At 35.2% G+C, this 144179-nt stretch overlaps 1 long non-coding RNA gene across 1 annotated transcript; it reads left to right on the forward strand.

Moving 5' to 3' along the window:
• The first annotated feature begins 13964 nt into the window (after positions 1 to 13964).
• Positions 13965 to 85236, forward strand: LOC122239570. Its single transcript, XR_006218772.1, has 3 exons — positions 13965 to 14149; positions 26532 to 26635; positions 85163 to 85236. It is a non-coding gene; the product is annotated as an uncharacterized LOC122239570 (long non-coding RNA).
• Positions 85237 to 144179: the final 58943 nt, after the last annotated feature.

The following is a 144179-nucleotide window of genomic DNA, read 5'->3' on the forward strand; positions in this document are numbered from 1 at the left end:
AAGATACCAAATGTGTAACTAAAACTCCTTGGAATTATAGGATTATTTTATAATAATGTCAGATATCATAAAGACATACATATCTGTGATAATGCACATTAACTAGCCCAGTAAAAGAAACTAAAGAATAATGGATATTAAACCCACCAACATTGGTCTTTCTCCCCTCAGAAGCAACACACACACACACACACACACACACACACACACACACACATGCACACACACAACAGAGCTTGTGACACTTCAAAATTCTCATTGAAATTCAGACTATAATAGTAAATTGTACAGAACAAACCACTGAAATCCATTCAGAGCACAGAAAAACAAATAAACAAAACACCAGGCTCCAGCATTGTCAAAACTGTACTGCTGAGTTAAGAAGTCAGGCAAGAAAATCAATTTTCTCTAACACATGAATTAAATGAATAAAAACTCAATATGAAGACAGAGGAAAAATAACCCAGCATTCCTAAGCCAACCTCAAAATGCCCATATAAAGGGAGGGAGAAACAGTGTTCATCTGCATGTCTTCATTCATTCATTCATTCGTTCAATAGACATTTATTAAGCAACTATTAATGGCTAGAAATAGTATTGGGCATTTGAAAAACAGAGCTACCTCCAGTATGTGGCTTCTGTTTTACTGGAAGTGCAAACATATGAGCAAATACAATGTGACAAAGGTTTTGATAAAGGATAAGGTGCATAGGAAACACTTTTAAGAGGCACCTAGTCTAGATTGGGGGCCTAGGAAAGGATTCTTTGACAAGGTGACATCTGTGTTAAACTGTTAAAGTTGAGAATGTATTAATCAGATGAAGTGGTATAAGAGCATCAAGCAGACAAAGTAACAGGTGCACAGATGGGAGGTGAGAACCTGGGCTTGTAACACAAAGATGGAATAATTCAATATGGTCAAAGCATAGGATGATGGAAGCCAAACAAGAGGTGAAGTTGGAAGTGAGCATGGATCATGATGTGTGCCTTTCTGCAGATTGTGAAGGTGATGGAGAGTCAGACGTTTAAGGATCTTTGGCAGGGAGTTGATGTGTGTTAGATAAAGCATTGGTCACCATCTTGGTACAATTGATGAGGATTTTACAGGTATTGCATGCAAATCTTATTTTTCTTAACTTTTTTTAAAAGTTTATTTGTGAGGAGGAAAGAGGGAGAGAGAGAACACATACTCATAAGCAGGGAAGGGGCAGAGAAATAGAGGGAGAGAGAGAATCCCATGTAGGCTGTGCTCTGTCAGCCTATAAAATGCTGCATTATCCACATGTGAAATGTGGAATACAAAAAGAAGTCATAACTGCTTTCTATCAATCCACAGAAGTAGTAAGATTAGTATGATAGTAATATACATCTCAGAACTGATGGGCAGCATGTTTACTTAGATGTAGAATATTGATAACCTTACAACTGGATGCGTGTTATTAAGTATACAAATATAACCTACTTCCCCTACCTATTAGATAGAATGCATGGTAGGCTTATGTGTTCTTCTTTTGGGGCCAGTGATTTACAATAAGGATTTGCAACTGTTACTTTGGATTTCTGAATTAAAAAAATTTTAACCACTGGCTTTGTAACAAGATTTTTGTAGTTAAAGTTAATTACGGAAACTGTATGGATACCTCAAATAATAGAAATTATATTTAAAGACAGTTTTTTAAGAGGTAGAAATAAACAACAAAAGCAGTCTGTAAATTCACCTCAGCCTATGGAGTTCACACCAGTCTGTCTTTTCTCTCACATCACAACCTTTCCATGTGTCCATTCTGCCTGGCCCATTTGTCTTCACCTCACTCAGGAAGCTTTGTTTATCCTCTAAGACATCATCAGATGTCCTTTTCTTTGTCCCAGTCTTCTTATAAGACCTGTTTCTCATCACTCTTTAGACAGTGAACTTCTTAAGAAGCCTGTGCATTGTGAAAGAAAGAATAATCAGAACATATATGTGCTTAAAAATATTTGTAGAGTTGAATTGGATTAAGACATATGTCTTTTTATTACCAATAGTTGCCAGCAGTATTCCTCCTTTCCATGTTATTTATCAGAGACAAACCACAACTTGTCAATGTTGAAATCATAAAATGAGAGACTTATTCTATATACTGTACTATTTTAGTAGTTTTAAGGAATATTTTGTGCTTTGAGAGAAAGATGCTGCATGCAGTAAATCATGGCTAGAATATTTAAGGGAGATTATTTTAATTATAGGAACTCTTGCTTCTTCCATCCGCAGATGATGCACATATTTCTTTTTATTTAAAGCCTTATTACAAATGATGTGAACTTTATCTGCCAACTTTTCTCGTCCGTCTGTACAGGGTGGGAATGCTATCACTATGGAGTGAAGCATTCCTTGTGTGTTCACCATCTGGTAAATTTCATGGTCTGTACCTCATAGATTAGGCTAAATCACGCTGAACCTAAGACGTAAACTGAATCCTTCCTCGTAAGGGGGGCGCTATTGATTTTTCTGCCATTTTTTTTGTTGTTGGCTCTAACTTTAGCTGTTACTATTCCTTTCATCATTTTGAATATTACTTACAGGTTTTAAGTATATTCGTTGCTATGCTATATAGATTTGATACTCAAAATAATAGAAACACACCTTGCTTGTCTTCATAGAAGGAATTTAAAGATAGTGTGGTAGTCATGTTTCAGAAATGCTGATGGCAACCACTTAAAGTAAACAGATGGTTTGCTTTCATAGTTCTTTGGATGTGAAGAGGTCTGTTTCTCCTAAATTTGAGAATTGTCTTTTCTTGGTCAGAGGAAGGGTATGTCTAGGAAGGTCTTTTGTGGAATAAAAGAAATTATGTTTCCTCTTTAGAAAGGACCATTTTTGAATCAACTATAAACTGTTCTCCAGAACTTCCTGCCTCGGTATGCTGACATAGAATATAGAACATCTGCATAGTTGTTATGTGAGAGTTTCTGATCTCCCTATGTGATACTCACTTCTGTGTTTGCAAGCAGTTTGGAGCAAGTTGAATACTTTTCATGGAAATGTAGTTTATTTACAATCATCAGCACTCGTGCTGTGACATCTCATAGCATCTTACAACATTTGTACGTGTATTTTGCCTTATTTTTAATTCCAGCCATTAGGATCTAGATTTTCCTATTGCACTACCATTCTACCATGACTAGTTATTTAACTTAAAAATGAAGTAAATGAAGAAAGAAAGCATTTAGGCCAAATCAAACCGGAGTATCTTGCAATCTTAAAGTCGTATAAAAATGCCAGTAGGGATTTTGAGAACAAATGAATTTTTTTTGAGACAAATGATAACTTAAAAATATTCCTAGGTAGAAACATCCCCCATGCACCCCCATCTTATTAGAATGATTGTACTAGTTACTTTGATTTGTGGGAATTTGGGGAGCTTATCCATGGACAGATTGAATATTCTCTTCTATAGTATTTCTTACATATACATGTGCTAACTGATGCAGTGCCTTATGTCAAAAGATAATAGAGCTCAGAGGATACATAATTTAAGTAAGCAAATTTAGTATTTTTTTAAGGAAAAGAGAATCTTGCCCTACGCAAAAACTAGTTCTTCCTGGAAAATGTGGGCATTTTTTACTTTACTCACATAAACAAATTTTATCATTCATAATAAAATATGCAGAAAATATATGATGAGAGCTGGCCCGTTTTGAAAGAGCAATAAGTAACCTAACATTGTACAATAAAAAAATGAGGACAGTTCATCAGGAAGAGGTATTTTCAATGGCATATTGTGGGGAAAAAAACCACACTTCATTTCTAAAGCTACTTCACATGCTACAGACTAATTTATTATTACATTGTTATTTCCCTCTAAAATTTGAAATAGTGTGGTTGGTAAAGATTTTATACTTATCAGGAGTTCTAAATCCTTAAATTTTCATTGCTTTGCATTTTCAATTCTTTATATACTAAAAGGAACAAAATGTTCCAAGCTCTCTTTATTTTTATTTCTGTTCGGAGATGCTGCAGAAGCTGTCACAAAGAGGATTATCTAAACATGTCCTGAATTTAAAGCATGTATATGGATAAAGAGATATATGATTCAAGAGGAAAGAACAATACCTCCTGTATGAAAGTGCTTTTATCACTATAACTGATTCCATGCAGTCATTATTATGCAGATAAGTTGGAAGCAGCTAAATATTGTGAGCTCCTAGCACAACATAATTAAATAAACACATTGTTCTTTGTGTTTCCAGGAAAGTGCCTATAGAACTTGCAGCCTTTGGCAGGTCTCCAGGGCTGGTGGGCATCTGTGGCAGGGTATTTTTGTTCTCTGACAAATGAAAACCACAATTAACAAATGGTCTGACACTCTGAAGTGTGAGGGGTAAAAAAAGATATGGTTCAGCGTGCATTAGTTCCCATTAGTTCTTTGGTAAGTATTGATACATTATTCCAACAACATTTTGTAAAATATCCCAGCTGTATAGTGAGGTACGTGTTTGCAGTTGGCACACTATTCCTTGGGATATAGTAAGAACATAGCACAAGGGTGTCCAGATCAAAGTCATTTGCTTGTGTCTGAGGGTACAACAGTGGGACAAAGTGTGAAGTTAGATAAGAAGAGATGGAGGTGGGCTGTGTTGGAAGTAGGAGGCAGGCTATAACATTTTGTAGGGAGAGAGCAGAGCGAGTTCCAGAGAGAGACCAATGATATGACCCAAAAGTGTTATCAGTCCTCAGATAAGAGGAAAGAGAGAACATTTTAAATAATGACTAAAAATCCACATGAATTCAAGGTTGTGTCTCCGTGGTTTATTTGAGGACATTCAAAATGCAACATAAAGAAGAATAACCCTGAATACATGGGAATGGTAAATCCTGTACCCACTCTTCAGTCTTCTTACAAGTGTGGCCACTTGGTTATTATTGAAAACAGAGCTCCTCAGTCTCAGTGATATTGACATTTTGGACCAGATAATCGTTTGTTGTGAGGGTCTCTCCTGTGTTTGATAGGTTGTTTAGTGGAATTTAGAGGGTCTACCCAGTAGATGCCTGGTGCACACCCCCTAGTTATGGTAACAAAAAAACAAAACAAAACAACACATCTGTTTCTGGAGGACAACTGCTGAATTACAGTTTGTATCTCAAATGCTACACATTTCCTAGGACAGAAAGGCTTAAGGGATTGTATATCAGCATTATTGGTTTTAGCATCAAATGATGCTTCCTCATAGACTGGTCTTCGCCATGCTTTAACTTCATGAGAATCAGACCCCAACCAGTGCTTCAATTTTTTTTTAAGTAGACGTCTTTAGTATCCTTTATAACTAAGTATGTATATTGTTAATTTGAAAATGACTCTACCATTCGAATAAACAGATCACTCCCTTCCTCTTACCAAGGGTTGTTCTACTTTCTTTCCAGAAATACAGTAGATTTTTTCTCCTCTTGTGCTTCAGTGCAGTAATCACCATTTAAATATTCATGATAATTTTTGCTGATATATCTGGCTTGTTTACCTAGGATCCAAAGTAGGATATATATTCCACTGATATGACTGTGAGTAGAGTTTTATGTTTTCTCCAGTGAGAAAAATAGATTTATTGTCAAGGACCAAATGAACAATGAGAACATCCACATCTAGCCTGGCCAAGGCAAAGTCATAAGGCACTCAAGGCAGAGATTGCATCAGAATGCAGATACTTCCTTTTGGAACCAGAAATAAAATTACTGAGAAAATTTGAGACAGATATATTGGAAGTAGTTTGACATACAATTTTCTTGGGGTAACTTTTTGGTACAAAGACTAGTGGAGAACCATGTGTATGTTTTCACCATGATTCCTTAACAATATCATCTGCAGTTACTCCTTCTGCCCTTCTACATCTTCTGAAAGAACATTTGCTGGTCAGGGTGGATTTTCAGAGCATTTCTTATCTGACTTGAATTAGAATGGGTACAAGAAAAGGTTGGTTTTATATCTATAAGGTTCATTGCTGTGTGCCTTGTCTAAAACATCTGATAGGCTTCACAGCAAGCATTGATATCATATTATTTCTCCTGTATGTTCTATTAGAACCTCCCTCTCTGTTTTTCTCTCCACTGATGACCAAACTTTGTACTTAATTTGAATAATCAGGAATAATCATGGGTCATGATCTCCTGGTTCTTGGGTTTGAGCCCTGTGCTGGGCTCTGCACTTTGAGCAGAACTTTCGGTGTAGAACCTGCTTGGGATTCTCTCTCTCTCTCCCTCTTTCTCTTTCTGCTCTCTCTCTCAAAATAAATAAATAAGCTTTAAAAAAAAAGAAATCGGAAATAATCATACATGTACCTTTTTTACCCTCCATCACAGAACTTTGAACTCACCTGCATCATCTGTAACTACCTACACTGTTTGATTTTTCCACTGTTACTTTGGACAAAGAATCCCTCTTCCAATTAAACATGTCACTCCACCTTCCCAAATGTGACTTCTGTAATTACCCACCTCTCTCCTATTCCTCTAGGGAAGTAAAGGCAGCCTGAACTAAGGTTGTTTGTGGGATCAGAAAGAGCATATAGATAAGAGATGTGGTGAAGTGAATATTGCAGCACATTTTCTAAACAAGTAGAGAGATGCCTTGGATCGGACCTGGGGAAATAAGAGAAGGAACATTAATCTTATGATCTTTGATTCATACGTGCGCACACACACACACACACACACACACACACACACACACACTTCCTATCTTTCCCTCGTAGAGAGAGCTATTGTGGCTATGTACTTATGAACTTTCTAATATATCCATGAACTCTCCAAAGATGTTATTTCTAGAAGGATCTGATTACTTTTTACCTCTCACCTTTGGCAGAAGCTTTTTTGTATTCTAGTTAAAATTGTGCTCTGTGCATAAGGGTGATTCATATATTCACCTCGATAATGAAATCTCTCAGTGTTTTCTCTTTGTGATGGTGGAGCTTCTATTTTCTTAAAATTTTATTCACTTATTCATTCATTCATCCATTCATCCATCTATCTATCTATCTATCTATCTATCTATCTTTCTTTCTTTCTGTCTGTAGAGAAAGAACAAGAGCATGCACACCAGTGGGGAAGGGGCAGGGAGAGAGAGAGAGAGAGAGAGGGAGGGAGAGGGAGAGAGAATCTCAAGCAGGCTCTACACTCAGTGTGGAGCCTGATGCAGGGCTTGATCCTATGACCCTCATAGCATAACCTGAGTGGAAATCAAGAGTCGAACGCTTAAGAACCTGAGACTGAGCCACCTGGGTGCCCCTGGAGGTTTTATTTTCTTACACTATATTACTACAATAACTGTAAGGGCCTTGGAGGGAGAAATATAAAAAAGAACTCTAAAATGATGGGTGTGACTCAATTTCACATGTTCCAGTGATTATTAATTTTTGCAATATATAGTTTGATAATACTTATTCCTCTCCCCACTGAGTTACTGTATCAAAATATTAAACTTGGTTTTCTTTTTTATAAAGCTTTTTTTTTCATTTTTGGCAAAATTCACTTACTAGTACATAATTTTTGTTTAAGAGATTCTAAGTGTTATAATTGATATAATCTGCATTGGTTCTTCTCTGAAATTGATAGCCATTATCTCTATCCCAATTTGAAGCAAAGCATATAAGCAGAATTTAAATCTGTTGGTTTCCACCAGCTGTCAATATCTATTGATTTAATAAACTGAACATACAGCATTGCTTCCACACAAACACTAACATACACATACAATGATTATGCACTTTTGTAACTGTCACAAAATGACAAGATTTCTAAGGTAAATCCCATGAGATCACTTCTTTAGAAGTATCATGAATCGTGTTTACACACATCTTTTTCTCTCAGCTCTACATCATAGACTTGGAAGAGGGCAGCGAAAAAGAACCAATGAAAGGTACAAGGGAGGCAAGCCAGTAATATTGCAGTAAGGCAGCAGTGTAAAAAGAAATATTAAAAATTTAGTATCCACTATTTGATCTCTTTGGTTGAATGAGCATATATCAATTTCTTGGGACAGTATTGGTTTCAAATTGTGTGTCATTTTCCCCATGAGCACACTTAAATCGAATTATTAGTTGAAAGTTAGATTTAGAATATATTGCTACTCTATCTCAAATGAACTCAAATTTTAAAGATTTCTATAATCAAATGTGTACTGAATCTATGTTCTAAAACAAGTAGAGGTAAGCACTTTAATGGAGACCCCAAGGTTTGGTGAGTGCACTATGTTTCTTACATTGATTTATTATAACATCCATGTACACTATTCTCAGTGAAACCTGAGTATAAAATGTGAATAATTCTATTTGTAAAAATCATAGAGAAAAGTGAGAAGACTTGAGATTACCAAAATTATTAGCCTTTAGATCTGTCTAGAGATGATCACATCATGGCTAGCAAAGTTTTCTAGGTTTTGTACTGTGTCTTAAGTCTTCATCTGAGCTTTTCTTTTATCCTTCACCTCTATATTCAGGAAAATTTATATATATGAACTATCAAAGTCCTGAACTGTCCCAGTGAGTTTTTAAAAATTAATTTTAATTTTTCTTTGGAAGATTCATAGTAGCAAAACAATTATTGTAAAACTATATTCTGTCTTAAATTTTGGCTCTTGGTTTGACATAGAAACTTCCTGGAATAAGTTCTCTTTAAAACATGCATTCTTTGAAAGTTTCCTTATACAATGAATTATATCAATAATCTCAAATCATGCCATAACCAATTTTTTTCAGTAATAAAATATTCAGATTAGTTATAATCACATAAGGTTCTGCTGTAATAATATGTTGCATCACATACCTATTAAAATGGGTCAAAATTGAATTTTTCTATTTCCTTTGCAACTATTTAGAGGCCTAGTGACTGTGGCTCTTAGTATTTCTTGGACCCCCAATTTCAGGTATAAAAAGCATCAAGAATAGAAATCCTATTCATTTTCATTCTCTCAGTCATCCTGTTAAAATAGCATGAACTCTCTTTTTCCAAGGATTATCAGGTATACCTGTTGGGCCAGCAGTGCAACAAAACAGGCATTAGCGTGAAGCAGTGATCTGGCAATTAGAAGATACGGATTTTGTTTCTGCCTTCATCACTTGTTCATTTTGTCACTTGAGCATTGCTTCTCTATGAGCCTGAGCTCTTATGTCTACAAAATACTTTGTGTTGCATACTATATCCAGGGGATCCTCAGGAAATATTAAAAGATGATTACTTATTGACGACAGTATGCTTTGTGACTGAATAAAAAGGCTTCGAAATTGTGGATGGGCTTTTTTTTTTTCCTAGTAGTATTCAGCGCATTATTCTCTGCTTTTTTATGAGTTGGACATAGAAGGAAATATACTTAGAAACAGTGGACATCTAGATCTTTCTTTGATGTGCTTACTATTTCAAGCAGTTTCTCAGTCTCTTCTGCCATTCCTACCCTTCTTAAAGGTTTATGGAAAATAGCAGATATGAAGTTAAATATTTTGTAACTTTTCCTATAGTATAAGATTATTCTAAAGTTGGCTCTCTCCAATAATAGTATTCTTTGAACTTGAATAATTTTCATTTCATTTCCCTGCAGATGTGTGCCTTATATATTGCATGTATTTTATGAGTGGTTTTATCTATTTCTTTGTTTGTTTATTTTTGGCATTTGTCTTACGGCACACAAAATAGTATTGTAAATGGGCTGAAAAGGATAATGCCTCTTCCCAAAACAAGAATTAAGTTCATACCTGATGAATATGGTTGGCTTTTTCAGATGTAAAATAATTTCATAGATGGGTTGATAGGGAAGCTCTTAAACTTAGTTACTTCTCAAAAATTCAACCTACATTTTAAAATAAATGTACTTACTTTAAAATTTGAAGAGATTTAAATCTCTGTTAAATTAACCATCTATAGAATTTTCTTTTAAATGGCTCTGTTATTTTGCTCTGTTTTATGTGAAGCAATTTCTTAGCCTTACTTTATACTCTCAGGTTATCAAGATAATGGGTTCCATCCTTCTAATTTATCTCACTTCTTACCTTTTTATAGGAATTCATTATTTTTCCAACAATAGGGGGAGAGTCATTCTTTATCAAAATGCCACTGTCTGATATTTATTGAAATAAACATGTATTTTTTGATGCCCTTTCTCAGAATCTAAGAAAAAGAATTGCAATCACTGTGTAGATGTTTTTCCTTTTTTGTTTGTGTTTAATTGTGCTAACTTTGTTTTTGGCATATATTTTCTCATTTTTAAATCAGTTTTGTGTTTCTTTATTGACTGGTAATGCTTGTACACAAAAGCAGAACACTGCAAAAATATTCAGCAGATAGTGAAAAGATCTGAAAGTCTTCCTGGAAAGTCAATAGTTGGAATTCAAAAATAGTTAGGTCCTGCATATAACAGGCATTTTTCCTATCTCTAGTATACCTGAGAAAAAATTTCATTTTATATGCATAGAACAAAGCCTACTGTATGTATTAAACCAACTTTATGACAACAGGGAGTCTTTGTGGGTCTGAAAAATCAATAAAATATTTATAAGAAAAAATAGCTACTGAGAACATGCAGTCCCTGGTTATCATCCCATGCTATAGGTGATGGCTTCGGCCATTTTTGAGTTAGAAAATACAATTTATTACTGTAAAATCTTCCTCATCACAAAGCTGAGCTCTTTCCAAATTGATACAAGTTATTGCCCTGCAAGGAGGTAATGCCCATCTCCACTCACAGCTCAAATAGTTAACGTTCAGCACTTGGGACCAATTTGGCTGACATGAACGAGCCCCCGGAGCAGTAATGACTCTACTCTGGTGATCTGTATATCACCGCACTCAAGTTCTAGAATTCCCAGAGTGCTTCAGATGTGTGTTTATTTTGTTACTGGGCTTAATGCAGCCACTTGAATATTTAGATGAATCACTTTTCTGTCAAACAAATTTGTCTTTTGAATATCGAGCACTTAAAAATAATGCTGATAAATAGACAATGGATAAAATTGTTTCCTGCTTGATCAGTTTTTATTTTTTCCACTTACCCTGGAACCACTAAGATCTATATAATTCTTCACATCCATTTTGAACTGGAGCAGGTATAGATAAATATGAAATATATAGATAAGAGGGACAAATTGACTTTGGTTTTACATGGCTGGGTTTACACAGCTGTCATGTATGGCCATACAGCTAGGGTATTGCATAACTCTAGAGAGCTCTGGTCACCTCTAGTCTTTGCAGAGGATGCACCCTGTACCTGGATAGTGCACAATGGGCACAACAATAGGTGGAGACATTGACACAGATAAAAAGCAAGGGAGAGTCTGATTAAACCATTATTATGAAATTGCATAACGGTTCCATGGTTGGTTACATGAGTAAATCAGGCCCCTGCCTGATCTGAATTGCTTTCTTAATGGCATTTGACCTTAGACTACAAATATGAGAATTAAGACTTCTAGTCCAGGGACGCCTGAGTGGCTCAGTCAGTTAAGTATCCGACTTCGGCTCAGGTCATGATCTCAGTTTGTGAGTTCAAGCCCACATCAGGCTCTGTGCTGACTGCTCGGAGCCTGGAGCCTGCTTCAGATTCTGTGTTCCCCTGTCTCAGCCCCTCCCCTGCTCTCTCTCTGTCTCTCTCAAAAATAAATACAACATTTTAAAAAATTACTTAAAAAAAAAGAGTTCTCCTAGTCCAAACTTCTTACTATATAGGAATAAACTAAAACTCCTATCATCCAGGGACTGAACTAAGTCATATAACTAGTTAGTGGTTGTCAAAGCTAGATCTAAAATTCAAGTCTATAGACTTCCTTTCCAGTGATCTGATTTCAAAATTCTATGCTCTCTTTAGCTTATTAATGTGTTGACAGCCACCTCTCACCTGAAGATTATAAAAGACATCACAGGGAAGTGACCTTACAATAATAAAATCCTGATTTTATTCTCTTTTCAAGTCCATTCTGCTATAGGGATTCCACAGTTTTGATCTTGGCTTGTTAACCTCATTAGCATTGATTCTCAACACCTGTGCCTGTAGTTAGTTGGGGACCTAGGGTATATGACTTCTTTGTATCAGAGCCCACAACCAATAATCATTTCTCTTGTGACCTCATGGAATATGAATTGCCAGAAATAGTGAGTCTGGAATCAGTTATGGATTTTGAACAGGTATAAAATTTTTGTATGTAAGTGTGTGTGTGTATATATATATGTGTATATATATAATTATAAGGTATATAATATGTATATATATGTGTATATATATGTATATATATATGATATTTCACACAACAGAGGTTTTGGACAATAGATGAAGGCATGGCAAAATAATTTAATTTCTCTTTTCCTTTTTTTTTTTCTTACTGAGGCTGATGGGGTTTTGTTTACTTTTCTGATGAGATGCCAATTTACCTGTTTTGGAGAACCACATACTCTGTGTTCTCTGGGTGTGGTTTCACTGTTGCAGAACAGAATTGGAGGCATGAATGAGTCCAGAGCAGATGTGTGCAACTGGGCAAACCATTTTGCCATTGCTCTTCCTTGGAATGATATTCCACATGCCGGGATTTCAAATGAGTTTAATACACATTTTCTTGATTAATGGAAAATGGCAGAGTGTAGGAGACTGAAACAGTTCGTGCTTTGCTTGATTAATTAATAAGGGACTCTCTTTTCCCAGCTTCGACTCATTATGCTAATGAAGTGTCATCAATTAAGGCTTTCCCTTGATTATTGAATCTGTCAGGTAGCGCTCAGTGAAAATGCTGCATTCCTTTGCTGTCTGGGTGGAATTGCCATTATAGCTTTTTATGAACTGCTCCTTCCATTAGCTGCTGTTTGTTCTATTTTCTCATTATTGTGTCCTTTTTTTTTTTGACCTCAAGAAAGGTGATTATGGAAACCTTGGAATGAACTGGAAAATGTTATCTCTGGGAATATGGATAAAGAAAATGTGGTAACAGAAACATATACACCATTCTTCATTCAGAACTCACTTGTAATTATTAATGATATAGTAAAAAATGAATCAAAAGAATACGGTGAACTTTCTGAAGTAAGTCTTTGACATTAGATTAGATAAGCAGTTCAGAAATAAGTGGTCATTAACAATTTCTCACCCTACTATTCAAATTAAACTTTGAGAGAAAGGGTTTTTCCTAAGGGAAATATCCTGAGAACAAAAGAGTGTGTATTTAAATATTTTATTATCTTCATGTAAAGTTCTAATTTGTTGACAAATATTACTTAGATTTGGGTCTGAGGAAAGGTGACAAAATGTAAAAAGAATAGAATATAACCAAGTACTGCCTCTAGGTTAAGTTTAGGAAACAAACATTTTTATGTCTTAGTGGCCTTTGCTCTTCAGCACTGAAGATGAGGCCTTTGGTATGAATGAATTCTGGGTACTCATGTTGCTGAATCCACTCATTAGGGAACATCGTACTTTAAGTTAGGTAGTACCCATTAATGAGTGACTATTAAGCCATCTATAAAGGTTGTAAGTAATGAAAGACCTCAGTAATGCATTTACAATCACCCATTCCATCTCTGTTTTGGTAACTGACATCTTGAGGGAACAAGAGTAATGGATTTGTCTAATTTTCTCATTTCACTTAACCTAAAGTAAGAAACAGTTTTATAGTTTTATGAAACATCTCTGGCCTTGGGGGAAAAATTTAAGCCAGTAGGTGTCATCTGTTTAATTAATCCATCAATGTCTCAGTTTCCCTAACGGTAGAATGAGGAGATAATGTTCATTCATGGGTAGTTTCCTAGAGATTTGGGGTATAAATAAATGAGAAAGAAAATGGCACACTTTACTACTTGCTTTTAGGGAACACATTTATATTCTGGTGTTGTGAGTTTTAAAATTAGAGGAAGACATTTGATAGAGTTTATTGCAGAGTGTATTGATGCTTAGTTACCCACATCAGTTATACTAAAGTTTAATTCTCTTTGCAGAGAGCACTCTTTTTCTCTGCTTTCAGGAATAATGTTTCCACTTCAGTGGAACTCTACACGTGCTGTCTTCGGGTCACAGCTTTTAACTCCCTCCTGTGTCCCAAACCTGCAACAGTGCTGAGGAAAGACCGATTCATAAAGAGAATGAAGTATGCAGCTGAGCAGAAGCAGTATTGACCGCCTCAACATGGAGTACCTGTATTATCTTCTCAGACTCTGGTAAGAAATATATCTACATCTAAGGGTAGACAAGTGGGGGGTTGGTAATCAGCAGAGTTCAGGCCTGACATTGTAGCAGCACTACTTCTTTAGAGGACCAGTCCCAAACAGCAAATCCTCCACATGCAGTCCTGGGTGAGGGCCATCTACGCAGCCCTCATGGCCAGTATTTTGTTTGATAGTCAGACTGGCACTTGCGCCATATGGTGTAGAGACATGGTAAAACAACCTTCTAAAACAGAAACTAGCGGAAGAGCAAATCACCCAGGTAAAGAAAAATTGGCTTAACTTTTAAAATACAAGCTGCAATGCATATATTCGTTGGTATCATTTTGATCTTCTATTCATTCTGTTTTGTTTTGATATCCAACTCATGATGATTGACTGGGAAGGATGAGATAGTCTGAAAGAGGTCTATTAGAATACGTTACTTTTCATAAGTTTCTTCTTTTTAACAGTGAAACTTTACTTGCATTGTGAAAAACAACCTAATTTCAACTTTTCAACGAAGGTAGGTGCGTGCTCATGCTGTCATTAAATTTGAAGTTATTTGTAACACTGCGATGTTGGTTGAGTGAGAAAAATAGAAAAGTATCATAGGTTTGAGGATATGAGATATGGCTGTCATTCGTAACTAAAGTCATGCTGCGTGTACAACATAATCTCATTGTGTCTTGCCTGGTTTGAAATACAAACTAAAATCCATGTAGAGAGGAATGCCATATTTATGAATTTTAATTATTTCTAATGTAATAGACTTTGAGCCTGAATATATATGAAATTTGCAGAGCAACAGATAAACAAAAAGTATTTTTTAGATGGACAATGTTATGTGTTTAGTCAATAACCAACAGTTAACCAAGAGGAAATAGGATATAATCAGTTTAATAGACATGTATTATAAGAAACCACATTACTCTGGAGGCCAGTAGGTAATTTGTTCCTCTAGTAAATTTTGTTCTTCATGGGAGTTGAGCAATATGTGAGACAAAGCACAGATAAATGGTTAAATAGCCCCTGGAGCCAAACAGCCATTCTTTTATTTTTTGTTTTTGGGTCTTGGGTAAGTACTAATACTATTGAGCCTCGATTTTCTTATCTGTAAAATAGGCACAGTTCTACCATATGTTTCATGAAGATTCAACAAATTCTGTTACTCACTGCTTAATAAATATAATCATTATCTTTAATGTTTATGTACACATGGAATATCATTGCCACACTATAGTTTACCCTTGACCACATTCAGGATATATTAAAATCCCTTTTAAATATGTATAAGTTAGAACTAAGTAATATACTCTAGATTCGATATTATATACATATATATACGTGTATATGTATATAAGTGTATATATACATGTGTATACGTGTATATATGTATGTATATATACGTGTATATATATATATACGTGTATATACGTATGTATATATACGTGTGTGTGTATATATATATATACGTGTATATGTGTATATATTTACACACGTGTATATACACATGTATATATATATACGTATATATAGTATTTAGTTTTTATTTTGCAGTCCAGTGCTCTCCTTTGCCACAACAAAATCCTGAATTATATCAGAAAAACAAACATGACAACCCTAACAGAAATGAATTATGTAGACACAGAAAATCCTTTCCACTGTTAAAAGATACTAGTTTTCTTAAAAAATAAAGTAATATTTGCCTTGTGATTGGCATAATTGTATCTAAGTCAGAGTGATCAGAAATTAGAGCTTTATTGAAACTTGAAAGTTTACTTTGTCCTTTTTTTTTTTTGCCAAATGCACATTTATCTATGAAACAAAATGTAAAAGCTCACAACCTAATAATAATTTCATCATCATTGATATCAAAACATGTATAAGCAAAGAGACAGTGACTAGAAGAATATATATATATATATATATATATATATATATATGAAAGAAGAAATCTTTCCTCTCAAAGTATAAAGTGCAAATTATGAATGACTATAAATTCCGTGGTTACTGTTGCTTTTTCCATTCAACATATTTTACTTTTCTTTACCCTTACATGCCTTTATATTTTTATATATACTTGATTCCTCATGAGTTATGCAACTACTTTTGAGAAATTCACAAGTGAGGTGAAGACTACCACCTGCTCACCTGCTCTTTTTTTTTTACTGGGTACAAAACTAAGGCTGTTTCCTTGATTTCCTGTGCAGATTGCTGTGAATGTAATCAAGTATCCTCTGGTAGAATGTGAGGAAAGTGATAGGCACATTTCTGGGTCCGTCTTATATAAAAAAAAAAAATCACCAATGAGCACTGCTTCATACTTTTTTTTCCCCTTCTGCCCTAAATAGAAATTCCTAGAGTGCCCATATCCTACCACCATGATTGGTCATTGACTTGGAATGTCCCTGGACAGTTTGCATGAGAGTGATACTATTTTACATCATTATATGTGTAGCTCCATTGTGTATAACCCAGCTACCCTAACTCATAGAAAAATGGTAATATTGAAATGGAGTGCTGCTGTAAAACATTAAAATGTGTTGTAAAATTTAGCTGTAGCAACAAAAAAGCAAATGGATGTCCTGTGGTAGGTGGTGAGAAAAATGTATACAGTGAGTGACAAAGTGGAATTGGGAGCTATGCGGTAGCAAAACTTCTTGAAAACTGTCACCTGTAATTATTTGGGAGGTAGAACAAACGCCTACTTGACCTGTAGCTCTAGGGTAAGTGATGAGAAAAAGCTAGAAAGTTAATAAATGTGTGACTGTTACTTGCTACACTGAACCATAGATTATGAGAAAGAGCTGAGATCAGGCAAAAATTAGCTAGTTTTAAAGAGAGATTGAAGGGAATAGAGAAAGCTATATTAGAAGCATTTGAAAATGGATTTGAAAATGCAACTGCTCTGAACTCTGAACAATAAGAGGTAGGACCGAAAAAGGCTATGAGAAGCAAAGGCACATTAGGATAGTATAATCAAAGAGCTTCAGCTTGTGCAAAAATCAGCTTGAGAAGAACTGTCTTCTCATGCACTCCTACTGTTTCAGATGACCTTAAAGCAATATCAACAGGGGAGAGAGGGAGGCAGAGGGAGAGAGATTGAGGAAGAAGAGCAAAGAAATAAAGCCAACTTAATAGAACTGACTTAAAAATTATGGCTAGGAAAAATCTTTGGCAGCATTTACTGGAACATGGAAATGACTGGGACATGGAGCTTATCAGAAGCATACACATTTTTAATGAATTATATTGTCTCGGAAAGCACCAGTCCATAAAGTTATTAATGATTTGGGAATTTCAGTGATATGGATACGGGTATTTTAGCATTATTCTTTTAACTTTGCTGTAAGTCTGATGTTTTATGAAAAAGTTTAAAAGAAGCCCTCATGTCCCAATAAGGCGGGGTAGGGTAGAATGTGATCATCAATCCAGTGAATGCCAGAAATTTCCCCATCAGGAAAATAATTATCTGAACTGTGAAATTTCCAGGTAAGGTATACTTGACTCCAGCCACTTCAGATGTAGCCATTGAAGACAGCAAGGAGGGACTTCTCAAAGGGCAGAGCCAAGGGCCACAGGATATACTGAAAAGGAAGGGAATATCCATCCAGAGAACAGTCTCTGGATATAGTCAAAAACATTCTCCAGGTCCCTGGGAACGGGCTTTCCACAGTGCCTGCCTTGTAGGATTTTATCCTGCCATGAACTAAGGACAGTGATGTGTTTCTCATTTTTCCCTCTCCAAAACGGGAGTTTTCATACAACAGTCCTACTCTCGCCCTAATGTTGAGTGTGGAGGGACAGCAGTCATAACTTCTCTTTTAATTCAGAGGTCTTTAGAGTACGAGAAACCAAATTCAAACCTAACAGACTTCGAACAGACTTCCCTAACGAGCGGATTATGTTGTCTCCTTTGGGAAGAAGTATACGCGGGTGGAGGGACCAACTTGGTAGCAGCTATTTTCAGGCTTCCAAGAAATGTTCTTTCTCCTGAACTCTATTTTCCAGATTCTCTTTCAGACAGATATGTACATGTGATTATATTCTCTTCTGTGGAATAGGAATCTCCACCCCTCACACACACCTGATCTCTTTCAAGTCCTCCTCCAAGCTCACTTCCTGTTCTGACAGAGTATAGTCTCCAAGGCAACCTTGCACACTGCATATTGAAGTGAGACAAGTTGCTCTCAGTTTGGATTCTCAAGTGATTTGGGGAAGGAAACATTCCCTGTACTCTAAAAACTTGGAAATTCCATACAGCAAGAAATAACTTCTCATTGCGCTGATCTTTTATGTATCTGGGTCCAGTTGTGTTTTTAGTCTGTCCTATACTGATTAATACAAAGGATAAAATCAATAAAATTTAATTGGAACTGTAAGGATCTAAGAAATGTTTTAATCAAAATTTGTCTAAACTAGTGAGAGGATTAATTGAAAACTCTCAAACTAGGGGCGCCTGGATGGCGCAGTCGGTTAAGCGTCCGACTTCAGCCAGGTCACGATCTCGCGGTCTGTGAGTTCGAGCCCCGCGTCAGGCTCCGGGCTGATGGCTCGGAGCCTGGAGCCTGTTTCCGATTCTGTGTCTCCCTCTCTCTCTGCCCCTCCCCCGTTCATGCTCTGTCTCTCTCTGTCCCAAAAATAAATAAATAAAAAAAAAAAGTTGAAAAAAAAAATTAAAAAAAAAAAAAAGAAAACTCTCAAACTATCTCCAAAATGTTTCAAAATTTAAATAGAAAATGAGAGGTAAAATTAGGCCACAACACCTGTAAAAATGATAGGTTGTTTAGATTTCCTAACACTCTACTGATGGCAGTTAAAACACATCGTTGAGTTGGTCTTTGTCATAATTTTAAAAAAGAAAAGCTGAAAGATGTCCCCAAATTAATTTGTGACTATATGTAGAAAGAGCCGAAGACGCTATCACTACTTGTCACCTTGCTATAGTATTCTAGGATACTGAAGTGTTAGAAGTCTATTATGTCACTTGCAAATAATTTTTTTTTGCTGCTGAATCTTCATATACCTGGAAGCAGAATTTTGTCACTGTGATCCAAAATGTATTATAGCAAAGTACTTTTGGCAAACCAAAAAAAAAAAAATGTAATAGAGTTTACCATTCATATTTATGCCTGCTAGATGCACTTGTCCCTTATAAACTTCATTACGGAGAATCAGTAACATGAAAAGGAGGTAAGTCTACCCAAATATTAGCTATTATTCTCATATAGAAATAAAGATATTTAAAACTGAAGTTTTATGTCAGCAAATTGCACTTTTAAAATTTCAATTTCTGATCTATTAAAATTGCTTTTGTTTTCATGGAGAAACTCTTTTACATTTCTCATTGTATTTTTAGGTGATCTGAATTGGAGTCTCAGGTGTCAGGTTTTTTTTTTCTTTTAACTCATTTTATTTTTCTTGATATATCCAGGAAATTGAAAAGTAAATTATGAAACATAATGTTCTGATGAAAAACAACAGGGCTTCTTGTGCTGAGGTAAATGCAAGCAGTAATTCTGCATTGCACTTATTACTACAGAATCAGTAAGTGTAGAACTAGAAAAGAAATGTATCTTGCTGGAGGCTTAATCAACCAGCAATCTCCAGTAGGGTCTTTCTGAGAAATAGTGTCATTTTCATGAAGAATTTATTAACTTACATTTTATTTCTGAAACCGTGCATGCAATAGCACTGTCATTATTTAATAGTTATACTCTGCTAATTTCTATATAGATCATGTTCTAAAGGTACATCCACAAATGAGTAGGCAAAATGGAGAAGGCGCCAGATTTCCCCAAAATGTTTATTAAACTTTAAGGAGTTTAATAACTCTTTTAAACAATTAAAATGTGATAAATTATGCAATAAAGTGTATCTCCTAGGGATTTACAACATGTTCTTTTTTAAAAATAATAAAACTAATACATATTCATCCTAGGAAGGTTAAAATAAAAGATGAAAAGAAAATTTACCCAGAATTCTACCAAGGTATAACCACTGTCTGTCTGACTACTTTCTATTTGTCTATCTATATCTATTATCTATCTATCTGTCTACCTATTTATCATGTATCCATCTATCATCTATCTCATCTATTCTTTCAGACTTTCTAAGCTTGTATAAGTATATATGTATATATATGATTTATTTTTCTTTATTTTTACCAAATTAGATAATACAATTTATACATTGTTTTTTATTTACTTCACATATGTTGTGAGCATTGTTATATCATTACAATATTCTTACAAAATAGAATTTTAGGTAGCTTCATGTAATTTTTTATACAGACATGTACTTACCTGTTACCTATAGTTAAACATTTATGATTTCTAGTTTTGTCTATTACTAATATTATTTCTATAAACATCTTTTTTTTCACAATACTATGGCTCAGTTTTTACTATTTTATGATTACAGCTCCTTAGAGATGAGATTCCTTGGTCACAAAGGAACAGCTTCTTTTGCTTGTTTTCTTTCAAGTTTTTGTTTAAATTCTAGTTAGTTAACACATGGTGTAATACCAGCACTAGGAGGAGAATTCAGTGATTCATTACCCACACACAACACCCAGTGTTCATCACAAGTGCCTTAATACCCATCACCGATTTAACCCATCCCCCTGCCCATCTCCCCTCCAGCAACCCTCAGTTTATTCTCTATAGTTAAGAGTCTATTTAATGGTTTGCTTCTCTCTCTGTCTCTCTCTCTGTCTCTGTCTCTGTCTCTCTCTTTTTTTTTCTTTTCCCTATGTTCATCTTTTTTTGTTTCTAAATTCCACATATGAGTGAAATCATGTGATATTTGTCTTTCTCTGACTTATTTATTTTGCTTAACATAATTCACTCTGGCTTCATCCACATTGCTGCAAATGGCATGATTTCATTATTTTTATGGCTAAGTAATATTCCATTATATATACACATAATGTATATGTATGTATGTATGTATACATACATATAGACATACATGTCTATATGTATGTATACATATATATAGACATATATGTCTATATATATGTACACACACACGCACGCACCGCTTCTTCTTTATCCATTTATCAGTTGATGGGCATTTGGGCCCTTTCCATAATATGGCTATTGTTAATAATGCTGCTGTAACATTGGGTGCATGTACCCCTTTGAATCAATACTTTTGTATCCTTTGGGTAATTACCTAGTAGCGCAGTTGCTTGATTGTAGGGCAGTTCTATTTTTTAACTTTTTGAGGAAACTCCATATTGTTTTCCAGAGTGGCTACACCAGTTTGCATTCCCACCAACAGTGTAAGAGGGTTCCCCTTTCTCCGCATCCTCACCAACATCCATGGTTTCCTGTTTTGTTAATTTTAGAGCAACAGCCTCATTTAAAGCCTCTTGCCATTAACTGCCAAAGTGACTTCAGACTAGATGTACTAATTTAATTCCAACTTACAGTGCCTAAGAGAATTTGTTCACTGTACCCTAGCCAAAATTAAGTATTCTCATTATTAATATATTTGATAATTCATCATTTAAACTGTGTTTTATTACTTTTTAATTGCCTGTTTAACTTAGAGATTATATTTAACATATATTCATATTTATGTCTTTGTATTTTTTTTTTTTACAATTTATATTTACATTAGTAAATGTAAATTTACCAAAATAAACCAGAACGATGTTTGGAAATAGAAGTCATACCAGATATATATTTCCTTTGTTTCTGATTTAATGGAACTACCCTAACAGTTTAGCAGTAATGTGTTTTGACTAAAATCAAAGGATTTTAAACATAGCCTTTAACTGAAGAGCAAAGGGAAAATCATATGCTTATTTTACCTGTTTTTCTTTTAGTTGTTTTGCTGTTATTTCAGTGTCTCATTTGTTTCAAAGGAAAATGTTCAAAGAATAATTTATATAGAAATTGAAATTTTCTTTTCTATAATGTACAGCTGTATGGAACAAAATACCATTAGGAATATTTTTCCTCACTAAAACATATGTATTTGGTTTGATATAACAAAAATTATCTAAGTTAGATCTCAGTAAACTAAAGTGTAGAATTAATTACTCATTTACAGGATGGACCAAGTTTAATGTTTCATTATCAGTTTTAAAGGTCTGGATATGCAAATTGATTTTATAAATTTTAAGGAGGGTATTCTTAATCTACCTAAAATAAACTATTTTTAAGTATTTTAGAAATACAATTTACATGCAAATGTATTATTTGCTAGGTTCAGCTCTTTCTTGTCTGTTTAATAAGCAAATCTGACAGAAGAGGCCTATTCAGCAACTTATTAGCTGCTAGTTTGGTGTATGCTATCAATTTTATTTCTAAATAAATTATACTAAAAAAAACTACAGCAAACATGATGGAACATGTTCAAGTAAGTATTATATTCTTTAATATTGTAATTCTGAAAGTTTCTATGCTGACTCCAATAACACTATCACTGTTTAAAGCATTTTAAAATCTCCTTTGGCACTATCTTCACTTCTCCTAAAATACTCTTCTGAATATCTTTATTAGTTGCAATTTTATTTTGATTTTGCAAATCACAAAACCTTTTGGAGCCATGTAGCTATATTAGGATGTATGGGTGTGTTCAAACACTGTTTCAAAAAAGGTGCAAGAGGAACAAATGACTTTTTGATGAAGAATACTGTCATGAGACATTGCTATACACTTCATTAATTTGCATCAAATGTAATTTTTCAAAGTCCTCAAAATTTAAATGTTATAAACTTGACTGATCATTTGACATTTTTCAGCTTTTTAATGGTATAATTGGCAGATAGAAATTGTGATTTGATATATGTACATATAGTGAAATGATCATCACAATGAAGTTAATTAATATAATTATCACCTCACATAGTTTACCCTTTCTTTTTCTTTCCTTGTTTGTGGTGAGAACATTTGAGATTATCCTCTTAGCAAATTTTTTTTCTCAACACCACCTCTCTTTTATTTTATTATTTATTTTTAAATTTATATCCAAGTTAGCATATAGTGCAACAATGATTTCAGGAGTAGATTCCTTAATGCCCCTTACCTATTTAGCTCATGCCCTCTCCCACAACCCCTCCAGTAACCCTCTGTTTGTTCTTTATATTTAAGAGTCTCTTATGTTTTGTCCCCCTCCCTGTTTTTATATTATTTTTGCTTCCCTTCCCTTATGTTCATCTGTTTTGTATCTTAAAGTCCTCATGTGAGTGAAGTCATATGATATTTGTCTTTCTCTGACTAATTTTGCTTAGCATAATACCCTCTAGTTCTATCCACGTAATTGCAAATGGCAAGATTTCATTCTTTTTGATTGCTGAGTAATACTCCATTGTATATGTATACCACATCTTCTTTATCCATTCATCCATCAATGGACATTTGGGCTCTATCCATACTCTGGCTATTGTTGATAGCCCTGCTATAACCATACGGGGTGCATGTGCCCCTTTGAAACAGCATATCTGGATCCCTTGGATAAATACCTAGTAGTTCAATTGCTAGGTCATAGGGTAGTTCTATTTTTAATTTTTGGAGGAAACTCCATACTGTTTTCCAGAGTGGCTGCACCAGTTTGCATTCCCACCAGCAGTGCAAAAAAGATCCTCTTTCTCCACATCCTCACCAACATCTGTCGTTGCCTGAGTTGTTAATGTTAGCCATTCTGACTGGAGTAGGGTGGTACCTCACTGTGGTTTTGATTTGTATTTCCCTGATGATGAGTGATGTTGAGCGTTTTCTCATGTGTCTGTTAGCCATCTCGATGTCTTCTTTGGAAAATTGTCTATTCATGTCTTTTGCCCATGTCTTCACTGGATATTTGTTTTTTTGGTATTGAGTTTGATAAGTTCTTTATAGATTTTGGATACTAACCCTTTATCTGATATGTCATTTGCAAATATCTTCTCCCATTCTGTTGGTTGCCTTTTAGTTTTGCTGATGGTTTCCTTCACTGTGCAGAAGCTTTTTATTTTGATGAGGTGCCAGTAGTTCATTTTTGCTTTTGTTTCCCTTGCCTCTGGAGATGTGTTGAGTAAGAAGTTATTGTGGCCAAGGACAAAGAGGTTTTTGCCTGTTTTCTCCTGTAGGCTTTTGATGGCTTCCTGTCTTACATTTAGGTCTTTCATCCGTTTTGAGTTTATTTTTGTGTATGGTGTAAGAAAGTGGTCCAGGTTCATTTTTCTCCATGTCGCTGTCCAGTTTTCCCAGCACCATTTGCTAAAGAGCCTGTCTTTATTCCATTGTATATTCTTTCCTGCTTTGTCAAAGATGAGTTGGCCATACATTTGTGGGTCCATTTCCGGGTTCTCTAATCTGTTCCCTTGGCTTACGTGTCTGTTTTTGTGCCAGTACCATACTGTCTTGATGATTACAGCTTTGTAATACATCTTGAAGTCCAGGATTGTGATGCCTCAAGCTTTGGTTTTCTTCTTCAGGATTGCTTTGGCTATTTGAGGTCTTTTTTGGTTCCATACAAATTTTAGGATTGTTTGTTCTAGCTCTGTCAAGAATGCTGGTGTTATTTTCATAGGGATCGCTCTTCACAAATTTCAAAAACACAGCAAAGCATTATTAACTATATTCACCGTAATGTACATTAGATCTTCAGAACTACTCGACTTGAATTACTGAAACTGTACTCCTGACCAGCATCTCCCCATTCTCTGCAAACCCTGCAGTTGGGAACCACCATGCTGCTGTCTGTTCCTATGAGTTTGACTGTTTTAGATTCCACATGTATAAGTGAGATCATGTACTATTTGTCTTTCTGTATCTGGCTTATTTCACTTAACATAAAGTCTTCTGGATTCATCGATGTCACAAATGGAAAAATTGTCTTCTTTTTTAAGGTTGAATAATTTTCCATTGTATGTATATGTATATATATATCACATTTTCTTTACCCATTCATATTTTGGATATTGAAAATAGAGCTGCTGTGAACATGGGAGTGCAGATATCACTTCATGGTCCTGATTTCAATTCTTGTGAATATGTATGCAGAAGTGGGATTGCTGGGTCATATGGTAGTTCTATTTTTAATTTTTTGAGGAATCTCCATACTATTTTTCATAGCAGCTGTGCCATTTTACATTTCTATCAACAGTGTACAAGGGTGCCAATTTCTTCACATCTTCACCAACACTTGTCATCTTTTACATTTTTTTATAATAGCCATCCTAACAGATAACAGGTGATATCTCATTATAGTTTTGATTTGATATCCAGCATGGCTTGATCCTTAGAGTTTTTGCTCAGTGTTCAAAACATATATCATAATCTTAGCAGAAACTTTGTTCTTATTCAAATGAATTTATATTCTCAAAATGTTTCCATCCTGCCTTTTATGCCTAACTTGGTTTAAAAATATAATTGAGCATAATATGAAAAATAATACAAAATAGTATGTGACTCTTTTTCAAGTGGATGTGGAAATATTTGGTTACAATTAAGTACTTTTCTTTATGTAATTTAGTGACTTTGGCAGCAACATTGAAAATATGCTAATTTTTAAAATGATCAAATGGCCAGTTAATCACCAATTATCTGCTTAGATGTGTAAACAACAGTAAAGATTTGAAAAATGTCCTTAGGAGGTGTAGACTGGAAATTTTTGATAATTTAATAATATCTGGCTTTTTAGGTTGGATAGTTTTATGTAATGATCACTTATTAGGATGATTTAAAGCCGTGATATTATGACAGGGAAGAACATATATTTAGAGTCTTGTACTCATGTTTACCCGACCTTACTCTAATAAAAAGGTTGATACTAATATGTGTATAATATCAAGTGGAATCTTCAAAGCCCACTGATGGTCTTGATAAATGATAGAATAGTGGAGTCTTCAGTGAGAGAAATAAGAGGTCAAAGTTACCTCCCTTGACTAGCCATTAGAAAGTTAGTATTATTGACTTCAGAGTTTATCTTTAGAGTTAACTTTTCTTTCAAACACCAGACTTCTGAATCAAATTTCTACTGGATATCTTCATAAGAACGTTCCATAATCACCTTCATAAAACTCAGCATCTTTTATTTTTCAAAAATATTTTCTATTACTGTTGACTCTACCTTAGTCTAGATACTTGTCATTATCCATATCCAAAATTACTCAGTGGAATTGTTGGAATTGTCTCGTAACCGATATCCCTGCTTCTTGCTCTCTGATCAGTTTAAAATCTATACTGAGTTATGCTTCTGACAGACAAATAAAATTGTACCATTTCTGTTTTCAATTGCTTATGTGACCTCTCAGCTCAGTATGACAAATAATAACAAATGATATTCATGTCATCCTATAGAGGACTATCTCAACTAGGTACTCTATACTCACGTTTTGGTCAAAGTAGTTGCTCTGCTCAAAACTTGCCAGCTTTCTGATGCCACTTTGCTTTTGCAGATGCCTTTCTTCATGACTGCAAGCTCTCCAACAGATGAGGAATCCAAGAAATATTTTTTATCTCAGTCAAAACTCATCAGTACCATCATATCTGACTCCTCAAGGTAAGCTTACACTTCTTTCCACACATCAAGAATGCCATTAATTACATGTAAATTTGTTATCTCAGCTTTCTTCTCTCAAGATGTAAGTCCTTTTGAAGTAAAAGATCACGTTTTGTTGTCTTATATTTTATATCAGGAAGCATAGTGCTTAGCCCGTGCCAGAATTTGGTGCAATGATAGCAGTCTCTTTGGGGACCACTGTGGAATTGGATTTATTCCCATCATTGGTGGGATCTGAGTTACCCATCGCAGATTCAGTTTGAGAAATTGTCCATTTACCTGCTTTGCTTGTTGGTCTATGGCATAATTTGGGGTATTGGGGGGAAGAAGAGCTATTAAAAAAATTTTTTTTTAAATGTAAAAGGTACAAGGTTTAGACTGAAGCCAACTTTGCTATAAATCCTTCTATAGCGTGTTGTCATTATTCTTGGGCAAGTTAATGAATGCTGAATCTTTAAAATAAGACTCACCATCTGTAGGGGCACCTCGGGGCTCAGTCGGTTGAGCATCTGACTTCATCTCAGGTCATGATCTTATGGTTCTTGAGTTGGAGCCTTGCATTCAGCTCGGCTTGCTGCTGTCAGTGTGGAGCCAGCTTCAGATCCTCTGTCCCCTCTCTCTCTCTCTCTCTGCCCCTCCCCCACTCATTTTCTATCTCTCTCTCTCTCTTTCTCTCTCTCTCTCTCTCAAAAAAAAAGAAAGACTCCACATCTATATACCGAATAATTGTTGTGAAAAGTAAAATGAAAAAGGTACCGTTATTATCATAAGCTGATAGTTATATAACTCATTCATTCTTATTAAGTCATAACTTGAGAACAAAACCAACTTTACAAGTTATATGAATAAATTTACACATAATGAGATCTGGATTTATAGGTTTAAGATTCATACCATAAGATTTTTCTGTATTTTCTTGGATATTAAAATCACTGGAGAAGTCTAAGAAAAAAAATTGTCTTTTTGAACATTTGTGTAAGAAAAGTTGAGCTGGTATATTTACTCCAGAATTTTTCAGTGTCATTTCAAATATACTAATGTACAATATTCTGTGAAACTAATGTGGGCCACTGCATGAAATATTTTCCCAAGATATTTTACTGTAGAACTTTTACCACTTATTTTTCATGGAACTTCTTTTCACATTTCTCAGAACTTATTTTTCTATGAAATTCGGTTTGGAACATCATATTTAACACCAGAATTTCTTTTTAGTGAGATGTAAAATACAATATTGTAACATGAGAGGTATTGAAACAGGACATTTTACCAGCACTGCAAAATAGGACTTCCTCTGGTAATGGAAATGGTCTATAAACTCTTCTGTCCAATATCGCATCTACTGACATCATGAAGCTGTTAAGAACTTGAAATGTGTATATTACAAATGAAGAACTGAATATTTTATTTTATTTTGATTGATTTAAATTTAAATTTAAACAGCCATATGTGGCTGGTGACTTTCTAATAGACATCTCAGTTCCAAGCAATTATTCTGTTGTGAACAATTAACAAGTTACGTCATTAAGTGGTATCGATTAGTTTTCCTTACTCGAACTGAAAGTTTAATCATGCCCCGGTTTTTCTTAGTAACTTTGTATAGTTCTATCCTTAATCAATTTGATGAAAATCATTTTGAATCCAGTTGAATTTCCTGCCACTGCCACTTCTTGAAACAAATAGTTCTTTAAATTTACTACCCACTATGAGTAAGGGCTTCCTGATCCTTATTCTAAGGTAACTTTACTCAATTTCAGTGGTTTACCTTTTACCCACTGTATCACAATTAGGCAAATAAATGCACTGATAGCTTATCATATTCCTGTTTACATAGATTTTGATCTTATTTTTCTGTACCTTCACCTTTTGAATTGAAGGATTACCATCATTATGATTGTACCTAACATTAATAGGACCATAGGGGAAGGGGAAAGAAAAAGTTACAGAGAGGGAGGGAGGCAAACCATTGAATGCAAAGAACAAAGATGGGTTTGGGAGAGAGGGGAAGGTGGGTGACGGGCATTGAGGAGGGCACTTGTTGGGATGAGCATTGGGTGTTGCATGGAAGCCAATTTGTCAGTAAATTATATTTTAAAAAATAAAAATAAAAACATATTTTTTTATAAATTTATTTCCTATTATTTTCTTCTTTCTAGTACAGAGGAAGGGGAATAACAAACAACCAAACAAACCTAACAACTATTCTCCCTCTCCCTTCTTAACAACCATCTTATCTCTGTTTTACCAAGGTTGTTTTTCCATCTTTGCAAGGGTCATCCATTCAGGAGTTTGAAAGATGACAAATGGCTAATCTGGTTGTTCATGCTCTATGCTGCTGAGACTGAGCTTTTGAGTGATAATACAGGGAAGCAGAAAGCTACTCTCTACAACATGAACCTTGTTCTTTCCTTGTTCTTTAGAAGCATATTGTTTTATGTTCATTCAGGACATTGTATTTTGGGGTGTTTCTTGCTGTTATCATTAAATACGTAAGAACTTTTTAAATATTTTGGTTGTGACAGCACAGCCTTCGGCCTGAGGGTGAGAGAAGGAATGGCAAACAAAACAAACAGCAATGGCAATTAAAATCTACTATTACAATTCTTTTTTCTGGGTTATAGACAGTTACACACAAATTGAATTGTGTACTTTTGTAATTTTTTTTCTCTGACCTTCCCTGTTCTGGCTTCCCTTTTTCTGCTTATTTTCATTTAATCATGAGGTTTTATAATTTATTTCATTAGTGTCTTCACTTATCAAAAATATTTTATGTTATCCAGCAACTTTAAGATTTCAAATCTTAGAGACTATGAGTTAAAGAGACTATGATGCACCCTGATCTCCATTTGTAATCCCTAATAAAAGCAATAGAAACATGTTTTAAGTGGCTCTACCAAAGCAAATTTCTTTTTTGCAATTGTTCCATAATCCTGAGTTTATACAATGTATTTAACCGACTTTTTAAAAAAAACACTTTTGAAAGAATTTTTTTTAAAAATTATAAAACTTTGGGGCGCCTGTGTGACTCAGTTGGATAAGCGTCCGACTTTGGCTCAGGTCATGATCTCACGGTTTGTGGGTTTGAGTCGCATGTCAGGATCTGTGCTGACAGCTCAGAGCCTGGAGCCTCCTTCTGACTCTCTGTCTCCCTCTTTTTCCCTGCTCTTCTCTCTCAAAAATAAATAAACATTAAAAAAAACCCAAAAACTTTAAGTTGGTTAAATTGACCCCTTTCCCTATGATCATTCCCTCTCTCTGATTACAAATTAATAATAAATTAATCCAACATGGTTTAATCTGGTTTTGCAAAGGACTAGATATGTTGCTTTTTTTTTAAAGTTTATTTATTTATTTTGAGAGACAGAGAGAGGAGGGACAGAGAGAGAATCCCAAGCAGACTCCTGTTGTCAACACAGAGCCTGGCTCAGGGCTCAGTGTCTCTAACTGTGAGAGATCATGACTCAAACCAAAATCAAGAATCAGACCCTTAACCAACTGAGCCACCCAGGTGCCCCTAGATATGTTGCTTTTTGTCAGATCCCCATATGTAATTCTAAAACTCATCCATGTCTGGCTCTTCCTTTTTTTCTTGGCACAACCCCAGCCCAATAAATGACTTAGGCACCAATAAATGACTGAATATGTTTAAGATGTTTTGGAGTTCAAGTTTTGCTTGCACCTTGCAGTTACCTCTAGCCTTTGAATTATTAGTAACTTTTGATACTGGGTAAGATCTCTGATATTGAGAGTGTCATATAACTATTCTATCCAGTGTGTCATCTCAGGTAAAAAGCAGAGTTGAGTTCCATGGTCTAAAGGCATAGGTATGTTCAACTTTTTTAGTGGATAATGCCAAACAATTTTCCAAAATGGTTTTATCACCTCATACCCCCACCAGCAGTCCATGAGAGTTCCGTTTGCCCTACATCTCAAAAACGCTTGGTTTTGTTTAAAAACATTAGCCATTTAGTGGGTTTGCAGTAATGTGGAATTTTGTTTATAATTTACATTTTTGTAAGTCTATATGTGATTTGAAATACCCTCTTTTGAGAATTGCCTAAGTCATTTTCCTCCCCCCCCCCTTTATTTGGGTTGTCTGACTTTTTCCAATAAATGTATGTAAGTCTCTTGTGGGATGCAGGTATCGAAAAATATCTTCTCCTAATTTGTGGAGTTATCTTTTGATAATTTTAATGAAGTCCAATTAAAATTTTACCTTACAGTTATTGTTTTCAGTGCCCTGTTTAAGAAATCTTTAGCTACTCCAAAGTCATGAAGATTTTCTCCTGTAATAAAGTATTCGTTTCTAATACACATAGCTTAGCTCTGCTTTAGCTTTATTTGGAATTTTGAGTCTGACTTAGATTTCATTATCTTTTATTCCGTATCGTATCATGACACTTTAAGTATTATGGTAATTAAGGGTTTAATATAGCAATTACAACCCACGTGGATATGGGAAGAGATGGAGAAGTGTAAGCCCAGGAGGTTGCAATTGAGGTATTGAAGAAATAGTCACTAAATGGCTCTCACTGGAATATCTGGCTCTATTGGAAAAGCCAAAGCTTGAAGGAAATCCCAGAAGTCTTCACATTTAGCTTTTGAGTTGTATATAATATGCTTCATCTAGAAGCAGAAGCTTCCTTCTAAGTGGTAGAATGCACGAATGTTGATAATCTATTCTTTACTTTGCAGGCATTGTATCAGCAGGTCCCAGACCACTAGACACCTAAAAACTGTACTCATATAGTGGACTCCAGAATTAATGTAATTCTTTTCTGCTACCCTCACAAGTTCATGTGTCTCACCAAGGCCATCAGTGTACTTAGCATTTCTTCTTCATCTGGTTTGATTAACATGATGCCCTCATTGTATAGTGAATCAATATGACCGTATATTGTGACCCTGTGTTCAGTTATCTTTACAATGTTGGGTATTCAATTTTTCTACTGTATCTGAGTAAGTGGCTGTAGGTCCCTTTGGAGGAAATAATGGGAAAGTCACTATTCTATTCACCTGCTCTGGTGTTACAGAGACCTTCCTCTTAGGACTCCATCTTCCTGTGTCCATGAGTTTCAAGGTTGAAACTGGCTCAAGTCAAAGAATTGGGCAAGAGAGTATTTTTGTTGTTGTTATTTTGTTTCTTGTTTTTGTTTATTTAGTAGCTTCAAAACTTATTTAATCATTCTTCTAATTTTAGACATGTATAATTTTTATTTTGAGGGAGATTTTTTTTATTGAAATATAATTAACATAAAGTTTTATGTTAGTTTCAGATGTACAACATAATGATTCAACAATTCTTCTGTACATTACTCAGTGTTCACTATGATAAGTGTAGTCATCATCTGTCACCAAACAACATTATTACAATCTTGTTGACTGCATTTCCTATGCTGTACTTTTCATACCTGTAATTGGAAAATTTTTAAGTTTATTTATTTTGTACTTCATAATCCTCTTTATCTATTTCACCCATTTTCCCACCCAACTGTCTTCTGACAACCACCAGTTTTTTCACAAAAGTCTGTTTTTTATAGGGGCAACTGCCTTCAGTATTTTGGCAGTGTATATTTAATTTTTTTGAATATTTAGATTGAGCAGTTTATTGGCAGCTCATTTTTTCTGCTCAGGGACACAGTGATCTATTAACCATTTCCTTCGTTCTAGAAAGGTCATGTTCTGTTGGCTGCTACTTCAACTTTCACACTAATTTAAGCACTGCCATCTGGCCTCTATTACTTAGGGATCCTATCAATCACGCAGCTCTCAGGGATCCCTGTTCTGAAACAGCATTTCTTATTATGTCCTACACCCATGAGTTACCACTGAGCTTTTCAGTGATGGTGGTGCCCCTTTCCCTAGAACATTCATTATTGCTTTGGTTAAAAAGGAAAGTGTCTTTTTTTTAAATTTATTTTTTAGTTACATCCAAGTTAGTTAGCATATAGTGCAACAATGATTCAGGAGTAGATTCCCTAATGCTCCTTACCCATTTAGCCCATGCCCCCTCCCACAATTCTTCCAGCAACCATCTGTTTGTTCTCTATGTTTAAGAGTCTCTTATGTTTTGTCCCTCTCCCTGTTTTTTATATTATTTTTGCTTCCCTTCCCTTATGTTCATCTGTTTTGTGTCTTAAAGTCCTCATATGAGTGAAGTCATATGATATTTGTCTTTCTCTGACTAATTTCGCTTAGCATAATACCCTCTAGTTCTATCCACGTAGTTGCAAATGGCAAGATTTCATTCTTGTTGATTGCTGAGTAATACTCCATTGTATATGTATACCACATCTTTTGTGTATGGTGTAAGAAAGTGGTCCAGGTTCATTTTTCTCCATGTCGCTGTCCAGTTTTCCCAGCACCATTTGCTAAAGAGCCTGTCTTTATTCCATTGTATATTCTTTCCTGCTTTGTCAAAGATGAGTTGGCCATACATTTGTGGGTCCATTTCTGGGTTCTCTAATCCGTTCCCTTGGCTTACGTGTCTGTTTTTGTGCCAGTACCATACTGTCTTGATGATTATAGCTTTGTAGTACATCTTGAAGTCCAGGATTGTGATGCCTCCAGCTTTGGTTTTCCTTTTCAGGATTGCTTTGGCTATTTGAGGTCTTTTTTGGTTCCATACAAATTTTAGGATTGTTTGTTCTAGCTCTGTGAAGAATGCTGGTGTTATTTTGATAGGGATTGCATTGAATATGTAGATTGCTTTGGGTAATATCGACATTTTAACAATATTTGTTCTTCCAATCCAGGAGAATGGGATATTTTGCCATTTTTTGTGTCGTCTTCAATTTAAAAAGGAAAGTGTCTTTTGAGCCACCTTACACCTTAGACAGCTGATGAGGTTTTTTGCCTCAGGTAGCATATTTATTAAAGTCTGTCCATTTCTCTGAGAATTTTAATCTCTTCTTTCACTGTCTTTTATGGAAAATTTGGCATTTCTATTTACTCTTAGCCATCACTTCATCCAACAATCAAGAGCTTTCCCATTTCCAAGAACAGAATATTAATACTATATTCTGGAGGATGTCTTGCTAAGATGATAAATCTTGTATCATGAGAGTGTCTCATATCTATAAATTCTCCATTATGCAACTAAAAATTCTTTCCTTGCTTGCTCAGACCATGTACATTCCCTAGGATCCTGCCAGTATTTGATGGCTACATCTTAAATATTATTTCAGCTATACTTCCTTTGCTCTCTCAGTAGGTCCAACACTTCCCTGTCATGCTCTGTTGTAGCTTCCTTGTACTTACAGGCCTGGTGATCAATAAGAGTAGTGAGGGTAAACCCTGTGGAAGAGACATGCTTTCGTGCAAATCAGAGGCCTCTATTTCGTCTTCAAGCAAGAAGGTACACTCACCTTTAACATGGAGAAATATACCATTTCTGAGCACCACACAGTTCAGACGAATTGGAAGATTCAGAATTTCTGAAAGCATCAATGTAAATAACTTCCAATTCATTCCTTAATGTCCCTCTCTCTTCCAATCAATGACCGGAATTTGTTAAAACATACTGAATGAGGTTGGTAATTCACACTCTCTTGTAGCTCTTCTTATAAATAAGTTTATAGATAATTCCTGGTTCAAATCTTTATCTTCTCATGCCCTCTGGCTGCTAAAGTTGAGAGTCTCCACATGTTGCTAAGAAAGTTCTTTAGTTTTCACACTAAGACTTTAATTGATAAATAATCATCTTCGGCCTTTCATCCACTTTCTTTAATGCACTAGAACCTAGAGAAAGCCAGTCAATTCCATAAATACTGTGTTACTTACCCATTTTCTTAAATGCCTGTTTTTTGCCCCCACCAGTATCTTTCCTTCCCTGGTATTCCTTATCAAGTCACCATCAATGAGAATTTTTTTTTTTTAATTTTTTTTAACGTTTATTTATTCCTGAGACAGAGAGAGACAGAGTATGAATGGGGGAGGGGCAGAGAGGGAGGGAGACACAGAATCGGAAGCAGGCTCCAGGCTCTGAGCCATCAGCCCAGAGCCCGACGCGGGGCTCGAACTCACGGACCGCGAGATCGTGACCTGAGCTGAAGTCGGAGGCTTAACCGACTGAGCCACCGAGGCGCCCCACCATCAATGAGAATTTTAAAAATTGCATGGATACTATATTTTGTTGGCTCTCTATGTTATATCTATTCCCAGCGATGGAGTCTTTCTTGCTAGCTGGTCGCACAGCACCAAAATCCCAGGTTTTTTTCTGGCTACTTCTGGTACCGTTTGTTTTATGTTGCCTTTCAGAGATTGAGATTAAGGTTTTCATTCAGTAAATTAATTGAGTAAATACCCTCGGGGGTATATGTGAGGGAGTAAAGGAGGTAAGATTGAATGGAAGAGAAAATGAATTGTGATTCTGTCTCAACAGAGGTCTTAGCTAGTCCAGGGGGGTATCTAGAGTTTTCCCAACTTTCAGCAAAGTTTATAGCTCTGCTTTAGCTAGTCACTGGATACGGACTCCAGGAGGGACTATGGCCTAGGGCAAGGTTGCATACTTTCACTGAGAGAAATTTTTGGAAAGTCATTCAGCTGTGAGATTTTGGCTATAGAAATGTTCAGCAGCTGGACAATGAGTGTTAGTTCCCAAAGGGTACCTGAGAAGCACACACGGCAACCACTATAAGGCATTTAGGAAAACTAATGGGATTGGGCCAACAGTTTTAGATTTTTTTTATCTTTTCTGATTCTCATCAGAAAGATACCCACCCCAGAGGAAATACTCAAATATCAGATGGAAAGAATGACTTGTCAGTTGGACATAAGATAGGCTGTCTTCTTAGCCACTTTAGTGCGTGCCCAATGACCCCATGAAGAGAGTGTCATTGGTGGCAGGGATGGAGGTTATACATGGACCCAGTGGCCTATGCCCCTCCTTAGTAAAATTGATCCACATACTGTCCTTGGTGAAATAGATGAGAACTAATAGATGAGAACATAACCCTTTCTCCTGTCAATAGCACACCATTGTTTAGGGATGACCAGGTGGCTACTTAGTGGAAAATTAATTGCATGAGTCTCTTTCCACCCTGGAGGGGGTCATGATTCAGACTTAATGGACTGTATACCAATTCTGAAAATGGGTTATTTTCCCAGCCCATAAAATTGCTACCAGCACCACCTTCTGAGGACTTAGAGAATGCCAGATTTGCTGACCTAGGATCCCTATATAATATTGCCAAAGCGAAAAGGGATTATTTTACTGCAAGACACATGGAATAATGGGCACTTGGTCATAAAATGAACAAAGTTTACTCTATGAAGAATCATCCAGGAGCAGCCAGTGTAATATAATAATTTAATAGCCTATTAAAGGCTCAGTGGATGAGCCAACCTGAGAACATCTATTGGAACACTATATTAAAGTTTTTAGTGGATACATTCAATTAATGGCAAATACATAGTGCTCTGTCTCCACTTTCTAGAATCAACAGTCTATAAATCAAATGACATTGGGATTAATTCCCTTCACCATCACTCCCAATAACCCACTTATGTTATTTAGGTTTTCTATCCTTTTAACTTTAAGTTTTGACCGATTAGAGATCCTGGATAAAACAGTTTGATCAGGTTACATGTATGCGTTCTTCATTTTGGTGGACAAGAAGTCAACTAGGGTCCTGTTTCAAGATTGAAACATACAGAATTATGTCCGGACAAGAGTGTACTCACTCTTACCACTCCTATTCAACATAGTTTAGAAGCCTAGCTAAAGCAATCAGGCAAGAAAAAGAAACAAAAGATATCGGAATTGGAAAGGAAGAAATAAAATTGTCTCTATTTGCAGATGACATAATTTTATATATAGAAAATTCTAAAGACTCAACCAAAAAACTGTTAAATATAATCAATGAATTCAGTATTTGCAGGATGCCAAAATAACATGCAAACATCAGTAGCATTTCTATGCACTAACAACTAATTTTCTGAAAAAGAAATAAAATCAATTTCATCTGCAATAGAATCAAACACAATAAAATACTTAGGAATAAATTTAACTATGGAGGTGAAAGATTTCTACTCTGAAAACTACAAGACATTGATGAAAAAAAATTGAAGAAGACAAAAATAGATAGAAAGATATTCTATGTTAATGAGCTGGAAAAATTAATATTGTTAAAATGTCAATGCTACCAAAAGGCATCTATAGATTCAGTGCAATCCCTGTCAAGATTCCAATGGCATTTTTATAGAAGTAGGAAAAAAACATTCCTAAAGTGCATGTGGAACCACAAAAGACCCCAAATAGCCAAAGAAATCCTGAGAAATAACAAAGCAGGCAGCATCACACTTCTGGATTTTGATCTATACGGTAAAGCTATAGTCATCAAAATAGTATGAGGCTGGCATAAAAACAGCCACATAGAACAATGGGACAGTATCAAGAGCCCAGAAATAAACTCAAGCATATAAGGTCAAGCATATAAACAAGGATACTCAGTGGAGAAAAGGTAGTCTTTTCAATAAATGGTGCTGGCATAATTGGATATTTATGTGTAAAAAAATGAAGATGGACACATATCTTACACTCCAAAAATTATCTCAAAATGGAGTAAAGACTTAAATGTAAGGCCTGAAATCATGAAACTCCTAAAAGAAAACATAGGAATGAAGCTCCTTGACATGAGTCTTGGTAATGAGGTTTTGGATACAACACCTAAAGCATAAGCAACAAAATAAAAAATAAACATGAGATTACATCCAACTGAAAAGCTTCTGGAGAGCAAAATAAGCCACCAACAATATAAAAAGCTAACCTATGGAATGGGAGGGGCACCTGGGTGGTTCAATCAGTTAGGCATCTGACTCCTGATTTTGGTTCAGGTTATGATCTCATGGTCATGAGATTGAGCCCCATCTCAGGCTCTGCACTGTTAGCATGGAGCTTGGGATTCTCTGTCTCCCTCTCTCTCTGCCCCTCATGTGGTTGTGTGCATGTGCTCTCTCTCTCACTCAAAATAAGTAAATAAACTAAAAAAAAAACTATGGAAAGGGAAAAAACATTTGTAATCTATATATCTGATAATGGGTTAATATCCAAAACATATAAAGAGCTCATACAGCTCAATAGCAGAAACAAAACAAACAAACAAAAAACAAATAATGGACAAAGGACCAGAATAGACACAAAAGGCTACAGGGACATGAAAAAATATTCAACATCACTAGTCATTAGTGAAATGCAAATTAAAACCACAATGAGATAAGGACCTAAGACCTGTTAGAATGGCCATCATGAAAAAGAATAAAAGATAACAAAGACTGCCGTGGATGTGGAAAAAAGTGAACCCTTGTTCACTGTTAGTGGGATTTTAAGTTGGTACACCCACTATTCAAAACAGTATGGACAAAAGTTAAAATTAAAAAGTTAAAAATTAACTTTTTAACCCAAAAAGTTAAAATGAATGGGGCACCTGGGTGACTCAGTTGGTTAAGCGTCTGACTTTGGCTCAGGTCATGATCTTGCTGATCCTGTGTTTGAGCCCTGCGGCGGGCTCTGTGCTGACAGCTCAGAGCCTGGAGCCTGTTTCAGATTCTGTGTCTCCCTCTCTCTCTCTACCCCTCCCCTGCTTGCACTCTGTCTCTCTCCCTCTCAAAAATAAATAAACATTTTTTTAAAAAAGTTAAAAAGTTAAAATTAAAACTACCATACAATCCAGTAATTCCACTTTGTGGAATATATCCAAAGGTAATATAAACATTAACTGGAAAATATATCTGCACCCTCGTGTTTATAACAGTATTTATAATAGCCAAGACATGGCTAACCTAAGTGTCCATCGGTGGATGAATGGAAAAAGAAGTTGTAGTATATATTTACAATGGAATATTATTCAGCCATTAAAAATGAGAAAGTCATACCATTTGTGACAACATGGACAGACCTTGAAGGTGTTATGCCAAGTGAAACAAGTCAGATGGAGAAAGATGAACACTGTATGGTCTAATGTATATTTGGAATTAAAAAAAAAAAAAAAAAAAAAAAAACCTCTCCAAAAGAGAGATAAGACTTGTGGTTACCAGAGGCACATGGTGAGAGAGGTGGGATTGGAGAAAGTGGTCAAAAGGTACAAACATCCAGTTATGAGATAAATAAGTACTAGGGATGTGATGTACAACATGATGACTATAGCTGTGTGATATATAGGAAAATTGTTAAGAGCTTAAACCCTGAGAGTTCTTATCATAAAGAAATTTTTTTGTGTGTTTTATTGTTTTCTCTTAATTTTATCTGTTTGAGAAAATGGATGTTAGCCAAACCTATTGTAATTATTTCACAATATATGCAAATAAAGCCATTGTGCTGTCCTCTTTATTTTTTTTTTAACATTTTTTAAAAAGTTTATTTATTTTGAGAGAGACAGAGGCAGTGCAAGTAGGGGAGGGGCAGAAAGAGAGGGAAAGAGAGAGAATCCCAAGTAGGCTCCAAGCTGTGAACACAGAGCCTGATGTGGGGCTGGAACTTGTGAATCTGTGAGATCATCACCTGAGTCGAAATCAAGAGTCAGATGCTTAACCGACTGAGCCACCCAGGCTTTAAACTTATGTAGTGATGTATGCCGGTAATTTCTCAAACTGAAATATATATATATATATGGAACTCAGAGGATTTGCTGGTATATTTTTTTTCTTTCTTGTCTAATGATAACAGTGAATGGGCAATTTCATATACCACAGGATGACAGTAAGGGTTCATACCCCTTAGGAATAAAGGTATGAACTTTCCGCTCAGAAAATGTTGGCTATCTAAAATTCTGGCCAAGGATGAAGGAAATATGTGTGAGGGAAATCAGAACTGTGTAAGCACATTGTTTAGTTTCTATCCCAGGGCTTCTCTGATGACATGAAAATCTAAATATTCATTTTTATCTCATTTTGGAAAAGTAAAACATTTCCAGGAGCAGCCCTCAAATAGATGAGAACCTTTGGATAAGTACTTCTTACAATTGATCCTCAGATGGATAGTATTAAGAGACATTACATATACTCTTTGGAAAGTCTCAGGGGGAACTAAGTCACAGCTACCCACAACTGCAACTTTGATAAGTTATTTTTGGTTATTTTTGGCTGTTTTGGGTTACCATTACAAATGCCTAGCTAGTTAAGATTCTTTTTCAGTGAGAACAGATTATGATGCTATTCATAATAGAAAGGATTTAATTTCAACCTGCCATCAGGTGGGTGGAAGATTTCCTACTGTTGGTGCCATGTGTGGAGCTCAGCATTGATGTCTGCTTAAAACAGAGTATAATGAGGACAATTCTAAGGTATTAAGCTTGTTCGTAAACTCTATTATTGCAGCCCTGAGATTTTATACTTGAGTTCATTAAATAAGAAAGGTAGTGCCTGATAAAGTATGGATTGTTTTATCTCATCCACCTGATTATGGAAAGTTACGTCTTCAGTGGATGCCCTTTGATGAATATTCACATGAGAAACAAATATTTTCACAAACTGTACTCATTTTGAGCAGGATACCATCATACCCCTACTCTAGGCTTTCTAATCTCAGTCTTACAAACATTCTCTTTATTTTCCTGACTAATTTTAAAAACAAAATGTTAAACACTACCATAAATCAGTATATATACACTTTTATTTAATTATCCTTACACTGAGTGTGGACAATCAGGAATACCATCTCATATTTTGTCTGCTTGTAGGATCTCTTTACCACTATCCTTCCTACTCATACAGAAAGTGTATGGTGGTAACATATTATATACAACCATCTGTGAATAAGGCCTGGTGTTTTTTTTTTTTTTTTTTTCACTCCATAGACTTGTCATAGGGAACCCTCCATGAGGCCATTGGTGTAAGAAAGAAGAAAAGTGGCAACACAGTAGTGTCTGAGCTGTGTGAACTTGCCATGTCTTCTGGACCTATTGAAGTCTAATTTCACTTATGCTGTATTTTCAAATAATGGATTGTTTCTATACACTTCCCATTTTATGTCCTGGTGGAACGGAAAGCTAGCAGTTCATAATGGATAGCTCATTTTTCAAAAAGAAATGAAAAATCAATTTACAATAAAATTATGATATTTCAATACATAATTATGTATTTCAATACATAAATACTCAGACACAACTGTGCTGGAAGGCATAACAAAGTAGAGATGCTCTGTCTGTGTCTGCCACAGATCTAAACTAATTCGAGGGTATTGTGTGGGTGACTCAAATATCACTAGTAAAATTACCATTGGTGAAGAAATTTTCTGTAATAGTAAACAATTATTGGTACATTCAGAACAAAATAGCACATAATTTTCTCATGATTTATTTTGGTGTTTTTTTTAAATGTAAGACATAGTTAGATTTTGTCTTTAATTTTTAACCTACAGCTGACTCTTAAAGGCAGGAGTTCAGTGTTGGAGTTGGGAGAAGTTGAAGAAATAGAAAACCATGTTTCAAAAAATAGCCTGAGTGTGCCTGAGAAAGTTCTGCTTATAAGACAGTATACTGAGGCCCATTGTTTACAAACTTAATTCTCTTCATGCAAAAAATCTCTGTTACTAGTCCATATTTTAATAAAACATCATACTATCTGGAGCCCAAGAAGCAGATAAATTATGATGTTAAGCCATTCATAACTCAATTTTCTCTGCCAATAATTAGCTTGAGAAAGGAAACGGGGTCAATACTGGCCAATGATAAAATAGTTGAAATTTGATAAAGTTGGGAGTTTCCACTGGTGTAAAAGTTGTCAAGAAGAAACACCCCTTCCTTATTCATTGGAAGTTGTTGGCTCTGTATGGAATTGCAGTAGCCATCGTGATAATACAGAAAACAGGTATACACACTCTTTTTTATAAACAAAAGAAACTGGGACCCTTGATCCTGACACTGAGTATAAATTAACCAATGTTGTAATATTCCTGACATCTGGATTTCTTTTTTCTTGAGATAATATATCCTCTCATTATTTAAGCTATTTTATTTAGAATTTCTGTACCTTGATATCATTCTAATTGGTATAGCAAGTATTGAAGAGTTGTTTTAGCATTACATTTATATTTATTGTGTAACCTAGAATCTAACATCAAAAAGTGCTCAAGAACTATATTCAAATTAACCAATAAATGAAATATTTTCACTATTGAACCTAAGCAATCACTTGATATTATTAATAAACATATGAAAGAAGAATTTTTATTTCTTTTTTCCCCAAAGTACTCAGTAATCCAATAGGGAAAAGAAAGGAGTGACCTATTCTATTTAATATATATAAAATTAAATACTTTTCTAGTATAAAGGTGAATGAAAAATCACGTCTGTTATTCACAATATGTGTAATGCTATTTTTAAAGTGATATTAATGCAGATTACACATTAGTATTTTACCTAAGGATTTGCATAGCATTAGCTTATGTTTCTGGTAATAGTGAATATTGATTTCCCGGCTTTTTCAGGAGTTTTTCAAAAGGTTTTACATACACTCACACACACACACACACACACACACACACACACACACTAAAAATCCTCATTTCTAGCTGTCTTTTACTTTGTGGTGAAAAATGAAAGTGTGCTACTTTAAAAATTATCTGAGGGTGCCTGGGTGGCTCAGTCATTTAAACATCTGGCTCTTGATTTCCACTCTGGTCATGATCTAACAGCTCGTGGGGTGGGGCCTTGTGTCGGGCTAGGGGGGGCGCTGAAAGCAAAGAGCCTGATTGGGATTCTCTCTTTCCCTCTCTCTCTGCCCCTCTCTCGGTCTCTTGCATGCACACATATTCTCTCTCTCTCTCTCTCTCTCTCTCCCTCTCTCCCTCTCTCCCTCTCTCCCTCTCTCCCTCCCTCCCTCCCTCTCTCTCTCTCTTAAAATAAACTTAAAAAATGATCTGGGGTAGCCTTATATTAATTTCTGGTAGGTAGCCAATATAAAGAAATTTTAGAGAAAACATAATTATAAAGAATATAGGAGAGTGATAGATCCAGGTTTCCAGTTATGGCAAGAATGAATCTGGAGGATAAAAGGTACAGCATAGGGAATACAGTCAGTGGCATTGTAATAGTATCGTATGGTGACAGATGGTAGCTACTCTTGTGCTGAGCATAGATTAACATATAGACTTGTCAAATTACTATGTTGTACACCTGAAACTAACGTAACATTGTGTGTTAACTATAATTTAAAAGTTTTGCAGTTAAAAAAATAATGGAGTAAGAGCTTTATAGAACTGTATGTGCAGCTGTCTTTGCTCTTGCCTACTGTAGGATGATCAGCAAGTGTTTTCATTAAAGCAATTAGATGAATACTCTAAATACTTAAAATTATTAGGTCTACTGTATACATGAAATGATGAGCAAAGCAGGAAAAAAAAAACTCAGGAAAGAACTCAGAATTTCCTTCAAAGAAGCCTTATCACAAAAAGATTAGATGGATGGGCCAATTGTCAGTTAAAAGGCAGAGGATGTATAAGGCATAAGGAAATTTTTTTCTGCATCGTATGATTCAGTTCTGTGTTTATTCAAAAGTGTTAAAGCAATAAAGGCTAAACATGTTTTCAAACTTTAATTACTAATGATATGTGTTAAGTGCCAACCCTCTGTCAAATTTGGCATCATCCCTTATACTGGGTAAATGCAGCTTATTTCTTGGATGTATTTCATGTACTTCATATTAGATGTAATATTAATATTTCTAGAAGCACTTGGAAAGAGGTAATTTATATGATGATTAGGAGAAAACTTAAGCATCAGGAGACAGATTTCTCAAAGGACTTTTGTTTTGGGTATAAGTGTGAATCAGGCATTAAGTTGTAAATGCATGCTTCTTAGAAACTTAAGAGAATCGGGGCACCTGGTTAAAGCATCAGTTAAGCGTCTAACTCTTGGTTTTGGCTCAGGTCATGATCTCACAGTTTGTGAGTTCAGGCCGCACATGGGGATCCATGCTGAAAGTGGGAAGCCTGCTTGAGATTCTCACTCTCCCTCTCTATACCCCTCCCCTGTGCACTCTCTTTGTCTCTCAAAAATGAATAAACTTAAAAAAAAACAAACCTTAGAGAATCTTCTATGAGAGAAATAACAACAACAAAACTGACCATTTCTTCTACAGAAGATTAGAATCTAAACCTGAAGAGTACAACATATTAATTGACCTTTTAAATAATTAATTATTTTTAAAGCTTAGTGAGCCATCTTGCTTTGGAAATGAAGGAGACAATATATTTTTTGTTTTTGTTTTTAAAAGTAATTTGTTATGCTTTCTTGCATACTGAAGTCTTCTATTTCTCTTTCTTCAGTTCAGGTAGTAAATAGTAAACCAGAATATTAACTGAATTCTCATAAAACACGTACAATGATGTTTGGACTTGTTTTTATTTGTTTTTTGTTTTGAGTTGAGTTTGTAACACTTTGTATGATCTTATGTGATTTCTGATTGCTAAGTTGATATAAAGTAGTAGAAAATGACTTATCATACTAACATTGCCTTTATATCTATATATTATTGCCAGCTGTTAGTTCCAACAGGAAGTTGGAAACTTCCATTTTTAAGTGAATTCATTTTATTTAATACAGTAATTAAATAATAATTCACATATACCTAAATTTCTCGTCAAGTAAAGGAATACTATGTAATATATTAAAAATATAAAACTTTCACATATATATATATATATATATATATATATATATATATATATGATATGTATATCCCCTTTGCTATTTCTTTATTTTCATTTAGAATGAAAAGGCTTAGAGACTGAAAATAATTTAGTCAAGTTCTTCTCGTTTGATCTCATATAATGATCTGAGAGTTTTAAAATTGTAGAGAACTATCATACACATCATATAGTTTCTAAATGGTAATAAGTCTTAATACCAATAATTTGACAACTATATGTAATGCACATATTTCTTAAAAATGCATTACATAAAAACTGACACAAGATAAAATAGAAATCAGAATAGTTCTATAGGTATAATAAAAATTGCATTAATTATCAAAAAACTTTCCAAAGAACTCCAGTCCTAGATGCTTTCACTGAACTGTACTGAACTTTTAAGGAATACATAATATCAATTTTATATAAGCTCTTATCAGAAAATGGAGAAGAATAAAATAACTTCCAACTCATTTTATGAAGTCATTGGAGTCCTAATAGTAAAACTTGATAAGGATGTTGCCAATTTAAGACTATACAAAAAATTAGAGGGTGGTAATCAAAGACACTTTCTTTTGTTATTAAAATAATGAGATATTTAACTAAGTAAAATCAAGTTTTACTAAAAATACACCTCCATGTCCTGTGACATGATTCAAATTATTTTAAAATCTCCTGACCTTAGGAGGAAAAAAGTGAGAATTTTGATAATCCCATATAAAAGTGCAAATTCTCTATTCTTACTTCCTCTGCTGTTTTAAGTGAGCATTGAGTATTTGCAACACTCTAATTTTAACAATAAAGGACAAGAGATATCTATAGTAATCATCATACAATGTCATTATTTTTATGTTGTAAAGTGTATAATTAGGTGCTACTTACCTGGAAGTTAAATTGCTGATCACTTTGATCATTCAGAGAATATCTTCTACCTTGAAATATGTGAAAAGCCTTCCTAGCAGGACAGGATTATTTAGTGTAGTTAAGGAGAGCTAAAGATAGTTGTGTAGAGTGACGTTTGCCTAGAATGTTAATTGGTCTTGTAACAGAAGAAGAGTTTATTTCAAATTAGTTATTTAATAAATATATTGAGAATATGTTATATTCTACAGTTTTGGGAAATGATTGGTTAAAAACAATGAAATTATGTTTATTAAAGCTTCTAAATATTCTTTGTGCTCTATTGTGCATTGTGAATCACCAAGAAGACAATAAAATATGCAACTAAGGACAGTATATGACTGTGCATTTTTTCAGTGCACAAAATTGTCCAGCTGAGTTTTTAAGTTGTTGCTGAAATCCAATTGTGCTCCATTTAGCAATCATGCGGTGCTTTTTTGAAAGGGAATATCTTTTCTACGTAGTTCAAGTTTGCCTGATTTGCCTTTCTAGAGTGAAGACATTTTTTTTGTCTAATTGGTTAATCTGGAATATTTTTCCAGTTTTACTGAGATACAATTGACATATAACCTTGTATTAGTTTAAAGTGTACAACATGATATATGTGTATATTGCAAAATAATTGATTACCGCAACTAAGTAAACATTCATCACCTTACATAGTTATAATTTTTTTCTTCTGATGAAATCTTTTAAGATCTGTTCTCTGTAATTTTATAATACACAATACAGTATTGTTAACTCTAGTAACTGTCATGTACATGACATCCTCAGAACTTACTTATCTTATAGCCAGAAGTTTGTACCTTTTGACCACCTTCACCTCTTTCCCCCACCTTCCCCAAGTATACAGAAGGTAATTCCTCTTTAAAATTTTTCATTTCCTTTCTTCTCTTTGTCCTCTACCACCCAACCCCCCGCCCCCAACACATGCTTTATTTTCCCCAGTTTTAGAGGAAAACCTTGGTGTTTCACCATTAAGAATGATTTTAGTTCTAGATTTTTTTTTGTAGATGCCTTTTATCAGGTTGAGGAAATTCTCTTCTACTTTTATTTTGTTGAGATGTTTAATCAGGAAAGAATGTGTTGGACTTTGTTAAATGGTTCTTCTGTGTCTATTGAGATAATTATGTGGTTTTCCTTTCTTATTTCATTCATATAATGAATTATATTAAGTTTTGGGAATGAAATCATAATTGCATTGTAATCAACTTTATTGAGATATACTTTACATACAAGAATATACATTCATTTTAAGTTAACAGTTCCATGAATTTTTCAAATATATTCTAATATATTCTTTGTGCCCAATAATTTTAGAATATTTTAGAATATTTTTATTTAGAATATTTTAGAATATTATTGTTACCCCCAAATTTCCTTCATAACTCTTGGCAATTATCTCTTCATAGCCAGCCCTTGCCAGTGCAGTATTTAATGTAATTGCTATTACTGTAGAATCATTTCACCTGTCCTAAAAATTTATGTAAATAGAATCATGCAATTTATACTCTCTTGTATCTTATTTCTTTTACTCACATAATGTTTTAGTATCATGAAATGTTTTGCTTATCTGTAGTTCATTTATTTTCCTACTATCATTTTATTGTATGAATACACCATAATTTATCATTTTGCCTGGCAATGGACATTTGTGTTGTTTTTATGTGGGAGCAATAATTATTTAAATGACTTGCTGTACAAGTCTTTGTATGGCTATGTATTTTTATTTTTCTTCTGAAAATACCTAGGAGTGGAATTTCTGGGTTGTTTGTGTTTTGTATATTAATTAATTAATAATAACTTTCAAGCTGTTTTTTAAAATGGTTGCCATTTAATATTCCCACTAGCAATGTATGAAAATTTCAGTTTCACATCTGCACTAGTTATTGTCAGTCGTTTTAGTTCTCTGTTACTGAATGTATAGAGCTATTTCATTATGATTTTAATTTGGACTTCTTTGATACCTAGGCATGTCAGGCATTTTAACATCTACCTATAGGCCATTTTTCTATCAATCTATCTATCTATCTATCTATATTTATTTTGTGAATTATCTGTTTAAATGTCACATTTTTCACATTAGTTGAAATGTTCTTTATGTGTTCTGGAAACATACCCTTTATCAAGCATTTGTATTGCTAATAATTTCTCCCAGTGTGTGGCGTACATATTCATTATTTTAATGTTGTATTTTGAAGCACATTTTTCAAATCAATTCCAAATTATCATTTTTTTCTTATGATTTGTGCTTCATGTACTCTTAGAAATATTGTTCTATCGTAGATAAAAAAGAATTTCTTCTATGTCTCCTTCTGTACATTTTATTTGTTATTTCTAGAATTTCCACTTGATTCTCTTTTTGTTTCTGTTTCTCTGCTGGAATTTTCCATTTCTTGGCTGAAATATTCAATCTCTAAATACATGGTATTTTATTTCACTGAGGTTGTAGTAGCCACTTCTAAATTCTTGTCTGCTAGTACTAACATCTGGTTTCTCTTAGTTTGGGATTTAATTGATTTTCTTTTCTCTAGTCCTGTGTCCCATTTTTTTTTTTTTTTTTGATTCTTGGTATATCATGACATTTTGGTTTGTATATTAGACATTATGAATATTACATTATGTGGATTCTTGATTCTGTTATTATCCTGTAATGATTACTGTTTCCTTTCTTTTAGTAGGTATTGTTCTTGATCGTACCTGACCTTTACATTTTGGTTCTTGGGGGACAAATCTGGTCTTGATTCAGATATTTTTTCCTTAGTTAACTCTTGTTGAATCTCTTTCACATGTGGTTCATGAAGGGTCGGTCACAGTCATGGGGAAAAAGTTTGAATACTCCCTTCTCTGGCTGTTTCCTAGTTTTGATTCCACTGCTATCCTTGTAGTTCCAAGATTGCTGGCTTCTCTTTTCAAGTTTCTCCAGACCAGAAAAACTATGGCCTTTTCCATGTGTGCATCCTGCTGCCCGTGTGTATGTCTTTCAGACTGTACTTAAGGCTGCAGTATAACCTGAGCTGAAACCAAGAGTCAGATACTTAATTGACTGAGTCACTTAGTTGCCCCAACAGTCTTTTTGCTTCTGTCCACACTGCAGAAAAATAAAATATTTGTTTTTTAATTGCATTATGTCTCTGCTAGTTTCGCCCAACTTTTGCAGGGTTAGACAGTGTAATGGACAGGTAACTCATCCCTGATGAAATACTTTCATCCATTGAGACAGAAGTGTACTCACTCTCTATTCCCTCATTGAATTATACTAGGTAACTGCACATCAGGGTAAATAGAAGTGGGAGATATTACTTGTACTAAAGAAGGAAAATTGTGTAGAGGATTTCTTTTTCTGCCATTGTGTCAAATTTGTGATGTCACTGATTATCTGGTCCCCAACTGTAACATTTCCTTCTGTGGGTGTGAATTTTCGTCACTTTATTATGTACAAGCCATCATCTTACTTAGAAACTGATAGAATGTACCTTTATTTTTCTTAAAGTTATCTTGAAGTCTGGGCAGTCTTTTTTTAATGTTTATTTTTGAGAGAGAGAGCAAATATGCATGTGCATGTGCATGCATGGGGGAGGGGCAGAGAGAGAGAGAGAGAGTGAGAATCCCAAGTACCCTTGGTATTGTCGTGACCTAAGCTGAAACCAAGAGTCCAATGCCCCTGAACAGTTTTGTATTCACAAAATTATCTGGTATTATTTAAACCTTTATTATTGTTGATTTTCATCGTGGTTACAATTCAGTTTATTGATTCTTCTGAATTTAGTTTTCATAGTTAAGTGGTAAGTACATTTAAATTTCCATTAGCAATTTTCATTTTTCTCTTGTTTTCCACAAAATATGTTTTTAGTGATAACAGACATTTTTATTTTCCCTTTCTGTTCCTTTCATTTTCCAGCTGCCATTTGCTTTTCATTTTCCATGTTAAATTGTGCTAATAATTAAAGCTGGACTTTTAATTTTCTTTTCTGGGCATGATTCCATTGTTTTATTTTATGAATGCTCAGAGTGGTAAATGTGGACAAAATATCCCTACAGTCTAAAAATTAAAGGCAGACAAATCCTATCCATCTTGTGCTCTAATCAAGCCTTGAACTCTGGCAGTTTACTCCCTCCTAGTAGCAGCCTGCTGTATGTCAGGTGTATGTATGTCAGGTCACAAATTTGCTTTCTCCCTTTTCAACTTTGACAGATAACCAAACTGCATACTTATGTTTTCAGCAAATTATGTATTCTTCATGGGAGCCACTAAAAAATTGCCGGTGTTATTACCAGGTGATAATTTCCACTTAAAGTGTAAGCACAATGCAACTGTTAAATAGAGTCAAAACTATTTGATTCTATATAAACCTGTTTAAAATACTGTGAAGTATTCCAAATGCAGTATTATCCAGTTGGAAGTCACCAAAATGCTTTAAATACTACCATTTGAATATTATAATTGATATTCACTCCTTGTGTTTATTAATCACAGGTAAAGTAAATTTAAATTTAGTTGAAAGTTTATAAAATTATGGGCTGTGATATCTGCACTTGAAAATTAGTTCAGGCCTCCAATGGGGCAGTAAAATACTCAATACCTTGGATACACAGGGGAGATTAATAATCTGATCTGAATTTGAAATAGTTATAAAGATATGGAACATTTTCAGAGGTACTGAGCAGATGATCTGAGTGACAAATCATTTATAAAATGTAACTTTTTTCTTATTTTTTTTTAATGTTCATTTATTTTTGAGAGAGAGAGAGAGAGAGAGAGACAGAGAGAGACAGCATGAGCAGGGGAGGGGCAGAGAGAGAGAGACACACAGAATCAGAAACAGGCTCCAGGCTCTGAGCTGTCAGCACAGAGCCCGATGTGGGGCTAGGACTCACTAGACCGTGAGATCATGACCTGAGCTGAAGTTGGAAGCCCAACTGACTGAGCCACCCAGGCGCCCCATATAGAATATAACTTCTGAAAATATTTAGTAAAGGGGAGCGTTATGCGTCAGTTAAGTTGTCGGTTAAGCGTCCAACACTTGATTTTGGCTGAGGTCTTGATCTCGTGGTTTGAGAGATGGAGCCCTGTGTCCGGCTCTGTGCTGACAGCACAGAGCCTGGTTGGGATTCTTTCTCTCCCCGTCTCTGCCCTTTGCCCTTCTCATGCATATGCATTATTGGTGTCTCTCTCTATCTCAAAATATAAAAACTTTTGGGGTGCCTGGGTGGCTCAGTCTGTTAAGCGTCCGACTTCAGCTCAGGTCATGATCTCGCAGTTTGTGAGTTCGAGTCCCGCGTTGGGCTCTGTGCTGACAGCTCACAGCTCGCAGCTGGGAGTCTGGAGCCTGGAGCCTGTTTCAGATTCTGTGCCTCCGTCTCTCTCTACCCCTCCCCCACTTGTGCTCTGCCTCTGTCTCTCAAAAATGAATAAATGAAAAAAAGCATAAAAAAATAAATATATAAAAACTTTAAAAAATATTTAGTAAAGTTCTAAAGTGCAGTCTTACCAGCAAGATTCTTCAGTTATATCAAGTGAGCTGAAATATAATCACCAGCCTCAATTTTTTCCTTTCTAATAGACTGTATTTTGTAACAGACTTTTTTTCACTCTTGATATTGACAAATGTATAATGACATGTAGCTACCATAATAGCATACAGCATACTTTCTCTGACCAAAATCCTATGTGTTTTGCTTGTTTACCCCTCCTTTTCTCCCCTGGCAACCACTGATTTTTACTGTCTCCAGTTTTGAATATCATATGCTTGGAATTATATACTATGTAGCCGTTTCAGGTTGGCTGCTTTCACTCAGTAAAATTTATTTAACATTTTTCCATGTCTTTTCATGGCCTAAAAACCCATTCTCCTTTATCACCATTGTCTGGATATAACACAATTTATCTATTCACCTACTGAAGGACATCTGGTTTATCCAGGTTTTAGATAAAAGCTAAATAATAAAGCTCCTATAAACATCCTTGTGCAGGTTTTTTGGGTGCCTGGGTGGCTCAGTTGGTTAAGTAGGACTTTTGAATTTGGCTCAGGTCATGATCTCACAGTTCATGAATTCAAGCCCCATATCAGACTTTTTGCTGATACTGTGGAGTCCTTTTGGGATCCCCCCTCTCTTTCTCCCTCTCCACTGCTTGCTCTCTCTCTCTCTCCAAAATAAATACATAAACTAAAAAAATCCTTGTACAGGTTTTTGTACGGACATAAAATTTCAACTCCTTTGGGTAAATACCAGGGACCATAATTCCTGGATTGCATGGACAGACTATGTTGAGTTATATAAGAAATAGCCAAACTGTGTTCCAGAGTGTCTGTGCCTTTTTGCAATTCCCACTAGAAATGAATGAGAGTTTGTGTTGCCTCACATTTACACCGGCATTTGATATTATCATTGTCCTGGATTTTGACCGTTCTAGTGTGTAGTGATATGTCATTGTTGTTTTAATTTGCATTTCCCTAATGGCATATAATGTGGAGTATCTTTTCATATGCTTATTTGCCATCTCTGTATCTCCTTTGGCGAAGTGTCTGTTAAAGTCTTTGTCTCATTTTCTAATCAAGTATTTTCTTATTGTTGAGATTTAAGAGTTCTGTGTATATTTTGGATAATAGTCCTTTATCAGATGTGTCTTTGTGAATATTTGCTTCCATTGTGTATCTTGTATATTCATATTCTTGATGGTGTCTTTTACAGAGTAGAAAATTTTAATTTTATTGATCAACTTCAATTTAAAGTTAAAGCATAAGGAAGGTTCAAATTCAGCAGTTCCATACAATTTAACATATCTTTATTTTTGTGTGTTGAGAGTATTATTGCTAGGAGTGAATCCTCAATTCCTTGAACACTGTTTTTATTCCTATCATAAAATTAACAGATTATTTTTGTATCTTCTGGAAAAAGGTAAAAAGCATAAAGTTAGCTGATTCACATATATATCTTTTAAAAATCAACTTATTGGCATAGTTTGCATATAATAAAATGTACCTATTTTAACTGTAAGCTCAGTCAGTGTTGATATATATGTATGTATACATCGTTTAATCATCATTATAATCCATTCTAGGTAATTTCCACCATTCCAAAATGCTTTATCTTGTCCCTTTAACTCTCTCTTTGACCTCTTTTCCCTACTCCCCTCTGCACTAAACAACCATTTGTCTACTATCTCTCAGTATAGATTTTACCTATTTATAGTCACATACACAGAATCCTAATATTGTGATTTGTGTCTGGCTACTTTTGCTTAGCACAACATTTTGAAGACTCACCCATGTTTTTGCATGTACTAAATATTTGTTCCTTTTAATTATTGAGTAGTGTAAATATACAACAGTTTGATTTTTCGTGTTTTTTGTTTCATATATATAGCTTTTTTTCTCTCAACTTCCTCATTTCTCCTTGGAATCTGAAAGTGAACATGTTTTAAACTTGATTTCTAATATTTCAGAAATATCAAAAATTTGTATCCACTTTCTCATACCAAAACATTTGAGTTTATTCTTGACTCCTCTAGCTCAAATCTTACTATAAATGACCAAGTGTAGATTCCTAAACATGTGTGTTTATTTCGCCATATTGACTGATGTAGTTCTAATTTTAACTACTAGCATTTCTTGCCTAAGATTTTATAACTTTTGCATAACTCATGTCCTCATATATAGTCTTAGCGTCTCCAATCAATTCTTTCCCCATTTATTGGTGTGTGTTTTTAAACAGAAAATCCTTTCCTGGTTACAATCTTCAATTGCTTCTTTCCATTTTAGAAGAAAATGAATATCATAAATAAGGCATACATGGCTCTTAATTTACCTCAGGAGCCTAGTGGACTCTAATCCTTCTTCACAAAACGTTAGCCCCACTATCTTAATTCAGTACCTTCCTGCCTCAGGGCCTTAAGTTCCCTCCCCTATTCATATGCATAATTCATACTCACATTTCAAATTTCAGCTAAAAATTACTTCATCAGGGAGACCTTTCTTGAGTTTACTGGTTACATGAACCTCTCTTATTAAAGGTCCCATATCATCATGAATCCTACTTTTTTTTTCCCTACTGCTTTTTGACCATTATTTAATTATTAATGCATTTACTTAATGTCAATGTCTTTATATAAGTGCCTTTATCTGTAAGGGGAGATGCCATGTTTATTTCACCCATTGCTGTATTCATAGCACTTAATAAAGTATTCCAGTATTTCAAGTTCTTAACGTTTGTTGAACTAACTGTGATGGAAATGAGTCTTTGAAATTAGATATAGCAATGATCTGGACTGAGAGATAATGGGAAAGAGAAAGAAGTCAAGACCTAGGGAAATGCAAGGAAAAATACAGAGAGAATAAAACGTATGGCACTGGAGAAGAAAATGTTCTCCTGCTAAAGGAAAAAAAAAATACAGAGAGAATAAAACGTATGGCACTGGAGAAGAAAATGTTCTCCTGCTAAAGGAAAAAAGAAAGTATTCATTTGTTAATATGATCAGAGGAGGAGATGCTCCAAAGCAACTATATCAAACCACCCCAAAAATCCTCATACTAATGAAGGTAAATACTTTTTATATGATATTTAAAGAATAGTAAGATTTTAAATTAGAAAATTATAAAATAATAATTCATGTCTTAAGTACAATATAGACTTTATTGTAATATGAACAGTATAATTAGAGGAGACCGGTACCCAGGCTATTTCTAAACTGTGTCTTTTATAGGCAATGTTACCTTGAGAAACATCTAAGTTAATTTTACTCTGATATTTATGAGCTCTATCATGTAGGAAAGTTAGTGAAACCTCTCCCTGCCTCAGTTTCCTTATTTAAGATAAAATTTATTTCATAGCACTGTTATAAGGATTAGATGAGGTGATATATAATCATTAAGTGCACACCACAGGGAGTTTTACATCCATGCTTGGGAACTCAAGATATAAATATTGGTACTGTATTGTTGTAGATGTACTTATTTTATCATCACTGCCATTATTGCTAGAAGAACATTTGGCTAAGGGTAAGGAAATTGTGTCTTTTCTCAATAATGGAAAGAAGAATCTTTGGGCAGATGCATTAACTTCAAATTCAATTCTATTATCTCAAAAAATGGGATAATGGTATTCACCTTGTCAGCAGGAAAGGGTTCTTATGAGGCCCAAATGAATAAATGAATGTGAAGGCAATTTGAACATTGTAAATTACTATCATTAAGATTATACCATAACTTGGAAACACTGATTTGAAGCAAAGTTCTAATGAAGACAAGTTTGTACATTTAATTCCTTTATGGAGAAGTTGATTTTTTGTTTTGTTTTGTTTTTTGTTTTTGTTCAGTGGCATTGAAGGGCGTTCCTTACTGGAGACTAGCCAGTGTTCCTATGTTCTCTCTAGATTACAGAGCAATGGTGATCATTTAAAAATGCATTGTTTGGGGTACCTGGGTGGTTCAGTCAATTAAGTGTCTTGCCTCTTGATTACAGCTCAGGTCATGATCTCATAGTTGTGAGAGGGAGCCTGAGTCAGGCTCTGCACTGGGCATGGAGCCAGCTTGGGACTTTATCTCCTTCTCCCACTGCTTCTCCCCCACATGCCCTTGCTCTCTCTCTCGGGGGGAGGGGAAAAAAAGCATTGTTTGACCAGCCAAATGTACAACCATTTTGAGCACAAACAGTATTCTAATTAGAGGTCTGAAAGTATTTAGTCTCCTTGGCTTTAATGTGCTAATTTGATCGATTACATTATTTTATGTAAATTTTCTTGTGTTGTCATATCTGTCCATTCTAAAGTGTTTGCTGGTCTACCTCTGCTTGCTCACCTTCTTGATGATACCTTTGAAATTATGTCAACAGTTATTATGTTTTACATTAAATATACATATATATATATACACACATATATATGTGTGTATGTATATGGTTTTATATATGGTTTATTTATATGGTTACATTTATTTATATGGTTACATTTATTTATTTTTGAGAGACAAAGAACTAGCACGAATGAATGTGGGAAGGGCAGAGAGAGGGAGACAGATGATACGAAGCGCACTATGTGTTATGAGCACAGAGTGCAGTAGTACAGGGCTCAAACTCACGAATCCGAGATTATGACCTAAGCAGAAATCAGGAGTGATTTCTGAGCCACCCAGGAGCCCCAACAGTTGCTGTGTTTTACATTTTAACATGCTGCTCAATATAGTATTAGATTAGCATTAGATTCTGTGAACATAGGCTTTTTTTCTTGTAGAAAACAACAACAACAAAAAAAGAATTTGGTTTAGTTAAGACCTTTGCAGAATTTAGCCTGTTTCATACAAAATCTCTGTACTTAGTCATGGAAGACAGTGTAATATGGTGGAAAAACCTAGATTTTAGTGCTAGCTCTGTCACTTAATAGTTTTGTGACCTTTAAGAAGTTATCTATGCTTTTTAAGCTTCTGATCCTTTTTCTGTAATATGGGCATAATAATAGCCACCTTACACATGGATATTGTGGAAATAAATAAGATAATATGAGACATTCAAACAGTGCTATGCAGGAACTAAGACTACTTAGAGAATAAGATAATGGGTTGCCATTTCATTATGTCTTCATGTTATACGCATATATAAGGGAACGGTGGACCCAATTTCCGCCTCTTACCCCCATTTTTTACAAAGCAGTTAAATGCAAGCACAGTTGGCTATTTAGTTCTGGGGATAAGGGAGTGGCATATCATTTTATTGGGCACAGCTGAATCTGTACTGAAAAGAGAAAGAAGAGGGTTAACTGTCATGCATGTAAGTTTTCTGCATGTAATTCAGACAATTGTACTACTTGATATATGTAAATTAATTTTTATATAGAGCTTATTAGTAGACATATGGGGTCTTTGAGTTTGAGTCTGCAATGTGAAAGTTATTGGCAACTTACTGGCTCTAAATGGGAAGGGTCTAATCATTTTAGAGGAATACCCCATTGTGACAAGACCCATCTACTCATTGTAGTTATGCAGATATTAGGAAATTCCCACCACTCTGTGAATCGGCATGTGTCAGGACCAGGGCTATGGATACTTTTGGAGGATATATTTAAAGCTTCCTATGTAGTGATGATTCTACCTTCTATCCCAGAAGGCCTCTGGGCATAAGGGTATCAATACCTATACTGTTTATTCATAAAGCACTTAACAGTATGCCAGGGACTGTACTATGTATGTTTCATGAATTTTATGCTTTATAAAACTTATGAGAAATTATATATTTTTACAGAAGTATAAGCTGAGACTTAGATAAGTTCAATAATATAGCTAAATATCATATGGTGAAAAATGGTGGAGACAAAATTTGAACTCAAGCAACCTTACATGAGATCCCTTTCTTTTGTGCATGGCTACAGGGAAGGTCTTAAAGAGGAAATTCTCTGTAAGAAATAACAAAAGGGGATCAACATCAGGACATGGCTATTTCTGGACACCTAAGTGGCAATTTAAACAAATTATGAAAGACTGACACAGAATAACATACCAACACTATACATATGTGTATGGATCAATATATAAACTATGTCTTCCATGAAAAAAATACAAGATGCCGCTTCATGTTAAAATTTCTATAAGGCAATATTTGTGTAGCATAGAATATTTTTGGAAGTCCATACATGAAATTGATGTGGTTACCTGATTGGAGCAGTGCTTAGTAGGTAATAGTGATGGGGTAGGGAGCACTGACTCTTCTCAGATTATGTTTCATATTTGAAATAGTTTAGCTTAAAATAGGTTAGCAATGAGAGTGAGAGCACACATTAAACCTTATCTCAAAGTGGTCTACATTAAAAAAAAAAAAAAAAAAACAACTTTGTGCTTTATGTCCCAAAGAAGATTAGTAATATAGGTAGAGGCAGTATTGATTTATGCATACTGCTATCCCCTTAGTATTCTAGATAATCTCCTGGTTTATTCTGTCTTTGTCAGCAGAAAGTATGATTAACATTCAGTCAAAGTATTATTTTTCATCTAGAAATTGAAAATGTGAATTCTTTAAAAAGGGAAAGGACAGAGCATTCACCTATTTTACTCAAGCAGTTTACACTTTCGAAGTGGTGAACAGATTGATAACACTGAACTGGTACATCAAAATAATTAAGCTTTAATCTCCCATTCAAAGACTTCAGCTTAGGGGTCACAAGGAATCAAGAAAACTTTTTTTCTTTTTAATCAGTCTTGGATGATTAGTGACTTTGTTTGTGGAATGATCATTTTCCAAGTACAGCAATGCAGTGTTAGAGTAAAATAGGGGGAAAAGATTAAGGAGTTTAATTTACTTGGCATGTTATAACTATGATTATTAAAACACTAAGAATTACAGCAAAACTTTATCATTTGTTAATATTACTTTTGCCTCAATGGGGGTTATATTGAGAAAGCAATATTCTAGACATAAAGGCCACTGCCAAGCTGTATTTTTTTTAAAAACTTTATACTTTCTTGTAAAATAACCCCCTGGGTACTTAAAATGAAATCTATTTCTTTGTTGGAATGTAATTCCTCCCCCTCCCTCAATAAACTTTCCATCTCTGGTTATTATTGCAATGTTGTTCAAATAAAAAGACAGGTTCAGAATACTAATACATTGATCAGCATGTCTTATACCATAAGAAATAGGATAAAGGGGGCTGTGTATTATTCCTCAATAAGAGTCTTGTTGTATAATACCACACTTGGGATCCTCCTTTTGGTTTTATCATGAGATTGATTGAATTTAGAAAGTATATGCAGGAACTGTATTAAATGTAGAAGATCCATGTCAAAGAAAATGAAAAAAAAATTCCCCAAAATAGAACTGAAGCTTTTATAAAAGAGGTCAATAATTTCATCTTAGCAGGTCTTATAATTTGTGCCTGTTTTAGTAGTCAGACCTGTCTTTTTCAGAATCAATAGGTATTCCTTGGTTTCTAAGCATGAATGTTGTCAGAAAGTTGGTTTTGATAGGGTTGAGATGTTCAAAATAAAGATTAAGGAAAATATAGGCAGGTTTCTAAGCGTCTGTCATGACAGAGTTGTATTATTTAATAATATTTTGTGATGGAAACCATCTTTTCCATGAGAAAAGTAGTATTGCAGTTAGAAAGGACAAGATCATATTTATCAGGGTCAGAATAGTATTTGGTAGGGTTTCCTGAGAATTTAAAGAAAAAAAAATGATACTAAAAATTTGGACCAAGAAGTATGCTATTTTTCAAACAGCAGCTTGTCTTACTAGCCTGCTTTGAGATCTGTGTCCTGTGTAGTAGAAGTCATAACGTTTTTTTCTGTATTGAAAATTTCATGTTATGTATAAAGTCTTTGAGACACACATCTTTTAGTGGATTAATCACTGTTTATTAGACCTTTTAGGGCACCTGGGTAGCTCAGTTAGTTCAGTGTCTGACTCTGGACTCCAACTCAAGTCATGATCTCACGGTTCTTGAGTTTGAGCCCCAAGTTGGGCTCTATGCTGACAGCACTGAGCCTGCTTGGGATTCTCTGTTTGCCCCTCTCCTGCTTGCACTTTCTCTCTCTCTTAAAATAAATAAATAAACATTTTAAAAACAAACAAACTTTTAGAATTGCCTAGTACCCTCATGGATGACTTTCTGACAAAAAATAAGGTTAAGATATGGGTATATAAAGAATGTTGCTCAAATTGTCTGTTTGCGTTATGTATAAGATTCATAAATAATTGTTATTTGGGGTCTAACAGATTCAGAAATCAACTTTGAATACCCCCCGACCAATGGCTTATCTTCACATATTGTGAAGGCATCGGAAGGATTATATAAATATTACTAGGTTCACATCATTAAATAAGATCAATTTGCTATGTATTCTCATCTTAATACAGTTACTATAAACATTCAAAAAGTGTAAATGCTATATAGTTCATTTTTATAAAAAGATATACATATACACTTAAAAAAATCAATAAGGTAAGTGTAAAACTCACCCTATTCCCACAGTAGTTTTCTTGCTCTTTAACCCTATTAGTGATAATGTTTAAAAATTTAAATAATATAGGGGCGCCTGGGTGGCTCAGTAGGTTGAGCACCCAACTTCGGCTCAGATCATGATCTCACAGTTCGTGGGTTCAAGCCCCATGTCAGGCTCTGTGCTGACAGCTTGTAGCCTGGAGGCTGGAGCCTGCTTCAGATTCTTTGTCTTCCTCTCTTTCTCTGCCCCTCTCCTTCTCACACTCTGTCAATCTCTCTCTCAAAAGATAAATAAACATATTTTTAAGTAACATAGTTCAAAATTTCCTTGTTAGTTTTTACACACACATTTTAAGTTTATAGATAATAAAATTTACCTTTTTGGTATACGGTTCTTCTGTGAATTTGGACAAATGTACGGAGTTGTGTAACTACCACAATGAGCAACTTATAGGGCAGTCCCATCACCCAGAGTATTCCCCAGTGGTGGCCATTTTTATTCATCCTTTTGCAATTCCTGAGACCTAGCATCTACCATCTTTTCTTATTCGCTACAGTTTTGCCTTTTCCAGTATGTCATACAGATGGAAGCACGAAGTACAAAGCCTTTGGAGACTGGCTTCTTTCCCTTGTTATAATGCATTTGAAATATGGACATACTGTTGCTTGTATCAATAATGCGTTCCCTTTTATTGTCGAGTAATATTGCATTGTATGGATTCACCACAGTCTTTTTATCCTTTTAGTAGCTGAAGGCCATTTAGGTTGTTTTCAGTTTTTGGAGCATATGAATAAAACTACTGTAAACATCCAGGTACAGGATTTTTATGAATATAAGTTTTATCTCTCTTGGGTGAAAACTAGGTAAGGGATTGTTGAGTCATATGGTAAATACGTGTTTAATTTTATAAGAAAATACTAAATTCTTGACTGTACCAGTTTTGCATTGCTATCCTCAGTGTGTGAACTTTATGATTGCCCTGCAAACTGGACAGTGCCTGTGGCTTTATCGGGTTATTGTTTGCCAATCCAGTAGAGGTTCTTTGCCAATCTGTTTCTCTTTGTGGTTTTAACTCATATACCTAATGACTACTAATTTTCATATACTTATTTACCACTCCTATTTCCTTTGGTGAAGTGTCTTTTCAAATATTTTCCTCATTTTTTTTTTCACCGGGTTGTTTTCCTGTTTTTGGGTTTTAAGAGTTCTTTATGTTCTATGGATTCAAGTTCCTTATGAGACCTCACCTTTGCAGATATTTTTCCTAGTCAATTGTTTGCCTTTTAATTCTTTTAAAGTGTCATTCACAGAAAAAAAAAGTTTTAATTTTGATGAAGTAACATCTATCAATACATTCTTTGGAACTCGTTCTCTTCATGTTATATTTAAGAACCCTTGCCTATTTTAAGGGTCACAAAAATGATCACTGTTTTCCTTTAGAAGTTTTAGAGTTTAACATTTTAAGTTTATGATCTGTTTGAGTTCATTATTATACGAGATACCTGGTCAAAGCTTCATTATTTTTTCTTGCATGTGGATATGCAAATGTTCCAGCACCTTTGTTAAAAGGCATGCTTTGCATATTTGACAAAAGTCAATTGATCATAGTTGTGTGGATATTTGTGGATATTTTGTTTTGTCCTATTTATTTATGTGTCTGTCCCTTCACTGATGACACACTGTTTTGATTATTGTAGCTTTATATCAGATAGAATGAGTCTTCCAACTTCCAAAAAACTAGTTGTCAAAAATAAATAAATAAAGTAGAATTAAATAAAAAGTGGAAAAATGCTGCCATGCTAATACCTACGCTAGAACCCCTAGTCCTCCTTGTTAGATTGTTCAGTTTTTTTAGGCTTTTTTAGTTTGGGTCTGGAGGTAACCAGCACTTCTGCTAAGGCAGGGCTTACCTGTGGACGGTGAAGGAGGTCTAGTCATGCAATTGCATAGGAAGACTTTAAGATATTAAAGTGATTTCTGTCCTATTCAGACTCTTAGAACATGAACCACTGTTATTAGGCTTGTACCCTGTTTGAACCTCTTACTCTCCACTGAAGGGTATTGTCCTCATGCCTATTGTGTTCACTTGCTCCTTTTTGAGGATTATGGCTTTTTTTCACTCTGTTTCATCTGTTATTAAGACCATGTCTACTGATCTTCCTATTCACAGTGCTTATGTATGAAATATATATGCTTATTTTCAAAATAGGTATCTTTCACCTCAGTGGGCTTTTAGTAAGGAAGAGGAAAAAACCTATGTGCTGAGTTCCTCATCCTGAACCAGAAATATATAGGGAAGTTCTGATATGAACTCATAACCACTCTTTAATAAGGAATTAGTGCAAATCTTTGGACACTTTTGGCAGATGAAAATCCTTTCGCCCATGTCTGGTGGGTGAACTTTCTTAATTTATTTTTATTAATTTTTTCTTTGTCTCTCATCAAGTTTCCCACCTGTCAGAACTAGTATGTTAATTATGTTGATTCCTCCTATCAAGATTCCTATTGCTAATTGCATAAACATTTAATATTTTTCCTAGTTATCATTTCTTATTTTCATTTCAGATAACAAATTTGCTTCTTAATTATCTCAACAATATTCCTATTTGTATGGAATGGAGCAGTGAAATAACTTAAGGCAGAAAGTCAACTTGGAGCTTGCATTATTATTATTATTATTATTATTATTATTATTTTTCTTTAAACCATTTAAATATTTAAAAACAGAGAGTGAGAGAGAGAGAGAGAGAGAGAGAGAGAGAGCATGAGTGGGGGAGGGGCACAGAGAGACAGAGAAAGAGAAACACACACAGAATCTGAAGCAGGCCCCAGGCTCTGAGCTGTTAGCACAGACCCTCACGTGGGGCTTGAACTCCCGAACCGCGAGATCATGACCTGAGCCCAAGTCGGACGCTCAACGGACTGAGCCACCCAGGTGCCCCATCATTTAAATATTTTAAAAGAATTCATTTTTATGCCCAGTTTCCTGTCTTTCAATCAGATAAGGTTGGGGAGAACACACTTAAATGCATTGATTCCTGAATTTTCATAACTATAAAATATATTGGTGTTTCTGTGACTCAGCCTCACCTTTTCATACATGCTAAACAAAATCGTAGTGGTCAAATAATATGTTGGTAAGCTCAATAACTGGAAGAGCTATACCTAGGTCCTAATCTCCTCATTCTCGTTGTTTTCCTTAAAATTTGTTTTTTTTAATCTCCCTTTTGAATGCCATTACCACCAAAACAAAGAAAAAATCCATTCATGTTTAGCCTTACTGGCTATTGCTGTATTTTGTGTTGATGTAGAAATGACTGATCTATTAACCATTTGAGGGAAGTGACTTAATTTAGGCCCATATGAGATGTAGTTCTGTCAGTAGTATGCAAAATGTTGATTTACATTTACAGAAAAAGAATCCTGATCTAGTGGTTTTTCTGAACTGCATTAGAATCTGTGTCACGTTTACATGTTTTAGACTTTATGAATATGTTATTTGCAAATGTTTGAGCAATAAAATAATACAATTATAAAACACCTTCTGTCAGGATGCTCAAAGCACTATGTATATATAATAATTACAACAGTATAAAAATATAATAAGCAATCACCCACTAAGATAAATTTAGGAAGAAAAAGTTTGGAATAGTGTTACATAAATGTAAAGAGGATTAATTGTAAATTCAAAAAAGGACTGCAAACATGATTAAATGCAAAGACAAACACAAATCAAGCTGAACACATTTGTCTTTGGGAAAGGAATTATAAAAATGTTTGGCAGTAAAATGAAACTGCTTATAAGTCATTTCAAAATAATGATACACCCTGGATGATTTTATTGGTTTTATAGCTTTAAAGCTGTGACCCAGTGCCTTGTATGTGCTTTCTTGTAAAGTTATAATCTAATTATGAAGTGACCAAATATTAAAGAGCTGCTGTGAATCTGCTGCTGCCTCCAAATGTTACCTCTGATGTTTAAAACTCTTCTAATGGAAATTGCATGCACTAACTATCAATAGAAAAAGATTAAATACTATGGTGCAGTGAAGTGAAACAGAGATTGGTTTTTCTCCCTGTTGAGGTTATGATTGGATTATTGTGAACTCAATATTTGTTCCAAAAGAAAATTATTTCTTTCTTTAAATATACATTGCAATAATTGAAGAGACAAGGTTATTCATGGAAGTTAAGGGGTGTTTTGAAACCATTAGAAATACTTGCATATTGTATCTTTCCTTCTATTCTAAATTCCCCTTTACCTCAATCCCAAATCTGTTGTTATTTTATGAAAAGATTGTGCAGTGCTCCAGGAGACAGAAACAGGTTTCTCACCTCTAGAAACTTGTTAGAATGGTTCGTGTACCTCTGTTTCTGTCTAGGAACTTGTGTGTGTGTGCGCGCGTGTGTATGTGTGCGTGCGTGTGTGTGTGTGTGTGTGTGTGTGTGTGTGTGTGTTTGTATGTCTGTGTGTATCTGTGTGGTGCTTAAGTAGTTGGTAAAGGAGGAGGGAAATCTAAGATCTGGTTAGCTTACCTACCTCTTTATAATACTTATAGCCCTTAGGAAGCTGTTTATGGTTCTTCATTGTCTCTGTCCTGCTCACTCCTACTTTGTAGCATCCTACTCCAGAATGCCACACTTTAGTAGTGCACTCAGGCCACTCTTTAGTTTTCTCCTGGGAAATACCTGTCCATGCTATAAAATGACACCATCCTTCTATATTATCCTTTGCATTTCTATAAATCTTATTCCTTAAGTGCACATATTAGTTTTTATTTTTTATTTTATTTATTTATTTTTAATTTTTTTAACGTTTATTTATTTTTGAGACAGAGAGAGACAGAGCGCGAATGGGGGAGGGTCAGAGAGAAGGAGACACAGAAACTGAAACAGGCTCCAGGCTCTGAGCTGTCAGCACAGAGCCTGACACGGGGCTCGAACTCAAGGACCGTGAGATCATGACCTGAGCCGAAGTCGGCCGCTTAACCAACTGAGCCACCCAGGCACCCCAAGTTAGTTTTTAAAAAATTAAAATTCTGACTAATTCACCCTGAAGTATGAATGTGAAAATGACTATATTCTCATCTTTAGGAATAGTGATCTAATAAAATTCTGCTTCCATACTCAAATAAGTATATATTAGAAAATAAAATTTTAGACAAGATAGATATGGTAGGTGAATTGTAGCCTCCAAGATGATTCTACTCCTTGATCCCTTGACCCATAGACTGTGAATATATTATTTACCATGTCAAAAGGAACTTTGTAGATGTAATTAGATTAACTGATTAGTTGAATTTAAAACAGGGAAATTACCCTGGATTATCCAGCAGCCAGGGTCCAATATAATCACATGATCCCTTAAAAGCAAATTCAGAGAAATTCAAAGCTTAAAAAAATGCAGTGGTCCTTTGTTTGCTTGAATTTGAAGGGAGTAATATGTCAAGAAAACGGGGATCTCAGTTCTACAACCACAAGAGGCTAAATTATGTCAATGATCAGTGATCTTGGAAGATGGTAATAAGAAGCTCCAGATGAGAATTGTCACCCTGACTGATACCCTGAGACCTTATAAGACTATCATTCATTCATTCATTAAAAAGTAACCATTTAGAAAACAAATCTAAATTAACCATTTAGAAAACAAATCAGATAAATCTCCTGCCCTTAAAACTTTCCAGAGGGATAGAAGAGATAAAGTATACAATGAATTATATGGAATGGTTCATGGGTAGTATTTTTTTTTTCATAAAACAGATATGAATCAATTGCTCTGAGACTTCAGCAAGTAAATTGTCACTTAAAGTTGGGATATGTTGGAAGGCTTCTTGGAGTAATTGGCATCCAGGCTGAGTTGACTCAAATTTTACCACTTTATTTTGACCAGCAATTGAAAGTGTTAATTTCTACATCATTTGCTCATCCAAGATCAGCTTTATGCTTGACAACTATTTAGTAATTATGTTTATTATTTTTATTTTGTTCATGTATTATGCTTCTTTTCATGTTCTAAAATAAGGTTCTAATGCTATTGTCCTTATTAATGTGTACATACGTTTAAAATAATAGAGAGTAGTAAAGTTTCAGGATGAGTGAGGTACATATGGCTATATAATATTGTTAGCATTTAGTTGGTAGAACAAAAGTATTCAATATATTAGCATTCCAAAATATTTTGCACTAAGAATATTAATGATAAAGAAAAAGTGGCATCATTAAATACTATTATTAAAAAATAAAACATGTTCATTCTATATGAACTGAAGATCATTCATAGTATATCCCTAAGATTTTTTATGGATTAATCTTTTCTCCATGGGAGGTAGTGCAATACAAATTATTATTTAGTAACTGGGATTTAACTGGGTACAATAGTGCTAGATTAAAAAGGCACACAGAAGAAGACACATTAACAAATTCATGATTTCTATCTGCCTCTCCCCCGTTTTTTTCATAGAGCTAATTTGTACAACATCTCAGGTCCAACAACAAGCATAGCCAGGTGAATCTCCTGGATGGTGCCCGCCCCCCCCTCTACATTTTTAACTCCCACTTTACCTTCTGAACAAGATAAGTGTAGATACCTTTGTTTATATTTTCTGAATCTGTCCCTCATGTTTCCATAGGCCTAATTTCTTATTTTTGTTTTCCAACATTATCCTGACCAATGTGTTCATTCAATTGTCATGCATAATGATACATTAAAATGGTGAACATTTATTTATGCCAGTTCATGTTGGCTAATCTATTTATTTTACAGCATACTCATATACTTTTTTAGAACTTTGTCATTTTTCTACTTAGCTGGAAAGACTTATGAACAAAAATCTGAAGACCGATGTTTATGGAACAGAGGGTTTTCATACTACCCATCTCCCTGGCTGCATATTTTCAAATTTTATGCCTCATCTGCTAAATCTCTCAACACAAACCCAGACTGTGCAGCTGTGTAAATCATGTGTTTCTGTGACCAGGTGTGCCAAGGATGACTGTGGAGTTACCTCTGTTAAGTAAACCTCCCACTAGACAAGAAACTGGTAACATTGATTTTCAAATGTTGACAGGCTGGCTGGCTTGGGAACCAGGTAATTCCAGATTGTTCCAGGATTTTTTCATTTAAAGCATGATGGCTAACAGTGTGTTAGAAGCTTTAGGAAGAGCAGGAGCACCTTCTCTACACCAATAAATACTAGGAAGCATCATCCCTTGCAGACTTCAGGAATCCTTAACATGTAGGCTGTTCTACTCTATTAAGATTTTTGTCTTCCTTCTGCTAATGCAGAAAAAAAAATTTAACCCACATCATAGTTTTGTGTCTAACAAACATCGCTTACTCCACATAATAGGGATACGTTTATTTGTGTATGTGTGTTTGTTTGTTTAAGGTAGAGCTCCCCTGAAGCCATCAGTCATTATGAAGTTGTTGTTTCAATTTGGTTTTAGACATGACTTGAGAGATGGCTACCTTGTTTATGTTTGTGGGGGCTACATTGAAGTGAAATGACTCCACCTTACTGCATTGAGTTGAGAGGAAATCACTGGTTTTTATTGTAAAAAGGTGATTTATGCTAGTGTCCTCTTTCAATTAAGATCTAACATGAAAAGTAGTGTTACAGGAATATTTGAAATTATTGTCACAGATCAGTACATATTATTTTGTTATTCTGATGGTTAGACATATATTACATATTTGTTGTTCAAAAGAGTTAAGAAGAAATAATGTCTTTTGTTTTCTGGATGTTTCTAGCCTATGATAATGGCATCCTAGCTCATATCTCTTTTGCAATGTTGTTTACTCTGAAGTCCTCAGAGGTGATAGAGAAATAATGTTCTTCAGCAGTAGCTGATCATTGTTCAAAGATAACAAACTTTGACATCAGCAAATGGTGAAGTGTGCAGCCACTTGAATAGGGGAAGAAATTGAAAACATTTTGTATAGGTAATACAAGCTAGGAAATAGATTAGTAAATTAAAATTTATGATTGCTTGGATTCTGATTTTACTCAGAAAATTACTGAATTGCTCTATGACTGTCAAATAATGTGACCTGCTTCCATTCCGTATCGGAGACCAATTGTTGTGTGCATTAATGCAATCATCTCTACCAAGACATTTGGTATATGTAAAATGAGCTGGGTGAATACAAGATAATGCTATTGTTTGTCATGAAATTGTGAGTTTTTAAAAAATTTTTAATGGTATTCGATTACTCTTAAATCCCTCTTTTCTCATTTTTCTTGTTAGTGCTTGTCTCCTTGACTCAGTGGTAGCCTAGAATCTTCTGTCTGTTGATTGCCATTTCTGCTTTTCTACCCGACATCTCGTGTTGAAACAATCTTTAACTCTATAGGCATCAAAGTGTTGCATCTGAAAGCTGAGAAAAACTTTTGCCTGCAGTTCTCATATAACGAAGAGCACTTGGACTTTCAATCACCCCCAAAACATAACTGTATAGAAACTTACAATTAAATTTCTATCAATAGAAGCTGTGGTTAATTTTTGAAGGTATGAATCTGGTTCTTAAATTTTATTTTGAGAAACACTTCCAGTGTAATAGCTAAGGCCTGTACTTTCTGCTTCATATTTATAACCTTATGTCTTATTTGTCTACTGATACTCTTGACCATAATTCATATTGACAGGCTGGGAATTTTCCTATTTTAATATCTGTTCTTCTTGTTTGTATGTCTATAACTGGACATTACAGACCACTTCCAGAGCTGTAACTAGGATTTTGTACATTACAATTAGTATAGACATGTTAAACAATTTATTGTTTTCTATATCTGTGTCTTTGTCCACTGGTTTTGAAAGTTGGCTAGGGAAGATCACAAGTTATTATGTGTGCTCTTTCAGTGAAAAACTAAGAGGTAAATCTCATCCATTCTTTTAAAAATATTAAGTGTCTTTTGTATATCTTCTACATTTGAGAAAATAATTTTATAATATACAAAGTAATATTTATACTTCATATAAGGATGTATGTTACAGTAATCAGATGTCTCAACTGTGGTCCTTTTATTCAAAAATAAGGAGATTATTTGTCAGAATATTAAGAAATTTTCTGGATAAATGTGGGTTCCTCTTTAATCATATTTTAGAAAGAAATTGTTCACAATTTTTACAAGCCTGATTTCTCCCATATTCTCCTAATTCAGTCTCCTCCCACCATTAATACTCTACCACTCATTTGTAAGAGATGTAATTATTATGGAGGTGCTAATGCTGGTGGTGGTACTTTGGGTAGGGGCGGGAGAGATTAACAGGAAGTACTCAAATACAACATTTGTTCTTTCTAGTGAGAGGTTCCTATGTATTATTTTATTAAAAAAAAAAAAAAAAAAAAAACAGCTGGCAAGCATACCGCTTGCTAAAACCACATGATACACCAAAATCTCAGGTTATCTTGATTTTATATAAACATTAAGGGTCATATAATTGCATTATCCTTTTATCTACATTTGTATTCAAATTAGCTCGGACTTTAAAGCCTAAATGTGTTTGCTTAATATAGGTATAATTAGGCAAGAATGAAAGAAGCAAATAATTAATTCATTCAAAGTTATCCAGTGCTAAAGGGCCTATTCTGAGACTAGAACAAAGCAGCCTATTGGAGTTTTCGGCCTAATTTTATATATACTAGTTTTAACATGGACATATAATATAATAAATATCATGCTTTCTTATGATAATAAAGATGACAATGATTTCCTTTTTTTAATGTTTATTTTTTTTATTTTTGAGAGAGAGCTAGAGAGTACATGTGGGCAGGGGAGGGGCAGAGAGAAAAAGAGTCCCAAGCAGGCCCCACGGTCAGCGCAGAGCCCGACACATGGCGTGATCTCATGAACCATGAGATCATGACATGAGCCAAAATCAAGAATCAGATGCTTAACCAACTGAGCCACCCAGGTGATCCAAGATGACAGTGTTTCTTAGCACTTAGTAGCGCTAACATTTGGAAGGTAACTTAGAGTTTATTAGAACCTCACAGCCCTTGAAAACTGTCTTTTTTCAACATCCTTTGTAGTTTCTTGGTCATTTCTATAAATAAGAAACTCACTACTAGAGTAATATTTGTCTGTCATATACATTTTCCATTAGATTCAAAATGTAGTGAACAGTTATTTTGCAATGATACCACTTTTTGCCCCCACTTCTAAGTAACCATGGTGTATAGATCTAGAAACTAAGTACAAAGGTACTCTTTTACTGTTCTTATCTATTTTGAAATTGTCAATTTTTCATGTTTGTTTTGCTCTTTTCAGTGTAAAGTTCACTTGGTGAAAACGCAGGTAACCTTACCCTTCCTTCGTTCTTCTACTGAAAAAAGCTAAGATGTGCCTTTTCTTTGTCGTAACTTTTCAAATACTTACTGACTTGTTTGTCAACATAAAAACTCATTCCAACTTCTGATTTTCTGCCTTGCACGACATGATTTGACATCAGAAGTTTTAGATTCTCCCTAGGATGGGTCTGCACGTGTACTAGTTGTGTAGAGTTACTGTTATTTGTCTTTGCTGTAACATGTGCTTCTGTTTGTCAGCTTGACCCAACTTCAGTCCAACATGGGCTAGTTTACAGCCTGGCAAGAATGGTTACAACCACGAAAAATATTGTGTATGGACCTTATGCACACAGGCTAATTGCCAAAGCATAGTTCTAGGAAAAGAGAGCAAAATTGTCAGACCCTATTCCCTGGAAGTATTCTAGATGTAACCAGTCATTCATGCTATCTTCGACCTTCCTATGACAAATTTTTGGTCTCCACTGGTTGCCAGAGCTAAACACTCCAGTTTTCTCTCTCTTCACGGGTACAGGGATCACAGTGGGTACCAAATAGTTGAGCCTCAGCCCCATTCTTTCCTTTTTTTGTGTGGTCATGTTTCCTTGTCTGTGTTCTCTACCAGGAAGTGACTTCAAGCTAGCTATTATTCCCTAATTTTATTTATTACAATAACTATAGTTGGGAAGTGACCTGCAACTCTTCAATGTTTATTTTAAGCATATAAAAATTTCTCAGCCATGTCTGCTAAGGAGACCCAAGAAAAGAAAGGCCCAAAGAAGGCCCCAGATGATATAAAAACTATGACTTTCTCTCTTTTTTTTTTTCATCCTCAGACTATTCTTTTCAGGCTTTTGTGCATAATTTCATTCTATCATATTAATATCTCATCATTCTCTACATGATAAACCAGTGAACAGAACATTGCGTCTTAAACCTGTTCACCTACTGGCTTGTATTTGTACCACACATCATGGGTCCCTACCTTAGGCAGGAAAGACTGATGTAGTAAATATCTTGAAGGTCATTGGAATAATAATCGCACTGGTTTCCCACAGGCAACGCCAAAACTACAGTCCTTTGTGGCTTTTCCTGGAGTTCCCAGGGAACATTTTCCTCTAAATCTTGTCATAACATCTTATTTATTTACTTCAACTTTTATTTATTTATTTCCTGGAGGCTTTTTGGCATGCTGTTTTTACTCTGCCCTGGCTCTTTTTCCCCGTTTTCTACTGTTAACTTCATATGTCTTAGAGGTTAGTAGCCATTTGCTTAGCTAGACATTATTAGTCATGGTTCTTTGTTACATATGAACACAAAAAGAATACAGACTGAGTGATAATCCTTTCTTTGAGCCAAATGAACACTGGAATTAAGGTTCTGTCTATGTTACCTTGGTCATGCCACTTACTATTTATTTTTCAAGTAATATAACTTAGTGAAACCATATAATTCCTAGGTATATGGTATAATGGAAGTGCAAATGCTTTTGATATATGTACTTGGGTATATATACTCAGTTCCATTTATGGACTGTGTGGTCAAAGAACTTAATTGACATTTCCTTATTTCAGATATAGTAATGGATAATCACAAATCATATAATTAAGCAGAGTAATATTTTTAAAGTATATAATTACTGGCTAAGAATATACATTTAGAAAATAATAAATAGTATAATTATGCTTACTCTCCCCTACAGCTCAATATATTTCTGGTTATTCATTTATTCATGCATTTGAGAGACAGCTGTATTGCAGCCACTGTGCCAAGTGTTATTCATACAAATCCTTTCCATAGGAGGTTATATGTATATTTAAATAAAGTGATTGAATATATTGTAGTAAATGCTATTATGGAGGTATATACTGAAATACATGGAAGTATATACATTTTCTATTTCATACTACACTGACTAACCATTACTTTGCTTCTAAAGAATGAATACGGTTTATTAAAGGTAGCTGGGGGGTAAACATCCTAATGTTGAATCTCAACATTAGAAACTGTCACATTTTGTTTCTAACCTTTATGGTAGGTACCTCACGCTCTCTTTTCTTTCTTTTTTTAAAAAAATTTTTTTGACATTTATTTATTTTTGAGACAGAGAGAGACAGAGCATGAATGGAAGAGGGTCAAAAAGAGAGGGAGACACAGAAATCAAAACAGGCTCCAGGCTCTCAGCTGTCAGCACAGAGCCCGACGTGGGGCTCAAACTCATGGACCATGAGATCATGACCTGAGCCAAAGTTGGAAACTTTACCGACTGAGCCACCCAGGTGCCCCTATTTTTTTTTTTTTTTGACATTTATTTATTTTTGAGACAGAGACAGAGCATGAACGGGGGACAGAGAGTGCTCTCTTTTCTTTCTATTTTGCTTATACATGTCTAATTTATTCTAGAATATGAATTAGATATATTTTGGTTTATATTCTATGACAAATCATATTTGTTTAGTGATTTTGATGTGATCATCTATATTTCGGTTAATGTTTTTTCTTACCTTAGATATTGTTTAAAACAGATCCAAGATTGATAGGTAGTCTTACATGAATTATAGTTGATTTGTTGTCTCTGTTTTTGTTCTTCCTTTCTTTTGTAGGGGAATTCATTTTGTAGTAGGACTTTTATACATTTTAAAAATTTATTTAAAACTTACTCTTACCTCCAACTGAATGTGCCCAAAGCTAACTCTTTATATAATTATCTAACAAAAATTTCAGTTTCTCTTTTTTTTAATTTTATTTATTTATTTTTTTAATGTTTTTATTTATTTTTGAGAGAGACAGAAAGACAGAGTGCTAGAAGGAGAGGGGCAAAGAGAGAGAAAGACACAGAATCCAAAGCAGGCCTCGGCTCTGAACTGTCAGCACAGAGTCCGATGTGGGGCTTGAACTCACGGGTCATGACATCATGACCTGAGCTGAAGTTGGACGTTGAACCGACTGAGCCACCCAGGTGTCCCAGTTTATCTTTTTTTAAAAGTATTAAGTTAAACTCTTCTGCCTTATCTTTTAAAAAGGAGACTTTATTTTTTAGAGCAGGTTTATATCACAGCAAAATTGAGCAGAAAATACAGAGTTCCCATGTACTCCCACCCCACCCCACCCCCACTATTACCATTCCTCACCAAACTAGTACCGTTCTACAGCTGATAAGCTATGGTGACATAGCATTATGATCCAAAGTCCATAATTCACATTAGGTTTCACTCTTGGGGTTGTACATTCTATGGGTATTGACAAACATATAATGACATGTATCTAATATTGTATCGCACAGAATAGCTTCTTTGCCCTAAAAATTCTATGTGTTCTGCCTATTGATCCCTCCTTCTCCTCTGACCTCTGGAAACCACTGATCTTTTTACTTTGTCCGTAGTTTTGCCTTTTCCAGGTCATAATTTTGGAATCATACGGTATGCAGCCTTTTCAGATGGGCTTCTTTCACTTAGTAATATGTCCTCCAAGTCTTTTTATGGCTTGATAGCTCATTTATTCTTAGCACTGGCTGTTATTGCAGTGTGTTGATATACCATAGTTTATTTATCCATTCACCTACTGAAAGACCTTTTGGTTACTTCCGGGTGGGGCAATTCTGGAAAAGCTACTGAAAACATCTGTGTGCTGATTATTGTGTGGATATGAGTTTTCAGTTCATTTGAGTAAATACCAAGGAGTGTGACTGCTGTATTGTATAGTAAAAGGATGCTCATTTTATCAGAAACTGCCAAACTGTCTTCCAAAATGGCGTTACCATTTTGCATTCCCACCATCAATGAATTAGAGTTCCTATTGCTCTACATCCCCTCCAGCATTTGGTGCTTGTCAGTGTTTTTGAATTTCATCATTTCAATAGGTGTGCAGTGCTATCTCATTGTTTTAATTTGCATTTCCCTGATGGCATATGATGTTTAACATAGTTCATATACTTATTTAGAGTTTGTATATCTTCTTTGGTGAGATGCCTGTTAAGATTTTGGCCCATTTTTAAAAATCAGGTTGTAAGATGAAACGTCTGTGTCTGGATTCTATTTTGTGTTTTGTTTTTTTTTTTTGTTTGTTTGTTTTTCCTGGCATGTGTATCTACTTGTTCCAACACCATTTGTTGAAAAGACTGAATTTTCTCCATTGTGTTGCCTTTGCTCTGTGTCAAAGATCAGTGTTTTACTTTTAACTGTTTTTATTTGTTCTCTATATCCAAACTCCTACTGTATCCTGCATATTTTTCTTATAATTTAAATTTAATTTAAGCTTGCCTACTGCATTAGCAGTAACTAGGCAAACAGAAACAGCCTTGCTCTTCAGCTTTCACTCTCATTCTGAATTCACTGATCATGTAAGCTCAGTACAGCAGCTAACTAATGGAAGGAGAAGTGCATGAAGAAGCCAACCATGCCTAAAAGGAAAAGATTCTTATTTTTTAATGAAGATTCAAATATTGGTTACTATCTTGAAGCAGCATTTAGTATTTCTGAATTGAAACTGTATGCTGTAACCTGAAATGACTATTGAATGTCTGATATTTAGGAATGAGCTGAAAAATGATGAGGGTTGCTAAGTTTTTGTACGATGGTAGGGGGGAGACATTTTCAAGTGGCAATGGGAGACCAAACACATTTGTATTTTGAGATCATCCAATGTGAAATGCTTGTTCAACATAGCAGTACTAAACTAAAATGTGGTAACTTCATTCAAAGTTAATCAAATCAGATAAGTAATCAGGAACAGAGACAGTGACAAGAGATGAAATGCATTTTCAAGATTGTTAAGAACAGTGAAATGTGATGTGGAACAAAGATTGATCTAGGGGTCAAGAGATGTGGGTTCTAGAACCAATACTCTCTCATTTACAAATATCTCTCATACAGTATTTTTTTCCCACCCATTAAGTGGGGAGTGGATAAGTTGTTTTTTTGGTTTTTGTTTTTGTTGTTTTTTTTTTTTTTGTTTTTGTTTTTTTTAATCTTCTCTAACTCTAAAGTTCTAAGCTGCCAGTACAAGAAAAGTCAGACACAGTTCTGGCTGAATCTTGTTCAACTAGGTGGCTGGGATGAATAAATTAAATAAATTTTTACTTAAACGCATTCTAGGATGGTGACGTAGGAGGACGCTGGGCTCACCGCGTCCTGCTGATCACTTAGATTCCACCCACACCTGCCTAAATAACCCAGAAAACCACCAGAAGACTAGCACAACGGATTCTCTGGAGCCAAGCATAGACGAGAGGCCCACGGAGGAGGGTAGGAAGGGCGGAGAGGCGGTGCGCGCTACACGGACTGGCGGGAGAGAGCCGGGGCAGAGGGGCGGCCCACCGGCCAAGCAGAGCCCCTGAGTCTGGCTTACGAGGGCAGAGGGGCCGACGGAGTGTGTTCTGACAGCAAGCGAGCCTTAACATCTGGAAGGTTATAAGTTAACAGATCTGTTTGGAGAGCGGGAGGGCTGGAGGACAACGGGAGGGAGAGTTGTTGAGCCCCGGATGACAGAGCTCAGCTTGGAGGGGAACGAAGGCGCTCGCCAGCACCATCTCCCCCAGCCAAAATCCCAAAGGGAACCAGTTCCTGTCAGGGAACTTGCTTGCACCGCACAAACACCCAACACTGTGCTTCTGCAGATCCATCCCTCCGGTGGCAGGTCTGACTCCCTCCCAGTGCTGCAGGGCCCCTCCTGAAGTGGATCACCGAAGGAAAAGAGAGCTGAGCCTGCCCCTCCCACCCCTGTGCATCTTGCCGATCCACCCCAGCTAATACACCAGATCCCCAGCACCACAAGCGTGGCAGTGTGCAAGTAGCCCAGACGGGCCACGCCACCCCACAGTGAATCCCGCCCCTAGGAGAGGGGAAGAGAAGGCACACACGAGTCTGACTGCAGCCCCAATGGTGGGCTAGGGGCAGACATCAGGTCTGACTGCGGCCCCACCCACAACTCCACTTATACACCACAGCACAGGGGAAGTGCCCTGCAGGTCCGCACCACTCCAGGGACTATCCAAAATGACGAAACAGAAGAATTCCCCTCAAAAGAATCTCCAGGAAATAACGACAACTAACGAACTGATCAAAAAGGATTTAAACAATATAACAGAAAGTGAATTTAGAATAATAGTCATAAAATTAATCACTGGGCTTGAAAACAGTATACAGGACAGCAGAGAATCTATTGCTGCAGAGATCAAGGGACTAAGGAACAGCCAGGAGGAGCTAAAAAGTGCTATAAATGAGCTGCAAGATAAAATGGAGACAACCACAGCTAGGATTGAAGAGGCAGAGGAGAGAATAGGGGAATGGAAGATAAAATTATGGAAAAAGAGGAAGCTGAGAAAAAGAGAGATAAAAAAATCCAGGAGTATGAGGGGAAAATTAGAGAACTAAGTGATGCACTAAAGGGAAATAATCTATGCATAATTGGTATTTCAGAGGAGGAAGGGAGAGGGAAAGGTTCTGAAGGTGTACTTGAAGAAATCATAGCTGAGAACTTCCCTGATCTGGGGAAGGAAAAAGGCATTGAAATCCAAGAGGCACAGAGAACTCCCTTCAGACATAACTTGAATCCATCTTCTGCACAACATACCATAGTGAAACTGGCAAAATATGGGGATAAAGAGAAAATTCGGAAAGCAGCTAGGGATAAATGTGCTCTAACATATAAAGGGAGACCTATAAAACTCATGACAGATATCTCTACTGAAACTTGGCAGGCCAGAAAGGAATGGCAGGAAATCTTCCATGTGATGAACAAAAAAATATGCAGCTGAGAATCCTTTGGCCAGCATTCTGTCATTTAGAATAGAAGGAGAGATTAAGGTCTTCCAAAATAAACAAAAACTGAAGGAATTCATCACCACTAAACCAGCCCTACAAGAGATCCTAAGGGGGATCCTGTGAGAAAACATACCAGAGATATCGCTACGAGCATGAAACCTACGGACATCACAATGACTCTAAACCCATATCTTTCTATAATAACACTGAATGTAAATGGACTAAATGTGCCAACCAAAAGACACAGGGTATCAGAATGGATAAAAAAACAAGACCCATCTATTTGCTGTCGACAAGAGACTCATTTTAGTGCTGAGGACACCTTCAGATTGAAAGTGAGGGGATGGAGAAATATTTATCATGCTACTGGAAGTCAAAAGAGAGCTGGAGTAGCCATACTTATATCAGACAAACTAGACTTTAAATTAAAGGCTGTAACAAGAGATGAAGAAGGGCATTATATAATAATTACAGGGTCTATCCATCAGGAAGAGCTAACAATTATAAATGTCTATGTGCCGAATACAGGAGCCCCCAAATATATAAAACAATTACAAACATAACCAACCTTAGTGATAAGAATGTGGTAATTGCAGGGGACTTTAACACTCCACTTACAGAAATGGATAGACCATGTAGACACACAGTCAATAAAGAAACAAGGGCCCTGAATGATACATTGGATCAGATGGACTTGACAGATATATTTAGAACTCTTCATCCCAAAGCAACAGAATATACTTTCTTCTCGAGTGCACATGCAACATTCTCCAAGATAGATCACCTACTGGGTCACAAAACAGCCCTTCTTAAGTATACAAGAATTGAAATCATACCATGCATACTTTCAGACCACAATGCTATGAAGCTTGAAATCAACCACAGGAAAAAGTCTGGAAAACCTCTAAAAGCATGGAGGTTAAAGAACACCCTATTAAAGAATGAATGGGTCAACCAGGCAATTAGAGAAGAAATTTAAAAATATATGGAAACAAACGAAAATGAAAATACAACAATCCAAATGCTTTGGGATGCAGCGAAGGCAGTCCTGAGAGGAAAATACATTGCAATCCAGGTCTATGTCAAGAAACAAGAAAAATCCCAAATACAAAATCTAACAGAACACCAAAGGAAATAGAAGCAGAGCAGCAAGGCCACCCTAAACCCAGCAGAAGAAGAGAAATAATAAAGATTTGAGCAGAAATAAACAATATAGAATCTAAAAAAACTGTAGAGCAGATCAATGAAACCAAGAGTTGGTTTTTTGAAAAAAATAAACAAAATGGATAAACCTCTAGCCAGGCTTCTCAAAAAGAAAAGGGAGATGACCCAAATAGATAAAATCATGAGTGAAAATGGAATTATTACAACCAATCCCTCAGAAATACAAGCAATTATCAGGGAATACTATGAAAAATTATATGCCAACAAATTGGACAACCTGGAAGAAATGGACAAGTTCCTAAACACCCACACACTTCCAAAACTCAATCAGGAGGAAATAGAAAACTTGAACAGACCCATAACCAGCGAAGAAATGGAATCAGTTATCAAAAATCTCCCAACAAATAAGAGTCCAGGACCAGATGGCTTCCCAGGAGAGTTCTACCAGACGTTTAAAGCAGCGATAATACCTATCCTTCTGAAGCTACTCCAAAAAATAGAAAGGGAAGGAAAACTTCCAGACTCATTCTATGAAGCCAGTATTACTTTGATTCCTGAACCAGACAGAGACCCAGTAAAAAAAGAGAACTAGAGGCCAATATCCCTGATGAATATGGATGCAAAAATTCTCAGTAAGATATTAGCAAATCGAATTTAACAGCATATAAAAAGAATTATTCACCATGATCAAGTGGGATTCATTCTTGGGATGCAGGGCTGGTTCAACATTCGCAAATCAATCAATATGATACATCACATTAATAAAAGAAAAGAGAAGAACCATATGATCCTGTCAATCGATGCAGAAAAAGCATTTGACAAAATTCAGCATCTTTTCTTAATAAAAACCCTCGAGAAAGTCGGGATAGAAGGAACATACTTAAAGATCATAAAAGCCATTTATGAAAAGCCCACAGCTAACATCATCCTCAATGGGGAAAACCTGAGAGCTTTTTCCCTGAGGTCAGGAACATGACAGGGATGTCCACTCTCACCGCTGTTGTTTAACATAGTGTTGGAAATTCTAGTATCAGCAATCAGACAACAAAAGGAAATCAAAGGCATCAATATTGGCAAAGATGAAGTTAAGCTTTCGCTTTTTGCAGATGACATGATATTATACATGGAAAATCCAATAGACTCCACCAAAAGTCTGCTAGAACTGATACATGAATTCAACAAAGTTGCAAGATACAAAATCAGTGTACAGAAATCAGTTGCATTCTTATACACTAATAATGAAGCAACAGAAAGACAAATAAAGAAATTGATCCCATTCACAATTGCACCAAGAAGCATAAAATACCTAGGAATAAATCTCACCAAAGATGTAAAAGATCTGTATGCTGAAAACTATAGAAACCTTATGAAGAAAATTGAAGAAAATATAAAGAAATGGAAAAACATTCCGTGCTCATGGGTTGGAAGAATAAATATTGTCAAAATGTCAATACTACCCAAAGCTATCTACACATTCACTGCAATCCCAATCAAAATTGCACCAGCATTCTTCTCGAAGCTAGAACAAGCAATCCTAAAATTCATAGGGAACCCAAAAGGCCCGAATAGCCGAAGTAATTTTGAAGAAGACCAAAGCAGGAGGCATCACAATCCCAGACTTTAGCCTCTACTACAAGGTTGTAATCATCAAGACAGTATGGTATTGGCACAAAAACAGACACATAGACCAATGGAATAGAATAGAAACCCCAGAACTAGACCCACAAACATATGGCCAACTAATCTTTGACAAAGCAGGAAAGAATATCCAATGGAAAAAAGACAGTCTCTTTAACAAATGGTGCTAGTAGAACTGGGCAGCAACATGCAGAAGGTTGAAACTAGACCGCTTTCTCACACCATTCACAAAAATAAACTCAAAATGGATAAAGGACCTGAATGTGAGACAGGAAACCATCAAAACCCTAGAGGAGAAAACAGGAAAAGACCTCTCTGACCTCAGCCATAGCAATTTCTTACTTGACGCATCCCCAAAGGCAAGGGAATTAAAAGCAAAAATGAACTATTAGAACCTCATGAAGATAAAAAGCTTCTGCACAGCAAAGGAAACAACCAACAAAACTAAAAGGCAACCAACGGAATGGGAAAAGATATTTGCAAATGACATATCGGACAAAGGGCCAGTATCCAAAATCTATAAAGAGCTCACCAAACTCCACACCCGAGAAACAAATAACCCAGTGAAGAAATGGGCAGAAAACATGAATAGACACTTCTCTAAAGAAGACATCCAGATGGCCAACAGGCACATGAAAAGATGCTCAACGTCCTTCCTTATCAGGGAAATACAAATCAAAACCACACTCAGATATCATCTCATGCCAGTCAGAGTGGCCAAAATGAACAAAACAGGAGACTATAGGTGCTGGAGGGGATGTGGAGAAACAGGAACCCTCTTGCACTGTTGGTGGGAATGCAAACTGGTGCAGCTTCTCTGGAAAACAGTGTGGAGGTTCCTCAAAAAATTAAAAATAGACCTACCCTATGACCCAGCAATAGCACTGCTAGGAATTTACCCAAGGGATACAGGAGTGTTGATGCATAGGGGCACTTGTACCCCAATGTTTATAGCAGCACTCTCAACAATAGCCAAATTATGGAAAGAGCCTAAATGTCCATCAACTGATGAATGGATAAAGAAATTGTGGTTTATATACACAATGGAGTACTATGTGGCAATGAGAAAGAATGAAATATGGCCCTTTGTAGCAACGTGGGTGGAACTGGAGAGTGTGATGCTAAGTGAAATAAACCATACAGAGAAAGACACATACCATATGTGTTCACTCTTATGTGGATCCTGAGAAACTTAACAGGAACCCATGGAGGAGGGGAAGGAAAAAAAAGAGGTTAGAGTAGGAGAGAGCCAAAGCATAAGAGACTCTTTAAAACGGAGAACAAACTGAGGGCTGATGGGGGGTGGGAGGGAGGGGAGGGTGGGTGATGGATATTGAGGAGGGCACCTGTTGGGATGAGCACTGGGTGATGTATGGAAACCAATCTGACAATAAGTTTCATATATTAAAAAAACACATTCTAATAAAAACATAAACCTTAAGTGGGCTATAAAAGCTGACTTTTTCCACTGTTAAATTTTTATTTTAAGAAATTAGCAATAAACACAGCACATCTAACGGATTGCGACGGTTTCAACATTGTTCTTCTGCAAATATGTGATTTTATATTTTTCTTTTATTTTTTGTAATCTAACGCAAATCCTTGGAATAAGTGGATTTTAGAATTAATATAGTCATTTTAATTCTATCCCCATCCCAACCTCAATTTAGCAAAGAGTAAACTGAGGTCCAGAGAACTTAAATGATTTGTACAGGGTGAAAGCTGGTAGAACAAGCTAGATTTCCTGATCCTCAGCCTGGTGACCTCTCTACAATAAGCTTAAAGTCCTTAGCAATTATTATTATTTCAATAATCCATTGATAAGACATTTAACGTTTTATTTGACAGAAATAAGTTTTGACATCCATTAATTCATTTTATCCTTTCAACATCCATGCACGGTTATTATCAGTCTCATTTTTATACACACACCACTACAGATTAAGTAATATGCCCAAGGTCATATAACTAGTAAGAAATGAAGTATGAATTTGAAACATCACTTTTGCCTGACTCCAGATCCCAACCTTTTTCAAGGCATTATGTTAACTTTTTAAAGTTTCCTTTGAGTGTTGGTATTATAATGATTCTTGAGGACCCTTTGTTAAGTCTTTGACATTAGTCTTTTTCAGGTCTTACTTCTAAAGGCCGTCCAAATTTATGATTATTTTCTAGTACTGCTTCATCATAGGCTTTTCTTAAAGTGAGACTCACATTGGAATATTGCAATAATAAATGTTGGGGGAAATGTATAAGTTTTCAACTAACCTTTGCATTGTTGATTACTTTAGAAGTGATTATCTCATTATTTCATGGTCTGAGCAGATTTTTACTGTATTTGCGTGCACATACATGCATATGAAAATTGTACTGATCATCATTTTGCCCTGTCAAGATGGTCTTAAATGCCTATCCAAGGCCCAATGTGTAACTTTCCCAGGAATCTTAGCATCAACTTTCAGAATAAAAAGTTGTCACTGGAGGTTTCTCAGTGCCTATCTACTGCATTTCTGAATTAACAACAAATGCAGATTTGTCTTTGATGGCTCTTTTATAGCTGTATACAGCTGGAGAAAAACCAACTGCCAAGGGAACTCAATTTTCTTTATCATCAATTTGACATTGGTTAACAGATGGCTTCTGGATACCATGGTAGTCTTCTTAATTTGTCTTTCTATATAGTGCTGCAGATACCCTTGGTTGATTGCTTGATTATTACATTTAATTCTTTGTCAACAATATACCTCATTGTTTTGGAACATATCTTAGGAGATAAGTTATAAAAGGCAGATATTTGAGTGTTGAACTGCTGTCATACCTTTGAAACATAAAGCAAAACACCTAAAGGTAGACAAATGTGTTAAAATATCCTGTACTAAAATCCAGTCAGCTTTCTGTGAAGTATGAGATTTCTCTGGAATACAGTGGATTCTCAAGAGCTAATTTATACAAAAAACAAATAAAGGAGATCTATCGAAACATGAAAAAGGAAACAAATGCACTTAAATCAAGACATTTCCAGGTGAACGTTAACCTAAGATTAACTACAACTGAATTTTTATTTATTTTTGTTTGTTTATTTTGTTTTGTATATAACTTCATTAAGTAGAATTTAAATATTGTACTTTGGAGAGTGAAAAATTTTCAACCAATTCAAAAGGTATGGAAAAATACCAGTTGATTGAATATTTTGACATTCCTTAAAACACAAATGTGAACCCTTTTCTAACTGCTTTGGGAATCCAAAGAAATAAACAAACTTAAAATAGAGAGTTTGAGAGAGCTGATCCAGTCAGACATGATTGCATATAAGATTATACACCTACATACTTGTACATACTGCAAAAAGGAGAGTTCAGTGCATGACAAGAATTCATTGATCATTATAAAATCATCTTATGTTGTCAACTCTGAAAGTGGCATGTTAACTACCCAACTATATCAATTAAAACTATTGATTTTGGCTTTTAATCTTAGTTCTTTTTTCATTTATTCATTATGGAATGATAAGGCTGTCTCAAAAAATGATGCAAAATTATACTTGTACATTTACTTTTACTTACATTATACTTGTACTTCTAACAAAATAAATTATTCTCTACTTAGGGGCGCCTGGGTGGCTCAGTCGGTTAAGCGGCCAACTTCGGCTCAGGTCATGATCTCGCGGTCAGTGAGTTCGAGCCCCGCATCGGGCTCTGTGCTGACAGCTCAGAGCCTGGAGCCTGTTTCAGATTCTGTGTCTCCCTCTCTCTGACCCTCCACTGTTCATGCTCTGTCTCTCTCTGTCTCAAAAATAAATAAATGTTAAAAAAAATTTAAAAAAAATTATTCTCTACTTAAAACATTTTAAATAGATTCAAAAGATGGACTCAGTGGAATCAGAAAACCCTCAAAATAGTAGTTTGCCATTATGAGAAAAGAAGATCTGAACTAACATTGCTAGTAATGTATATTGTATTGAAGTTTATGCTGCCACCTATGGGAAATGAAAATTCTTAGTAATTAATCCAAAATGTAGAAATTACTGTTGCCAATTACAAGAGAAAATCGAAACTTCTAAGCGGATTTTATTACTATTTAACTGTCAAAGGAAAGTCTATTTGGAGAAAGCTTTAAATTCTTTACCTGTTCCTTAAAACAAACAAACAAACAAAAAAAAAACAAACAAAAAACAAGCTTGATTATGTGCCCTTGGATATTAAACTATATAATCCACAAGGCTTATATCTAAGTACTGTCTTTTTAAGTTTCAATGTTGTGTATTTGCCTTCAATAATTACAAATAATATAAACTGAATTCACTTGTGAAATCTTATGTAAGTTGATTTAGTCATGCTTCTGTTAATTTTTTCCATGTCCCCTTCTTTTCACTTCTGCCCATTTAACATGTACTACCTTATGCAAACTGGGGAGCAAAAAAAAAACCCTGTTTTTAGCCCTGTCTTCTAACACAGTAATGTAGTAGAATAGAAATAGAAGAGCTCTGATTAAGGGAAGACTTTTGTTGAAATTCATGCTCTAACACTTGCTACTTGCATCACGTAAGAAAAGTGACTCTAAGTTCTCATCCCAGAGTATAACTGGTAGTATCAGTATTTTATATGAATGCCATAAGAAATATATACAGAATCTTACAATCCTTAATAGAGTGCCTGACGCAAAAAGAGTCTCAGTAAATACCTGTTTCCTTTCAAAATATAATCTGTTATATCAGCAAGATCTACAAAAACCAAGTCCTTGCTCATCCTGTGACTTTCTTCTGATCAATAGAAGATGGTAAAGGTAATAAGATGTCACTCCCACGATTGTGTAATGTAAGACTCCGTTGCCAGCTTTGAAGAAGTAAATACTCATATGGTAAGGAACTGAGGAAGGCCTTTAGGAGCTGAAGGTAGCTTCCAGACAATAGGCAGCAAGAAGTTGGGGACCTCAGCGTACAATCACAAGGAAAGGAATTCTTCCATCAATGTGAGTGAGACTAGAAGTGGACTCTTTCCTAGTTAGTCTGTCTTTTAGATGAGAAATCAGTCTTGGACATTGCATTAATTACATTCTTTTAAATGATTCAGTTAAGATATATCTGGTTCCCAGAACCACAGAAATTTTGAGATAAAAAAATGCATGTTTTTTTTAAGTTGCTATGTTTGTGCTAATTTGTTACACAGCAATAGAAAAACTAATAACTTTTCTTGGATAAGTTAATTTTCTTTCCTTTTATTCTGCAAATAATTTTATTTCCTTTTATTATTTAAAAATGTGAAGATCTGATTATAACACATTTACAATGTAAATAAGCATCCCTCCTACTCTACACATCTACTTCACCTTCCCACTCCCCAGAGGCAAGCATCATTTACTGTTTCGTGTTTTCACCTCTGATGAAATGGTCTTCCAAATTCATAAATATACATGGAAATTTAAGAATAATTTATTTTCCAGCTGTTCCTGATATTTATCATTTACAAGAGTGAAATGTTTTATTGGCCAGTGGTTTTAAAGTGATTTTAAAGTTAATGCAAGAAACTGTACCATGCTACATAACATTAAGTCTTAAATTTCATCGCCTATCTGTGGGAATTGAAGTAAAGGGAAACAATAAGCTCAGCCTATAGAAGACTGTTTTTAACCAACCTAGGTTCTCATGCAACACTGCTGCTAACTGGCCATATATCTTTATGGAAAGTACTTCCCCTCTATATATCCTTAATTTACACATTCCAGATTTCAGATTGCATGATTATACGTACTGTATGTGTGTGTTTGTTTCGTAATGATACCTGGTGATTCGCAAACCTGATTGATCCCAAAAGTCATACTCCAAGTATTTCATCATCACCATCGCCATCATCAGTATCATCAACTAGTCATCAACCCTTGATATTCTGATTCCATGAATTTGGGACACAGTTATGGGAATCCAAATGTTACAATATTTTCATGGGTTATTCTGATTCACTTGATTGAGAAGCAATAAGTTAGATATTTTATTTACACACATATAATCCTATATGATAGTGGTCTGAAATTCATTTTAAATTACATGACAGAGAAAGCAATCACTACAGTTGTGTGGACTGTATGAAAAAACAATTGCAAATGAAAAAAGTTTAGAAAAACCTTTATTTAACTTTTGGATCTCTTTTCTCATTTGTTCTGTATTCATTCTTGCTTTGGAGGTTACCTTTATGCTTAACAAAGCATAACTTCTTGTCTCATATCCAGAATTCCTCCTTCTTCACTTAGAAGCCCCGATGCTAGGAAGATATGAGAGTTCTTTGGAACTGTCTTAAGTCACCAACCAAAACTGGATCATTCAGGTAAGTGTTTCCATTCTTCCCTTCTTATTTTTGGCTTCCTTTTCTCCTTGTTGGCTTGAACTAGGGAGGTGGCAGCTTCATCTGGCACCTCGATGTAATTAAGTTCTTTAGCAGTATGTCTTATTCAAAAGTTGCTTTTGGCTTATACATTGTTAACTTATGTTAATTTATTTCAACAACACATTCTTCAGACATGTCAAAAAAGTGCCTTTACTTTGTTATTAATATGGAATTTGTTGGCTATGCATGATCAGGAAATGAAAGGCTGTTATGGAGACTGAAGCAATCATATAAAGATCTAACCTCAAATATAAGAAGACTGTACCTGCCTCACTCTCATCTTCCTTAATTATTTTAAGTACAATTCTCATAGCATAAAATCCACCTTTGTAAAATGTACAACTCATTAGATTTTTAGTATATTCACAGTGTTTTGTAATTCTCACCACTGTCTAATTTTAGGACCTTTTAATCACCCCAAAAGAAAACCCATTATTTGCATGCACTTTCTCTTTCTCTCTCTCCCCACGCCTCTGACCACTAATCTATTTTCTGTCTCTATGGATTTGCCTATTGTGAAAATTTCATATATATTTAATTATACAAATGTGGTCATTTGTGATTGGCTTATTTTAGGATGTTTTCAAGGTTCATCTATATTGTAGTATGTATCATTATATTATTCCTTTGGATGACTATTACATTGAATGGATATATCACATTTTGTTTATCCATTCATTGGTTGATGGACTTTGATTTGTTTTCATTTTTTGACCATTATGATTAATGCCACTATAAATAGTCATGTGTATGTTTTTATTCTCCTGTATTTTGGCTATATATCTAGTAGTGGAATTGCTGGGTTATACAATACCTCTATTTACAACAATTTTGAGGAAATGCCAAAGAGTTTTGCAAAGTCATTGCACCATTTTGTGTTTCTAGTAAAGTATGTGGATTGCAGTTCTTCCACATCCTTCTCAACACCTGTTTCTGTTCAGTCTAATGGAAGATTAGCGAACCACGTTTTTATTCTGTCAATTTTCTCTATTTTTTCCTATTCTTTATTTAATTTATTTCCACTCTCATTTCTATTATTTCCTTTTTGACCTTGGTTTGAGATTACTTTGCTCTTTTTACTAGTTTCTTAATGTGGAAGAATAAGGTGATTAGAAATCTTTCTTTTATATTCATAGGTATCCATAAATATATTTTTTCCATGTATAGTTTTAACCGCATTCCTTAAGTTTTGGCATATTGTGTATTTATCTTCATACATCTCAAAGTAGTTACTAATTTCCATTTTAATTTCTTCCTTAGCCCGTTAGAAACTTAAGAATGCATTGTTTAGTTTCCACATATTTATGAAATACTCTAATTTGCTTCTTCCATTTCTAATTTCATTTTATTGTGGTAACAGAACACATTTCTTCATGATTTCTAGTATTTTAACTTTGTATCAGTTATACCATTTTACATTTATTGAGTTTTGTTTTATGGCCTGATATATGGTCTGTGTTAGAGAATATTCTATATGCATTTGAGAAGAATGTTTTTCTCTGTTGTTGGGTTGAGTGTTTTATAGATGTCTCTTAGATCTGCTTGGTTTATAATGTTGTTTGAGTCTTCTATTTCCTTGTCACTCTGCCTAGCTTTCTATCTGTTATTCAAAGTGGGATATTGAAGTTTCCAATTATTATTGTTGAATTATCTTTTTATCCCTTTATGTATGTCAGTTTTTGATTTATGCATTTTGAGGGCTCTTTTACTACATGCATAAATGCTTATAATTGTTATATCTTCCTGATGACTTGACCTTTTTTCCATTGGAAAATGTTTTCATTTTCTCTAGTAACAATTTTTGTCTTAAAGTCTATTGGATCTGAGATTAATATAGCCACTTCAGCTCCCTTTTGGTTATTCTTTACATGGTACATCTTTTTCTTTTAAAATGGCTGCCCTGGGGATTATAAAGTAACAACTTAAAACAATCTGGTTTAGGGGTGCCTGGGTAGCTCAAGTCACTTAGGCATCTGACTTCAGTTCAGGTCTTGATCTCGCAATTAGTGAGTTCGAGCCCCACGTGGGGCTCTGTGCTTACAGCTCAGAGCCTGGAGCCTGCTTCGGATTCTGTGTCTCCCTCTCCCTCTGCCCCACCCCTGCTTGTGCTTTGCTCTCAAAAATGAATAAACATTTTTAAAAATTTTTAAAAAAATCTAGTTTAGAGTAGTGTCAGTTTAATTTCAATAATATACAAAAACTTTGTGTCCAGGAGTTGAGTGTGGAAATTCTTGGTCAACAGCTTCCTTCAACACTTTGAATCATCCCGTTATCACTTGGCCTTCGCTATTTCTGATAGTGGGTATATTTGGGTATGGATAGCTTTGAGTTTAATCTGTTTGGAGTTGATTGAGCTTCTCACATATGCGAATTAATATTCCTCATCAAATTTTGGTAGTTTTTAGTAATTATTCATTCTAATGTTCTCTCTGCTTGTGTTTTCTGTTTTTCTTGACTACCTTTATGCATACTTTAGTACATTTAAAGGTATCCAATGGTTCTCTGAGACTTTGATTAGTTTTGTGCATTCTTTTTTCTTTCTGTTCCAACAGAAATAATTGAGAAATGTCAACTGAATTATCTTCAAGTTGGTTGATTTTTTCTTCTGTGAGTTCACATCTACTTTTGAACATTTCTGGTGAAGTTTCATTTTGGTAATTTTACTTTTCCACTAAAAAATGATATTTTGTACTTTTTGAATTATGTTGGTGTCTTGATTGGCAATTCTTTATACAGTGAGATATTGTTCTCATACTTCCCTTTAATTCTCCAGACATGACTTCCTTTAGTTTCTTGAAAATATTTATAGTAGCAGATTGTTTAAATTTGTCTGGTAAGTCCAACACTTGGTTTTCCTAAAAGATGGTTTTAATAACTTCATTGGGTTCCTTCCTTCCTTCCTTTCTTCCTATCTTTTTTTTTTTTGTATATGGGCCATACTTCTTATTTCTTTGCATGTCTCATTTTTTTTTGTAGAAAACTGAACATTTGAAATAATATTATGTGGATACTCTAGAAAAAAAAGATTCCTATTCATCATTAGGTTTTGTTGTTGTTACTGTTTGTGTAATGTTTCTCCTTGACTAATTCATGTGTGCCCACTGAAGTACCTGCTACAGTTAACAGTGATCAGCTGATAATTGGACAGATATTTTATTAAATGGCTTGAACCGATAAGTCTCCAACCTTTGCAGAAGGGCCCTGTGTGTGTGATGGGACATGACTTCAACTCTCCAGTTTACAATTATGCATTATTCATTTCTAGCTTGTGCATATCCTGAAGGTCACCTACAGGTGATGGATGGGTTAGGGGACTGTCAGGGATTCTGGGGCATACACACAAACCTAGGATTATTTTGGAGTCTATCAAAGTCCCATATGGGTACCTCATAAACTGTTTTTTTTTCCTTTTAAAAAATTTTTTGGCTATCCTCTTATTTGGTACACCTGGTATCACTGTCTCTGGCAGCTTCAAGATTAAATAACTGATGCTGACTGCTTTCAACAAACACCTTGAGATAAGACTTTCCACTGGACAAGCTGAGTCAGATCAAATGATGAAAAGCCTTGCAAGAGGGCCTTGTCCAGAGAGCTGCTACAGAGCTCAAATAGTAACACTTCTCTAGGAATGGGACTTTTATGGAAGCTCCAGATCTGTTCCTCTCCCTCCAATGACTCTTAGGTTACTGATTTTTAAGGCTACCACAGATCTGGCAAGAGGAGAATGTGATAGGGCAAGTTAAAACACCACAAATCCACTCTTCTTACTGAGATTCAGACATTTTTCTTGAACAGATACTTCTTGGATTTTGAAAGCTTTTTGTCATTTCCAGAATTCTGAAAAAGTTGACTTAGACAAATTTTTCCTGTATTTTGATCGCTCTTACAAAGGAGCTATTTATCAGAGGTCCTTAGTCTACCATTTCAGAAAGACTTGCCTCTGTTTAGTAACCTAATTATAAAGTAAAGAACAATACATCTTTCCCTACATGTAGGAATTTGAGATCATCACTCAAATGATGTGATAGGAAAGAACTTGGTAGATGATTCAGAGTAAGCCTTATTCTCAAAATTAGGCAGTGAAACAAATCTATTCAGTCACTAGAGTAGTTCAGGAACACTACCATTGCTCTGTGATTTACAACTCCATAAATTATATAGGACCACATAAGAACTTCATCTGATATTCAAAGTTTATAAATGATAGCTCCAACTATTCTGGTAGGATTTTTTTAGGCTCACCATTTTAGTACTTCAAAATATGGACTCATGTTTATCTAAATGAACTGCATAGATCTATATTTTATTCTCATTACTAATTAGTTTGATTACTTCTCAGTATCTATGAGCTCTTCCATTAGACTATAATTTCTTTGAGGGCTGAGTCTTCAGTGTATTCCATTTTTAATACTTCATGTCCTATAAAGTGCCTAGTACTTTTTGTTAATTAATCAATTCAGAAAATATATTAAGAATCCAGTATGTACCAAGGAATTGTACCAGGGATATAAGATAAAAGTCCACTCTTGAAGACGTCATGTATCTTATAATTTAAAAAAATTTTTAAGCTTATTCATTTTTGAGAGACAGAGAGAGACAGAGCGTGAGTGAGGGACGGGCAGAGGGAGGGGGAGACCCAGAATCCGAAGGAGGCTCCAGGCTCTGAACTGTCAGCACAGAGACTGAATGGGGGTTGAATTCATAAACCGTGAGATTATGACCTGAGCCGAAGTCTGACGCTTAATTAACTGAGCCCCCCACCCCCCAATTTGTATAAATTTTTACCGACACAATTTTATTTCAAATGTTTAAACATTTAACAAGATACTATGCATCAGACCCACAATGGTCAACGAATCTTTGACAAAGCAGGAAAGAATATCCAATGGAAAACAGACAATGTCTTCAACAAATGGTTTTGCGAAAACTGGACAGTGACATGCAGAAGAATAAAACTGGACCACTTATTTTACACCATACATAAAAATAAATTCAAAATGGGTGACACACCTAAATGTGAGACAGGAAACCATCAAAATCCTACAGGAGAACACAGGCAGCAACCTCTTTGACCTTGGCGGGAACAACTTCTCACTAGACTTAAGTACTTAACTTGACTTTTTATTGGTGTATCATTCTCATGTTCTCTATCATAAAATATAAAACCGTATTGTTTATTAATAAAATCTATTCCCCCTTTGATATTTAGCATATGCTTTATTGTAGGTCTTTCATGGTATCTCTCCATGTATTTATGTGTATGAAACCTAAAATTAAGGGGAGTTGTTATACGAACACTTGAAATGTGGACTCTCAACAAAACTTCCTCTTTCACTAACTCCCTTAGGAGGTAATAGAAAACAACATTATAAGAAGAGCAGTTTAAAACCTCACATTTGTTCATATTAGGACTTGCTTTGATGTGATACCTCTACATTTGGTTTTTTATGTAAATGAATACAATCCAGGATTTGATGATATGCCTCTGGGTTTTCTTGATGCAAATTCATAGAATTCTTAAGATGTTTAAAACCACACTTGTTACTTCACTAATTATTGGGACCATTTTTTGAAACCAAGTTAGCTATGGAATACACAAGTGTCTCCAAACTCTATATTTCAACGCTGAGAAAATCTGAGGCATGCTGTGAGCACCTTCATTTTACATGACTTCTTTGAAATGAACACTACAGGATTCTATTAAATAGGAATTGGGGAAAGAGTAGTTTAAAAATTATAGTGAGGGAAAGTCATGGAATTTGATACTACTACTTGTTAACTGCTCTAGGTGATTAGTGTGAAACTTAATTTGTGTTAATCAATGTGAGGTGAAGAGAGCAAAAATTAATTTGACATGCAGATTTTGTGCTTTCGTAATGACGCTGAAAGTATTCCGGGCCCATGAAAAACCAGCATATTCGCCACATGGGTCAGCGGATTATACCATGTCCTGCCTCTAGCAACACTGTGCACATCTTCTTTAGGGCCGAATTGTGTAATATCTCTAATCTAGTCCTTTTTGTCTTCTTGATGATAAACTGATGAAGCAAACTGAGCCCTTGCCCTACAGCCATTACGATTAAGGACATCATGCCACAGTGTGGGGTGGGGGAAACAACATAGTTATTCTTGAAATAAACTCTACAAAAAGTAATTGCATCTTGCCTAGCAATAGTCCTTAAATTAAGTGAAACCTTGAGCCTTTTTTTATGACTTTCTGAGACTGTAGTGAAAATAAAGATATTCTTGACTTCCATAGTTCTGATGTCTGCAGATATAAGCATGTGATAAAACTGTTGCTTTTCCACTATAGACAGACTGTTACATTAGTAATTATGTGTGTGTGTTTCTGTTAAGAAACCGTTACTGTGAACTGTCTTTCAGAGCTCAGTGTTTTGAAATCTGTACTCCCTTACAAAATATTGCAGTGATTTTATTAATGTCTCTGACTCAGTTTTTCTCTTTCAGAAAAATAGAGCTAAAAATAATTTGCAAACAACAGACCTATCTAACATAATGCCTGCTCAGTTAACAACTATTTACCATAATAGCCCTTGAATATTTCTGTGTTTTTGACAAAGTCTCCTTTTGTTCCAGTACGATGACTTTTCAGTTAGAGGCACACTAAATTAATATGCTATAAAAAGTGATACTTTGACATTTTAATTTCAGGCAAAGACATACTCAATAATTTACTTGACAAAACAGTTCCTAGAAAAATTATAGAAAAATTTGAATTGTGTCCCATGTTTGGATGAACCCCAAATGTTTTTCTTTTGTATGCATGCCAATAAAAGGAATGGAGAGATAACATCTCTTTTACTCTTAAATCTCTTGTGCACATGAACAATTTCCATGTATTTCAGAGTGCTTTTATGATTGATTAGCTTTTCTATTTTGTTTTAAATGTACTAAATGGAGTTTGAACATGAGATAACCATGAGCCACAAAAAGGATGAAAAATTGGTAATGAAAGTGGTGCTGTAAAAGAATGCACCATCCAAAGAATAATTCTTTCTATCTTTTCTACCACTATGACCAACTCTTTTCCTTCTCAAGAGTAAGAAACGTATATTACATTACTTTTATGTAAAAACTGTATTCTTTTGGAAATTGTCTTTTCCTTATAAAACATGTTTTATTATCAATGGATATTTCTATTTGTGTTTTTTTATCTGTGAATATATTTGTGTGTGTGTATACACAATTTCTTAAACTTTTTGTCTAATGAATTGAGACTCTTAAGCAAGGAAAGAGTGAATTTCCATTAGTCGTGGTAGAGAATTTTTTTTATTCCTTTTTATCCAGAGTCCATTTTGACAGTCTGAAACACTCTTTATAAAAGAATTTGTGGACATAATTCTTGCATGCCTTTTTCACATGGAACTATTTCGATGCATCATTTCTGATTGGCCAAACAGAAGGCAGAATACAATTTAAACATGTTTTAGGTGAATCTTTTGCTTTTTAAAGGCAGGATAGTTTATAAGAAGGCAAGAGGAAGCTTAAAATGAAAATCTGCATTCAGCAATCAAAGTTTGGAGCTCACACTTTGTGCTGTCTGGATGAGCGCCTGTCCCTTCAGTTCAGCACCTCTTAACAGAAGCATCATCTCTTTGAATCAAATAGCTGTAAACATGTTGGAAAAGCCAATGACGCTGTGCCTTGTTCCAATGTGATAAGATGCACCAGAGTTTAAAGATACAGGGTTATCTCTCTCCAGAAATGTTCTGTGAACTTGTTGGTATGACTTAAACATTGACACCCTCGGCTCTATAGTGCAAAATTCATCATTATATACAACACACATTTAGTTGGGCTCATTAATATCATTGCCATGGTGATTTATTTGCTCCTTGATGAAAATACTTAGAGATACATTACTGATGCTCAGTAGGTGCAATTGTTTGACTTTTAGACCTGGTAGGTTACTAAGCTTCCTTGGGATCTTTAATGTCTTGGTAAAGAATGTAAGTGCATACAGCAAAGGAAACAATCAACAAAACTCAAAGGCAACCAACGGAATGGGAAAAGATATTTGCAAATGACATATTGGACAAAGGGCTAGTATCCAAAATCTATAAAGAGCTCACCAAACTCCACACCCGAAAAACAAATAATCCAGTGAAGAAATGGGCAGAAAACATGAATAGACACTTCTCTAAAGAAGACATCCAGATGGCCAACAGGCACATGAAAAGATGCTCAACGTCGCTCCTCATCAGGGAAATACAAATCAAAACCACACTCAGATATCACCCTACACCAGTCAGAGTGGCCAAAATGAACCAATCAGGAGACTATAGGTGCTGGAGGAGATGTGGAGAAACAGCAACCCTCTTGCACTGTTGGTGGGAATGCAAACTGGTGCAGCCGCTCTGGAAAACAGTGTGGAGGTTCCTCAAAAAAGTAAAAATAGACCTACCCTATGACCCAGCAGTAGCACTGCTAGGAATTTATCCAAGGGATACAGGAGTACTGATGCATAGGGGCACTTGTACCCCAATGTTTATAGCAGCACTCTCAACAATAGCCAAATTATGGAAAGAGCCTAAATGTCCATCAACTGATGAATGGATAAAGAAATTGTGGTTTATATACACAATGGAGTACTATGTGGCAATGAGAAAGAATGAAATATGGCCCTTTGTAGCGATGTGGGTGGAACTGGAGAGTGTGATGCTAAGTGAAATAAACCATACAGAGAAAGACACATACCATATGTGTTCACTCTTATGTGGATCCTGAGAAACTTAACAGGAACCCATGGGGGAGGGGAAGGAAAAAAAAGAAAAAGAGGTTAGAGTAGGAGAGAGCCAAAGCATAAGAGACTCTTGAAAATGGAGAACAAACTGAGGGCTGATGGGGGGTGGGAGGGAGGGGAGGGTGGGTGATGGATATTGAGGAGGATATCCCTGTTGGGATGAGCACTGGGTGATGTATGGAAACCAATTTGACAATAAATTTCATATATTAAAAAAGAAGAAAATAAGTGCATAAAAGGGGAATGTAGATTATACCACAGTAATTTGAGGAGCATTTGAAAATACCTAAAATATTATGAGCATTCCTTATATGAGGAATGCAAAGTGAGTGTGTACTCATCCTCATATGAGATGCAAAGTGAGTGTGTACTTTTATCTAACTGTATCCTCACAAAAATGTTAAAAAGGTGTTAGTCCTTTTTGTGAATGAGAAAATGGGAGTTCACAATAATTAAGTTCAGTATCCTACTGCTAATGCATTGTGGAGCCAGCACCAAGCAGGTTATTTAAAATTTACTCCAGGGGTCTACCTGTGAACTAATATATAGTAGCACATCTTCTACGAATGAGATGCTCTATTAAACTCTGCTGTCAGTGTTTCCCTTTTAATTCTCTCAGGTGAAGACCTTTTACTTTTGTAAACCCTTTCATCCAGTTTATTGCCCACAACAAGATTCATACCACCAACGAAATCTTAATTCCAACAATTCTTCAGAAATTCAAAAATAATTATCGAATACTCTTGCTGTGCCACTAGCCACTCTAGGTGATGAGGATGCATCAATAAATGACACAAACAAAATTCCAGTCCTGAAGGAAAAAGAAAATACTATGTATTAATAGGTACTGAAAACAATGAGTAGTGAGATAGGGAATAACTGAGTGCATGTAAGAAGTTAATTTCTAATCATATTCTCTTATTCTTGCGACTTTCTCCCTTCATTCCCATCCCTTTGGTCACATCAGATTTTCATCTCCCAGATACTTTCATTTTCACATATTCTAGTTTCACTTATTATCCAGTAGTTTCTATAATTCAGTGTCAACCACTTTCTAGCTAGCTTTTTCATTTCCTCTATGATTTTTATTTTTATTTCTTTTTCCTTTGCCACACTCACACCCAGCCTTGGGCTAACTAAGAACTTCTTTCTAGAGAAGAATTATACCAGGTTGATTGAGCCATTACAGTGTATTCTCTCCGTCTTTAATTAGGCCCTCAGCATTCCTCAGCCAACTATGGTCTTCAGTTTGTTTTTGATCAATTCCTTGTTTCTTATTCCCATATAGCTGTTGAATGTTACTGCTTTTCTCATAATCCTTACCCCTGCTCCTCAAAGTAACTCATCATTTTCCTACTTCACTTTCACATAAACTTTCTCAATGATGTGCTCTACCATCAATGGGATCTTCATTTTTGTCTAATTTCCTTTGTTCTGCCTGATCTGCAAATTTTAGATGAAGCATTGTCCTTCCTTCAAAATACTTATACTATAATAGCTCTGTGACCTTACCCTTCTCAGGCCTTTCACCATTCATTATGCAATTATTTTTCTAAGCAAGTACATATACCTGTGCACTCTCCAAAAATAAATAATAATGATAATGAAATCCTCAAAATTTATTCCCCTTTTATTTTGGTCTTTTTCCCTTCATTTTTCCTTCAAATTAAATGTAATTGGGAGGAGTGTTTGTTGAGTGACCTTAAGCCTGGGGCTATTAAGTACACAAGCCAGATGCTTCTGTGGTCACTGTAGGGTGGAGTCTTTTAAGCTGACCTGAGACTTGGGGCTGTTGGCTAGCACCTGCCTCCCCTGGGCAATGTTGGAGGAAAACAGAGTAACCCTTGCTTTTTGGCTGAACCTTTTATAACCCCACCTCTTCTCCAGATAGCACACGCTGCATGCCTTGAAACCTCACTAAACTAATGGGTATTCCTAAAATTCCAAGCTCATTTGTTTATAGATAACCACTTTATTTACATTTATGACTACCTATAATTTTGCATAAAAATTATTGTTATGATACTTTTAGCTGTAACTTTTTTCATTTTTACAGCTATATAGTTTGAGATTACATACACATTCAAATATTTATTTACTAAATTTCCTGATGATGGATTTAGGATATCTCCTTTTTTCTGTTTCTTTTCTTTTCTTTTCTTTTCTTTTTTTTTTTTTTTTTTTTTTTTTTTTTTTTGGTAATAGAAAAACCACTCAATTGTAAAGATTCTTGTTCATGAACACTCAAATATCTGCTTTCACTGTAGATTTTCAGTTGTTTATAGGTAATCTGTCTTTTCCCTTCAGCCATTTTCAAACTTTGCCACTGTCTTTGGTTTCTGTAGTTATGTTAATCTTTGTCTAGGTATCTGTCTTGCTTGTGTGTTTATCTCTCAGATCTACAAATTCATGTTTTTATTCCATTATGAAAAATTCTTAGTCATTTTTTTCTAAAAATGGTTCTTTTATCTCAGCCATTTAGAACTTCTCATTCTGTTTTCTTGTTTGTTAATCACACTTTAGTTTGGTTAGTTTACAACTTAATGTTAGATTTTAGAAAATTTCTTCAGACTTATTTTTTACCTCATTGTTTCTATTTTTTAGTTATCTCCAATCTGCTCTTTCATTCAGCTATTTAGTTAAAAATTTTAAAGCAGTATTTTTAATGTCTAGATTTTTATTTTGCTTCTTTTGAAATTTCTAAAACTGAAGGGTGAACTTTCTTCATTTGTGAAAATGTATTTTAAAACTCTGATATAACTTTATTTTCTCCTTTTATACTCTGCATCATAGGTGCCAGATAGAATTTCTGAAACTATCCTCTATGAGGCTCTATCTTTAATTTTTTTGTTTTTGTTATGTTAACCATTTTGGGTTTTTCCATCTTGTTTTTCCAGAAACATTCATTTAAATTTTCTAAGTTACTAATCTTTTTCAGTACCTAAGTACTAATCTTTTTATACCTAAGATATTAATTTGCAAGTTATTGTATATTTTTAGTTCTAAAGTCCATATTAAAATAACTAGAGTATTATGAATTTAATGTTCTCTTTTATCTACTAGGTGTATTATTTACAGTTTATATTTTTGTTATTCTAATAACTATTTTCTCTGTTAGCTTTCTGATTATTGAGTTTGGTGCTCCTCTAATAATATTTTTTAGAACTTTGTTTGTATGCTCATCTTTGTTTTTGAGTTTTCTACTAGTTATTTTCTGATGCTCTGCTAGTTTCTCGAATCCTATTTTAATGAGCCATGGGTACTGGTGAGATATGCTACCATATACCAAAATTTTGACTTCTGGGTATGAGACCGTATTACTCTTCTAGAGTCTTGCCACTGGCCTGTTCCATCAGTGCAAATTGCTATAGCTGTTGTTCCAGTGTCAAAATCAGGTGTTTCTGTTACCAGTAGTAGGTACAATGTTCAGAAAGGGGCCTAACCTACTCAGCTTATGGGCTTTCAAACTGTAGTCTTCTGATAGCATATTGTTTACTGGTATTTGACAGTTATTACAGAATTTTTTAATAAAAAAATACTATGTACTTTTAACACCAGAGTTAAGACTGTGTTACAGTTTTGCAATTGTTTTGCCATTAAAATTTTTTTTTTTCTTAATGTTTATTTTTGAGAGAGAGAGAGAGCATGAATGGGGGAGGGACAGAGAATCATTTTACCGTTTTTAATCTGTTCTCTTTTTTGTGTTTTCATCACAATATTGCTAAGGAAAATTAAATAATCCTTTATTCTATAACATAATTGTTTTTTTTTTATTATAAGGCCTCTTAAATTGTCTTCTAATTTCCAAAGCTTCTTTAGCACTCATTTTCTTTCTTTGACCCATGTGACTATTAAATTCTCCCTCCCCAATTCTTTTTTAGTTGGTTTTACTTTTACTTCTGACACAATTCTTTCTTTATCTCTTTCTCTCTGCTTTCTAGTAATTTTTATTTTTATGTATTTTTTGAAATTTTAAAGGATGGGCATGTTTAATGTATATAACTCAGTATGCTATGATGATAACCATACACCCATGAAATCATCGCTACCATCAAGTCCATTGACATATCCATCTACTCCCAAAGCTTTCTCTTGCCCCTATTATTAGTATTAATTTTTTCGTTGCAAAACACTTAACATAAAGTCTACTCTGTTAGAATATTTTAAAGATAAAACATATTATTATTAGCTATATGCTGTATATTATGCAGATCTTTAGACTTATTTATTTGCATAACTGAAACTCTCCAAATCAAAAGGGGAGGCATAAAATTGTCTCTTTTTGTAGTTGACATGGTCACATGTAGAAAATCCTAAGTATTCCACTAAAAAATCACACTGCTAAACGAATTCAGTAAAGTTACAGGATACATCAACATACAAAAATCAGATGCATTTTTTACATAATAAAAATGAACGATCCAAAAAAGATGAGAAAACACTCTCGTGATAATATCAAAAATAAAGTACATAGGAATACATTTAACCAAGGAAATGAAAGATCTGTACAGTAAAAGTTATAAAAGTATGATGAAAGAAATTGAAGAACCACAAATAATTAGAAGGGTACCCCATGTTGATGGATTGGAAGAACTAATATTGTTAAAATGTCCATACTACCTAAAGTAATTTGCAGACTGAAAGTAATCCCTATCAAAATCCCAATGGCATTTTTCTGAGATTAAGAGATTAAGAGAAAAAGTTAAATCTAAAATTCATGTGGAACCACAAGAGATCCTGAATAGACAAAGCAATCCTGGGCAAGAAAAACAGCTGGAGACATTACATTTCCTTATTTCAAATTATATCACAAAGCTATAGTAATGAAAACAGTATGGTATTGCCATAAAAGTTGACACATAGATCATTGGAACAGAATAGAAAGTCCAGAAATATACCAAGATATGTACAGTCAATTAATTTTTAACAAGGGCTCCAAAAATACAAAAAGGGGAAAGGATAATTTCTTCAATAAATAAGTTTGGAAAAATTGGATATCTACTTAAATAATGTTTGAGACATATCTTTTGCTATGCACAAAAATCAACTCAAATTGGATTAAACACTTAAATGTAAGATCTGAAACCATAAAACTTCTAGAAGAAAATTTAGGGAAAAAGTTCCTTGACATTGATTTCAGCAATGATTTTTGAATGGTGCTAAAAGCACAGTAACAAGAAAAAAAAAGTGAGACTATATCAAACTAAAAAACCTCTGCACAACAAAAGAAGTAATCAACAAAATAAATAAGCATCTCCAAAAAGGAAGAGGATATTTGAAAACCATCTATATGCCAAGGAGTTTATATCTAAAATATAAAAGAAACTATTATAAATCAACAAAACAGAAAAACAACCTGATAAAAATTGGTCTAGAGACCTAAATAGGTATTTCTCAAAGAAGACACACAAATAGCCAACAAGTGTGTGTATATATGCTCAACATCAGTAATCAAAATGCAAGTCAAAACCAAAATGAGTTACACTTCACACTTGTTAAGATGAGCATCAAAAAAAAAAAAAAGAAAAAGAAAAAGATACAAGTGTTGGAAAGAATGTGGAGTAAAGGGGATGGATCCTGGTATATTGTTGATGAGAATGTCAGTTGGTATTGCCCTTATGAAAAATAGTATAGAGGGTTTTTTTTGTTTTGTTTTTTCAAAATTAAAAAGTAAGACTATCATATGATTAGCAATCTCATTCCTGGATATATATCCAAAGAAAATGAAATTGGGACCCTGAAGAGGTATCTGCCTTCCCATGTCCATAGTAGCATTATTCACAATAGCCAAGATATGAAAACCTAAGTTTCCATCATGGGTGAATGGAAAGAAAATGTGGTATATACATATGAGGGAATATTATTCAGCCTTTAAAAAGAAGAAAATCGTAGAGGCACCTAGGTGGCTCAGTTATTAGTTAAGCATCTGACTCTTGATTTCAGTTCAGGTCATGATCTCACAGTTATGGAACCTGCTTAAGATTCTCTCTCTCTCTCTCTCTCTCTCTCTCTCTCTCTCTCTCTCTCTGTCTCTCTCTCTCTTTCTCTCTCCCTCCTTCCCTCTCCCTCTTACTCTGCCCCTCCCCCGCTTATGCTTGCATGCTCTCTTTCTCTTACACTCTCTGTCTCTCAAAAGAAAGAAGAAAGAAAGAAAGAAAGAAAGAAAGAAAGAAAGAAAGAAAGAAAGAAAGAAAAAAGAAAGGAAGAAGGAAGGGAAGGGAAGAAAAAGAAAAGAAACTCCTGCCATTTGCAACAACATTAATGGACCTGGAGGGCATTATGGTAAGTGAAATAAACCAGACACAGAGAGGCAGACACTGTATGATCTCACTTCTATGTGGAATCTGAAATGGTCAGACTCCTAGAAGCAGAGAGTTGAATGGTGATTTCCAGGGTTTGAGGAAGGCAGAAATGGGGAGGTGATGGTCACTGCATACAAAGTGACATGACTCTTAAATCACCTAATTTTTTTCTCAGAAGTTTTTCTCACCAAATTTTTTCCATGTTAATAAATGATAAAAATCATCAGTCTTATTTCTCAATTGGTCATCATTGTTTCTCTTGCTCAACAATTACCCATGTGATTTGCTCAATGCATATGGATTACCACCTAAGCCTACATCTTAGTATCTAGTGTACCTCCAACTCAGTACATACTCTAGATTATTATCCATTAGCCCTGAGCATTTATTTTAAATATGTGATCATCTAGAACTTTCCAATTTCTAAGCTTCTTTTCTCATTTTAGAATCTGAGATTGTGAGACTTCATCCATAAATGCTTAGAACAACAAAGTAACAGAAATAAAACAATAATAATATGCTGTTATTATAGTTAATGTCGGAGGAGTTCATGAGATCTGAGTTTTGTCTGTGGATAGAAATGGACTTAATGCATAGCACAGAAAATCTCCAAGTATTTCTGTTTTTCAGTTTCTGTAGTGGAAACTGCTTTTATAATATTTCAGGCATAAAACATCAGAATAAAGCCACGGTTATCAATAATAAATATTATTCTAGATAGCAAAGGTCATGCCATATTTTGAGCATATTTTAACTTTACATGAAAAAAACAGTAACTGGGAGATACTGGTGTAACATAGGTGGTATTTTCCAGGCATCTTGGTTTGTGGCAAATTATGCCTCATAGATAGTACTGTTTTTTCATTCAAAATGCCATCCAGAATATTCATCACTAATGTTCATGTATTCCTTGCATACAATTCTTGCATCTGAGTAGAATACTCTAGGTGGGGTTTTCAGGAACAGAATATTTGCATTCTTTATATGAGGGACACTCTCATTTCATTTCTGAGTCTCTGTGGTTTTCTCTTCTCTCTCATTATAAACTGTTTGCAATTTTGGAGGCATTGAGCTATTCTGGTGTGGTGTGTAATTTGTTTTGTTCAGCGGTTTCTTATCATGCATAGATGAAATGCCTTTTTTATCACTCATTTAAATTATTGTTTTCCTCTGGTGATAGATTTTTGCAGCTTCTGTATTTACTTTATTACTTGTGGCTGAGGCATGTTTTCATACTGGGAACTGAGCAGAGGTTCGCGTTTAGTATTACTTCATCATCATTCAGCACTATGCTCTCAGCCATATCTCTACTCAAAGAAAGAGGGAAGGAGTCTATAGGTTAAACAGTTTCAGGGAAATAACTCCTGCCTTCCTCATAGCCTCAGCCTGCATTGCAAATGATGTTAGACTTTTACAACCTATATTAACATAGTCTATTTCCTGTGCCCTATATTTCATATGGTTATGTTTTTGCCTTGAGCAGAAAGGGGAAAGTGATAAAATGACATGAGCAGTTTTCTTCCCATCCTTTCTTTCCAAACTCAAATATGGATGTAAAATTTTTATGGAATGTCAAACTTATCCTTGAAGATTTAAGTGAGTGAATAAACTATAGTCAAATTTCTCTAAATCTTTTGAGGCACTTACATCGCTCAAAAAGAAAATGAAAACAAAACAAACACAAAAATGTACAGATGTGTCCTTAGTAGCGTATTTCCTCTAATTTTCTGCATAGTTAATGCCAATGGACCCAAACTTCTTTATTCATTCATAAAGTTAAATAATTGGAAAATACTTTTAGTTGGTTTTAAATCCCATCCCCATTCTCCAGGAACCACTTGGAAATTCTCAGAGAAGATAAAAATCTATCCTGTTTGTTAAGATTCTCAGAGGAGAAACGTCCACTTATGTCCTTGTTAACTATCCTACATTGTTCACCTCTTATACTGTTTTCTAAGGCTTAAGTAAATTCCTGAAAATAATTTAGATCTACTTCATTTGTTGATTCAGAAGCAACTAACAATTATTTTAGCAAGTCACAGTGCTAGTCTCTGTAAAGCATGCATATTTTAATCAGACACTGGTCTTGCTGTTACAAAATGTTTTAGTCTTCTAGGTGAACCTGGTTGGCTCGGTCAATAGAGCATATGACATTTGATCTCAGGGTTGTGAATTCAAGCCCCACGTTGCTTAAAAATAAAATATTTTAAAAAATAAAATGGTTTAGCCTTCCAAAAGAGATGATAAGCTAGGTAATGAATACCTGTGGAAAGTAACTAATGACAAAAATATGCACATAGTGGTATTACTGTTCAGAAAAAATGTCCAGTTTCTTTTAGTTGGAGAGACATGGACTCTCTTGAGAAGAGCTGAGCTCAAGATGTGTTAATGTTTGAAGGAGAGTTGTATGAAACCCAGGGCATTGGGACACATTATTTAAGATTGTAGATGCCAGAAGAAAGAGCTTGGAGTTTATTCTTGCAGGAGCAGAGCAAAAGCTTGTTTGAACCCAGGTTCTGTCTTCTGGATTTGGGTCAGCTACAGAAACATCTCTAAGCCTCAGTTTCTCATCTATAAGATCATGATCGCGACATATAGATTTCGAATTTTTGTGAAGATAAAATGAGACAGAATGTACAAAGTGTTTACCATAATTCTTGGCACATAGAAGGTGCTCGGTAAAAAAAAAAAAAAGAAATCTGAACTAGATAATGATGGCAATTATAATAATATTTTATTGTGTCAAGAGGACATGACCAAGAAATTTTGAGCAGTGCAGTGTGATTATAGTCCTATTTCAAGAAAATTAATTTAAGAATGGTATATAAGTGTAACTAAGCAATAGAGATATAGGAAGTAAGGAGATTCGTTTCATGAAAAATATTTTACACATTTTAAAAAATTTTTAATGTTGATTTATTTTTGAGAGAGAGAGCACGAGCAGAGGAAGGGCAGAGAGTGAGAGAGTGAGACACAGAATCTGAAGCACGCTGCAGGCTCTGAGTGGTCAGCACAGAGCTCGATGCGGGGCTTGAACCCACAAACCACAAGATCATGATATGAGCCAAAGTTGAAGGCTTAACCGACTGAGCCACCCAGGCGCCCCTAGATAATTTTTTTAAAGGCTTGATTAAGGGTAGGGATAATAATGAAGAATGACTGTGGGGAAGATAATGGAGACACTATGGAGTCAAGGAGAAATTTTTTCATTCTAAATACAGTGAAGTTTTATATATTAGTCTTTAATTCATTTTTTAAGAAGTCTGGTTCCTTTTGCTTACCACTTATATTTTACAAAGTATTTGGCACTCTTGTAACTCTAGCGATGTCTCTCTTGTGTTCTGCATTAAAGTAATTAAAACCTTCATCTCAATGAATTTCCATAAGGCTTTTCAAAGGTTGGCAGGTGGCAAGTAATAATCCTATCAATTAAATAATTGAATTTTACAAATTTTAATTTAGAACACATGTTAAATATAGTGTAAACACATCATTATAAATTGTAATTTTACTTTGCTTCCATTTCTTTGAGAAATAGTCACATCTAGCACCTGAATGGCAGGAAGAATTTGTCTGGAAAATTTCTCCCATGATAGAGGAGTATAGACTTCATTGGATTTTGGTAAATGCATTTCATAGCAGTTGAGAATTTGCACTCAGGAACAAAAAGAACTGTGTTCAATTCAGAGACTGTTATTTACTGAATATGTGACCTTATGCAAATTACCTTTTTATCTAAGATTATTTATCTGTAAGTTAGAGGTAATGGAAGTACTCAACTCATAAGGTTATTGTGAAGATTAAGAAAATAAAATATATATTTATCACATTGCCTGGTATATAACATAATATTATTATAATTGCTACTATTACCATTAACATGAAGCTTCAGAAATGGCATATAAATCTCCATTTGTTGTGCCTGAATTGTTCATGATCCCATTTTGCCCCATTTACTTCAGTTCTTAATACCCAACCTATAACAGAATGAGAAATAAGCTAGTTTTGTGTTATCAAGTTTGTTTCTAAAAGGCTCAACTTCGAGGCCATATGTTACCAGTTGTCAGGATCCAAGATCTGTTGAAGAATTGCTTAGATATCCAGAGTTCATTAATCAGATTTCTTCCATAACAGCTAGGAAAGGAGTTAGCCTCCAAATAATCTTGAAAACTACAGTAAAGAAATTTTTAACACATGAGCTCAGCTAATTTTGCATTCAGCTCCTATTCTGTGTCTTGAGGGCATATATGAAATCATTATTATTGTTTTGAAATATGTTGCTTTTTTTCCTTTTCTGACTGCTTAAGTCTTACTACTAGTTGGGTTTCTAGCTAATCTTCTCCCAAGAAATCTTGTTGCAAATGTTGTATGCAAATAATCAGAGATATATAAGGCAGGAAGGACCCTCAAACAGAGCTATATCTGAACAGTATGTGGCAGATGTCAGAAACCGCATAATTTCTTTTGGTGGTCTGCTCTTGTGCTTATCTTCCCTTATTTTCTGAAAGTTATATCTATCCTTGATCTCTCTGGCTGCACTTTAAACTGATTTAATCTTTTCTTTCCACTTTAGAGATCAAGAACATCTGGTTACCATCTCCTCCTCACTAATCCTTTACACATTTGAAAACTACTAATAAATTACCACCAAATTCTCTCTCTTGCAAGCTAAATTATATCAATTTCTTCAGTCTCATCATTACTCAAAAGACCAATTTGACAGCTCTAAAATCATTTTTATGTCTTGTGCATCGCCTCTTGTTTACTTCTCCAAAGTCACTTAAAATTAGAATCTTAAAAAAAAGACACAGTTTTATAAAAATGATAGTCATCACTGATGAACACATAGAGAAATCATGCTTTTCAGAGTTTATGCTCTGGAAAAGTTCTAAATTGTGACCCCAAATGCTATATCAATTCCAAGATAATTCTTTCCAATACGGGCTTAAAAATATTCTCTACTTCTACTTGTCTTCCATCTCTAAATTCCATAAGCTTCAATCGATGCACAGTCTGTAGAATGAGCTACACACTTAGAGGGAAGACTACTTTTGCTGGAAATGTGAGATGCTTATATCGATGTATAAGTTTTATAATATTAAATCCCAGAGTATGAAGTAGAAAAGACCAGATATGCACACTAGGTAGAAGTTTTAGTAAAAGAAAAAAAATACATATATACTTCTATCAAGAACAGAGGTGTTTATGAGTAAATCTCTCTCTGTTCTTCTGTCCCCCAAAGTCTCACCTGTAAGATTGCTCGTAAAAACCTGTGTTTTATATGTATGGAATTCAGCACAGTTTGGAATGTTCTGTTTCTTTGTGTGGCTAGCATCTAATCTTCCACCACACTCTAGACTCCATAAGAGCAGACACCTTATCTATTTTTCTTGAAATTGCATCTCTGGTGTTTGGCATGTAGTAGACAATCTAGAAATATTTGTGGATTGCATAAATGCATCATGTGTTATTTGTTGATTATACCTGAAGAGATGAGCAATTGCTACCTCCCTATTGAAGTCTGAAATCCCATTTTATTCTATTAAAATATAGGATTAAAAACAAAAATTGTCTAGGAGGAGATAATGTATCATGTCATTATTTTTTTTTTTAATTTTTTTTCAACGTTTTTTATTTATTTTTGGGACAGAGAGAGACAGAGCATGAACGGGGGAGGGGCAGAGAAAGAGGGAGACACAGAATCGGAAACAGGCTCCAGGCTCCGAGCCATCAGCCCAGAGCCCGACGCGGGGCTCGAACTCACGGACCGCGAGATCGTGACCTGGCTGAAGTCGGACGCTTAACCGACTGCGCCACCCAGGCGCCCCTGTATCATGTCATTATTGAAAGTAAACCTGTTAAATTTATTGGCATATTCTTTTTTTAATTAATTCATTTTTTAATTTACATCCAATTTAGCTAACATATAGTGTAATAATGATTTCAGGAGTAGAATTTAGTGATTCATCACATACATGTAACACCCAGTGTTCATCCCACCAAGTGTCCTCATTAATGCCCCTTGCCCATTTAGCCCATCCCCCCTTCCCAAACCCCTCCAGCAACGCTGAGTTGCTCCCTGTCCCTGTTTTTATATTATTTTTGCTTCCCTTCCCTTGTGTTCATCTGTTTTGTATCTTAAATTCCACATATGAGTGAAATCATATATTATTTGTCTTTCTCTGACTAATTTTGCTTAGCATAGTACCCTCTAGTTCCATCCACATAGTTGCAAATGACAAAATTTCTTTCTTTTTGATTGCCAAGTAATTTTGCAGTGTGTGTGTGTGTGTGTGTGTGTGTGTGTGTGTGTGTACACCACATCTTTATCCATTCATCAGTGGATGGACATTTGGGCTTTTCCATACTTTGGCCATTGTCAGTAGTGCTGCTCTAAACATTGGGGTGCATGTGCCCCTTCAAAACAGCACACCTGTATCCTTAGGATAAATACCTAGTAGTGCAATTGCTGGGTCATAGGGTACTTCTATTTTTAATTTTTTGCGGAACCTCCATACTATTTTCCAGAGTTACTGCACCAGTTTGCATTCCTACCAGCAATGCAAAAGGATTCCCTTTTCTCCGCATCTTTGCCAACATCTGTTGTTGCCTGAATTGTTAATTTTAGCCATTCTGACAAGTATAAAGTATTACCTTGTTGCAGTTTCGATTTGTATTTCCCTGATGATGAGTGATGTTGAACATTTTTTCAGGTATCTTTTAGCCATCTGAATATCTTCTTTGGAAAAGTGTTTATTGACCTATTCTTAAGAGGAAAGCAAAGGCCTAAGAAAACGGGAGATAGGAGAAGTCAGTTTTGCTGAATGGAAGGTGAGCATAGGATTTGGGGAAGATGGGAAATCAGCAGTCCTTTACCACTTTAGCTGGAGTATATCGCAGGAAAACCTGGATAATAAGATAGGTCTTCTGTGAAATGTCTATTCTCTTTGGAATAAACGGTCTGCAGAGTTTTAGAGATGGGGAGACACAATAGGGCAGGTGAATACAGGGAAAACAAGTAAAGTAAATACTGTAAAAGTGAATGGCTTTTTATCAAAGAACTAATACCAGCACTTAAACTTTTTTTTTAATGTTTATTTGTTTTTGACACAGAGAGACAGAGACAGAGCTTGAGGGGGGGAGGGGCAGAGAGAAAGGGAGACAGAATCCAAAGCAGGCTCCAGGCTCTGAGCTGTCAGCACAGAGCCTGACACGGGGCTCAAACTCACAGACCGCGAGATCATGACCTGAGCTGAAGTCCGACAGTTAACCGACTGAGACACCCAGGCACCCCAATACCAGGACTTTAAAAATAACCCCTCTAGAATAATTTCTTTCCTGACGCAACTTTTCTATGATAAATATGCAAATAACAACATTCTCAATTTGTATCAGTACAGGATAATTCTCTTCACTTTCTAATCATTTACAGGGAGCCTATGCGTCTTATCTCGTTTAGTTCTTATTTCTGCAGGCTAGAAATATAATTTCTAGCAATATTCTTATAGTAGCAGAAGCACTATAACTATTTTTAATATGATATAAGAAATAGTAATAAAAATAATCTAAATCTACTAGACTTTCTAGATTCCTAAATCTTCATGCAACTCCAGAGAACTTACTATATAAAATATAAATTATTATTAAAATTTATATAATTATTTAAAGTATATATAATATAACAAAATATGTCATGGGAATGACATTTAAAATTACATAGTACTGGACAGAGAATTAGAAAATGAGTTTGGTCCAAGGTGTGTCACCGATGCCTTGTAACATGGAACTCATCTCTGGCCTTTCCTGTGTTTTAGTTTTCAAATCGGGAAACTGGTCTTACAAATAATTCTTAAATTTTTTCAAGGCTGAAAAATGCATAACATTTAATATGCACTGTCCTTCAACACCTGTGTAAAATAGTACCTGTTCGGATACGTAGATGGCTCCTTTCTTTCCCATTTCTACTGTCGGTACCCAAACGCAGGCTCTCATTACATTTTCTGTGAGACTGCAGCATTGTTCTAGGTCCTTCCCCTTTCTCCTTCCATGACTGCCTCTCTTTGCTCCATATTGCTGCCAAACTGAGTTTAATGAAGTGGAAGTTCTCTGCCAAATTGCCTTGTTAAGGAACTTACAATAGTTCATTATTACCTATCACATTTGCATCTTATTTTTTCTTTGAAACTTTTGGACCAATCTTAAGCAGATACTGCATGTTGCTTTCCAAATATACATTCCCCCCTTATTCTTTCTTCTCTGATATGTAAGTATACCACTGTGGCCAGTTGAAAATAAAATAGAACATGATTTCCCAGATCCCTTGTACATGGAAGTGACCATGTGACATGATGTTGGATAAAAAGAGGTGAGTTTACTGGAAGCTTTCCAGAGTGGTAGGTTTCATTTTGCCCTTCATCTGCCTCGAGCACAGATACTCAGCTCACAATGCAGGAACTGTGTTGCAACCAGCATGCTGATGATGGTAAGACTGGCGGAACAGAAAAAGAAAAAAGATCTGGAATCTAATAGTGCCTTAAAGCTGCCATGCTATCCGTGAGCTGTCCACTGCCAGGTTCTTTGTTTTGCAGCGGAAATAATCAGTTCTACGGTTAAGCCACTGCAGTCAAGTCTCTGTTACATGCAACTGAACTTTATAATACACTGATACATGCTCTACTACGTCAGCCTTATTTTTCACTAGCTTCCTTAGCCCATCTTTCAGTTAGGCCAATGCAATTCCCTCCTATCTGTTTCCATGTTTTGGGTTATGTACTTTCATCCCTTACTACCCACTGTGAAGAAAGGTTCTTTTATTGACATTAGCTCTTCCATATCTTAGACATTCTTCAAGTCCACTCAAGTCTCACCTTCTCCACGAAGCCTCCTCTCACAAACCGACCAAAACTTAAATTTCTTTTTTTTAATGTTTTTATTTATTTTTGAGAGACAGAGAGAGAGAGAGAGAGAGAGAGCAAGTAGGGGAGGGGCAGAGAGAGAGGGAGACACAGAATCCGAAGCAGGCTCCAGGCTCCCAGCTGTCAGCACAGAGCCCGATGCAGGGCTTGAACCCACAAACTGTGAGATCATGACCAGAGCCAAAGTCGGATGCTTAACTGACTGAGGCACCCAGGTGCCCCAAAACTTGAATTTCTACAGCACATATGCTTTCCGCTGCACTGCACTAAACTGTCATTTGTTCTGTAATTTTGTTCACTTGCATTAACACTTTAGAGTTTATATTCGTTAAGGGCTGGGCTATTCCTAAATTTATTACAATATATGTTCCTGAAAGACAGAGCCAAGTTTCACATCTGTTCACTACTTTCTTCTTCTTCTAGCATCACTGTGCATCACAAGTGCTCAAAAATATCCGTTGGGTATATGCATGTATACATACAGAGACTTATGAGATTTTAAATGACTCAATGATTAATGATTAATTATATTCTAAATTTATCTTTTTAATCAAGAAATTCATCCTTTAGCAGTATCCTTTATTGGGAATGTTCTCACTCTGAAACGTTGTGTAGATAATTTAAAACAAAACAAAACCTGTGTGATCATTTTTCTCCAAACCAACTTCTTGTCATTGTATAAGAATTTTGTGGGGGAACATTTATGAGGTTGAGACAAACTTAACCTTTGTGTCTAGTTATTGCCAAAAGTCAGGAAGAATGTAATGCAAAAGCAATAAATTACACGTTTGTTTATACATCTATCCTCAGTCAATTACATATGAATAAAGGGATACTTAGAAAACAACCCTTTGGAGTGAAATAGTTACAACTTAAAGATTTTCTGACAATCTTAAATCTTTTTAATAAAGAATCTTGTATATTATTTTAAAACTCTAATCACTCTCTCTCCTAGGTCTGGGTGAACAGATTGTGTTAGTATTAAAATCACAGCAGTCATTCCAACATAAAAATCACCAGGGGAAAAATAAAGATATGAATGCAATAGGATTTTTTCACACTCTATAAAGTTTTCCTCTTGTTAAGCTTTAAAGATTTTCTAGTGTTTGCCCATATTAGCACTATTTCTAAAATATCTGACAGTTGTTAGACTGCGTACAATAAATGAAATAGTACTGAGGATAAAGAATGTGCCTACACTAGCCATTTGAAATGAAGTACTTTGGGGAAAGTGGAATTGCTCTCATTCTAAGGAAGCATTTACAGTCTACATAGGCACTTAGTGTTTTATATGCTTTGTATTATGCAAGTTTGGAATATGTTCTTTCCATTCAGTCTCTTAATTTTCTGAAGCACACTCCTGCTCTTGTTGGAAGAGAGTGCTCTGAAGTTCATGGCGATGCTAACATAAGCTTGCATCGCACTATATGGGCCTTCCCTCGTTGTCTGGGTAATTACCTGTGAATGCCAACTCAGGCATTCCTTTCCTGTACCCATCAGCTTCTGTACCTCCTCTTTCATGTTTGTCCTGGCTTAGAACCAAACTACAAACTTTATACTGTTACAGTGTTAGCTTGACATTTGAATTTGTATCGTCCTGAAAAAAAGTGCCTTTTGGGTTCTGTAGATGGGTAATGCATGAGTAAAATATGAGAACGTTTTCCTGGCACAATATTCCAAGGGAGGGTAGAGGTTACGATGAGGCATTATTGGCCTTCCCTCCTAGGACTGGCTATCTGTGGCACTTCTGTGGCTCCCTGGTTTCATGGTCTCTATGGAGACCAGATGGCAGATCTGTCTGGGGGAGCTTCATTGTTTTGTATAGCAGCTCTGATTGGTTGAAATGCCTTTGCTTTGGAAAGCTGAAATGAATCACTCATCTATTATATCAGATTTGAAGTTTTATACAGCAATCTACTCCTCCATGTATTTTAAAAAAGGGAACGTTTGTATTGATAACGTAAGAGTATGAATTTAAGGAATAAAGTAGTCTTTAATTAAATTTCCTAAATTTAAAGTACTCAAAAGTCCATATGATTTTACTCCTTACCTTGGCCTTTGGTGATGAGTAAGAGGTCATTACGAATCCATAGCACAGGATATTCACAGATCCTTACAGAATTAAGCAGATTTGGGTCATTAAGAAGTTCTGGCCATAGAACCCAGATTCAGATGGAAGACTCCAGTCCTTGAAGTGGCCCTGTTCAGATAACAAATCCTCCATCCCAGAAAGAGACTTGGTTGGTTGGTGGGTTACGAAATCAGATAATCAGGCACAAGAACTTAAAACACCAGAAGGGGATTTTTTCAGCTGTGTGCCCAGAGCATAAAGTCAAGGTCAGATTAGGAGCCACAAGACTTCAGTTTTGAAAGAGAGCTTAATAAATTCATCCGTATATAAACATGACTGATTTGCGAGTGTATACTTGGGATGAACATGCTGAGAGATTCAACAGCTAAAACTAAGGTTTGTATATATGTGTGTTTATGTCCCTGTCTGGGAATATTGCACATGTGTAGGCCTTTGAGTGCTTCTACTCCCTGTCAAATATGCAGCTCGGGTAGAGAGGTCTATTTTACAAGGGTATATACATGTTGCCTGTGACCTCTACTTGATAGCATAATATTTGGAAATAAACTTAATTTTTTGAAAATAAACCATTTGTGTTAAACTCTTAAGTTTTTCTCAGATTTTTAAGTGTGTATAAATCATTGTTATTATCTCTAAATGCTGGCTCTTAAGGTCAAATTCTGTCAGCAAAACAGCAACAGAGACAGAGTGCATGGTAAGTATAGCTGCGCCCTAAAGCCACATAGGTCTTTAATGCTTTCCTTTTGTACTCTTTGTTGAGGACCAATATTGAGGGAAAGCCTGGCTTTCTTTTGTCAGATTCTATTTGTGTGCTAAACTTTGCTTTCTTATCTTTCCTAATTTACTAGCCACAATGAGTTTAGCTTACTTGCTGATGATTGTACAATTTTCTTACTTCCTATAATGTTATCTGTGGTAACAGGGATGATCATGAAGATATGAAAGTACTTTCTGTAATTTAAAAATAAAAACAAATTCTGTTAATTTAGGGCTTTGCAACTCTCCCAGCTTTCTTCTATTTTACTTCTCCCATATGCATGGCATACAGTGCCATCCACATTGGTTTAAATTTTTTAAGTGTTTGTTTTACTTATGAGACTCATCATTAAACTGTAAACATCTCAAGGGTAAAAAGTTAATGTATTTGATGTGAGTGGGATAAATAAGATTTTATCCACATACCTTGGTGCTTGAAAACCTAGACCTAACCGTCTCCAAAAGGAGTAAATAGTAGGCTCACCAAAAGATTCTAAGATAATTGAAGATAAAATAAACTGGTGCTACTTTCATTGTTCACTACTGTTTGATAATCACACTGTGTTTTGCTCAAATATTGGTCAAAAATCAATTCTTCAAGGCAAATCCAAATGCCTTATTTTCTATATACATGCATAGGACACAGTCCTACGTACTGCAGTTCAATACCTGACTGTTGTCTTTAGACAATATAAGTTGTCTCTCTAAAAACTAACTAAAAACAATAATGAGTTGTAACTTTTGCTTTTCTAACAGATTAGCAAAAATAAAAAGAAAGGTTTTATGACACTTCTTTTTTAAAGTGGGGAGAAATAGAAATAGGTATTCCAGTTTAGTTTTGATAGGAGTATATGTTGGAACAATAATTTTTTTTTTAATTTTTTTAAATGTTTCTTTATTTTTGAGAGAGGGAGACAGAGCATGAGTGGGAAGGGGTAGAGAGAGGGGAGACACAGAATCTGAAGCAGGCTCCAGGCTCTGAACTGTCAGCATAGAGCCTGACCTGGGGCTCAAACCCATGAACCATGAGATCATGACCTGAGCTGAAGTTGGACACCTAACTGACTGAGCCACACGGGCACCCCTATAGTTTATTTATTTTTAAATGCTTATTTATTTTGAGAGAGAGAGAGAGAGAGGATCCCAAGCAGGCCCCATGCTCAACACATAGCCTGATGTGGGGCTCTGTCTTATGAACTGTGAGATCATGACCTGAGATGAAATCAAGAGTTGGATGCTTAACTGACTGAACCACCCAGGCACCCTTGGAACAATATTTTAAAATGCAATTTTCATCTGTAAAAATTTCTCAGATTTTATGATCCAGTGATCCTAAGAAGCTGTTCTACGAAAAGAAGAGCATGACAAATAAAAATACAGAAAAATATATGCATCACAGCATTTGTTGCAATCTTGTGTTTAACAAAAATTGGAACCTGCCTCAATTGACTTCATTAGGAAAATGGTTGAGTAAAATATGATACACACATGGAATGTACTATCTCAAAATGAATTATTTGTAGACACAATAATCTGAAAATACGTACATGAAAAGGTTTTAGCTTTAAAAAGCATCAAGGGGCACCTGGGTGGCTTGGGCAGTTGAGCGTCCGACTTCAGCTCAGGTCATGATCTCGTGGTCCATGAGTTCAAGCCCCGCATCACACTCTGTGCTGACAGCTCAGAGCCTGGAGCCCACTTCGGATTCTGTGTCTCCCTCTGTCTCTGTTCTTCCCCCGCTCACACTGTCTCTCTCTCCCTCAAAAATAAACATTAAAAATTTTTTTTAATTAAAAAAAAACCATCGAGAAATGTAGTTGGTTTACATTGTGTTAAAAATCTTTGGAAAAATATTTGTATATATATGTAAATATGCATATATCTGACTCCAATTATAAATACACAAGAAACATAAAATTTGGAGGCCGAGAGAGAAATACTGTCTAACATATCAAAAACTTAGAAATGTTTCCTTTTGTGGAGAGACACCAAGGCAAATTTTACTTCTTTTACTTTAATGGGTAATTTTTACTTTTGGAGGCATTTTAGTATGTTAATATGTGTGTGGGGGAGTATACTTTTGAATAATAATAATAAAAATAATAAATCCTACCAATTCTGTACTATTTAAAAATGTAGATAAGACACCTGTTTTCAGCATTTTTATGAGTAAAATCAATTTTATGTGTAAAATGCATGGCAGGTATTTGGCTTTCAAATTCACAAACTGCATTATTATGAAACTGTTGTTCCCAATTATAGTTATGATGAGGACAATCTTATAATCATTTTGCTGTTTAAACAATTCACAATCATTATCAAATACCCACAGTACAAAATTCTTTTGTAATTCTTCAGATGATTATTAGAAGCTTTCCTCATTTTCCTTAGGACCTCACGAGTTTATAAGTATGATTCCGAGAGTGTGCTGAGTCTATCTGGAGAATAATCATACATCTGTTCTGACGTTTTGACCTCTTGATCCCCACTGGCGACCTTAGAATACACTTCTAAGAATGTCTGTTAACTGTTACAAATTCAGTTGACTTTAGCTATCCAGTTGGTAAGAATTATTTAGTGAAATTCCAAGGCTCGGTTTTTCTTAAATTTCATCTCTCCTACAACCTAAATGCTCACCAAATACTCAGTACATTCATTCAATCCATTATTCATACATCCTACATTTTGCCATTCGTATCTTTATCCCTTGACCAAAGTATCCAGTCACCTCCCCACACCCATTTATTGCTTCCATTGAATTCATCAGTTGTGATTTTTTGGTCCTTTGAAAAAATGTATTTATAATTTTTCATTCTCCCTAAGAATTAACTTCCGTGACAGCTAAGATAACGTCCATCTCATTCACCATTGCGTTCTCCACCTTTATTTAGCACAGTTCTTGATGTATGTGCAAGTGTGTATTTGAGTGTGTACTGATATTTGGGTACATATTGGGCAAACATTTTAAAATTCAATTAAATTTTTAATGTATTTCTTGAACACATGTTTAAGACTTCTGAGATTTCTGTTTTGCCTGGACTTAGGTTTGGCACTGAAGATTCAAAATGTATATTAGATCCACCTAGAGTAGCACTCCAAATATGAGTGAGAAGTGGAATTATTGAAAGGTTCTGCCAATGTCAAAACTGAATATTTTGCAGTCTAATCAAACTCATTATCTTTTCCCCAAAAGTATTTGAGGTTTTTTTTTTCTTCTCAGCCTGAGATGTAGTATAGAATGCTCAAAACCTAGGTCACAATTTTCTTTTGTCTTTGTTTTCTATCACTTATGAATATTATTTAAGAAAGAGTGATACACTAAGTTAACTTCCTGCTCGAAGCAAAAACATCTATGAAAGATCTGTAAGTAAACACATAGAGCATATTAAAGAGAGCATAATAATTTTTTTATGTAAACCTCAAATCAGCTAATTACCTATCTCAAATGCTTGTTTTATGTTAAGGCTTCAAAAATGAAAGAGAATAAGTGTTAGAAGGTGACAAACTTAGAGGACTTTTCTTGTTTCTGAATTTTTTTTCTTTAAAATGATGGGCTTATGAGAAACCCTCTATAATTAGAGAAAAACTGACTTCTGTCTAGATTAAAGTCAATAAAACAGATTAAAAAGAAACCTTCCACATCTCCCAAATACTTTATTTGGGGGACATATCTTACATAGCCTAGAATTTTTTTTCTTTCCTTCCAAAGATACTGAATTGAAAAGGAAATAGATACCTACTGACTAATGCAGGAAGAATACCTTAGGCATACATTTCATGTGATAATTGCTTTTCTTCTGCATTTAGGAACTACAGGCAAAAGTGAGAGAAATGTAGCTGGTTTTATTATCCAGAGGGAAAGCAATCACTATGCTTGTCAGGTCTATGAACATTCCTCCCATCCTGGGAAATCTTTGAAAAATAAAATCATGTTGGTGGCTATCTTTCAGTGCACTCAATTAAAGTTAAGTTGTTAGATTTTTCCCTAAGAAATGCCAGCTACTAGCATTACCAAGTGTCTGACCAGGTCACATGGAAAATAAACGTGTTCACGTTATACTATCTGCATTTGTCAGGGACTGAGCTAAAAAGAAAGACTGATGAGTATCTCATGGATATTCATTCTAGTTTTCCTCGGGGCAAATTATATTCATCCTGCAAACTCTTTGACCACAAACTGTTCTCTTCTGCTGCTTGATGTGCCTCTAAAGTATAGCACAATACAGAATTTTATAATTTAAAAGTGTAGATCAAATGCAACTGGTTTGTGCATGGGCTGGATGGAAATTTGAAGAAATCTGCTTCATCAAACATTCATAGAGAAAAGATACAGTGAGAGTGTTGAGACTGTAACTAAACCTCTGATGTTAGTTTCTGTGAAGGAGAGAGTGGTAGAGAGAATGAGTGAGATGGTAATTGGGTTTCTCAGATTGTTCTATTTGGGAAATGTCACATTTCAGAGATTCTGCTTCCTTTCTTTCCAGGATAGAAGGTTAGATTCAAGAAAGCTTTCGTGGGCATAGAGAGGGCAAATTGCCTCATCAGTCATCCACTCCATCTTCAACTACTCTAATAACTTTCATTCCAGTATTCAGGTGAGGCACAGACTCAAGGCCAAAGTCTACTCCTGAGTTATAGGAACAGTAGCATAGATTTTTTAGACCAGAGAATTCGGCAAAAATCGAAACAAAATCTAATGTTCTAGCTCAATATATGTTTTCAGAATGAGTTTGTCATGATACTTTCTGAATCCCAAATTCTCTGTTTGCCAACATTTGCCTTTTGTGATTGAATTATCTCTAATTTAGCCATTTGTACCATATATATTGTTTCCAATTATTTCAAAGAGCTATGAAAATTGCCAAAGCCATTCAAGGAACGTTTCTGTTTTTTTTAAATGTTTATTTATTTATTTTGAGACAGAGAGAATGTATGAGCTGGGAGAAGGGCAGAGAGAGGGAAGAGAGAGGATCCCAATGCAGGGCTGGATCTCAGGAGCCTTGAGATAATGACCTGAGCGGAAATCAAGTCAGGCACTCAACCCACTGAGCCACGCAGGTGCGCCCCCAGCGGTCATTTCTTATAGGCTGAATAACTTTATCTGCCCTGCCTCTAAATTTTTATCAAATGGGTGGTGACAATACCTGAAAATCATGACTTAGATTCTAATATTTTCTACTATAGATTTTGTTAAAGATGTCTATTTAATTCTTAGAGAGATGCAACTATGAATATTCTTTGATGATTTGTTAATTGAACTTTTACTTTACTAGAAGTTCATGTCCATAGAAGGAGCTATCCTATCACTATTTTGTCCTCATGTTTGCAAAGGTCTTCCAGATGAAGGAATATCCACCATAATTAGTTTTACAATTATCCAAACTATAATTAGTTTTTTACAACATTTTATACCATCTTGACTATATTTTAATTTTTTACAATATTTTTCTTACCTCAGGTTTTATATATATGAGAAACACAAAGAAGTTTGCACAAGTCACATCCTTGACGTATCTGATTATATTAAACTCATTGCACAGTAGGTACAGTAGTGACCAAAACAGAGCAAGGATGAAAAGAAGGACAAGTTCTTCATTATTTTATTCTTTCCTCTCAAATTCTTTAATCACAAAAAATTAAATACAAATTATGGTGATTTTAAGGCTTTGCTTATTATTCTTTGCTTATAAATTTCTTTACATTTTTAAAAATATATAATCATAGAACTATAGAAAATTAAAGCTGAAATGGCAGCTACCAAATCTAGTGTTTTTTCATTCTGGAGGTGAACGTACCAAAACTGCTTGTGTTTACTTTAATTCTGCAGGTGTCAAATATGATTTCAAACACTCTTCAAATATATGTCTATTTGTCCATTAAATATATATAATTCTGTTTCAAACTTACAATGCACATATCTTTCTAATAATGTAGTATTTATTTGTTTGTTTTATCCTAAAGGCAATCTCCAAATGTTTCCATCATCTTTGTTAAATAGGGACATGATTTCAAATGGGGAAAGAGAGAGTGTGCGTAAGTAACTTGCCTTAAGAACGGTAATTGCTAATTTCCAGGTTACAGATTGGGCCTATATTACTTTTCAGGTAGTATTTTATTGAAATATCATACAGAATGTCCTTTATAGTGTAACTACAGAAACAGACAGAAATCTGTTTAAGTAACCATCTCTGCATGCTGCCTGCTTGAAGTAGGGCCATTTGGGGTAACTGACTATATGAGGCAGTGAGAGCTGGAGAGAATATCTTACATTTCCACACAGGATTTATTTTGTGGATTGAGTTGTGCAAAAGAAGAGAAGCTGGTAAGCAACAGTACCAAAAATGCTTTGGAGTGTATTTTTGTTACTCTTTCAAGTATTTTTTTTTCTGGACTATATCTTTAAAGAGTTTAAATCTGTATTTCATACCTGTGTTGCATAGACCAGGTAAAAACACTATGTCAGAAAATATAAAGTGGATATAGGTGAAAAACAATGATATGATTGGGAAATACCCCTTTTATTGTAATACCATATCATGGAACTTTCCCTGAAGATTGATGTTTATAGTGAAAGTAGTTATTCTTTGTCAAGAGCCATGAAAAACTGAGATTTTAATTCTGTGGGTACCTGCTCTGCCTACCTGTAAAGGTGTTGGCAGTCAACATGGGTTTCTATCATCTGGATTAAAAAGAGTCTCTTTCTTTAGCAAGATTACTGCTCCTTCCCAGCTATACAGTTTCTATCTAGTACTGTGAAGTATTTCACTTACCAATTCCATTTTTTATATCCTATTTTGCATAGATTTCTAGTTTACTCTCTATGAAAATTATATTGGTATATAAATATTCAACTGTATGAATTAAAGTGGAAAGGCTCACCAGCTTACTCAGGACTGTTTTTCTTTGAAAGAAACGCATAGCTCTGTCCTTGAGCACAGGCAACTGGGCAGATTTGTTTGAGGTACCATTGTATAGTTCTAGAGTGCCATATGAAAACAAAAAAGAAAAGTGAGTCACCATTGGTGAGTGGAATGAGAATATAGAAACTGGCCTAGTTTATAATTAGGGAAAAAGCAGAATATCATCTTAACTATCTTTTATGTTGGTAGGCCAGGGAACATACTCTTTAATTAGAAGAATATGAACTCTCTTATCTACAACATATTTTTAAAAATTTAAGCTACTTTATTAAAAACATTACTTTCCTATTTTTATATATTTCTGTGTATGTGGAGAACAAGTTGACATAGAACTACCAGCGTAAACACAAGATTTCAGGAATTTTGGAATGCCACTGTATTTTTGTCTTAAATCTTTCCTACAGATGATAACCACTTCAATTTTTTTTTATAAAGTCACATGGCAAATTAATATAAGGAAATGCATAATAAAAGACTTATGCCAGCATCACACATCTAAGTCCTTTTTAATCCATGTAAAAGCAGACTTTCCTCCCTTTACTTTTAACAAGGTTAATTCATAGAAATCTCTATAGGACATTTCTCTTGATTGAGAAAGACTTGTAGCCCTTTAAATATTAGAGCTGTGCCGGAATGTCCATAAATAATTCCTACTCCCACAAACCAGAGTGCTAGTAAATGTGCAGACACTGCAGATTTTTACTGTTTTCCCTGTTTGCGTTCATATTACAACAAATGAGAATAGATTTCTAATATCCATTTCTATTACATGCATTAACTGAAGCTGTGGGGGTAAAATGAAAAATTTCCTATGATTTGAGACACAAGGAAAGCCCATATGCTTATGTGTGGGCAGAACATTCAGTATTTCTGCCTTTTTTTTTTCTTGAGTAGCTTAAAATGTTCTAGTGTTTGCTAAAGGTTGCAGAGCATTCAAGCACCATTTTGTTAGTTTAATTGTAGGCCTTCCTGTTAATATTTTTGGAAGGATGAACCAGTTTCAATTAAAAGCCTGAAATGAGAGGAAAATTAAGCCAAATTGAAATGTACATGAACAAGTTTAGATTGTGTACTTCTTGGCATTATTTTCGTTCCAGTGGATAATTAACATGAAAATGCACTGTAAAATTGAGTTTTAAAGAAGTTGTCTTTCTATCCACAAGTGAAATTAAAATAAATCTGGTATTTAGGACAATATAATTTTTTTTTAGATATATAAATGATTTGCCTATGTCTCGGTTGATTTCTTTACTATGGAGGAGTTTAAAGATGTAAGTTTCCATACCAGAAACTTTTTGGTGGAATGTATACCTGTCTATCCCCATTATTTGGTGACACACATTATAAATAATTGCCAAAAAGGAATTAGATAATCAATGACAAAGTTGTTATGCAGTCTCTGAAGACTTAAATTGATGGAATTCTGCTAGAGACATAAAAGTTGTTTCCCTGCTGTTCACATCTGTTGCATCCTGGGGAAAAAAAGAAAGAAAGAAAGAAAGAAAGAAAATGTTATGTAAAGAGCTGATGCTTGCATAGCTGGCTCTTCCTGATTTGTGCTGATGGTAGCTGAAGCTTCAATCTTGGCATCTTCCACTGAACATTGTCATCAGCAAGGTGGGAACATATCCCTGAATTAAATTAGAATTCAATGTGAAAATCTGATTTGTTTGACAGAAATTCACTTTCTAGTCTAATCTGTAGAAATGCAACTGTTTTGAAAGTTACTACAACAATATTTGAAAATATTACTAAAGGTAATCTACCTGCAAAAAAAGAGTGATTTTTGAAAAGTTTCCTCAAAGAGAGGAAAAGAAATCATAAATACTGTATGAAAACTAAGACCTCAGTGAAGGTGAGGGAAAATCCTGCAGCCACAAAATCCTGATGAAAGGACACAATTAAATGTTCTACAAACCTTGAGATTATAACCAGCTCTGACGCACACTATTTTTTCCCTTTCCTTATCTCTTTTTTTCTCTTACTCTTCTTTTACATTTTAGAAAGATCCGTGCTATTCTTCTACTTCCTTAAAAATAAACATGGTTATTAGTTTCAGGAAATGCTAAAGGCATTTACATCTATTATTTCAATTAACACTTTATACTATGACTTAATGTCATATTATTTTCATTTTACAGATAAGGAAACTGAGATTGAAAGAGGTTAAATACATTGCTTAAGTACTGCACTAACAGGTATAGAGCTGGGATACCAATCATAAGTCCCTGCCAAAGCATCTGCTGTAGGATTGGAAAGGAGTAGGTAACAGAGAAAGTCTTTGATAGAGTGTAGGCACCCTGCAAAGAGGAACATGAGAAAAAAAGTAGTTCAGAATTACTCCATCTCTAGGGATTTCTGTAATAGGATAAGGAGCATTGAAGGAGGAGAAGTTTGGACAAACTGATAAATTAAGAATGAGAATTCTGTGGGACAGCCAAATTCTCACCTGAAGGTAATGGGAAATCCCTGACTTGAGATACAGACAAGAGAGTGAATAAAATTAGGTAGCATTTAGAACTGTGGAGGTAGGTGAGATCATTCAGGAAAAAAAAAAAAAAAAAAGATAAAGGGGTTAAGTAAAGAAGAAACATACCCAGCAAGGATACTGAGAATAAATAGCAATAGTGTCAGGAAAAGAATCAGTGTCCTAGAAATTATGAAGTGAGAATTTAAAGTAAAAGGGAATAGTTACTAGGGTCACATGCCACAGAGAAGTTAAGTCAAAGAGTTAGAAAGAATTGAAAGTGGCTACATGATTTGAATATTACCAGCTTATTAGATTATTATTGGAGAGAAAAGTGACTCGGAAGGAGATTTTCAGGATAGAAGTAAATGAACATTAACTAACAACTTGAAAATAGTGAGACTGGGGTGTCTGTGTGGCTCAGTAGGTTGAGCCTCCGACTTTGGCTCAGGTCATGATCTCACGGTCTGTGAGTTCCAGCCCCACATCAGGATCTGTGCTGACAGCTCAGAGTCTGGAGCCTGCTTTGGATTCTGTGTCTCCCTCTCTCTCTCTGATCCCTCTCTGATCCTCCCCCGTTCATGCTCTGTCTGTCTCAAAAATAAGTAAACATTAAAAAAAATTAAAAAAAAAGAAAATAGTGAGACTAACCTCTTAGCAAATGACATAGAAAGATAAACATGAGGATGATAGATTGAATCTAACCATGATCTTTTAACAATGTGCTGCCTATCAACCAAAGAGGGGAAAAAGAAATAAAATTCATTGTTCTCTTTCACTTTATATTATGGCGATAGTCAAAAGAGAATTCTCTTCAATCATATTTTCCACCTCTACATGGATGTCTGTAAGAAGTATAAGAAAAAATAAATATGGTATTCTATGGAAAAATAAGTATTTAATTGTAATCATAGCTTATCATGCCCTATCTAAAAGTAATTTGAGAAAGCCAACAGAATTTTCTGTACTTTTCCATCTTATTAGTCTTCTCTATAGTTTACTCCGCTGTCTAAATAGTGTTTGGGAGGCACTCAAGATGAAACCTCTTTCAGAACCTTTGGAACTCCCATAGTAAGAGTCTGCAAAAAGCATTAATGAACTTTTCTAATTTTTACTTCAAAGGGAATTACAGGAACTTTTAGGACCAGGGGGAACATGTAATATTTTAAGTCTTTATTTAAATTCCGGTAAATTAACATACAGTGTAATATTAGTTTCAAGTGTACAATACAGTGATTCAACACTTCTGCACGACCCCCGATGCCTATCTCAGCAAGTGCACTCCTGAATCCTCATCACCTATTTTACCACCTCTTCTCTGGTAACCATCTATAGTTAAGAGTATGTTTCTTGGGGTGCCTGGGTGGCTCAGTCGGTTGAGCGTCAGACTTCAGCTCAGGTCACGATCTCACGGTTGGTGAGTTCAAGCCCCGCATCAGGCTCTGGGCTGATGGCTCAGAACCTGGAGCCTGCTTCTGATTCTGTGTCTCCCTCTCTCTGACCCTCCCCCATTCATGCTCTGTCTCTCTCTGTCTCAAAAATAAATAAACATTAAAAAAATTTTTTTTAAAAAAAGTATGTTTCTTGATTTGTCTCTGTCTCTTGATCTGTCTCTCTCTAAACTGGATCCAAACTGCCTAATTTATACTTGAGTCTATCACTTACTAGCTCTGTGACCCCGATCAACTTGCTAAATGTCTCTGTTTCTGTTTATTCATTCACATGCTTATTAAGGATAATATTAGTTTTTACACCATGTTGTCTTTATGATGAATTATTCAATTTATTGTTAACTCTTTGACAATGTTGATATTATTATAACTAAAATATTAATTGCTTTTGATTACTTTCACCAGTGTTTTATAATTTTCAGAGTACAGGTCTTTCACCTCTTTGATTAGGTTTATTCCTAGATATCTTATTCTTTTTGGTGCAATTATAAATGGGATGGACTCCTTAATTTCTCTTTCTGATCTTCATGATTGGTGTATAGAAATGAGACAGATTTCTTTACATTGATTTTGCATCCTGCTACTTTACTGAATTCATTTATCAGTTCTGCCAGTTTTTTGGTGGAATCTTTTGGGTTTTCTATATCTACTATCATGTCATCTGCAAATAGTGAAAGTTTTACTTCTTCCTTGCTGATCTGGATTCCTTTTATTTCTTTTTGTTGCCTGATACCAAAACCATATAAACAGTCCCACAAAAAGAGAGAGAGAGAGAGAGAGAGAGAGAGAACTACAGGCCAATATCCCTGATGTATATGGATGAAATTCTCAATAAAATACTAGTAAACCAAATCCAATAATACATTAAAAAAATCATTCACCACAACCAAATGGAATTTATTCCTGGGTTGCAAGAGTAGTTCAAAATTTGCAAATCAATCACTGTGATAAACCACATTGTAAAAGAAAGACCATGAACCGTATGTTCACTTCAATAGATGCAGAAAAAGCATTTGACCAAGTACCACATCATGATAAAAAACTTCAACAAAGCAGGGTTAGAGGGAACATACCTCAACATAATAAAGGTCATATATGAAAAACCCACAACTAATATCCTCAAGGGAGAAAAACTGAGAGCTTTCCCTCTACGGTCAGGAATAAAACAGATCCAGATATCCACTCTCACCATTGTTAATTAACATAGTACTGGAATTCCTAGCCACAACAATCAGGGAAGATGTATCTAAATAGTTTTATTTATACCTATTTCCTGAAGTGAAAAAAATGTCACTGGTGAGATAACCAGGAAAAGAAAAACAAAAAAGCAAAGTTACCATTAGTATTGTGTTCACTCTCAAGCATCCTCGAAACCAAAAACAAACCTCAAATGCTAGATATAAATTTTGATTAAAGAAATGGTAATATATTTTACTATTTACTTTTTTCCCCTAAATAAGTATTTTATTAAGTGTAGTATTTGCAGTGGACTCTTTTGTTTCCCATGTAGTTCTCTGACTCTCTGAGAAAGGGTATTTACAGGTAAATTTTTGCAACTTTGTACATATTAAAATATTTTTATTTTCCAGACACACTTAATTGATAAGTTGAGTCATCATAGAATTTTAGGTACATAGTACTTTCCGAAGTCATTTCTAGTGTGGTAGATGAATAATGCCAGTTTGGTTTCTCATGTTTTGCCTAAGACTTGTTTTCTTTCTGTAGAATCTTTTAGAAGCTTCTCTTTATTACCCAGTTTTCAGACATTCTGGAATGATGTGCCTCGGGTGTGGGTCTGTCTTCCTTGAACAGAACACTTAGTGGGCACTTTCAATCTGGACCTTACATCCTAGATTCTGGAATAATTAGCATTATGAATGTTAGTAATGTATTCCCTCACATCTTTTTTTCTTTTTCTTTTCTCCAGAAGCCCAGCTACGTGGTTGTTATTTATGCCCTTTGAGAAGGTTCTCTAATTTTTTGCTCTTTTATCTCCTACAATTCATTTCTTTTTTAAATTTTTTTTAATGTTTATTTATTTTTGAGACCAAGAGTGTGTGAGCAGGCAAGGGGCAGAGAGAGAGAGAGAGGGAGACACAGAAGCCAGAGCCGGCTCCAGGTTCTGAGCTGTCAGCACAGGGCCCAATGTGGGGCTCTAACTCATGAACCGTGAGATCATGACCTGAGCTGAAGTCTGATGCTTAACTGACTGAGCCACCCAGGCACCCCATCCTACAATTCATTTTTGTGTCTCGGTGTTGTCATATCTAGGAGATATCTTCAGGATTTTCTTCTAATACTTACTATTGAATTTTTAACCCTGCCACCAATATGTTAATGTCCAGAAGTTTCTTTTAAATTTACTGAATGTGGAGCACCTGGGTGGCTCAGTTGGTTAAGCTTCCAGCTTCAGCTCAAGTCATGATCTCACGGTTCATGAGTTTTAGTCCTGCATCAGGCTCTGAGCTCATAGCCTGCTTCAGATTCTGTGTCTCCCTCTCTCTCTTCCCCTCCCCCACTCATGCTCTGCCTGTCTCATCTCTCAAAAATAAAAATAAACATTAAATTTTTAGAAATTCACTGAATGTCTCTTTGCCAAAGCACTCCTTTCTTGTTTCAGAATTCCTGTATGTTCTCTTATCCTTTCTAATAGATTTTATTTTTATATTTTCTTTCCTCCCTAGGCAATGATTTTTGTCAAATGTTTTCTTTTTGCCTGTTTTGGTCCACATCTTTCATATTGGTATGTTTCCAATCTTTTTAATTATCCTTTATTGTTTGCTCAGATTTAAAACTGCAACACTGAAGTTTTTTTTAACTTAAAAAAAATTTTTTTTGATGTTTATTTTTGAGAGAGACAGAATGCACATGGGTTGGGGCAGAGAGAGAGAGGGAGGCACAGAATCTGAAGCAGGCTGCAGGCTCCGAGCCGTCAGCACAGAGCCTGATTCAGGGCTTGAACTCACGAGCTGTGAGATCATGACCTGAGCCAAAGTCGGACGCTCAACCGACTGAGCCACCCAGGCACCCCAACACTAAAGCTTTTGAAAGCACTGAGCTTGTCAGTGGAAAGGGCAGATATGTGCTTTACTTCTTAAGGGGTGATCTAACTTGATATTTTAGTTGAGAATGTGCTATCATGGGCTCTCTTTTCTTTTCCTTTTTCTCCCTTCCTTCCTCTTTCTCTCTTTTCCTTTCTCCCTTTCCCTCCTTCTCCCTCCCTCTCCCTCTCCATTTCTGTGTGTCTGTCTGTCTCTCTCTCTCTGTGTTTGCCTGTGTGTCTTGTCATAAGCTACTAAAACTCAAGCTACAATGATTCAAATGTTTCTTAGATAACAATTATCTGTCTCATGTTTTGGTAATTAAAGGAAGCAATGAAGAAAGGGTACTGAGTGTACATCAGCACCCTTTCTGTGCATCCTCATATTTTTCTTCAGTCTGAAGTATGGTGCCTAGTTTGCCTATAATGAGACTCCATTATTACTTATTCTGTTTAACTTTTTTACTCACAAAATAAATTTCCAGTTGTTTTCCAAAATATCGAAGGAGAAATCATCTTGTTGAACAAAGCAGAGGAAGGAATTGGATGCTAGAGTGTTTCTTGGACAGGTTTTCAGTTAGGCCTTCTTAGTGTAGCCTTCTTGTCCTTCAAATCCAGGATTGCCCTGTGACTTTCCAGATCCTGTGGAAAAAAAAAATTAAGTTAACTCTGAGTTGTCCCATTATGGATTTATGATTCAGATTTCTTCACTGTATTAGGCATTTCTACTCATTCATATGCTTTCCAGCTTCCACAGTTGTGATGCTAGTGTCTTTTTTCTCTTTCTTTTCATTTTTATGGGTTAATGACTGAAAAATTCACTTTGTTGTTGGTTTCGTAGAATTTCATTAGGTAACAAAATAGACATATGTATATTCAGCCAACTATCCCTTCCTTAATTTCTACCCATCTTCAGCTTTTCTTGAAATATATTGGAAAGATTATACTAAGCAACACCATTACGATGTCTGGCAGTGTTGATATTCAATACACATTTGCTAAATTAAGTAATACATGAAGAATGAATGAATAAAGAGAACTTGACTGTCTTTCGAGTGATATTGATGAGCAAATTAGTAAATATAATAGTAAATAGAAGCATTTGGGAACATATGTGGACTATTTGCCACTTGCAATTGAAGGTTAAAATTTGAAAGAACACGTATTTATGAGCAGTGAACAGATGGCTGTGGATATGAAGTTAAAAATAGGATTTTAAAATTCTTATTGCCAAAGACATTGGATCTTACAGTACTCAGAGTAATGTGGTTAGCAAAACATTCCTATTTGACCAGGATAATTTTAAATGAAATAGCAGAGGAGGGAATTCTCAAAAACAAAAACAAAAACAAACCCACAAACTAGATTTTATAAAAGAAGGAGGTGTGTCATATTAATAATCATTGTAGAGAGAATGCATAGGAAATACATATAGAGATAAAAGATATTGATATGTGGAGCTTCAATAACTGTTTGCAAAACTGCAAATAAAGTAAGGACCTGATACTTTAGTAAAAGTGGCTAGTAGGTATATACCAGAAATTCAGTGGAATAGTATTCATAATTGGAATGTGGCTGTTACTTTTAGGAAATAATTCTAATCAAAGGAGCTGGAGGTAAGAAGTATATAGATGCAAAGTAATCCACAAACTAGGTGGGGGTAATAGTTCTCACCAAATATCCGATTTATATGCCAATTCTTGTCATTAGGCAAAATTGTATACTTGGTTCTGAGCAATGAATTACAGGCAGAAGTGATATGAACATGATTCTCTGGTTGACGTGCAATGAATTGGGACATTCCAGGTAATTGAGATCTTGGTCATCCTGGGACCCTGAATGAGTACATGGAGCAGAAGACTCTTCCCACTACCAAGCCTACTTGAGCACCTGTCGTGAACTAGAAATAAGCTATCCATGTTGTTTTTAAGCACTTTATATGTCATAGTGCTCCATAGCCACGTTATCAAGGTAAATACATTAATGAATTTAGTGATGATAGAGTGATGGAAAGCACACTTTAGCAAAATGTTAGCGAAGAAGGAAAACATAGATGTGAAATGAGAAAAACTTATCCACATTTTGACGGGAACTTTTATTCAGTTAAAACAAAAAGAAGTGGTCCTTTCTTATTTGCCTGGCTGAAAAGTTAAGAGTTTGAATATCTGTCTGCCATGGTGATGAACAATTTTTAAAGGGTAGTTAGGGCATGGAACTCTATTATTGGCACAAAGTGATCATGATTAAAAAATACAAATAAAAATTAGGACGTGCCATCAAATATATGAACTTCAGAAAATATGTTAAAAACTATAGAAATAGTAGCCATTACACCATGGGTTGAAATAATAAAAAAGAGACACAGATTCAAGATTGGCAAATGTTTGTTTAAAAAAAAGTAAAAACCAAAAAGAAAATATTAAAATATCAAAGAAATACTAAAAGGAAAAACAAGCAGCTAAAAATATTACTGTAACTATGTAGATTGCTACTCTGTCAGTTCAGATTTTAAAAGAATGAGCAAGAAACATACCAGCAAGTTAAGAACACTGACTTAAACCTCTAAGGATATTGACAACGAGATTAGACCTAGAAGTGAGCCAAGGGTACCAGAAACAAAGAGCATTTTTAAGTTTGTTTTGATCATAAAAAAGAGAGACCCACAACTGAAGCAATGTTTGCAGAAAACGAAATTAAGTAGAATCAGTTGTATTTTTCTACATCAAGGATGGTCTTGAAATTGATTAATATAGTATATCATGCTTTAATGAGAAGAATACGTGAGACAGGTAAGAGTATATGCAAAGGCTACCCATGAAGTTTGATTTCATCATAAATACCAGGCCTGTATAAATTAATAGAATAGTGTAAGAAGTATAGAGAAATCATAGAGAACGGGGATAGAATAAAAAAAAAAAAAATGAGGGCACCTGTGTGGCTCACTCAGTTGAGCATCTGACTCTTGATTTCAACTTGGGTCATGATCCCAGGGTCATGAGATAGAACCCTGAGTCAGACTCCACACTGAGCGTGGATCCTGCTTAAGATTCTCTCTCTCTCTCTCTCTCTCTCTCTCTCTCTCTCTCTTCTCTCTCTCTCTCTCTCTCTCTCTCTCTCTCTGTCTCTCTCCCCCCTCCCCCACCCCCTCTGTTGCTTGCAAACACTCTGTCTCTCTCTCTCTAAAATAAAAAAATAGAAAAACAGAAAAGAAAATGAAGATAGGCTAAGATTTCAGTTTTCAAAAAAATGGATTCTGAGAATTATAAACCAAGTATAATGAGCATCTCCAGAAAAAAAAATTAGAAAATGGAGTATTAAGCACAAGAATAATCATAAAGGAATATTAGGGTTGCTAGAACCAGCACCAGTTCCATAATATAACAAGTCTTGCTGAACTGATTTTACTTATTTATTTGGAGTGTATTTCAGAAATTAGGAAAAATTTTAATATTTTAATATTCTCATATGTATAGTGGCAAAGTTTTTAAAACAAAAACGTTGATGAGTAGATGGGATTACATGGATTCTGATATCTTTGCCAAATACTAGTGAGAGAGTAAGAGACAGGTGTCTGTTGTCTCATTGTCCTATAGTGGACCTCTTCAAAAATTTTATCATGATTTTAATGAAACATAAAAAGCATGCTTATTGAATTTGATAATGATGCAGCTCAGAAGTCATTTTAATGATCTGAAATACTGAATCCTTTATTTGAATAAATTAGGAATGACTGGGGTAAAGCCGAACGAGAAAAATTCCAAGATTTCTCAGATGACCCAAATTCAAATTTACAAATACAAGCATATTGAGCATAGGAAGCAGGTTTTCTTTCCACCCTACATGATCTGAGGAAGCTGTCATTCCTCCAGTAAATATGTATAAACTGCCCACTATGTGCCAGGAGCTTAGTCTACTAAGGATCTGTCAAATAATGAAAAAGAGATCTTAAGCCTGGAAAAGGAAGAAAAAAGTTTAAAATATTTCAGAATCTGTAGTTCAGATAAGACATTATACTTTTCTCTTTAGTTCTAAGAGATAAGAACTAGAGGCCAAAAGCACAAGATATATTAGATACAAAGAAATACTTTCTATTCATAGAAACTATTCATCAATAGACTGGGATGCCTGGTGAGATTAGGGTCCCACCTCTTTTTGATCAAACAGGCCTTGGAGTGCCTGGGTGGCTCAATAGATTAAGCATAGGACTCGGCTTAGGTCATGATTCATGGTTTGTGGGTTTGAGCCCCACGTTGGGCTCTGCACTGATGGTGTGGAGCCTACTTGGGATTTTCTCTCTCCCTCTCTTTGCCTCTCTCTCTGCCTCTCTCTCTCTCCCTCAAAACAAATAAACTTAACATCAACAACAAAAGGCCAGATTATGTGGTGTGAATGTTCATCTGTTGTGGAAGATGCTGCTTGAGTTTCTCAAAGGATAATGTCTATTATCCTCCCAAGACTCTATAGTTAACATTATTCTTAGCAGGCAGGTACTAGAGTATATATAGTATTGATGCTTCTATTGCTTTAAAAATATTGGCTCATGTCTGGAGGAAAATTGAGGAGATAGGGTAATGGTGGATACATTAAATTTAAGTAACTTGGGTTTCAGTTACAAGAACAGTAGAGCTGTTGTGAGAAATAAAGCAAGCAGTACATGTGTAGCTGAACTAATGCGAGTTCGCTCCTTGGTGAGTTACAGGTAGAGACTGCACCAGGTGGAGTTGTCACACCAAGGAAACTTTATTTGCAGCAGTTAAGGAGATCACAGCAATAACTTTTAAAGTCAGAACTCCTCAGGTGGGAGTAGGTGTGTTTCTTTTATTTAGGGTTAGGATGAATATTCACAAAAGGGAGCTTTGTCATCCATGTGAAGGTGGGCAGGGGTTGCACAGGCACACTTACAAAACATGCCTATACATGCATCCTGTGTTATGGTAATGAAGCTTGTGCCCTTCTCGGGATGGAGACTAACATAGGTGGGGGCCTAAAATGACTTCTCTTTCTGGGGACCCCTGACTCTGCTTACACATGAAGATTACAGTTGGCATACTTTTATACAACACTGGAAGTGTTATTGTCTCATTTTGTTATTACTGCAACATGTGCATTTAAAGAAAGACACATAAATTAGGCTAGGCTGAAGATGCAGGGTTTTCAATTCTTTTATTTTCTTACAAAAACACTGCATCTCTAAATGAGAGTCTATTGGGACAGGAATAAGTTGCTTGTTTTAGTTAAGGGAAAAATCTGCTATAGGAAGGGAGTCAGATGTATGATTTTGATTCCCTGCAGGATGGAAAGGATATCATTAGTATTAAAAACCCATCAACACCCAGCATGTTACTGAGGTTGTGGTTGGAAATGCTAAGTGATGCTGACACACAAATGTTTTCAGGGTCATTTGCAGAAAGAGTGTAGAATCAGAACTATATACTTTTAGACTTGCTGAACAGAAAAAGGAATTTGAAAAACAAAATAGTTGAGTTTGCAGAGGAATAGTCCTATTTCAAGGTTACTGCTGGTTAAATGATTGACACCTACTCTACATCTTTCCCCTGTTAAATAACAAAAATTCAATTGAATATATTTTAAAGATCTAATTGGCTCTATGGAATCATTCATGAATCAGTCAGCATCCCCTTTAGCAAATGGAAAAGAGCTCAAGAGAGCTACCAAAAGGGAAAGGTTTTAAAAGGTGGGACAAGGAAGTCATAAACAACCAAACAAAAGGATAATTTTGGGCCAGATCCTTTTGGGGGACAAAAGAATCTTTTCAGATTACATTCCTGGGGAATGGTGAAATTGCAAGTAGGTTAGGTGTTAAACCTCAGTTTGGTGATATGGGTCTAACACGAGGGACTCCATTTTAGGCCTGTGGTTTTCTTTGTAACCTCCCATAAAGAGCACAGGAGAGACATGAAGTATGTTAGCTGTTTACTCTTTTAATAGTTTAAGCTGGGGCGCCTGGGTGGCTCAGTCGGTTGAGCGGCCAACTTCGGCTCAGGTCATGATCTCGCGGTCAGTGAGTTCAAGCCCCGCATCGGGCTCTGTGCTGACAGCTCAGAGCCTGGAGCCTGTTTCAGATTCTGTGTGTCCCTCTCTCTGACCCTCCCCCGTTCATGCTGTGTCTCTCTCTGTCTCAAAAATAAATAAATGTTAAAAAAAAAAAAATTAAAAAAAAAAAAGTTTAAGCAATTGATTCCATAGAGATTCTGGTTTAAAGGGTTAGAAAAACCTTGCTACTCTTAATTCTTAGTTCCCAGAGTGACCACTAGAAGATTAAGGTGAAAAAGAGCAATATTGAAAACGGAAGCCTGAAATATCTGAGTAATAATTCCACTTTAATTAGACAGGTTTATATTTGAAACAGAAAATCCAATGGGAGAATCAATTACTCTACAACAGTTTATATTATTTTTAAGTTCATACATTTTAATTTTAACTCCTTTACAAAACATGCCAATAGTAATTTAATTAATTTAATCCTAGATCTTTTAAAGGGAAGCTTCTTGGATCAATATTTCCAATGCTTTGATTTAATATGTTAAAATCTTACCCTATAGTTCTCTTTGCAGTTTTCCAGCCCCCAACCTGTGAAGGAGGACAGAATTTGCCATGGCAAAAGTGTCTCTTTGGCATAAGGAGTATTTTGAGCTGGCAATTTAAAAAAACAAAAGCAAAAAAACAGCAGACATGGGAGCTGCTCTATAACCAAGTAGAAGTTGACCTTTTCTAAGAGACATTTACATTTATAAGGGAAATCTCCATTTGTAAGGGTGTGTCTTCCTATCTGTTCCAGAAAGAGGTGGATAACTAAGTCTCTAGAAATTCTTATCAATGGAGATGGCATGGACTTAAATCTGTGTTGATAACCATACCGTTTTTTACTGTGCTTAGCCTGATAACCTCCCATAACTGGCTCCCAAACCCTCCAAATCTTCTTATATCTTTAGAGGGAGATGATATTTAAGGTAATGGCTTGGGTCATTTTGGAGAGTTACTCAGTTTTCCTGGGAGATGTCTTCCCCAGGTATACAAGAGGTTTGCATCCTATTAAACTTGTATTCGTTTTTCTCTTGTTAATCTGCGTTTTATTACACGGTGGTCTTCGCCACGAACCTAGAAGAGGAGAGAAACAATTATAATTATCTTTCCTCCCTTACAACTGTCTTTAACTCTCCTTTTGTGCCTCATTCATGAAAAGAATAGGGACCCTAAATGGAGCAGATTTTTGAGACTGCTAACTGCCAGTGCCATTCAATGGCGTGTATTACCGCAAAGTACAAGATCTTAACTTCCTTCCTTTTGTTCGTTTCTTTGGAGAGTAACAATAGCAAGTATTTGCCAAGTAATTTAATAAGTCTTTAAAGTCTGAAACTGAGGATTTTTCTCTGTTCTTAAGTTTCAAGGCATAAATACTACTTGTTTGACAGTCACAAACTTTACAATAAAAAGAAAAATGAAAGCTCTAAATAGCTCAGAAGTAAGTTCATCAGCATCAGCTTAGCTTCTCACTCTCCTTTTCTTTCAAAGCTAAGCTAGTGGAACCATTATTGCCATAACTCAAGCAGAAGAGAATGAAGGAAGTGGGAGGGAGAACCTAATATCTATATATCTATATCTATATGTATAGATAAATTGATGGATAGATAGATGGATATATATATATATATACATATACATATATGTATATATATATATACACACACATGGATATATATATCCATCTATTTATCTATCTATCTATATATATAGATGGATATATATGTTTCTGTCTTCTGTTGTCTATGAAAGTGGATTTTTGTTGTTTGCTCAATTGTTAATATGCATAGCAATCACCTAAAGGTTCTATTAAAATGTAGATTCTGAATCAGTAAATCTGGGCTGTAGGCCTGAGATTTTCATTTCTTTTCCTTTTTTTTTTAATGTTTATTTATATTTGAGAGGAAGAGAGAGAGAGAGAGTGCAAACTTGAGTGGAGGAGGGGCAGAGAGAGGGAGAAAGAATCCAAAGCAGGCTCCAGGCTCCAAGCTGTGAGCTGTAAGCTGCCAGCACAGAGCCTGATGCAGGGTTTGAACCCACTAGCAGTGGGATCATGGCCTGAGATGAAGTCGGACGCTTAACCGACTGAGCCACCCATACACCCTGAGATTTTCATTTCTAACTCACTTTCAGGTTATGGTGATATTGGCTGGGCTCAGATCACACTTTTAGTGACAAGGGTCTGCAATCTTAATTTCTTTATTCTTCTCTTGATGTCATCCTAGCATTATTGTTTGAGTTGTTCTCATTTGAATCTTCTCAGAATTGGCCAGTATATTTAGGTATTTCTACATTAGATAGATGTATTTATCTTTTTGCAAAATTGATCTATTTATTTACTAATTTACTTATTTTTGAACCCTAATTGTGGTATTAATGGAGAGGGGTGGAGAGTGTCATGCAAGACAATGGTAGATGAAGTTTGTAGGAAGCTCTGTAATGGAACCAACATGAGTTCACTCCTTGGTGAGGCAGAAATTACACCAGGTTGAGTTGTTGCATGAAGAAAACTTTATTTGCAGCAAATAAGGAGATCACGGGGAGTGGCTTCCAAAGCCATGACTCCCTGAGCAAGGGTGAAAGGATTCCTTTTATTTAGGGTTAGGTTGAATGATTAGATAGGGAAGCCTTGTCATCATATGTAGAGCTAGGCATAAGGTCTCTTATGTGTCTTTAGGAAACATGTGTATATAAACATTGTATGTTATGTAAATGAGGCTTATGCTCCTCCTTCGGTGGAGATTTTGTGTTATAATGAGGTAAAGGTAGTTGTCTGTCATTCTAGAGGTCACTCCATAGTCCATCTGCGCAGGTGTAAGACAGGGTTTTAGCTCAAACTAGTCTGAGTGCTCTGGGCCAGCTAGAGGTCTTATCAGGGCAGTTGCTATTACTCCAGGAGTGGTTTCACTTTGCATTTACCTGAATTAAGAGATAAGCTGGAAAGAAGAACCTAAGGGGAAAATATGGTGGGACAAAGGTGTGTGAGTACAAGCAGGTGGGCTGTTAAGGTCAGGTCTTGGGGTCTAGCGGGTGACATCTGCACAGCAGAGTGCAGAAGGAAGGACACTGCTGAGTTTCATCCCTCTCCCTCTATATTTTGAGTACCAGATCAATATAAATAGCTCTGGCTTCCATTTATTGAGCACCTTCTCTATTCCAGGTTCTAGGTTAACACTTTTAAGAATATTTTTAAAAATATTTTTTACCTTAAAAGTTATTATCCCTGTTTTATAGTTAAGGAAAGATCATTCACTTTATTTGAAAGATGGGGGTTAATGAGTCTGTTAAAAGTTAAGTGAATACTTCTCAACTCAGTTTCTGAGGCCAGTATTACCTTAATTCCAAAACTAGGTAGGAGAGTACAAAAAACAAAAAAGAAAATTATAAACTGATATGTCTCATAAAGCTAGATGTAAGGATCATTAACAAATATTAGCAAATCAATTCAGCAATATTGAGAAAAAAACCGTAACAACCAAGTGAAATTTATTCTAGGTATCTAAGACTGTTTCAACATATGAAAATCAATCAGTGTAATGTACCATATCAGTAGGATAAGGAAGAAAATCTCATGATCATATCAATTGATGCAGAAAAAGAATTTGACAAAAACTAATACCATTAATGATAAAAATGATCAGCTATCTAGAAAGAGAGGGAAACTTCCTCAACTTGATAAATATATCTACAGACAAAATCTATAGCTGTAATACTTAATGGTGAAAGACTGACTATCCCTCTAAGGTTGTGAAGATGGCAAGTATGTTGGGGCACCTGGGTGGCTCAGTCGGTTGAATGTCCTACTTCAGCTCAGGTCATGATCTCATAGTCTGTGGGTTTGAGCCCTGTGTCAGGCTCCATGCTGACAGCTCAGAGTCTGGAGGCTGCTTTAGATTCTGTGTCTCCTTCTCTCTCTGCCCCTCCTTCCCTCACACACTGTCTCACTCTGTCTTTCAAAAATAAATAAATGTAAAATAAATAAATAAATAAATAAGATTTCAAGTACGTCCACTCTTAATCCTCTTATTCAACATAGTATTGCAAATTCTAGTCTATACAATAAGGAAAAAAAAAGGTGGGGAGTGAGGGAGGGAATAAAATCACACAGACTGGAAAGGAAGTAATGCAACTATCTCTATTGGCAGATGACATGATTAGCTAGATAGAAAATATTGATTCTCCTAAAATAACTAGAATTAAGTGGGTTCAACAAGATTGCCAGATACAAGATCAACGTACACACACACATGCACACACAAGTAGACTTTCTATAAGTAAGAAAAACATTAAATCTACATCAAAAATGTAATACCATTTAAAAATGCTCCAAAGAATATGAAATGCTTAGGTATAAATCTAACAAAACATATACAAGATCTCTATGCTGCAATTTATAAAACGTTGATGAAAAAAATAAAAGAAGATCTGAGTCAATGGAAAAATATGTCATGCTCATGGATTGGATGACTCAATATACATGTTGGGGAGAAAGAATTTTCTCTACCACTAAATGCTCTTCTAGCTGGACTAAGAATCAAACTGACATGAGATAGAAGAACAGAAGAAAATAAAATTTAATAGCATATTTATGGGGAATCCACACAACTTGGAAATTCCAAAGACCATGAAACAACATGAAACTTACACTGAGCTAAAGAGAGGGGTAAGGTCTCCAATACAAAGGGGAGAAAGACCATTAACAGAAAGGTGGAAGATATTTAGAAAACAAACTTTGCCCTATTATGCAGATAAGTTTCTTAGATAAAGAGGAAATCTCTGTTAATAGCTCTATTCCTAGTATAAGCAGGCAGTTGAGGGAAGGGTAAAGAGCTTCTCCTGAATCTGCTGAGATTTGATTGCTTTTAATTTGAAGTAATGTTCATGGTACAGTGTCCCAACCTGAGGCAGCCTGCCCTTGGCCCCTACAGAGGAAATAAACATTTAATGAAATTTCTATTAAATTTCCAGCAACATTTTTGTCAACATAGATAAACATACTCTAAAATGTGTATGTGAAAGGAAAGACTGTAGAATACCCAAAGCAATTTTGAAAAAGAAAAGTGAATTAGGAGAAATCATTCTTTCTGGTGTTAAGACTTACTATATCATTATAGTAGTTATAGTATATAGCATAGTGAAGTAGACACTGTAATACCATTACAGAGAAAGTTACACAGATCAATGGAAGAGAATAAAGTAACAAGAAATAAGTCCATATAAATATACCCACTTGATTTTTGACAAAGTTACAAAAGGAATTCAATGGAGGAAAAGTTGTGTTGGAGCAATTTTATATATAGGTAATAAAAAGAAAGAGAATCTCTACCTAAATCTCACACCTTAATAAAACATTAACTCAAAATAGATAACAGATTTAAATTTAAAATATAAAAGTATAAGAAATTATGAGGGGAAAAGGAGAGAATCTTCATGACCTAGGACTAAGTGAAGAGTTGTCAAACATGACACCAAAAACATACCAATAAAGAAATATTAATAAATTGGCTCTCATCAAATATAGAATGTTTGCTTTGCTAATGATCCTATTAACAGGATGAAAAGAAAAATCAGAGACTGGGATATACTATCTGTAAATTACATATCCAAGAGAGGACTTTTATCTAGAATAATAAAGAACTCTCAAAAGTGAACATTTATTTATTTTTATTTTTTTAATTAAAAAAATTTTTTGGTTAATATTTATTTTTGAGAGAAGGAGAGACAGAACACAAGCGGGGTAGGGGCAGAGAGAGAGGGAGACAGAATCTGAAGCAGACTGCAGGCTCTGAACTGTCAGCACAGAGCCCGATGTGGGATTCAAACCCATGAACTGCAAGATCATGACCTGAGCCGATGTCAGACACTTAACCGCCTGAGCCACCCAGACGCCCCTCAAAAGTCAACCTTTAAAAAGCAATTAATCCAATTAGAGGATGGGCAAAAGATACATCAAATAAGCACAAGAAAATGTTACTCAGCATTGTTAGCTACTAGGGAAATGCAATTACAAGCACAATTTTAATCCAAAGACTAAAGTTTAAAAAAATACTAATATCAAATTCAAGTAAAGATGTGGCAAAAGTGTATCATTCATACATTGCTGGTGGGAATGTAGAATGGTACATATAGCTGGAAAAATGACAGTTTCTTTTAAAATTAAAGATGTATACTACATAAGACTCAGCAGTTGCATTCTTGGGCATTTATCCCAGAGAAATGAAGACTTATAGTCACACAGAAACCTGTACACAAATGTTCATATCAGCTTCATTTGTAATAGACCAAAATGGGAATTACTCAAATATCCTTCATCAGATGAGTGGCTAAGCAATATATGATATACCTATGCCTTAGTAGACTACTCAACGGTTAAAAGGAACAATCTATTGATACACGTAGCAACTTGGATGAACCTCAAATAAATTATGATGAGTGAAAAAAATGCAACCTCAAATTCAATCTTTACATATATTATATAGGTTTATAAAAAATCTAGCCTGTATATGATTCATTTTATAATATTCTTGAAGTAATGAAATAATAGAGATGGAGAAAAGATTAATGGTAGGCAGAGATTATGAATGGAATGATGGGGGTGAGTGTGGCTATAAAGAGTAACACTAGGGAGACTTAATGGATGGTACCATGCTGCGTTTTGACTGTGGCAGTAGATACATGGACATATACATATCATAAAATTGCATAGAAATTCACACACATATACACATACAGATGAGTGCATGTATAACCGGTTATGTGAATTGTACCAATTTCAATTGCCTGATTTTGATATTGTGCTTTGTTAACACAATATGTCTAAATTAGAGAAGACTGGATACCTGGTGAACTGGACCTCCCTTTACATTCCTCCACAACTTTCTGTGATCCAATAATTATTTCAAAATAAACATTAAAAAAAAAAGGTCAGCTGTTTAGTTAAAATCCTACTTAGCCTGAAGAATATACTACTGACTTTCTAGCCTCTCCAGAGCACGAGCTCTTATCCCTTGCTCCATACTGTCTTCTGGCTTCTAACAAGTGACATTCTGAGGTGAAGGCAGGAAGACAATGCCAGGTTATAAAAGTTAATATCAGGTATAAGAATTCCGTAACTTCAGATATGTCCTGATGCACTATCAGGGAAGCCTCATTTTATGTGAAAAGTTGGATTGATAACCTCAGTAAAGCACCCATTCTCTTTTCTTTCCCAACTCACATTTTCTGTGCTCACTGAAGTCTAAATTGTGTTGAAATAGAATTCTAGGGGAAAACCTCCAATGAACCTATTTGCTATCTTCTCTCTTATGGCTTATACTCTACTCTCCTTTTAAAGTGCAGCACTATTTTTCTGATTCTGATTCTGATTTTAAGCAACCGCTATTATAGAGACCTTTCTCTGTCTTACCTTCAGTTATTTTGCATTCTAAAATGTTTAAAGTTAGTTCCTCCAACCTAAGTGAATTCTTTCCAAATTGCTAGTTCTGTTTGTTTTGTTTTGTTTTGTTTTGTGTGTGTGTGTGTGTGTGTGTGTGTGTGTGTGTGTGTGTGTGTGTTTTCCTTCTCTCTGTCTTAAGCATATAGAATCACATCTGCTTAACTCCGGGATTGTTGAGATTTCATGGGGATTTGGGGAGTAGGAGGCATCTTGGCAGGGAGATCATTATTACTTTTTGATCCGCCTCCGGTATGCATTCTGACAATTCCTCCCACACCTTCTACTAAAAGTTTTCTCCTCAGGCTAATTGACTGTTAATGGAAGATAAGTAAGGCATTTATACATCCGCAACTCTCAGTATACATGATTTATGTCACCCTCTTAAAAAACAAGATTTAAACAGCAGTCGCCTTGTTTTTTCTCTGCCACATCAGAAGCTGGGTTTGTGGGGTGAATCAGGAGACAGATTTTATTTTCTACTTGAGTTCTTTCAGGTCCAATAGTGAGCTGCTACAGTTGAAGGTATAGGGATATAAGAAGGGCCAGTTTTTTATGTAACTAATATATATTTTGACATTATTTGAAAAATATTACATTTTCATTTGAAAGCAGTCTTAGCAACATAAATCTTTTATTTCTTTTTCGTGAAAATTGACTTGTGGATTGAGAGTTTGGTACGTTTGGAGTCTATAGGTATAGTATGTAATCTCTGAACTAGCCCTTGGCCTCTTCAACACACAACAATTTTAAAGTTAACAAATCATACCATTTAGTTTTCCTGGCTAAGTAAATAAAGATACAGTCATTTAAATAGCCTTCTTTCAGACTTGTTGTGGAAATACGTAGTCATTATTGAAAAATGAAGTAGAATCTCTGGAATAGAATGTGTTCTGACTGTATTCTGTTCACAGTTCTCTCATCAATGGTGATTGTTACAAGATGGACTGAGAACTGAATGAATGACTCCCCGAGAGAAATACAGTCTATGCACAGTTGGCTGAGCCAGTTGTTTGAAAATAACATTTTGTGAAGTGCAAATGATTCAGTTAATTCTAGGAAGTGGGTCTGTTTTCCTATAAATTCTCTTGTAACTGGTGCTTCTCTTAAGTTACACTTTTACTGTTCAAACATTAATTGTCTCTTTCAATATTGTGCCCTTCCTGACTTCCCAAAATGCAGGTTTGAGTCTTCATTATCCCCAATTAACTCTCTCAAAATCAGATCTTATTATAATACCCTCTTTAAAAATATCTCCTTATGCTTCAGCATTGCTAACTATGCCATGGATTGCATCTTTACTTTGGATCACTCAAAGATTACTTGACAACATGTGAACTGTATGTGAAGTCAAAGTGTAAATAATTGCACTTTTTCCATGAATGAAAAATTTACTTAAGGGCTAGTAAACGTTTTAAATATAAATACTGATTTATTATAGAATAGCATGAAATGCCACATGAATTTTATAATAAAATGTTGAAACCTCCAAGAAATGTCATGCTTGTAAAATCAATCTTCTTTGGATTTTGTGTTCAAACTCCGTATTATAGTATAGTATATAATTCTCTTAACATTTATACACCAACAAACACCGTATCCTGCAACTCCATACTTTTGACATTCTTACGAGATATCTCTGTGGATCTTAGTACTATTCCCAAAACCACTCATGCTTTTCATCTACCTCAATTTTTTCATGGTGTCTTCTATGCCTAGAATACCATTTTCCAGTTTCTCTGAATTGGGAATGCTATTCACCCTTAAAGTTTACAAACTCATTCAAATGACATAAATATAGTATTCCTTCCTCTGCATCTAAAAAAATTATTTCACATAAATCTATTCAAGCATACATTATATTATATCATGCTTATTTATGTATTTGTTACTTTCACCAATTATGAAAGCCTTGAAGTAAGAATATGTCTTACTATTATTTTTCTTTCTGCGGAGTTTTATAATATGGCCACAAATCAAATACTTTGACACTTTTCCCTCCAAAAAGTAAGTTTAGATCCCCTTTCCTTGAGTGTGGGCTATAGTTTATGACCTTCTGACAAATAGAATGCAGTAAAAATTACAGAATAACTTCTAAGCCTAGGTTATAATCAATACAAAGTAACTGGAAGTGGTTCATCATGCTGCCATGACAGAGATGTAAAATGTCTTTGGAACCAGTCAGTGGATAAAACTGGTAGGATTTTGAAAAGAAAAGTCATAGAAGTTGTTACAAGCCTTGAAGAAACTCTGTCTAGATGAATGGTGACAGTTTAGGAAGCTCTGCATGAGAGCTGAAGATAAATTTATCCATATCTTAGTAAAACCAGGAGGAAAGGAGGGCTTTGGTGTAGTAGGAAAAAGGTAAGCCACAACTATGCCTGCAAGAACATGCAGTGTAGAGAATGTACCTAATGAGTTGGAAGATCTGGCTATGGAGCTTTCTAGACTAAATGTTGAAAAGGCCATCTGATTTCTTCTCGATGCTCATGGTAAAATGTGAGAATAGAGAGATGAACTGAATTAAGCATTGTTAAATACAAAGGAGCAAGGATTTTATTGCTTTGAAATTTCTCAACCACTTCAGATAGCAAACACCACCAAGAAAACATGCTCTACAGATGAAATCAAAGCTGGGACTGTAAAATCTTTGTTAATACATCATAAAGCTCTAAGGTGATGCCTCAGAATGCTATTCAGTCAGGGGAAAAAGTGCTCTAAAAACTTTTAAGAGTATGCGTCACAGATCCTCTAACCCAAGTGATAGGGATGCTAAAAAGCTTAAGGATAATGCTCATTAGCTTAAGTATAAAGTAAAAAGGAATATATATTAAAGAGATTTGTCAATTTGACTTTTAGCACATTAAGATCAACAGAAGATCCAAACAGTTTTAAAAGAATTACATTGGTAGAAACAATGTCAGCTTGGACTGAAAGGGACAGTCTAAACTAGAGCTAGTTTTGCCATTGTAATTTTAAGCCTCAATGTTCTAGTGTGCATTGGATAAACTACCTAGTATGTTATAAAGTCATTTCAGTGCAACTATATGAAATTCACATTTTAAGGAATGAGATCTCCTACTAATAACCAGTGAGAAACTGACATCTCTAGTCAACAGATGTATGGTTGAGCCAAATTGGTAGCACATCTTTTAGTCCATTCAAGTCTTAAGCTGACTCAAACTCCAGCTACTATCTTGACTCTAACCTCATGTGAGACCCCAAACCAGAACCCCTCGGTAAGTTACTCTTATATTTCTGACTCTCAGAAACACTGATATAATAAATATTTGTGGTTGTATGTCATTAAATTTGTGTTAATTTATTACACAGCAAGAGATAACTAATGCAATTCTTTTTTTTTTTCATCTACTATATAGTTTGGTGTGTAGTTGTCACTTCACTAGTATTTACTGGAAAAGAAAAGGAGAAGATGAAGACATTGTTGATGGAATACAAAATAGAAAAAGTGTGATAAGAAATCATGGTATTGAAATTACTTTAAAACTCTCTCAGTGAAAATTTTGATCATGATTTATGTTAAAAATCATTTGGCTTTAAATGTAAAAATGTTTGAATTTACATGGACAAATCGAGACAAAGGTGGTGGGCACTGATATTTATTGACTTTTTTCTGCACATCAGATAGATAGGCACTCGATTATGATCTTCATTAAAGTTTGTCACTTAATCTTACCAAAAATTCTGGCAGTTAGGTATTATCCCCAACTTATATTTGAGGAATCAGCCTGAATGATATGAAATAATGTGTCCATATTGATAATTCTAGGAAGTGCAGAGGCTGAATCTGGTCCCTCTTCTATCTGATTCCAATTTTTCTAATGTTTTTGCTATACTATGAAACATATTAGTAAAGAGGCTAAAACTAGGGGCGCCTGGGTGGCTCAGTCGGTTGAGCATCCGACTTCGGCTCAGGTCATGATCTCGCGGTCCGTGAGTTTGAGCCCCGTGTCAGGCTCTGTGCTGACCACTCAGAGCCTGGAGCCTGTTTCGGATTCTGTGTCTCCCTCTCTTTCTGACCCTCCCCCATTCATGCTCTGTCTCTCTCTGTCTCAAAAATAAATAAATGTTAAAAAAAATTTTTATAAAAAAAAAAGATGCTAAACTATAGTAATTTAGCCTATTGGTTCTAGTATAGCAGGGGATATTTTCTTTTCCATGTATTATTAATTCAAGTTGTTTACTAAGAAGTTAAAACTGTTTATTAACAGAATATCTAGGGACATTCTAGAGTCAACTATGTTTACTTACATGTTAGATCTTCTTGAGAGACTGTTTTAACAATGTAAGTGTGGGGCCTAGGAATATGTTTTTTGATAACCTCTATACAAAACAGAACAATTATTCTATATGTTAAACCAACAGAATTAAAGCCTTCTTTCTCTTCAATCTCATGTCAGTTTTTCAACTTTGTTCTCTCCTTCCTTTTTTCTTTTTATGAAAACATTTTTTAATTCTCTTGAATATTTAATATTTTAATAACAAATTCATCATTAACTAAGAAGTAGAATAATTAGATCATATATTGAATATCATTCTGAGATCCTAAAGACTATACTTTCAGGGATCATTTCTATAGTTCATTAATTCTGAGATCCTAATGTATTAAAAAATAACACTAACTGTTGTTTGCTATGATATTGGAAACAAAGGGTTGAAT

Source organism: Panthera tigris, chromosome B3, assembly GCF_018350195.1.
Source record: "Panthera tigris isolate Pti1 chromosome B3, P.tigris_Pti1_mat1.1, whole genome shotgun sequence".
In the NCBI taxonomy this organism is placed as follows: Eukaryota; Metazoa; Chordata; class Mammalia; order Carnivora; family Felidae; genus Panthera; species Panthera tigris.